Consider the following 106,669-nt stretch of genomic DNA (forward strand, 5'->3'; position numbering starts at 1 on the left):
GCCAATGTATAGGACTGTAGAGTCTATACATAGCTGTAAAGACTAGTGTCTGCGTGGCTCATTTGGCACATATGATAATCCTAAATGGTTATCACATCACATACCTGCCTGACAAAGTGACAGATCCTTCGTCTAATTTGCTTTATGACTTGCTTCTCCACTCCTCTGTGACAAGCTATGATAGTCACCTATTCTTGTAACTTCTGGCAGCAATGAGCAATCTCATCAATTAAAAAAATCCCATTTGAGGATTGGATCCCAAAAGGAATTACAAAAAAAATATTAACCAATTATGATCTGCTTAGAGCTGTGTAATTATACTTGACCACTGTTCTTCCCACTGTGTGAGGGGATTGTTGAAGTCTGTCTCTTCCTAACTAACCTGGAATAACGTGGCTCTGAAACATAACAGAATGGGCTATTCTGTTCACAGCTGGTGCACCGGTCTGAGCAGATTTCTTGTGTAATTAATTGTATTTGCTGATTTCTGAAAATAGAGAAGAACAGCAGCGAATGTGAACAGTTGATATGATTGTGTTCATCTGTACCTGTTTTACTTTGAATATGACTGAAGACTGTCCGTCTTACAACTGCAAATTACATTCATGTATTGCCTTTAACCTACTTATTGAGAAAGTTTGAAGAATGTTGTAGTTGCCATACAATATACTGTTGGTTTCTGCAAAATGGAAGGTATATATACATACAGCGTAATGGACACAACACAAGCTGATGGAATGTGGTTCAGTCCCTGGGAGAATTCCATAGTCTTGTTTATGATTGGAGGAGGAAGGGAGAGCTAAGTATATGAGAACCTTTTAGTCCAAAATGGACCGACAGCCATGTAGATTTCTGAAAGTCACCAGAGGCCAGGTGTTTGTTTGTTCTCACTCATTTGTTTATTTATCTCTCTTTCTTTTTGTTTGTTTGTTTATTTGTTTACCAAACACTCTATGTTGTATGTTTGCTGTCCTGCAACTACAATTCCTTGCAACGGTATGCCTCTATGGACTTAAAAGCTTTTTCAATGCATCTCAAAATATTTATGAATCTAAATACAGTTATTTTGCTTCAGCAACTGAGTGCCGGTGGTGAATGCTGCAAAAACCAACCTATAGAGTCATATTTGCAGACTCAAGCATAAAAGTCCATTTGGGCAGTGCAAGATACTATTGACTCACTATTGGGGGGGATGGCTAATGGCACTAAAAGGACATGTTTTTGTGCCTAGATGGATTAGGTTATCCCATCAGCACAGTATTTGATGGTGCATACTAGTGTAGCACATGCACATCCTACTGTATGTCTGTACTTAAGGTTAAAACATTGAAAACATGCTCTGGATAGTATGATCTTAAAGGACAAATAATTATTCATTTAGAGCCAAGTCATTAAAGGTAAAGAAAAACACTGTGTGTATGTGTTTGTGTGTATGTATATGTGTGTTTGTGTGTGTTTGCGTGCATGCACATGCATGTGTGTCTGTGCATCCATGCATGGGCTTGTGTATATGTACATTTTTCTATTTGTGAGTGTGAGCAGCATCACAACCCTCAATCTATTCCTTCTTTATTCAGTTCAACCGCAAGGCACATTGCCTAAGGTCTGTTTCATATTGTGAATTAATTATTCTCTGCTGGAATTGTGTTAGCATGTGTGTGTGTGTGTGTGTGTGTGTATGTGTGTGTACTTTGTTATTGCAAAGGAAATGACAGAGCAGAGTATTATTTCCCATCTACCACATCCAGACCTCATATTTGTGAATGCATTATCTCCATGGCTATCGCAAATGCATCTCCAATGCCAATCACATTCCTTTGAATCTGACTGATATAGAGAATGGGAGCAGGATCATGGGTGAGAGTGCAAGGTGGCTACTCCTCGCTCTTTGTGGCTCTGTGCTTTTTTCTTAAAAAAAAATCTTAAATGCAGCTATGTGCACTGGAAAGCCTCTGCTCGCTGAATTTTAAAATACCTTTGGCACCATTGTTTTTTTCTCCTGTGTGTATACAAGCTGCAAGCAGTCACGCAGCTGTTTCCATGGCAATATCTATCTGTGTGAGGAATTCATTAACCCTTTCTCGTAGGAGTTCCGTGTAGAAATCCCACGTAGAATACAGATAGGAAAACAGGAAGGGATGCTACAGTACTATTTTTGACAAGATGCTACTATTTATGAAATGCTTCATATATTTGGTATATTGTAGTAAATCCAGACTTGCTTTACTACTGGCAATAGCACATCCTTTTGACAGTCATTGTTTACATTATAATAAGAGCTTCAACAGTTTAATTTTAGGAATAGAAAATAAGGAGAATGCAAAGGGAAGGAAATTATGTGAGTTAGACTTTTTTGTCAGGCGTTTTTGTCATGGCAGCCAGAGGGATAACAGAATGACCAAATAAAGCGTCTGCCTTACCCCTTTAAGTCAGACTCGCAGGTAGACATAGCAAGACTCCAAGTGTTTGATAAAGGATAAATGAATGGCGTGCTGAAATCCATCTTGCTGAAGAAAGACAGTAATATAAACATGTATCTCTTTGGAGTGTAGCTCTTGCAGTTTGAAAGAATAAACGCAAAGAGACAACATGTGCATAGTCACACAGATGCAAAGACAAGCAAGCATGCACACACACGCACACACGCGCGCGCGCACACACACACACACACACACACACACACACACACACTCAAACATACGCATACACTTTCTGTTAATCTTCCTCAACAGTTTAGGTTCATATTGCAGTTACACTGGTTGTGGTAAGAGAAAAAAGGAGAGATGAAATGCTATTCCTTGACTAAAACCGTTGCTGGTTTGATAAGGATTAACCATTGAGCAGACTAACCTTTACCAACACTTAATTATTCATAGCGATTGTATCAATAGGTGCCATGAGGGTGTACGTACTTAAATGTAAAAGTTCTATAAATTAAAAGCATTGAGAGTGATGAAGGGGCGGGGAAGAGCTAAGGGACAGAATTACAGATCCGTATTAGTGTTTGTCCTCCATCAATAACTATTTAGCATCAAGTGTTGTGCCTCTCCCATGCTAATTTTGGAGCGAGCGAGCCATGTGACTGTTTGAGATGTGCACTCTCCTGGTGTAGAGGACAGATGAGTGTTTCAGGTCAGTTAGTTGTGTGCTGCCTGGAGGGTGGTAAGCCTTTGGTTTTCTCATTTAGAAGGATGAACAGGTAGACTGTGTGTTAGGCTGCTCGCCGGCTGTGTATGTGGTATTAATTACATGCAAATACATTTCTACAGTATGAGAAATACCTTATAGAGGCGGGTGTGACAACATGATAAAGAAAACCCTCAATATGCATGAGATACACAAAGTATTCCTTCAGTTACAATGCTGTAACTCATTGGCTGCACTGCTAACCCTTGTTTAGTGTAATTAATATAATTCAGGCCACTGAGGACGAAGTAATAACTAATGTCATCATTATAGACCTTTTGAAATAATCATTACTTTTTTCCCCAGATTTTTCAAGGGCCATGACTTTCTTGTTTATGTTCTATCAGGATTTGTTCATTAATTTCATTCAGATTTACAATATTCATTATTTCCCAGAGAGGAAAAATTAATAATCTAGCATGAAACTGAATGTATATCTGTAAATCCTAAGGTTGAATGTCTTTAGCTTGTCTGAGGTTGTAAAACTCAAACATTATCTCCACCTGTCATCCTGTAGCATGTACATAAAATGGTCAGTACTGAATATTGATCATGTGATGCATCATTCTGGCTATTTTAATGATATTACATACGTCCCATATACATGCTTGCTTTGTTTCCCTGCAGAAAACTGAGGTGGTGTTCACACTGCTGAGCCAAAGTGGCAGCATTACCATGCACTTTCCTTCTGCTTTCTATGGTTTGAGTGTAAACAGCGCAACTCACAAGTATTTGGAGCATTGTTGTGCAGTTCAGCTTCAACGAGCAACACACTGCGCTTTGACTGGGTTTTCTACGGTAGCATAGCAACAATTGCCTGGTAGCCTGCTTGCGAGGCACTGCTCCAGAGCTGTGTGCCTTGCGTTTTCAAAGCCTCCCGTCTCATCACCGCGGTCAATGAGTGGCGTGTTGTACACGGAAGATGAACCTTCATTTTCTCAGAGGTTGGCAGGGTGATATCAGCCTAAGATACTCCACACAACACTAGATAATCATTATGAAGGGAAGCCATACAATACACGATGTATATACACCCTCATCCCTAAATGGACTGAAGCCATTTCATGTGCCACTTGAACTCCTGTTTACGGAGACATTCTGTGCACACGCTTGCATAGATCACCAATTTTAACTTTAACTAAGTCAAGAGGTCCAACTCTCAGCTCCCATATTCCAACGTGGCACGGCGGGTCAAGTTGGGTCATAAGTAGAGAGCAACGCAAGTTTAGTCAAATCCAACTGCAAAATTGTGTGTATGAAGACACTGAAAATGTAATAAAATATTCACTGATTCACACTGCTTTCTTCCTTCAGCCAAGCCATAAGTCATCAAGGTCAGACTTGAATCAGGACAATATTTCAATCTCTGTCTCTCCAGGGAGTTTCTGCTGGTCGGCTATTCCAAACAGTGGTGAGAGAAGGGAGAGACAGATTTGATTAATCTAGTAAAGAAGACTCCTTTTACTGTGAGATCTGCCAAGCATGGACTTGAGCTATCATTTTCCTCAATCATATTTCAGTCAAAACATGACCAGTGACCCCTAGACCCCCTCTTCATTACTGTTAAAGTAACTCTATCCATATTAGTGTTTGTTGTTAAAGTAACTTGAGTTGTTCCCACCGTCTGACTCCCAGTCTGCCTCTCACCTGTTGTCTAGAGTCCCTCTAGCTGCCTTCTGCTTTACTTTCTCTTTTACTTTCACCCTTCTTGCTTACGAGGGCATCTTGCAGTCACTATATAATATGTAAAATGAAAAAAATAATGTTTGCAAACGAGAGAATCTGGGCTGAGAAAGTCAATATTAGCAGCAGCATCAAACTAGCAATAGTCAATTTGGTCCAAGTTTCAATTAGCTACACTGATTCATAGACAGCCTACATGCTAAGAAATAATTGCAGGGTATGTGATTTTTTGCCAGGTTTAACTAATGGCTGCAGCTATATTTATTAAACTAACCGATACCTATCACAGTCTCCCTGGCTCGTTGTCCTCCTGCTCTGTGATTGTGTTGATAGCGCAGCTCTGTCGGGCAGGGGGGGCGGGGGGAACGTCCACATGTGAGAAGGACAGAGAGGGGCAATGCACTGTGGAAATTCATTTGTGTTTTGCAGTTGCTCAAATACTTTGGCTCGTATGGCTACAATTTATTTACTATTCAGAAAATGCCTAAAATAAAATAATACATTTTGATCGGAAGGAGCATTTTGTTCAATTAAGGGAAAAGGGGCGGGTGCCCAAGCACCCATAGCCCCCCCCCTCCCCCCCCGCACGTGCCTGGTCATAAAAACCATTGATTGTACTCTCTAATCGGGGGGAGTGTACAAAATCACACCATACATTCATTTCCTACAGTTCCTCTTTTCAATGACAAAGGTATTGAGAGAGCCAATATAACTAGATCTTGTATCTTGGCAAGTGTATTGTCAGTGCCATTTATAAAACATCATGTCCACTTCTGTCACAACTTGATGGTGCAAGTTGCATGAAGAGGGGCTGAAACATGATGAAACATCGAATTGATGAGTCAATTGGGGTGTTTGACAGATATGAACAGCAAGAGGAAAACACCAAGAGAGTGACTGGAAGGCACCAATGTATTAACCATGTGATACTATTTATATCAGAGGAGCAAGGGTGACCCAGTAACTCACATGTGTTATGCAACATATGAACCAAGCAAAAAAGAGCATGGTACATGCACATCTCAGGGGCTTCCATCTCCTTGCCACAGAGGCCAATTAGAGTTAGTTGCAGTTATCAGGTAACCCTGGGAATGGGAGTGCTATTGTGAATGAGACCAGCTAGCGGAGGAAGGCTTGGACTGAGCATGCCCAGAGACCCATCTAGCACGCTCTCTCAGAAGTTCCTACTCCATATTGCACCCCATATGTACTACTGACCCTCTGCTACCCAGGCTCTCTCACCAACATGACCTATAGAAAAAGATTGCCTTCAGTGTTTTGTAGGGAGTTTGTGTTGTTATTGCAGAAGAAGATTAGGGCCACAAAATGTATTTGAGTTCTGACTTTAAACTCAGAATTCTGAGTTCTGACTTTATTCTCAGAATTCTTGCTTTAATTTCAGAATTCTGACTTTATTCTCAGAATTCTTGCTTTAATTTCAGAATTCTGACTTTATTCTCAGAATTCAAATATCTTTTTCACATGTGGCCCTAATCATCTTCCATATTTTATAGTTGGGCTACCCCTCTTTATTGTTTATGCATGTCAGCATAAAAACAATCCTCTTGCCCATGCATGAACTGATGGATTAAAAACGGAGAATGCTTAAATAATTAGTTCAAGCTCAAATCCCCTGCATGGCGAATAATTCAGATTAAAAACTTTGAATCCCATTTTGAATACCAAACTGCTACTAGTCAGGTAAAGACAAGTCTTCTCATTAGGGATATAGATGCTTTCAAGATCTTGGGTCGAGCTGCAGCGCTGCTCTGCTACACTCACTACCGTTTGACATCTACACATGCAGAAACCCGCCTTATTTTGGTTGCTAATGGTCCAGATTCAGAAGCTCTTGTCCCATACAGGGGAATACAATATCTACCAGGGAGCCAAAGGCGAAATCTTGCTGGAAATATTTAGGTTTGCAGTGTCTCTCAAAGGGATTTTCCTGTACACTTATATACCAGAAATAGCAAATTGACAGAAATTATGTTAAATAAATATAAGATCTCTATTTTATAGTGAAAATGTTATAAATTACAGTACAATACATTCAACTTTTATTAACAGATCTACATGCAAAACCTGTGATATTTGGTATGACAGTACACAGCAGTACACAGCTGCAGTGTGATACATTTCAAAGCAACAGGCTTTATATTTTTTTTCAAGCAAGTTAGCAAAATGAAATATTTTAGTTGTGTTCCAAGATTGATGTTCCAAGTGACATTATTATATTATTATTAATTATTATATGAAACTGAAATCTTTGTAATAATAGTTAAGCATTTTATAAGCTATTTATACAAGTATGCAACACTTAGACCTGTGGCTGATCAAGATCACTGTCAGAAAATGGCACAACTGCACCTTCTCAGGTCAGGCCATGGTGATTTCGATTGCCCACTTGGCTTATTTAATGGCAAAAGAGAGTAAATAAAAAAATTAAGTTTTAATATATTATTGATCAATAAATCATTAATGAATTCCCAATAATTCAATGATTTATTAAAATGACTTGTCAAATTCTACCCTTGAATCTCAACTCTCATCTCTCCTTAGCCAAAAAATAAAAATAACAACCTGTACTGTTCATGGAAGATATTTAAGCTTATAAGGTTTCAGGCAGGACTACCTGACTGACTATCTGCCTCCTTTGACCTCCCTCTGCAGAGAACCCCCCCCCCCCCCCCCCCCATCTTATTGGCTGACAGGGGTTGTAACAAACCTGATTCAAACTTCAGACTCCCACTCAGGACACAGACCAGTCAGGAAATGAAAATTCCTTTGTCAAGGTTTACAAGGATCTCACTCAATCTAACCTGCACTTAAAATAACTTTTCTCATATACTTATATTGAGTCGTGTTGTGTGTTGTGTGTGTATATGTGTGTGTCATGTACAATTCACAAACAATTCATTCATTTTGTAATAATCTATTTAGTGCATTGGGAGTACCTATTCACTCCAGTGAGGCAGGAAGGAGGAACTGTACAAGTCATTAGGAGTCTTGCGAATGATGTCACATTAGCTGCCGACCTCTGGAGGCCAGGGTGCAGTCAATCGTGCTGTTGTCCTTGGGTGCATGTAATTGGCACACCACCCTATTTAAAAATTCACATATGTTATGCTTATGACCTAGGACAGTCCAGTTAATATCTGGGAACACAAGCAACTGTCTTACAAAGCTAGAGACCAGAGAACCCAGACTCTTATCAAAATAAAGTACAGTCTAAAGTGAACCCACTGACACTGCATATATTTTATGCAGTGTTAGTATTTTCATCATAGATTAATCTATCGATTATTTTTTTGATTAATTGATTAATAATTTAGTCTATAAAATGTCAAAAATAATGACAAATGCCCATAACAAGTTCTCAAAGTGATTCTTCAAATTGCTTACTTAATCTGACCAACAGCCGATAAAACCCAAAGTATTAATTTTATTTTTAAAGTGTATTTATTTCTTTTTTTTTATTTTATTTTTATTTTTTTAATGATGTGAAACAGAAAAGCAGCAGATCTTAGTATTGGTGAAGCTGTAACCAGCAAATTTTGGTATTTTTACTTGATAAATGACTACAACTTTTAATCGATTATCAAAAATATAGTCGATTCATTTTCTGTTGATTGACAAATCGATTAATCGACTAGTTGTTTCAGCACTAATGGGAAACTCACTGACTTAATGGACTCATGCAATGTTTTTTCTGAACTTTTGACTTCAAGTAAACTACTTCAGTGGTCTCCAACCATGTGCCATGTGTATGCAGGTTTTTGTTCCAAACAAAGCCAGCAGGTGAATTCACAGATTAGTTCTTCCTCTCTGGTTGAGGGTGTGCTAATGATTGAAATCAGAATGAAAACTCAGATGTACATGTTTTTTGGTGGCACATGGTTGGAGACCACTGCTTTACACTGTGGTAGTGCTATCTGTCCAAGCCAGAAAACATGTTGTCTTCACCAGAAAATCAACCCAGATACTGTCACTTTCACCTTTTCCATCTTTGCCAATTCATACTCCTGTTGTACATTGCTGTGACATCACAGATTAATGGGTGGCACTCCTCTCCCTGATTTCTGGCAATGGAGGACAGTAGTGAATATTCAGCAAAACACATCAAAATGCTGTAGGGCAGCGCAATAACATATTTCAAAATTGAAAATTCCACTTTAAAATATTGATTGATTGAGGAGCCTATATTGCCACAACGCTTGTGGCCCTGATGGTGGTGGGGGTGATGATGATGATAATAATGATGATGATGATGAAGCAAAAGTAGAGTGTGATTTCCCTGACACACCACATTTCTTTTTTTTCTCTCTCTTCTAAATGGTCGTTTTTTGAATGTAACACAGAAATGTCTCTACAGTACATCAGTTGATGTCTGCCTGTGTCCCACTGACACCACAGTAGTGACAGCAATGGGTCTACTCCTTTAAATGAGCCTTTGCGCATAGCCTTCGAAACACCACAACTGCATCGGTGCTCGCTGGGTTGCTTAGCAACTGGACAGCACAGAGATCCCTGAAGAAAACCTCCTCTTCTGTATAAAACACAAGCTTGTGTGATTCTTGCATATGATGTGCATATTAGCAATGTTCACACACGTATAGTGGGGATGTTTGTGTTTCCAAATGCAAAAGCAAGTCGTGTTTCATGATAGGGGAACAAAATTGATTGTGCGTGTTTATGGTGTGATTGTGTGTGTGTGTGTGTGTGTGTGTGTGTGAGCGTCTGTCCCTGTGTCTGTGTGTGTTTCAAAAATGTGGCAAAGTGGAAGAAATGCATGAAAACGCACCGGCACACACTCACAGCATCCTAATGGGTTTCAGAGAGAATAGACAGGCAATTCAGCGCATGAATAGGCTGTCGCTAAGGAATTCACCTTAGGTGTCCCCCTCCTCCCCCCAATACATTATTTTAATTTCAACTAAAACCTAAAAGAAAAAAAAAAAAGGTTTCCTCATCATGCCTCTGTCGACTGTTGAACCTATGTCATTTGGTCAGTGTTTCGAGGAGAAGACGAGCGGATCATATTAAGGTGTTCAAACGCCATTTAACGCTGGACAGCGGAGACAACTGGACTTTTCAATAGGTTGGCATCTTTGATATTAAATCCAATGTTGTGATACATGCACTGGCGTATTACGGGCCATCCATATTTCTCGGTATCTAATTTTTTTTCCACCAGAGGAGTGATATAGCCTGCTCTGACGTCTGCATCAGATATTACCCAGTGCTTTTTCAATGTGCATTTTCCCCTCAGTGACTTTGCGCTGATCTACATCATCATCAGCAGCAACGGGAAAAAAAAAGGAATGAAGATTTCATTTTTCTTTTTAAAAAAAAAAAATCCACCGCTCCCCTGCAGCCTGCCAGCGTTTACAGCTCAAACAAATATCTTAAACAACATCACATTGTGGAATAGTCTGGCGCCAGAGCATCGCTGGAACCATGCCTCTTCTGCAGATTTGGACTGGGAAATTTCATCTACCAATTTGATCATCAAGAGGCTGCTGCTAAGTCATTCATGCCAGACTTTATTTTTTTAAGGGGAAGAATACTTGTCATCACTTTTAAAAGTATTGTGTGCGCTGTTTTTGAGCAAGATGTCTGATCTTCTGGTGTTGGTCGAGGGGCTCTGTGACCTGCACGGATTTCCATAGCTTGGGAAAACAGCGGGGGCCAATTAAGAGGTTTTTAAAACGAGTATTTTAATGAAGTCGTTGCATGCGTAGATGTAGGCTAGTTTATTCGATATTTTTAAAAGGCAATTATTTTTTTGATTGCCAATTTTTACTTTGTACATTTTCGGGAGGACCACTGGATTGGTTGGATTATTGAAACTATATAAGGATTTGTGGAGATGTTGGGTCGTCAAGAAGACAAATTATGTGGAATTTTCTCTGCTTTGGCGGCTTTGTCCTTCGTTTGCTTTATTCAAAGGTAAGAACGTCGCCTGGAAAACATTTCACACCAACTGGCGTGATAACCATTCAATAAAAAGGATGAAATGTAGAAATCGCATTAACGGGGTACCCAGGCCTACTTATTAGGGACATTGCTGCCGATATATGCTCTATTATACGGAGCTGTGGCGCGCGCGAGCGTAAAAACATGCGCGTGCACTGCATCCAGCCTATTGTGAAACGTAACCTACTCCCGATATCAAAATGGGGATATTTGTAGGCTATATATGTGTATAGGATGGGGCGACTTTCAGTCTGATCCTATATAAAAATTATAACCCACAGTTGGCTGCAATAGGCTTACCCGCTGATAGATTTGATGATAGGATTTGATCAATCAGCCGACGATCAATAGATCACGCTATGGTAATCAGCTGGATGAATAAGTCTCTATACAGTACAGTAGGTCTGGGCCTACTTATTGTTTTAAAATGTAATAACGAGACTAACAATTTTACAGGAATTTTCTTATTTATGCTGTCAACTTAATATCCATAATAAATTGACCATAGAACCAAAGCAATCAAAATGGAAAAATAATCCCAGCAGGTCATCATCTTCCACTGCTCTGAAGAAATGAGGCAGTGTAGAGAACTGAACGTTTCAATAAAAATGTCTCTTCCCTATAGGCCTTTTAACATTTACAGTACAAATTACTGCATATTTCCAAGCCCCTGCAAGCCTTGAAGACACTAGAACACAACAGCCACAACCTCCTGATCAATCTCTGTGTTATTTCGCCAAACTGTGAATGTAGACAGTGATGTATTCCTCTGTGGCCTACATGAGAACTCCTTGTCTGCACTAACCTACAACCTCAGTCATGAGATTTAGGTTACCAAGTGTTAGTGATCACCCAGAACTGGGTCGCCCATTTTGACATTTTGATTACACATTAACCCATAACACATAGAATAACCGATGTAGTGGCATAACAGCGTGAGCGTGTTACAGGTGTCATTCATGCCAGCAAGGACTATAGCTCACTCGCATAATGATGCTCTCCAGCCTCAAACCCGCAAGTCCTGTGCTTGCCAGCTTGATGAACAGCTGCACTACCTATGATCTAATTGAACAGTGCTTCCCTGACCGAGCCAAAGGCTAGTATTTCTACCAAGGGAGTGATTTTTAACCGACTTCCTCTACTCTTTACGCTCGCTCACCCCACCCACCCCCCCACCCACCCCCTTACGCTCATTCCCCACACCACAACAATGAACCTCAGCTGGAGAGCTGGTCTCGGCCAGGTGATGCAGGTCACGGCACCAATGTTATAGGTGTCAGTCACACAGTAGCAGGGACTATAGATTCCTCTTGGGGTAAGTCGTCTCTCTCCGGTCTCAACCCTGTACGAGGCCTCATGCGTACCTGACAGCAGGATGGGCAGTGGTGTTATGGCCTGAGCTCATTCACGTGCATGCTTATGAATTAGACTTGATTTCTGCCCGAGGAGTGAGTCAAATCAACTGTGGCAGTCTGGCTTTTAATGTCAGTATCGCCAGGTGCACTGTGTGGTTTTAGAGCTTTTTGTTCTGTTTTGAAGGCTATTATATGGCGGGGACGTTGTCAGTTGTATAACTAAGGCTTTTATTTCAGTATAGGCTTACTAGACTCATTCATCTTTCTAATGACCAACATTACTAAGTTGCTCGTCAGGTGTATCATCGTATCAGCACATAACATAACGTATCTACTCATAAACTGATCAGATCGACATGGTTAGGTGGGACTAGGTGGGGAAAAATGCAGACACAGGTACACTTTTGTAGACACCCTGCAAGAGATCAAGAGCATGAGGGTGCATCTAAAATAAGGACATTTTTGTCTTGTTTTTGTTTGCTTTTTTTAAAATATATTTTAGGACATCAGTGCGAACATATTTCACAGTCAGTCCTGAGAACAGACTGCAACATACAAAGAATTAGTCGCTAAGGGCAGCTAGCAGTGACTTATTGTTCCTCTGTTACTGTTAGCAATCTGAAATGACTAATTCTTAGTTAATAGAAGCTGATTGATTGAGATTGAGATATTGAAAGACCAAGAAATACAAATAATAAATGTTTTCTTAAAATGGGACTAGTATAGATAGAAAGATAGATAGATAGATAGATGGACTGATGGAAGGATCTACATTTTTAATTAATTGGGTGCTGTTTTTTGTATTTTGCGTTATTTTTTTTTACTTCACCTTTTCATTGGTCAAAGCCCCACCATATGAATCTATGGGCTTCCTCTTCATAGGTGGCTTTCATATCTTACACCTGCATCAATTAATGTATTGAACACAGTACATCATTTTAAGCTTAGGAATACAGTAGGTGTGCTGTCAGGAACACAAAATATCTCTGCCATATGTATCAGACACTCTTTCTGTTTTATACTGTATATGTGTATATATATTATTTCCGTCAAAACCGCTCTTACACTCATGGTTTCTGCCCGCAGCACCTCCACTGGAAACACCGGAATGTCTGTGGCCAAGACCACCGTGGACAAGTTGCTGAAGGGATATGACATCCGTCTAAGGCCTGATTTTGGAGGTACGTGTAGAGAGACTACATCTGTTCCTGGAGCTCCAGGATATTTACAAGTCGACGTTTTAACACAATGATATTTACTAGTCATTCCTCTGAAATCTGTTGAAGAGTTAGCCTGTGGCAAAATATAGGGAATGGCTTTGAAGTGACTGCTACCATGTCATTACTATGCATCTATTCACATATCGAAGATGGCTGCTCCTCGAGAAGTAGGGCACACACAGGGAGAAGCAGTCAAACCCTATGTTTCTTGAAATCAGGGATAGTGAATTCATTGATTTTTTAATACTAAAGTGATTAGTGGTGTCATGTGGGCTCCGTGCAATAAAATGTCATAATGGCATTTCTGGGCATTTGATTTGCAGATAGGGTGAGACAATTTTGCCCCATTAACCTTTATTGGAAATTGTGCATCTTTTACATCCTCTCATTAACATAATGGTTATTTTGATAATAAATGAAAGTTGGGGGAGTGGGGATGACAGGTCAGTTGTGTATGTCGTTTGGGTTAATTGTTTTTACTCTAGCTATTTAACTACATCCTGTAGGTGTTCATGGTATAAAAATGTGTAGATCTGTGACTAACCTGCTAGCCCATGGCTAGTAATTTCAAACCAGGCTCTTGTGATTATACTGGCATCCTCACAAGAAAGAATTAGAGTTTGAGTGAAAGGTTTGGAGAAATTAAGGGAAATGCAATTGTTTTTCGCAGCTCAAGTTATTTTCTTCATTGCACCTCTATTTTAGATTACCCACAGGACATTCCCCATTCTATTGCTTTGACATTATCATTAGCATAGTCTGTTTAAAGTCACTTATTGATGATGTCATAACTCAGCACCGACTGACATGCTCAGTAATGTCTCTAATTTAAAAACCTATATGGAATATAAGATTACAGCTATCAATTTCAGCACCAACTATATTGTTCCTGCTGTACACATTGATTCAAAAGCTTCTTATCAGAAAAGCTCATGGCCGGTTATTACAATTATTGCCTGAAAAGAACAAAGGAGCTATTTCACTAGCGGAGCGTGTTAGCGGAGCAAGGAGTGGTGTGATGTTAATTTAACAAGAGCAAGGGACTTTGCTCCAGTGCTGCTCACAGCGCTGCGTGGCAAGAGGCCTACAGCACCTGGGAACGCACCGACATGCTCAAACTCAACCCAGTAACCCCTAATCGCTGCAAAATCCCTGTGCACCCCATGCTCAACCACAATCAGTTCAGTTTTTTTAGTAGCTGGCTTTCAAACCTGTAATCTCTCAGTTTCATATCTGTCAGTTTCTCTTGTAAGTCGTTAGTCCTTATGCCCAAAAAAGACAGCTTGCGAGTGATGAGTGCAAGAATACTGAAGTCAGATGCAGAAATTAAGGGAGGAAGGGAGGGAAAATGTGTGTTGCCACCAACAAGACTGACTGTGGAATCTGGAGAGTTATTGTCTGAATGTGCGGCCATGTTGCATGTACAAAATTTATGCTACATTAAACAAAATCATGTAATCATGATGATTTGATTAAAGAACAACACATGGCCTAATTGATTCGTCAGTAAGGCTGTTCTTTTATCTGTAGTGCTAAATAGCAGAAAATATTTAGGATATTGAATACACCTCATAATTTCACAATTTAGCAGTATGTTATGTTTTCCACACATAATTTTGCAGTTATGTTTAATCAGTCAATTATTCTCTATATGTTTACCGTGTCGAATCAAAATAATGTTTTTAAATAAATATTGTTCACCATTAGTTCTCTTAAATAGGCTGCAGGCCGCAGCCTGTCACTTCTGCCACTACAACACACTTGATGAGAATCAGAGCAAGCAGTGAAAAACGTATAGCAGGTGCGCCTCCTCACATAACCTTCTTCTGGTTGGGTGCTCTGCCAAAAACAGATGCTCTGATGAAGGCTTATATGCCAAAACGTGTTAGCCTGATGTTAGCCATTAATAAAAATGTGTTATAGTTGAGGTTAAGTCTAGTCCTATTTTTCGAATATGTTCCATCCCATTCCAGTGTTTTTTCATAGATTCACTGGAAGCATTGGAAGAAATGACACTGTAAAACGAGGTTCTTATTCAGATGCTGTATGACTTTGAAATAAGCTCATGGTGCTCAACAGCAGTTTTGAACATTTCAAACTGAAGCTTTTTCAATTTGTAGCCAATTTCAGGAGTTGGTGAATTACCAGTTGGTGCCGTACCAGCTAGCAAGCTCAATTCCTGTTGCTTCTGATCACATCCTACTCTGCTCCAGTAATGTAGCTAGCTAGGTAGCTGGTGCTGCCAAATGGCAGCTCTCTGTTTCTCTCTGCCTTTTCAGATAGTGCCTATATTGTATATCAGTTGGCAGCAATTTTAAGTAGTCAAAGAAGTGACTTTGAACAGAACTCTTGTTTTCCTTTTTCAATTTATGTTTAGTGTCCTCACTGGTATTGTGTTGTAGCTCTATAGTTATACAAGTCAAAGCAAACTTTTGCGGATACAGTAGTTGAATGTCAAAAAATACAAAAGGCCAGTATATGTACTTTCCGAAAAAGGCCAGCAGACTTGAGAAAATAACTCACTTTGCTATAAATGCACATATAACTCAAATAAGGATTCAAAACACAAATAATGTATCTCAGATTTGTGAATTATTACTGTGAATATAAATACTACAACCCAAATACAAAAGTTCAAGTTGGATTCGGTATTATCAAAATAAATGCTGTCACCTGTTTTCTTCTACAGAGACTAGTCTCATCCCCAGTACTTCTACTGTAATTTTCTATTATTAATTATCAAACTATCCATTCGTTATAAGCATAAGGCATCTGAAAGATGCTTAGTTTCTGATTAAAGTCAAAGGGGTAAATTTGGTCTTGCCCTTCATTTGCAAATCAAAAGAAAGAGAATAAATCCTTTTCTGACCACAGAGGTGCATTAATGTAGAAGTCTGAATGGGCAGTTTTTATGTAGAACCACAAATGGTTTATATCACTATAACATTTCACATTAATTTAAACAAAAGCTGTTGAGATGAATGAACGGTACTGGTCTCTGGTTCTAGATTGGATTCTTTCTTTTTTTTTGAAGATTTATAACTTAGCTCTTTCTTGCCAAGGTTTAACTGTGAAGATGTTTTCAACAACCTCATCCACTTTTAGTTTGTTGTTAGTTTCTAGAAGGTGAGATTGCACCTTTAAGTTCTTTCAAAGTGCATTCAACAGCCTTTGAATGCACTCTGCGGCGGGCTAAGTTTTTAAGTGTGAGTATCCCAGGCACAGAGTAGCGGTGCCTTTCCCTCAGGCCAGGGAGCTGTAGTCCATCATGTCTTGATATTTCCAACATCAGTCAGCTACTTCTGTCCTGACACAACTGCTGACGACCTTCAGCTCTTGAGAGTGAACAAAGAGGGTTTTAATTTGGCACAATGCTGGACACTGACTGTGCCTCCCGACAGCCTGGCCCACACCCGTATTAAAAAGAACAAAAAAAAAACACCCCACATGCTCAAAGGTATACATCGGAGGAAAAAGGCTGCGGTTTGAATAGTCTAAAAGAGTCCCAGGTTGCCAAGGGTGATGCCATAGGATTTCACTGATGTGCGGTGGCCTTAACGCCAGCACATCCACATGAAAAGCCCAGCCTGCAGTCACTCCATTCAGACCCTGTCCTCTCCTCACCATTGATCTCCGAGCCAAAACTGGAATTCAAGTGACAGAGCTCTAAAATGGTCAACAGACCCAAATGGCAGGCTTTAGCACGTCTTTTCACCTGCATTCTCAACTGTCCACCATTCAGGATGTCGAAGGGGGGAATGAATAGTAATCTACCTGTAATTATGGTTATTATTATTGTTGTAGAATTTGATCGCAAAACCTGGGGTGTTGTGATATTTTGTCCTGACTCATGCATCGGCTGCAAATGGTGAGACTTTTTTTTATTTCTGTCCGTTTTTATTCCCTGTTTGTTTGGATTATTGCCTTTGGCTTTAACTTCTTAACAAATAGCCCATGGTTGTGGTGCGCTACCAGAGACAAAAAACCTGTACTAAGCAGAATCCAAATCACCCGGGTGCATAGTTGAATTTGATTAAGCGAGGTAACCAGAGAAGTGAATAGGGTCTAGGCTAAGAAAGCATTATTTAAGGACAACAGTAGTGATTTTTTACTTTTTACCCTTTTACCTGATTCCCCTCTATATGACTCGATCCTACATGAGCCACTGACTTGCTTATTTATGGCATTTGGGAGTAATTTGTGGAATTTGCCTATTCTGAAATGTCTATGATGTTTAAACTGATATGATACTGCAACTACTGCTCAACAAGTGGATGATGCCAAAAGTACATGCATGAAAATGTGGTGTAGGCTTATTGATACTAGTTATTGCTACTACTCTACTACTTACCCAATACCAAATTGTTTTGGAAACATGAATGGAATGATATTTGCGATGAATAATCTCTTTAGTTTGCCTGTTACTGGAATATTTGATCCTGTTTCATCTGGTGTAAGACAGGTTTTGAACGAGGCAATGTATCTTAGAAAATGCTGTATGGCAGAGTTTTATTTCTGAGTATAGTTACACACAATGGCGGACGCCATGACATGAAACACCTGAGGTATTTGGGGTAATAATACATGGAGTAATAATAATAGACAAGTTGAGAGTTTGAACAGCTGATATACCTGGTAAATAAGGAACACACACACAGGAAGCCACACCTGCAAGCGGTTTACTAAGCGACCAATTTGCCTCTATTCAGATTGAAATGTGATCTGAGCTTGCAAAGCGGTGAAAAAGTTGAGCTCAAGTCAATACAATGCAAATGAGCATGATATATGCAGCGCGACAACCGTCCTGTCAAAACACCGAGCTCAGCAGTACGTACTGAGCCAATGAGGTTAATGTTAGCTGTAAAGGCGGAACATTATTTCACAATCACATTTCCTAAAACAATCTTGTGCTGGATAAATGTACACAGTTATGTAAAAGTAGGCTAAAAGGATACTTTACAGCAGAAAAATGGGCGTGTGCTTTCGCCTTCAGTGCCGGTGACCACGGTACCCGGCTTGTATGAAGGAGATCTGTACTGTGAGTCAAATTTTAATTTTTAGCGTAAGTTTTTCCTACTTAACCATGACCAAAGATTTTCCTAACCTGTTATTGTAGTTGCTTGACTGTAACTTAAACCCAAACCATAACCAAAGTTGTTTTACTTGCCGAAACGTAACCGTTAGCCAACCTTTAGGCCAACCTGAAAATGCTATGTCCAATTTGTGCTGTTGCCATGGAATCCAATTTGTGTTATTTGTCACAGAATCCAAATCGTGGTCGAGGAATGTAATTTTCACATAATTCGTGTCTACAGCATGTAAATCTGCGTTTCAGAGTTTGTGCTCATTTCACGACTGCTTATGAGATCATGTTGCAAAAAAGTTATAAATGTACATGATTGTTGATCTTTTCATTCGTTTCGCTGTTTTCATCTTAAGCAGGTTAGACGTTCTCCTTGGTTATTTCAGACACTCTGCAAACCCAGGTTAGAAACATGGAAGATTTTTCCAATATTACATTTATCTTATTTGGAGAGCATGAAACCTTTTATTGCCGGTTAGAGGCTGAAGGCAATCTTAGTGAATTTGTTTACGTTGCTATGGTTACAATTCTGCTACAGTGTGGATGCTAGCTACAGATGTTTCTATGGTTGCAGTCCTGCTGGACCATATTTTGGCAGAAGCTTCTTAATTACATTTGCTTGTAATTAAATAATTTTAAATCAATATTTTGTGTCAAATGATTAATGTCTTTGGCCACATAATAAGCGGGATATGGTACTGTGTCATTATTGCAAAATAAGACCCTTCAGGTCCATCGGGACCCCAATGGGAAGCTGTACATTATCCTTTGCATAACAGCTACCTATCTAGCGCTTTCACATGCAAAACATATTCATAGCAAATCAAAACATATCCATACACAATAAATTTCTGCACAATCTTGTTCTAGTTTTTAGCAAACATATACATTTTCTGCAGAAAATGCACTTTTCCAATGTTTTCATATTTTCTGTATCCCTCTTTCTATCTCACTTCTCATCTTTCCATATTCCTGCTTCCCAGGTCTGCTCTCCTTCATGCAGCCACACACACACATGCACGAATACTCACACACACTTACACAGGTAATCAAGAGCATGCATGTCTCTGTATCAAAGGATTATTTCCCTATCCAAGTTGACTGCACAATAAAATCACACTTAGAGTTAGTGCACATCCTAGATGACAAAATCTCATTTCAGCCCACCTCAATATATACTGTAGAACCCTTTTAACACACATGACACGGTTTCTCTGATGAATGGCCTCAAGACAGTACAAACACTTATGTTAGTATGGTAGGACCTTTGATGTGATGTATGATAATGTGATTTCCATAAAAGTGACCTATAAAATGTTTCTGAATTAATTTGTAAAGTAGATTAATGAAATACACGACCTAGCTAAATCAGTTTCATAAGAGGCCCATATAATTATTAATAAGTCTCTCAACAAATTTACAGATATGTTGCCACCTTGTAGTAGATTATTTTTTACAACAACAACAACAACAACAACAACCATATTAATAATAATGATATTAATAATGTTTAATGTAATGTAGATGATTGTAAGGGCAAGCATGTCTTTGGTGTATAGATTCATATTATTCATGCATAATAATGAGTTGCATAGCATGTCCAATATTGGCCTAACCTATAATTCAGATTTGATTTGATTTGATTTGTTCAAACAAGTTGTGCACACAGCCACAGTGTCTTCTCTGCTCAGCACCTCTCTGTGCATGAGAAGGCTCATGCTCCACTCAACCACGCTTGCTGTTCCACCCAGTTAGTGCTGCTGGCCGTCCTTCCAGAGTGTTGTTAGAGTTTTGTCAGCAAAGTGGCTTAAAAAGGAAACTTTATAATTTTTACTATTGGTCATAATCATTCTGCAATAACAAGCTGCTGGACCTGGGATGTTGTGAATTGTATTGTCATGACAGACTCATTGCCTCATGCAGCACTGAATGCCTCTGATTATAGCAAGCTTGGTATAAAAACTTGCACAAAATATGACCATACACATCTGATTTATATAAGAATTAATGCAGCAGGGTCCATATACTACTGAAATGGCTAGCGTATCTCAGTCATATGATAACTGTCAGCAGCCTTAGGGGAGCAGGACTGGTTAGTGATGGGATCTAACACCAATCCCCAGTCACAGATAGGGTCAGCAACAATACAACCAACTTTTACTGTAGTTGAAGAACAAGCTGCTCTTGGTTTAGGGGTTTTGAGGATTCCCCTTCTCAGCTTACTGAATCTCTGTGCCAGGAAAGCACTGGCACCTTAGCGTAAAGAATTGACAAAGTATAGAATTGTATAATTTAGAGCACATTGATGTCTCTGCAATGCATTGCAATATACAGTATGCATTATATTTTAATAGAAAATGAGTCAGTGATTAAAGCACTTTCTCTTTATGGTGCTGTAATATTCAAGGCAATCATTGCAACAAAAGTTATGGATTATGTGTGCGCCCTGAGCGCAATCTTCAAAGCAAAGCTGGACGAAAAGAGCAAAATTATACAATTGTACAGTAGCAATCTCACGCTAAGGTCTGCATAGAAATGGCTGCACACATTCTCAGAAAGTGTTGTAGAAGATTTTTAAGCTGCAACTCCACCTTTGCTAGACAAATGGCGGCTAAAGGCTTACTGTTTAAATACATTTTTTAAAAATGTATTTCTGCTGTTGTGTATGTGTATCTGTTTCTGCATGGGATCTTGGAGCAGATCATTTGTTTGTCGGGTTTCTGTTGCTGCTAGAGGTCTTGGGCTGTGGTGGGTAGGGTCTGTACTGTCAGTAAGGAAGAAGGGGCGGGATGATCTGCCTCTATTATTGATTTGTGCATGGGAACAGGAATCATGGGTCACCAGTGTGCAGCATTGCTCAGGATTCTACCGAAGGAAAATCAGTGTAAAGATCTTGCACAAAAGAAGAAAAAACAAAAGGCAAAACTGCAGTTGAGTCAGTTCGAAGAGATAAGATAGCTCAGCTTAGCTGTCACCTCCTTCACACATTCGTCCTTGTGGAGGACATATTTCAAATCAAGCTGTCATCATCACCGAAATGGGTTTTATGATCTCAGCTTCCACCATTAACAAAGCTCGAAGGGCGACATATCACAAATACTGTGAACATGCACCTCTTCCTTCTGAGCCCTAACCAAGTGCTAGACCTTCCCAGCCTGCACAGTTTCTGTCACAGAACATGTTGAAACCTCATTTATCCAAACTTGACAGAATTTCATGGTCTATTCAATAGATGCATAGAGTTAAATATGCTGCGATGGGAAAATAATATCTTTGTCAAGCTTTTTAACTGACAAGTAGACTTGCATGTTCATACATGCACTAGCACTGATCATAGAGAGCATAAGGGTGAATCCCCCCTCACTAAATATAGTTGACAAATGTCTGGAGGGGGTTCTGAGGCAAGCACTTTTGAAATGGTGACTCTGGGTTGAGCTTGTCATTGTAGAGAGAATGTATTTTTAAATGACCAACCGAATGCTGGCGTAGAGGCTTTGCTACAGCACACTAGAGCAGGTTCATTGACGAAGTTCATTAATGCACTCAGAAAAATTATTCAAGCACTGCATGATATAGGGTAGAGAAAAAGCATCTGGATCAGGAATAAATCTTTTTACAGTCTGAGGGAAATTTAATTATGTATATCGTAAAATGTTTTTTGATAGTTTAAGAGGGGACTGCTATCAGTTACCTGTCAGCCAACATGATGAATGTTTTATTTTCACGACATAAAGAAGACAGCTAAATGCTATCCGACTTGACAAGACTGCAAATGGAAACTATACCATTATTTATAGCATTTTCCACTGACATTAAATGGGAGCTTCTCCATGGGAAATGTGCGTATTTACCCTCCCACTGATAAACGTACATACTTACCACCAAAGTTTATTGTGATCAGCTATTTAACAAGATGTTCGCTCATACTGCTGATTGCAGTAAAATTGCAAATTGCACTACATGTAATTTTAAAGGGGAAGATCCCTCAGCATCGGGTTTAAAGCTTTAGAACTGATGAAATCATAGGTTTAACTATCCCCACATATGTCCTCCCAGCATAGAGAGCAGAAAATTGTTAGCTGATTGGGTGGGTGCAGTGACAACCTGGGCATGTGTGTCTGGTGGCCCAATTGACTCAGTGCCCCAGTGTCAACCCATCAACTGCAATTGCTTAGAGGCAACAAGGAGCCTCTCTGCTCTGGGATAGCCTACATACCGATTTCCCAAAGGTCCAATGAGTGGCATTACCATTGATACATTTTGCCAAATGTTGTTTCAGTAACTGTAACAACTGTACATCTAGCTAGTAAGGCAAGTATAGCAAGTAATTAACAGCTAAACAACCAACAGACAAGTTAATTGAACTTGGACTGTAAGCAGAAGTCCAGAGAGAAGTGGGAAGCACATGGAAAGGTATAGGCGATACAAAGGGGTGGTTAATTTATCACGCGGCAGACAATGTGTGAAAAACAGCATCACCACTCAATGCATGAACCCAAGGCATGTTTTTCAGTTAAAATGCCAATGCCAGGAGGACTTTTATTTTAAAATCTCCCCTCAGTAAATTGCCACTCTCTTCCACGCTGCTATGTTGCAAATGACGTAGGTATTACACAAACGCATAATGAAAGCTTTAGACAAGGACTGAATCAGTATGCATGAATATGCTGTTATGCAGCGCTTACACCTACAGTTATGACTGTTATAAACAGGATTTCATGCACAGTAAAGTGTTACCGCCCTGCTCTGCGAGTCATATTTGTAGTGTATGTCAAGATAGATAGGGCTGTTTCATACTATTCAGCTACTTTGCAACGGTTGCTGATTATGTCAGCATTTTACATTGTCTTGCTCCAATGTTGAATGTGGGAAATAATTTAGATTATCAGTGCAAATATAATACAATACAGTACTGTGGTGCTTTCTAAGGCTACTATCCTTCATTATTTTGGCTTTGTGCTGTAATAAACGATGATACCGGCTTATGTCTTAAATGGGTTTCTGTCAGTGGTGCGCCAGAGAGAGAATGAATTTCACTGAGCATACTGTAGATGCACATAAACAGGATGAACAAGGAATTGGAGACTCTGCAAATGTAACAGAAGGTGAAGTCTGTGCTGTGCTTGAGTAATTTATGAAGTGTTGTCTATTGGCATAGATAGCCCTGCAGACTTTAGAAATCCATGTGATCGCTGTCATTTGCACATGATAATCTATTTTGTAATTATTTAGGAGAGCTTCAAATAAAGAGCTTCAGAGCTGCATGTGGAGATGTAAAATGTTACTGTTCAAGGTGTGCTAGTGAACATTCACCACTGTCCCTTATAGGCAGAAAGAGGAGAAAAGAGCTTGTCCTGTCCCAGGTCTGTAATGTCACACCAATGTATAGCTCCACTGAGAATGAAATGGAAAAGATGAAAGAGGTGACTGTGAGTGTACCCACAGGGGTTTCTCTAGGGTTGTGGGTACATTTTCTCTTTCACAATGGTTATCACCTCTATGAAATGAAACTCTTTGGGGTGGAAAACCTCACACAAACATTCTATATGTTCCACAAAGTCAGGATCCGATTCATTGTCAATTTAACAGTTCCACATTGTAGATCATGTTGACGTCGTTGAGCTTTGGTTCTGTAGCTGCATATATCAATTCTTAAATTGTGTGGTATTTGCCTCAATGCTTTAGACCTAGCTATTTCCATTATAAATACACCCTGGCTATCTAGAAATGTTAGCTGTCTGATTTGAAATCTAGCCTTCAAATCAGATAGCTGATAGATTCAAACAGCCTTGAGTTGGTTGATGCTTGTTTGACTTCTACTGTACTGCTTGGTTTATATGCACACTGTATTTCCCTTATGCAGGGCTCTTGGGGCGCTGCGCTGCCTAGACAGTGCTCACTGCAATTCCACTAAGCAGTGAGCATTGCAAAAAGCATTACATATGAACAAAAGAACGTATGAACGAAGTAACAAATGCACACACGCATGCATGAACACATTAACACACCTAAAAAGCATAAGACACATGTTCACAAGAAAATCTGTAAATATAATTCCCACCACAGTACAAAGCACAGGATATAGATGCAAGTTCCATTCTGTGCATTCTTAAAATATGTTTGGGATCTACTAACGTGACAAACTTACCCACAGGGTCGTCTGATTTAGGTTTTTTTCCAGAGGGGTCTGAGTTTATTTAGAGTGTTCAAGTGCACAAAAATAGTTGCCTAATTGCTCTGAGCCACTTTTAACGGCTGAAGCGAGCCAAGTTTGAAAACACAGGGAGATGCAGGTCACTTCTTCTTAAGAGACACTTCAGTTCATGGTTGATAATCATTGATAGAGAAGCAATATACCTTAGAAATCTTATAAAGAATATAGCTTGTAAATATTATAAAAAACACCAAATTCTATTATATTAACAATGGAAATAGCATGATCTACTTGTTTTGGGGATTATCCAAAGTTCTCACCAGCTAAAAAACCAAGTATTCCTGTGCAGATACCTTCAATATACAGAAAGGTTGAGGATCTTTTTGCTTCCACAGGGGTCCGCAGGGTTATATCTGGGTATTTGTCCCAATTTACTGTAAAGGTGTTTCATATCTGTGTTAGTGATTCCAGCTGAAGGACCGGTTACCGTACATTTCAAAGTTAAATGATCCAGTACATCAATAGGGACCAGGAGCCCAGGAATGCTAAAGCCAGACAATTCACTGTGGCTGCGTGGCAGTTTGGAGCCATAACTGTAAGCACCTGATCTCTGGCTATAGGCGGCACTCAGTTTACCACTCCGATGCAGCTCAGTGCCAATTCACCCTGCAGCCATGGCATCAAAGTATGGTCACCAGTCCCTGTCTGCCATACGCAACCCGGGTTTTACTGATCTCATTTCCCATTGACCCAAATGAGTCCCAGCTGCAGCTTGATCTTATTTGTAATGGAAAAGCAGTAAATGTAGCCATGAAACTGCAGATCAGATGCAGTGAGGCCGTGCGGTGAGTAGAATAGACATGTAAATGACCGAATATGAAAGTGAGAGTTCAAACATGTGAATACAAGAAGCTGCAGCACTTCTAAATATTCAATTTGGAATGTCCAACATATGTAAGGTATTAAACTCAGGTTCAGAATAGACTAAGGACTGCTAACATACAGTATATGGGCAGTAGCTGTTTACAGAAACCAATTCCCACACTATAATTTTGTACTCTGTTAAACATGACCACTGACTGATGCATGCAAGACATCGGTTGAAACCTGCATCCTCCGTAGCACCCATTTAATGAATATATACGACAGTAGTTCTCTCAAGATCAGTCGCTACTTTTGCCATATTGGCGACAATCTCTTCTCAGTCTGTGTGCCGCCACATGTCAAATGGTGGGCTGTTTTGCATATGGGCTGATAGCACAGCCCATCGTAATTCAGTCTCAAAGTACTGCCTATTCAGCGCAAAACAGGAGTGTGGTGTCAGAATACCAGGATGGATGTTGGGGCATGTAGAAGTGATATCTATCCTGATGAAGAGAGAACGCCCAGTGATTTATTACAGAGGAAACACAGGAAAAATGCTCAAGGTGGGCGCTTTTCACTTCTCCCTTTACTTAGATTTTCCATTTGAATTAAATGAGGTGTGTATGTAGGCAGGCGGAGAGGGGCAAGGGTGGCGAGAGATAGCATGCAGGAGAAAGGACATACTTCATCTTCGCATTCAAAGTGTTGTTTTCAGCAACTTTGAAATGAAAGAGAAAAACGCTGATAGAATTGCACCAAAATGCATCACGGTGGACTGCAAAGTAGAAAAATCCTAGGTCAGACATTGGTGGTGAGGCATCTTGCATGCAGGGCTTTTTTTTTTTTTTTTCGACTCTCCTCCTACAGTCCCCGGTGACTCACTTTTTGAACCTTCAGTGATTGATGGGAGGTGTGTCCTTGACAGGGCCAGGATAGGCTGACCAAGGGCAGGATGCAGCCATCCAATTGTTTCAGATAGATAAACAAGGAAAGAAATGTCATTTACAGCTTCCAGAGATGGATGTTGCCAGCCTCACTACCAGGAAGCATGCTTAAAAGCCCATCTCATTACTGAACTCCCAACAGCCAGAGGTATAAACAGGGTTTCCACATAAAAAAACGAGGTGTGCATCATGCAAAGCCGGGGAAAGAATGTGATGTGAGAGTGTAGATGTTGACGTCAATAATGTGGGAATGTGATCGGCCTGGTCGTGTCATACAAACATGCCTTATTGAGATCAGACAACATAATAATTTGTCAGTGTTGCCTAGTCCTTTCTAACATGTTTGGCTGTCAGTTGATATTCTTACACTAGACCAGGTTGGAAATATGCTTTTAAGTGTGATGGATTGGCCTATATCTTTTCTTCTTTTCATAAAAGTCTAGTATATACACTGGGGGATATACAGTCACTTATTGACAATTGTTCATCTGTTCACAATTCATCTGTGATTTTAATCCATATGCAATTGCATATCCATATGCTCAAGATATATGTGTGACTATTGGGATTCAAGATTGCAATATGTTATGAGTTGCTATTCTATTGTTCTTTCATTTGACTGTGAAAATGCTGAAACAGTATTCCTTAAGGTAGTAAGATTTCTTAATGGAATGCAGCACGGCTTGTTGGAACTTGGCATAACAGACATGTAAGAGTTAAGCTGTTTGGACACATTTTGTAAGGCGTATAGCTGGTAGCCGCTCGTTTCGCATAGAGCCTTTGTGAGTTTAATCACATGGAGCTCATTTGTCGCAGATGGTAAATCACTTCCTCAACACCACCCAGCGGCTCAAAATGTTGACGTTTGTCATCACAAGCAGGACTGAAGTTATGCACCTGCTTGTTGGCTTGCGCTGTGTTTTTTTAAGTGCATGCTTTCAAAAAACGATCCATTATTTAAGATTTTTTGCGGTGCGTTGTGGTTTTGATGTTGCAGATACACTTTGGCTACTCTTATTGTGTTGTCGGTTTCAATCAAAGAAAGCTATGAAAATGTTCAAAAACTGATTTTCATAGCTTTTTTCATAGCTTTTCTTTGAACATTTCTTATTGTGCCAACATGGCAAACTGTTTTTTTTTTTTTTTTGCTGATGTGGTTTCTAATGGAACGATCTCTAGATGGTCTGCAAATGGCTCCAACACAAACTATCTCTGAATATCAAAACAAATCTAACTTCATTTTTACAGCACCACTCTTTCGCCAACTAAACATTCTGTCCATTTTCAGCAGAAATATACACCAGACATAGATTTTTTTTAATAAATTCAAACTTCACAACTTGACAGAAGATCCCAACTGGAATAGATACATCTACATTGCCAATAAGGCTGCATCCCTCTACATTTCAAATATAGACTTAGGAACTGACTGATGAGCCAAAGTGCCTGAAGTTTTCCCTTAGTAGCACAACACACCATCTCTCTCTCTTTCTCTCTCTCTCTCTCTCCCTCCTTCTCTCTTTGTCTCTTTGAACACACACACACACACACACACACACACACACACACACACACACACACACACACACACACACACATACACTGTTACTTTCACTTTGATTCAACTTTTTTACACAAGGTCTGTGTAAATTTATTTTATTTTCACAACTTTACATTTATGCATTTTGTTTTTGATATACTATTTTTTCCTCCTTTTTGACTTTGTCATTTAGATTCTGTTATCCAGGTTGCGTTGACTTTTGTTTGTCATCTTGTTTTTTTCTTTGTTTTGTTTGAGGTGAGATGTTTTTTTAAAGCCCCTCTGTGTCTTTTTTTTATCTCACCTGCACAATGTGACTTCTTCTCTGTTTCTTTGGTGTATCATCAGTTTATGTGCAAATAAATGAACTCTAAGCTCTAGATGGCAGTGCAGGAGAAGCATAGAGTACTAAGGAGTGAGATCCACATAAGTGAAGTGTTTGAGAAAATGTCTAATAAGTAAAGTACACTTCCCTGTTTCACACGCATCTCGTTTTATAGGCCTCTGCTCACTCATTTCCGTAGGCTGCACTGGGTGGCTTAAAGTTCATGTCACGTAAGCAAGATATATTTTTATTTCTTATGGTTATCATTCATAGTAGGACATCAAATGGCATGCATATAGATTGTGTATATAAATATGATGTATTTCACATGCCAGCACAGCGTCACGTTTGTTGAGCACCACCCAGGACTCAGTTTTACAATGTTTATTGCCTTGGCAAGTCACCAGTTTGTTGGCAAGTCATACATCTAATTTGATGAGTGAATATTGTGCGTTTTGTAGGGTCTCTGGTGGTCTTGATTTTTAAAACATGCTTTGGCCACTCTTACTGTGAAATCACCTTGAACAAAAGAAGCAGTGAAAAAACATATATGTATTAAACTTTATTTGTCAAAATGGCAGCCTACAACACGGTCCTCTGCTCACTCACCTGCATATGGTTTCTGCCAGTTAGCCTCATGATGGACTTGGTAATGAACATGTTGTTAGATGTATGATTTTGTGCACTTGTGGATAGATCAGTCTTAATAATGAGTTAATTCATGAAATCATACTCTCTTGGCCAGGATCTACACCGTTACCATTACCACACGCTACATTGCCCATTAAACAGGACATCGGATGGAAGAGGCAAAGAGAGGTGATAATTTTTGTAGACAAATTAAAAGTATCTTAATAGTATACCTAATATACTCCCTTTCTCCATCCTCTGTTTGTTTTCAAATTTTCTGAAAACATAAATTGCAAAATAATAAATGGGCATGGAAATCATTTCATCGATTGAAACTGTGAATGTGTGACATGCTTACAGTAATCAAGTAGGCCTATAATTAAATGAATTAAAGTCGGACTATAGAATAATTTCCACACTGCTTAGCCAATAAGTTTCCTATTGGCTTGGTCTACTGCCATGGGCACGATTTCCACTGAAATATCCATATGTGGGCATGCTGCCCCTTTTATCATCGAGTTAAGAATGAAACTTCAAGAGTGTTTAGAGCTTCTCTTTCTCTTTAAATTTCAGTTCATAACAGACTGGTCACGAGAATAAATCATGAACCACACCTCCCCTTGTGTACCTCCCATCCTCTGCCTGTACGTACTCTTCATCCGCAGCTCTGCTCATCTCTTGACGATACTGAAGGATAAGTTTGATGCATATTTTAAATTTTATGTTCAATGAGGTGTTGATTTTGCCTCTGTTTCCATCTGCTTTGCTGTCTTCAGTGTAGCTTTTCCCACTCAGAATATGACACAAATCAAACATGGCCATGATGTGAATAAAGTGAATTGTGTGGCAACGTTACTGTTTGACCCAGATTTACTGACTTTAGGTTTAACTAAAACTGCGCGCCACCGGTGCTTAAGTCACTGTTCACCCTTTTGGAGTCTTTAAATAAATGTTCCTCTTGGGATTGTGATTTATGATGAGAGAAGTCCACTGGTGATGTGCGCAGTGTTTAATGATTCACCGACAAAATCTGTGTATGCAGATTCAAAACCTTCGTTCATACGCAGCTTTTTAGCGTGGAATCTAAGTACGTTTCATATATCAGGTCTGTGGTTTGTGACAGGATAGGACGGTTAGATGAGGCCACCTTTACTTATCCTCTGTCCCACTGACTTCCCTTGATGTACTGCCTCTGTTCTCCTGTTTTACCTCATCGTTTTCTCTTGCCCTCCACTCTGTCCTTTATGACTCCCTGTGCCAGAACTGCTTTAATGATTTACCTTTATTCATCAGCTATTACTAATATATCAGGAGGCTATTTCATTAGCCATAGTTGCCTTAACCATATATATTCATAGGTGTGGAAGATAAGTTCTAATTATAATAATTCACTAGTGTTAGTGCTAGTGTTAGCACTTTTACAATTTTACCAACATTATGTAATATATCATTTATTGGTTACATGAATTTTAATTGAACATGGGAAGAGGTCGTTGCATGCACAGTAAACGAGCGTTTAAGATCATCAGAGCTGTGATGTCATTTTTTTAAAAAGAGATAGCCTAGTTAAAATTGGGTGTTACAGAGTATTGAGTCCAGTGCAATGCTTGTCATTTGAGTGAGAAAAGTAAGTATGAGCAATGAGCATTCAGAGCCAGACCTACTGTACTAAAAAGGGTGCAAACCATACCCACACATAAAAAGAATGGCACAGGCAGCTGTTTCAAATTTGGTACCCAGTTTACCAATATCTGGCACACAAATTCGGTTGCCTCAATTTCTGAGCACTCTGGGGCTTGGATTGCACCTGAAACATGTCATTGGATGTGAGGGAAAACAGGGACAGTAGTTTTGAAGGCATATTAAAAGCAGTTTAATAGCATGCCTAATGTGACAGTTGACCAAAAGCAGACTCCCTGTCTCCCTTGTCCGACAGTTGTTTACAAATTATTTTTCACTGCTACTGTATTTTGTTCTTCTGAACAACAACACCAAGGCTATTTCATGACTTATGCAATGATATTTGGAACAGTAATAAATGGATGTGGAAAGGGTTCAGTTTAAATGACTGAAGTTGTAAATATATGCCACATTTAATTAGGCCTAAGAAAAACATTAAGCAGGACTACAGAATAAATTATAGAGTGTGGAGCCAATAGGTCTCCTATAGGCCTGTTCTGCAATAAAACAGGGCAGCATTTCTTAGATGAAACTTTAATGATGCCCATGGGGATATTGGGCACATTTGTACATTTATACTGAAATGTCCAACATACAATGTCCAACATGAACCCATTTACTGTAGAATTAAATATTAATTATTGAGAGCTTTGGCCATTTCATTCCTACATTGAGTCAAACATGAACATATATGTTTTACTTTTTTAATTAAGTTTAGGCCAAAACAACGTCGCCATGACTGAAATTTCTGAATGACACCCCCCCTTTGTGTGCCTTCAATCCCAGCCTGGACATCATCCTCTTCATCCTCTTGCTCCTTCCCCCTGTCCCCCTTTCAGCTCTCTTCAGCCATAGGCTTTCCTTTATGCAATGCAGTGCTATAGAGCATGCAGCACACAACAATAATCTAATTTGACACAGGTTGAGAAGTTAAGACACACTTTCTCTAGGCATTAAATACCACAGGCAAAATAGTTATTTCTAGTTTAGGTAATTATACGAAGGGAGTCATTTGATTAATCTTGTCCTCAATTTTTGCACTCGACAGCTGACACACGTCAAAATACATATTACTGTAATTAGGTTAAAAGCACAAAAGTTCTGCACCTGGTTAGTACATCAATCTTCCATTGATGAACTGGAAAGGGTAAATGCTCATGCAAAAGTTTGGTAGTTCTGGACCTCAATATCAATTTGAAAAATTTTCAGATGTCCTGTGGCAAAATATTTCAATTTTAAGTTGTATTTGCAAATATCACTGTTTATTTCCCTGAGGAAGCAAATTTTGGGTGGGTAAGATTAATTTGAAATGTTTTTGAGCATTTATTGAATTCTGAAAGGCAGTGGTGGAAAGGCCTAATCTCAGTTTAGTTACAGTAAAACCACAATCAATCCAGATCAGAAAGTTTTCCTTGTCTCCACTTTTTTGCACTGCTCCACTTATAGTTAGAACTATAAACCATGGCATTTTTAAGATACTTGTAATTACCATTTTATTTCCATAACTAAAGGTCTGGTCACCTTCATGGAGAATAATAAAACATGTCTGCAGGTTTGACAGAAGAATGCTTTTATCTGCTACACTGTTACATTTGATAATTAGATGGTGTAACTGTGTCTGCTTATGCCATAAATAATAATATTAATTTTATATTAGGATTTATGCACAAACTCCTCAAAAAGTATTTTCCACTGTGTATTTTCAATTCCTACAAAGTTATTCTAAAATGTATTTGGATGTTTTGGTCTGAGTTATATGCCAAATACTCAGCATGAAAAGTAAAATGTAAAAGTTCTGTTGAAAGTATAAAATTCAAATAACAGAGAAATATATTTTTAACAGTGTTTTCCATTGTTTTCTTTGGGATAAATTGCCACAATGGCAACAATTTCTTTTCAAAATTGGTTTGATTCTGTCTTCCTTGCCCAGGTCATTTCAATACTTCTTAATGGGACTCAGTAGGATTTTAGGATGTAAAGTGGACTCTCCATCAGGATGTTCACAGTTTCTGAGAATTCAAAGCAAGTCTAAAACATTGCAGTCTTTCTGCTTTCAATATTTAAGCAAATAGAAATAGTGCAATTTCAGTGAGTATTTCCTGCTCAATCTTACTGTATAAGTCAAGGGAGAAATTGGACAGGAAAAAAAATAAATTGCACCTTCTGTATTCTCACATATAGTGGCAGAAGTGTGATTATTTATATTTATATATAAACATAACCCATTAAAACCCCCTGACTGGCTCAGAATATCTAGGTGGCAAAAGTAAATGATTAAAGCTTCTCCCTCCCTCCTAGGTGTGAATATATGTGATTGTATGAATGTGTAGAAGGGTCTTCCTGTAAAGGAGCATGCATCTACAGCAAACCTTGCTTGGATAAATAAGCTTAAACAAACTGTTATTTATTGGCCATTATCAGATTAAACGTAACATGTTGTGATCAATACTTTCACTGACAAGGACTCCTATTTTTGCCTCATGATCACCTCAGCTGACAGACGGTATCATCCATGTCATTTCTTGTTGGGATTTACAAGATTTGACAAAATCCAGGCTATACAGAGTGCGTTTTATTTGAAAACGTGGGACTTGCGAGGTCATGTGAAAGCCTAGCCCCCGTGCTTCATTATAAATTCATCACAGCCCAGAAAAGACTAAAGGACTCAAGCAGATATTTTCCTCGCAAGTGGCTGCACCATACATTTGGCATGACTGATCTTGTTTGCAAAAACCACTTACCAACCTATATGTTAGGACAGACACACAGGTCTATAGACCACAAACGTGAGGATTACCACGTGAGGACTGGGATGGATAATGGGAGACCTTGAGCTCATTTGCTCCAGTGGCTCAATAATTCACTTAATAAAGGACACTCCACATGTAAAAGACCAATTATAGATTTTTATTCATTACATGCTACGAGAAGCATGAATCACAGCATGTCATTTTTGGCTACATCTTTAAAAATAAAATGTTGTGCATCTTGTGTCATTTTTAACTTTTTGTCCACAAAGCAACGTTGACAAAATTTTCTATCCGCTCTTCCATATTTGAACATGAGCTATAAAATACGCATCTGGAAAAGGTTTGTGTTGTTGTCATCCAAGATAGCTTCCAAGAGCATAAACTAAGAATAGGCCTCTCACTAGTTGGATGCGACTTGTGATTTGTCTGTTAACTTTGTTTAAATGTCTAGTGACAAAAACAACAATAGCTTGAAGCAAACGCGCATGGCAAAAATTACGATCTTTATATGAGATTCAACTTAATTATAGCAGTTCAAAGCCATTGTGTTAAGATTATAATACTGTCTTCTGTAATGCTATCTTTGCTCAGTGTGCTTACTAATTAGTTATGTTTGTTGACTGTTCAGATAATCATAAGCCTAGGCCTATTTTTACATCTTAACTATATATTATAATACATGTAAAGATTTCACGGTTTCTTACAGCTCAGGTCATACTTGTCAGGCCAATTCCTATTCATTGTACAAATCACATTTCCCAGTCCAATTATTAATATTTCATACCTGTATTAACCAAATATTCAGCACTGTGTAACTGCCCAAGAATAACACTGGCTAATATTTTCATTACAGCTTCTCCTGTTTAAATACCATGAAGGTTTGGGTTGAAAGTCCCTTTCACAATCATTAACTATTGTTTAGGGACAAAAGAGAAATAGTTTATTTCCAATCTTTTACCAAAAAGGAGGTTGTTGCAATTATTTGTACTCTTTGCTACAAAGCTAATTACATTCTTCCATAACATGTTGCAGAGTAAATTTCAAATTACTGCTTCAAACCAGATCAAGACCGTGGGTATTGTGGTGTATTTTTCTGGAATGTCCATTAAATCCTTAACTACTCTCTCGTAGCAGATCTTTCTGTTATCATCAGGGTCAGCTATTATTCTCTTTGGTGTATTGTAGATAACTGATGAAATATCAAAATACTGTGAGGCAGTATGTTAGCCTGAACCTAAATACCATCTTGTATAAAGATTATGACATTATATTTCTAATGAATTCTGAGGACAGATGCATGTGTGTTTTATGCACAGTGGAAGCAGGGTAAAAAGGTTGATGGGGATGCAGCTCTCACCAAGTCTCAGTACCTTGATAGTTCAAAAGAGAACCTGTAGTCCATTTTACACCACAGTGAAATATCAGGCAAATTTGACGCATACATGAGAATGTAAATTATCCCTCCAAAAAGCAAGATGCAGCAGTGAAGGCTTGTATTTCAACGGAATATACCATGAATCTCATGAACAATATGGTCATTCTTAAAGCATGTCAAAAATAATTGACATTTGTCATGCAATAAATTCAAAGACATTCTCTAATTATTGGCAAGGGTGTCAATAATGGTGCCAATAATCTTAAATGTCATAACACATTAAAAATTAACTATGTTTTGAACAGTTACCTCTGGATGATAGATATAACTGAACTTATGTTCATACTTGTGTTCATTTTCTACGAGCATTTTGGCTACTGTTTGCCAAGAGTGCCAATGATTCTCGGGGACACTGTATTTGATGCGAGGGAGGCACTGGGTGTGAGGCAGCATATTGGTTTATTTGTTTATTTTCCTGAGAAAGGGGCTTCATGAGAGCAGTGGCCATTGAAAACAAAAGCAGATACACAGACTCAAGACTGGATAAATCATCATGCTTCTCTTGCAACATTGTAGGGAGAATGCTCCACAGTTGCTATGGAACCCTCTGTTGCTAAGCAATGAGTTGATTATCAGAGTTTTTTATATAAGAGGCAGAGTGGTGTTTTCTTTGGTGTCCAGCAAATTTGTTTTCAGTAGGCTATACAACGGACAGGATCTGTGGAATAGCATGACAAAGCTATCCTTTTAAATGCAATTTATACAATTTGATATGTTTACAGTCTGAATTTATTAAATTTGTGACACTGAAAATTATGTGACGTGAAAAACATATGATGTTTACATGTTTCATGCATCGGCTGACTGTTTATCATTGGTGTTGGGGAAAAAACAGAACTACCCCTTCCTATATACAGTATATTACTGTATATTTATCCCTATCTGTGACTCTGTCTCAGTCTTGCCTCCCTAAGGAGCCTTTTTAAACTCGGCACCTATAATTTTGCTGCTACATTTAAAATATCCGCTTTGTAATTAGTGAAGATAGCAGTGAGGGAAGATCATTATGTTGCCCTCTTGTGGTTGTATTTATATTCAGTATAAGGGATGAAAGTAATCCATCAACGTTTCATAAAACTTTGATTGAGCAATGATTTTAATTCAGCCAGGAAAAAAACTGCTATGGATTTCTCATGTGAGGGGTGTCATATTTTCAGTTCTTGTTTTGCTGGTTCATCTGATTTGTTAGAACTGCATCAGTGCCCTTCGCTCTATGCTCAGCCATCTCATTAGGTTAAGGGGCGTGTTGCTGTCGTCATCATGTCCAAAGCAGAAACATCTAACGTTCATGATACAATCAATGTTAAAGGAAAGTCTTTTTGAGAAAGAAAAAATGCCTAATTCCATGCAAAATAGAAAATACAAACCAAGCGTTATCAACAGGGAGGTCTCTCTCTTCCTCCTTCTGTCTCAGTCTCTGCCATCCTCTCTACCCATGTTGTCCACTTAACTTTAGTAGTCTGATGAAGAATAATATGCATGCTCAAGATAAGGAGAGTAGTCAGAAGTTGCGAATAACCACATTATTGTCGCAGCATACGTTGCTCTCGCCAGCCACCAATTGCCTTTCTCCTCTCTCCTTTGCACTGTCCCTAGCACGCAACTCATGCACACACCACTCTACTCCCTGAACGTCAAATAAGCCTAATTATGAAAATGGAAGACATATCTCATATCGCGTTTCATGAGGTTAATGTTAACCAACATTAACCCTAACAAATGCCAGGGCAAGCCTAGCCCTGATGTGTGCTGTTCTGTCCTGTATGGAGAGACTGCCACACCAAACTCCAAAAACATCTGGCAGTTTAATGCTGCTTAAGGAACACATCTGGTAGAACATAACCTTTAACAAATCTTTAGGGTATTCAGCTAAATTTGACATATAATGTAAATAAACCACCAAACAGCACTTAATTTCAATGAAATCTTAAGAACTGGTTTAGAATTGGTTCACACCAATTGGTGTACTTTAGTGGAACAAGATTGTGGGAATAACAGGTGAAACCAACTCTTAACAGTTGAAATTTCATTGAAACAGGTGCTATTAGATCTATGCAAAATTGAAGAGTTGCTTTTGTAATGGTCTACTAGGTATCTACTTTTGTCAATAAGCAGAGCAACATTAAATTGCTAGATTATTGAATGGAGTTTGGTGTGACATTCTCTGGGTTAGGGCAAGAAATGCTGCCATGCTCACATTCACAGGCCACATGTTGCCTAGCTAACAAGCTGGATGTTAACCTTTAGCTGTTAGCCATTAGCTACTATGCCAAGAAGTCCAGCTGAGGATGTCTGGCTTCTCAAACATGCTGGTTTCTTCTACAAGGTACTTAGTGTTAGCCACTTACTTCTAAGTTTGTGACTTCTTGGTCTATAAAAAGCAATGGTGCTCTTCCTTTATTCAACATCAAATACTAGTAAACACATTTTTTGGGGGGATTTTCCAGTTGCTGAAATCTTCCTTCTCAAAATGGGCAGTGTAGACAAAGCTTGTAGAACCGAGTAAGAGCCTGATCCTTCCCTGTAATTGGGCCATCCACTGCATACAAATATTTTTTATCTTTGGGGAACAAAAACATGCAGTGTAGTAAGTTTGGCTCCCATCGACAATCCATAATCGAGGCATCGTGATTTTGGCTAATTCGGCAAGCAGCCAGCTGGCTACTGTCTGACAGGCTTAGGGGCACCTCATTAACTATACATATTGTTGACGACCAATGAAAGCATTCATTAAAATCTGGGTTTAGTTGATATAATTTATACTGGAAAGTAGATTGGATTTCTAAAATGGTTTTATTCTGTTAAAAACCAGAGGGATAGTTTCTCAAAGGGTTCCACAACAGGGTTCACAACACTGACAGTTATAATATTTTGACTAACTTAACATTAAAATGTGCTTTTTTAAGCATATGAGATTTGGAATTGCGTTTATCACTGGACTGTGTTTAAGAAAATTTGTTTAAATCCCTCAAGTTCAACTTTTTAATTTATGTCAGTGTTCTCATCTTTCCTGTCTCCGTCTATTCTTCTTCTTCTTGACAAATGCAGGTGATTTTGAGCAATGGCTGGTAAATTTGTTAGATCCACCAGCCACTGTGGCGAGTGAACAAAGCCTGCCCAAACTGGGAAAAAAATCACCAGTTAGCCTTTCCTTTACGAAGTGTGCTTCCCCAGTGACACTGACACACTGCCCTGTGTTTATGTCCGATATGCCTTTTTATTATTCTCATGCCCACTCCTGGGAACCGTACTTACACTAGATTCAACACAAATCGTTTTGATATGAAATCTCGTTACCAAGGAAAACATTAAATAGGGCAGCCTCACCGCCCACTACATCAGTTTAGCTTGTCTACCCTGAGGCTAGATAAGACTGTCAAACTGGAAGCAGAATGTGGCGACACATTGTTGGAGTTAAGAGGCCAGCAGACAGATAATAAGAGAGGTGGTGCGTTGCAGCAAGCAAAGGAGGAGACATCGGGGCCAAAGGAAAAAAAAGTATTTCAATGAGAAGTGGTGACATGACGGGGAAGGCAAGATGCATAGCTGGCTGTTTTAACTGCTTAGCCAAACCATGTAGGCTATTGCTCCCACTGTCGACTCTATGCATTAGCTTGTGTTTTTTAATATTTAGCCTTTAGCATTGATTTTAAAAAGTGACTGGTAGAATTTAGGAATCTACCAGACACAGTGGCTAGTGGATCAAAAAGTTCACCACCCTGTTAATTTCCCACCCTCGTAATCCTGCAATCCCTCTGCTGTAATCCAGGCCAAGCATCCACACAGAAGCCCAATTTAGATGTCAAAAGAATGATGTACTAACCCATAAATGCTTACCGTAGAGGATCATCAGAGAGGCAGCACCATTCACTAACCGCCTGATCTAAATGTTACAGGATTGAGTATGTGAAAGCGGGGTATGTCAGGGTTATCAAGGGGCCACCTCCCATCAAAGATGTTTTGGTGAATTAAGACCACAACAGTAGTTCTGGCAGCCCCAAACCAGCCTCTCTCCACACCGGGTCTCAACACCAAACAGTGTTGTAGTCACCTACACTACCCTCTTCCTACGTTTAGGCTTATCCCTTACCTTTATTAGACAGCTGAAAGTGAAAAGAGACAGGAAAGACTGAGAGAGAGAGGGGTGACGTGACAAAGGTCCTGGGCCGGATTTGAACCCAGGATGTTGCGGTTACATGGTATTTGCCTTACACCACTGACCCACTAGGTCAACCCTAGTAGTTTTTATAGACGGGCATAAACGGGATGGCTGACACTACTGGCTTGAAACAGCCCACTCAGCAGTTTACAAACTGAATTGTACCAACAATCATAGGCTAAAGAGACGACTGAGCCCCTGGTTTGAAACAGCCCCCTCAGCAGTTCAGAAACCACTTCGTACACTAAGCTCACTGTTGCAGACAATTACACCGAGCTGAGAATGATGTATGACCCTCTCCAAGTGCAATAGCTATACCTTCATATGATATACTGTATAACTCCTGTCTTAGTCATAAGGTAGATTTCCATATTATCCAGATTATATCCTTTCTTTTCAGCCAGAGTAAACAACATACAACTAACAAACAATACATCAACTTGCATGCTACAAACAAATGCTAACAATCCAATATACCGACATGCTAGCAAATCAATATGGCAGCAAACATAATACAAAACAATATACCAGCAAGCATGCAACAAGCGGTTCCTGCCCTATAATATTCAAGGCGACTTTTTACCTCAGCCAGAATGCTTTCTCTTCACAGCTTTTCTAGTACTGATGGAATTGCTTCCTCGTTTATGTAGAGCCTTTTGTTTGCCAGTTTCCCCTTAACGATGGACATGCTCCTTGACTTAGTTAACTTTCATCCTACTTTAGGTTATCATTCATTTTGTTCAGCAATCTTAGGGTTAGAGTTAAGCTTTTGGTACAAGGTGCTGTAGTAATCATGTAGTAGTCAAATCACATTGTCCATATATGCCCTGATGGGTGGGAGGGACCTTCCACTTTGATGCCTAACAGGGAGTTCACACTGTGAGTCTCTTGATTGATGGGTCGCTCTATCCTGACCTACTCAACCTGATTGCACACAAATATGTGAAATGAACACGACTTCTTAACACCACGTAAAGTGTTAAAATTCTGTGTTCCCGCTTATGTGAAGGAGGCTGCAATTAGCAATTTAGTAGCAAAGTAGCAATAGTAGCAATTAGTAGCAATTTTTAGCAAAAGTTTTTTTCTTATTTAACCCTTTCTTATTTAGCCTTTCCCTAACCTTAACCAAGTTGTTTTTGTTGCCTAACCATAAATTTAACCCAAACCTTAATCAAAGTTGTTTTAGTTGCCTACACATAATAGCTAGCCAACCTTAAGCTGAAAATGCCATGTCCAATTTGTGCTGTTGCCGCTGAATCCAATCTGTGTTATTGTCACTGAATCCAATCCACGTTATTGTCACAGCACGTTAATCTGTGTTTCAGAGTTCGTGTTCATTTCGCAATTTTTGACGATATCACGTTGGACCTACTATGGGCGGTGCATCTATGTTGTGGTCTGCAGCTGCAAAGTTTTGAACAGGCAAATCATGTATGTTTGCTGCTTTGGTATTACCTTTCATAACGTTACATTGTTTAAACAACTTAACTTAGCTATCTGGCAAGCACTAATTAGGTAGTATTAATTGAAAATAAACAGAAAAATTACTTGACAGCTTATCAACGACGCCAACGATGGATGCAGCCGCTGCCCCAAGCATCGTTTTCTATTCCTGTAGTCTTTCAAAAAACAGTTGCGGAGAACTGGGAAGCTTTGAATGGCTGTAATCAATTTCTCATCCATTTTACACTTTGCCAGGCGGAACTTTTGTTCATGGAATGAAATCACATCAGTAGGGAAACAGGAAAGTGTGGATATCTGAGTGACTGTTGATGGCTGATGACCGCGAAAAGCTCTAACATGGCCAACTTTTCTCAGCTCCACAAGCTTAGCTCTATAGGAAATTAATGACTTGTTGATTGTGTTGCTTGCAGTGTGAATGCACGATAATGATAGCCTCTGTTGCCATAGTGAAAGCTAGAGGATAAATTGTGCGCCCTGCCATGACGCCTAGCTCCAGATGCTGCCATGCTGTAGTAAAGTCTGCTGTTGCGATCTCAATATCTTAATATGCCCTGACTAGATTTTAGATGATGGTTGGAAAAAACTGAAGGCCAAAAATACCACATGGAGATTCTCCTGCTTGGCTGGCTGAATTTGGTGCCAAATTATGCCTGTGTGCTCTAAGCTTCCAGACAAGCCTGGTATTCCACCTTTTTGCACTGCTGGGTAAAGTGACCAATTCCTTTCTAAGTAACCTAACAACCTCTGCACTGAAAATGTGCAGAAAATGTATTAAAACATTTTTGGAAATCTTCCCTTCTACATTGAGGAAGCCAAAACGTACTAATTTTAAATTCTAAACAGATTTTTTTCTCTCTAGGAATAAACTGTGTCTTCCATGCTAACTTCATAAGCTTCCACAGAAATCTCAATATGTTGTGATTTTTATATGGCTGGTAGGGGACTCCATTAGGCCCTGGGTCTGATGAAGCCCTTCCCTCACCTCTTTCACTTGGAGTGGCTAACATGTGGCTAACATATCATTTCAATTGGTTGGATATCTGTGGGCAGCCCTATACCTTTCTCTATCTGTATTATTTTATTGTTTAAGTGGTCTTCTAGCTATAGCTTTGTTTCCTGCAGGTTGACACTCTTCTCTTTACCAAATAGCCTTAACTAATTTAAATGGATCTCTGCAGAATGCTACCCTAGCCTGTTCTTTCTTTCTTCAGTTTTGCCTAAGATTTTCTGCTCTCCACAAAGCTGCCAACAAATTCTTCAATACTCTCTTGCTCGCTATCTACTGCCTTCCTGCCTCCATGTCATTATCAACTATTGACTACAGGTCCGCAGAGCAGCCAATATTGGTGGTTGGCCATTCCTGAACTTCTACAGATGTATGCACACTAAAATGGAAATGTTCTACCAAAGTGAAATTTCACTTTAAGAATATCTTCTTGTAAAATTTGAGTGAATCCGTTCCTTTCATCCGAGAGCCGTGCCCTGTTTGGCAGAGAGGGATGCTCTGGGATCAGTCAAGAGGGGAAACTGGCAGACAATCAAAGATCAGCATATCGTTTACATGCTTTGAGGTGACTGAATACTGGATGCATAGTTAGATCAGAGCCTGACTTTATTATGCTGTTTTTTTATCCTCTATTCTGTTTTAATGTGCCACATCAATATCCAGCCAGCCATCAGACAGCAGTTGGAAGTTGTTCCTGCTGTGGGAGATCAGGTCAGAGTTTGATGTCGGCAAACAGCAGCAAGTCGCAGCATTCAGTGGCTTTTTGCGAAAGCACTGGGAAGTGTTGATATGGTAATTGCACAGAGAAGATATGGCTTGCCTCTGGACATTGTTATTCCCCCATCTCTCTCTCTCTCTCTCTCTCTCTCTCTGTGCCTGAAATCCCACTTTTGTGTGAATTGGCTGAACAGATGAACAAACCAAAAGACAATAGTGGTCTAGAGGCCATGACTAGGATATACATGCTAAATTAAAAACATAGTGAAGGAATAAATTGATTTTAAACAAGTAAGTCAATTAAAACACTGGCATTTTGGGGTTCCCTGTGACTCATTTGGCACATATCACATACTCAAGATGTTGTGTGTCTGAATCTGGCAGACAACCTTTGTCAAATGTCACATTCTTCCATCCTTCCTGTCTCTGTCTATGGTACACAAACAAAGCAGATATATCATGAGCATAATCTTTAAAAATGTTAGCACTCTGTTAGATCTTCAGTTGTTAGTGTGTGCAGGAATTATTTTTAAATCAGTATTCAACCGAGAAAAAATGGGTAGTATATCAAGCATTTGCCCATACAGTGTTGTTAAATGTTGGTTGACAATTGACGGAAAAATACTTATTTGAGGATGTAAAGGTTATTTTGGAGAAGTGTTGTTTTCCTTTCAGCTCGTGAAGTGCAATTGCAGGTAGCGGTTTTATTTTGAGAAAGCTGTGGTGACAAAGTGGATGCCTCTGTTTCACTAAAGCAGGGTCAAAATATGCAGAGAGTGAGAGCAGGAGAGAGAGAGTGTAAGAGAGAGAGGGAGAGCGAGAGAGAGAGGGAGAGAGAGAGAGAGAGTTTGGTGCTTTCTGTTTTCATCTTGCGAACGAATGTACTTTGACATCTCTGGGGAAAACTGTTACTGGTTGCCTTCACAAAGTGCGATGGAAAATGGCCCTCCTTTTTCTCCTTTTTTTTTTTTTTTTTAGAAAGAGATGGGTCAGGGAATATGACAAAGCTTCAGGGCATTTAGCGTAGTGGGAGGAGTGGGGTAAAAGAAAATAGGATTACAAAATATAAGAGAGAGGATAGATGGGCCTTTCCAGTCAAGTGGTTTGCTGGTTAATATTTTAGTACCAGTATTTGGAGAAACATTGTAATTAACCGATATCTCCAGGATAGGCTCAAGGAAGAAGTGATATTTGATCTATTTAGAGGAAATAGGGTGCATCTAAGCAATGGTTATGGATTTGAGTCTCACACAATCACAGTTTTAATACTCATTTCCCCCCCACAAATAAAGAGCTGAATATTTGGAATGCAGTCAAGAGTACAGAGATCATCTGTTTGTGTCAACAGAAGATGGAAAACCTTATGACTATCTAAAATACATATTATCTCCCACTTCCAAAGTGGTTTACAGAGATCTTTTATTCACTTTCCAACCAACATTGTTGTACTTGAACAGGAATACCACTGACTTTCCCCTTTGAAATATGTCTCTATGTCATATTTCTACATCCTGTGACAGTATTAGTGAACAGTCACTACTGTCTCCCTGGAGACTCCCGGGGAATATGTCCTGACCCTAATATGTAATGTCACAAATACGCACAGCTGAACAGAGAATAAACTAAAAAAAAAAAACATGTGAGTGACATTATTCAGGACAGTTACTATTAATAGGTAATTTGGCAGGGATAAGGGGACATTTTTGGGTTTGGAGCAGAGCTTAAAAATAACAATACTAATAATATAAAACTAATTTCGTCCAACATTATATGAACCCACCATGTATCTGACTTCTCAGATTCCAGTCTTCATTTTCTCGATTGTTGCTTTGGGAGTTGTTTATATTTAGAAAGTACAGCAAAGAATAACAGATATGAATTCTTAAATTCATTGTCTGCATTTTTTGGAGTAAACCACTCCTGAACTATGTACTAAACGTGTGTTTGGTGAAGAGCCAGCCATATCAAAATTTCACAGATAAATTGTTTCAACATGAACTAAAAGGCTCTTGCACACTTGAAGATTCTTGTGACTTGTGCGTAGGAAAAATAATCCACTAAACGCGACTGAACAAGAAGGCAGTTCTACCTGATGAAGGTCTGAGGGCTGAAAACCTTTAAGTAAAAAGACTGCAAGTGAGTCAACAGTGTGCGGGACAGATACATTGTTTCAAAAGAGCAAATCTCTTAATCTGTGACTGAAACGCACCTGATGAATTTTACCCACCAATGCAAGAGCTCTGATAGGCTAAATGTGCTCAAACAATCAAAGTACTGCTTTATGAAAATACATTTTCATTCGCTTCTCCCTTCAAACAAGGCCGTTCTTGTACTAATGTGTTCATTCCTCTCTCTGTTCATAGAATATACAATGAGCTCCATGCTGGCTGTAAGTATCCGGACCGAGACACATAGTTGTTTTGGATGTATACTCATATTACTCTGGATAAACACAATAACTATGAGGCTGAAGTGCACACTCATAGCTTTAATGTGAGTATACTGTTATCCATATCAAATAATCACTAAAAGACGTACAGCCCTTTTTATACCCAGTTTCTCCATTTCAGTATTTGGACAGAATAATATTATATTCAACAAAATATTAATTTCTTCTATATGTTGTAAAAAAAAATATTTATGTGGATTGAACTCTAAAAGTGTTCAACTCATAAACATCATTAGACTCTTAATATCTAAAGTTCTCTTTCCTGCCTTTTTGCATTTGCTAAATTTGCAAAGTACTGTATCTTAAGGGGATTCAGCAGGGAATGAAGGTTGGTGCAGATCTGTTCTGGTCAAAGAGAGACTATGCACAAAAGATGTTGAACTGTGTCTATTCTGTGGAGCTGTGCACAGTGGACCATAGCTGCCTGCACCTTATCCCGATGTATCACACCACACGATCCTGCGGAGAGACAAAATGCTTACCAAAAATTAAGAAATCTACTGATGATTCCTCCCTGACACTTCTGTATGAAATGTATGAGCTGTATGAGCTGTATGAACTTCAAAGATATATTTTAAGACTCATGCAATGCCAGTGACTAATTCACTGATGCTGTTAGCTTCTGGCTGTCACATTGTGCAGATGAGATCGTGAGGGTGCTCTGTGATAGTAATGCTGCATAAGAAAAGTTTTGCTGAATAGAAAAGGAAAGGCTTTCAAACTGAAAATATTGACTTTCAAAGTGGAAAGGTTTCTGAAACATTTCACATTTGAAATCAGGTGAGCTCGGACAAAATTGAAAAAAGAAAGAACTAACTAATGAGCAAAGCAAGTTCAGTAAGGAAACTATCTGGCTTCAGCTGATTGGACTAACTCACCAGCGTGCCTTTTCAAGCGAACCAATCAACATGCACACCCTAATGTCAAGCCTTATAAATGACACATACTCACTCACTGTTTAGCTCGCCATGCAGACTGCGACTCATGAGAGTCTTGCTGCTTTTGTTTTGCTCGTGCTCAAGAAGTCTTGCTTTGAGATGGGCAGAAGATGTAAAGTGGATATTCAAATACAAGATATACACCTTGAAATAACAACACCAATCCACCTCTATCCGCCACTGTCGGAGCTCTCTTCTAGCAAACTAAAGTCCGCTAATACCCTCAGAACGTTTGTCAAAGAAGGAATCGTGTTTGCGCTACACCTCCCGCTGCAGCCGCTGGCGCAATCATGACTCCCGCTACAAGCCAGAGGCCAAACTCGGATTACTTCAGAACGACGGCCTTTCATCATATCCAGACCTCACTCAATCATCAATGCCGCATTTAAGCCCTGGAAACTGGTCTTATCCTGTCCTGCTCCAACTCCAGCATCTGCGGCTCATTAGACACCAGGGCCTTCCCATAACAGAACTTGTACCGTGCTCAAGTTCAAGTTGAAAAATTTCAACTCAAGTGAACACCCTGTCACCTCAGATTGCACCACCTAGAGCGAAGTGTCCATCTGTTTTTTTTCAGCCTCCTTCCATTGTCTTTACATGCATTCATACTGCCTCAATTTTTTTTTCACATTCTGTCTGAACATAGGGTTAGATTTGTCATTGTTCAGTTGAAGAAAGTTTTGTGACATCCAAAGTTTAATGTCTGCCGTACAGTCTTTAAGAGCATGAAGGCAACTTGTATCACTGTATTACAGGCACATACAGCCCAGAATCATCAGCATAGCAATTAAAACAAATATTATGTATGTGTATGAATCATAAAATCAAGTAGGAGCATATAGATGGAGACCTTGGGACCTTGAAATAATTCACAGTTAAGTTGCGAAGATATAGAGCTACCCAACAGTTGATTCAGATCCATGAAAAGTGAACAACATGGGACAATTAATAACCCTAATGCTATCCAAAACTAAAAGAATTACATTTTAATTTTAAATGTGAGACATTTGGAAACCAAGACCCACACCAATTGATAATCAGCAGGCCCACAAAAAAAAGACCTCTGAAAGAAAACCATAATAAATGTCCTGTCCACATTACAAGTGCTTTGCTAGCCGCCAAAGACGCTAAAAGTCCTCTGTGAAAATAATCGATCAGTTTGTGTTAAAGATAATAACAGGTATTAATATTTTGGTTATATTCACATATGTTGTTGCACATGTGGAAAATAGAGCTTCCTTAGCCCAATATAACTTAGAATACCAAAGGACCAATGTTTACAGACCTTACAAATGTAAACAAACCATTTATAGTCTCAAAATCCATGTAAAACAGTTTCAGCAGGGTTTCAGCAGTGCCATGCTAAACATTTATAAACATTCATACACATTCACACCTCCCCCACATAACAACATTATTATACAGCAACGCCACTGGAGCAGTTAGGGGTTAAGTATCTGGTTCAAGGACACCTTGACAGTAGTTGTTGAGGGAGGAGAGGAGCATTAGTTCTTCACCTCTTACACCCAGATTTTTCCGACCAGGATTCAAACACAATTGAACAAAGAGATTGTCTTTCATTATGTTGGCCGACTTCCCAAAATGACTTGCAGTTCCAATGTTCTTTGGGATTGGCTTATTTTATCCAGGAATAGTGGGCATACAAACTGTTGTGAGCTGGCTCACGTGAGCTTCATTGACACTATTACTGGACATGTGTTTAGTTTGTTCAGTGCAGGGATTTTAGGTTTAGGCCCAGCACATGGAAAACAACTGGCCGGTTTGAGGTCTTTAAATGTTCAACAAGAATAAAGTTTGAGAGTTTGTGTTAGTGGGAGATTAGGACCTCTTCCTGTAAAGTTGTAAGTGAGTAAGCAATCCCTAATTTTGAAGGAATTTAGGAACTTAGATGTGCGAGCATGTGAAATTTCTGGGAGCCAACCTATAGTATATCTTGTAAATAAATTACAGTTGGTCAAATTAATAGATCTACTGTACAGTGCAAAAAAATTAGGGTTAGGGTTAAATAGAGTGCCTGTTGTACTGTAAAGTGACATCATCTGGTACCAAAGTTCAGCCAATAGCAGATGGCAATTTCAATAGCATGCTTTTTACCATTACATGTCAGGCTTTACACAGATTTGGGTTTGGTGTTTACTTTTAAAAAGCAAATGTTCATTCAAATGGTCCTTAAAGAAACCAATGTCAGGAGTCAGATTTAGTTTCTACGTGCAAATCATGTGTATCATATGGTTTGTTTATTATACCTCTGTATTATATATGTACATAATTGTTTAATGAGAGAACAGTAGCTTTGGCCAAGATTGTAATATGCAATATGAGAATACTGATTGGTTGCATCCAATAGAGCCTACATGAGTAGGCCTATGAAATGAAATATTAAATTAGTCGGCAGGCTTGGTAAGAGTAAGAGTCTGAAAGCTTGGTCAACATGGTGAAAGCATGTGGCACTCAGATTTTCCAGCTCTACCTGGAGCAATTAATAAATTAATACATGAGCACAAACTAATCTGACTAATTTGATTGCCAGCTGCTACACAGATGACATCAGATAAATAAGATACAAAATTTGCCATGAAGGCATCGATTATTTGTTTCTTATCAGTAACAGAGCAAGCTGTAATGGAGATTTCATAAGGTAAAGAAGGACAAGAACTTGAGTTTGATAGTGACTTAATAGATCTCCAGAATTGAGCAGGTACACTATTTTACAAAATGTTGGCATGCTGAATGTGAGACTTACTACAATGATGCACACTACTATCAGCAGACTTGACTACGGGACGTACGCCTGTTGTCTACAAAACCCACACACTATGCAGAACACCATTTTGCAAGCCAGTGATTCAGAGAAAAGAGCTTGCTATAGCTTTCATCACTCCTTTGAGCAGGAAATAGGCCTGAGAAAACAACTTGGTACACATCTCTCCAGTGCCAGCTAACAAGCAGAAGCAATGGCTATTAATTAATTCTAGATTATTGGTCATTCCAGATTTTTTTTTTTCTCATAGCACATAATGAAGTCCCCAATCAGTAAAGCGCCCTTGACTTGGAGCATTATGAAGGTAAATGATACTGTAAGTTATCTTGGAATTAAAATTTTGTTAGAAATTTATGTAGAATAATCTTAATCATGTTATTGGTGTAAACAAAACAAAATTCCTGTTGGTTGGGTAAAGATCTATTCCTTGTCATGAGGGTTCTCCTAATCAGGTTAATCTCCTGTCTTGTCATCATTAGATGTAGGCTCCTAACGTCTTCTTTTTTATAAAAAGTGGAATAACTCTTTCATTAGAAACTCTCTTGAGTCCGCTGACATTCCCGCATGCACATACAAATGGTCCTAATAAAAAAACACTGAAATATTATATTCTCTTTACCTAACGTACATATTCCCAAACCAAGAACTCTCAAAAAGATCTTATTTAACGTTGTACACAGATATTAGCCTAACTAATGCCACTATCTCTACTCTTTTCACAACTAGATCTCTCACCCCTTTGATATACATTATAGACCGGCTGGGTTGGTAAACATGGGTGTGCTGTGCCCAGTTTTCAAACAGTTACGTTCCATTGCCGTTTGGGGCCACCAATGTGCAAACTTGCCAAATGCAGCTTTAAGAAAAAACGCAATAGTTCTTGAGGGAGAGGCTATCCTTTGTGAAATGAGGAGTCTGAGAGGAAGGAGCATCTGGTAGATGCGTGGGCAGGTTGCGTCTGCTTCCTCTGAGCTTGATAGCTATTCCTGCTTTTCACAAGGAAAAAAAAAACATATTTCTGTTTGGAAAGATGATCAGTGAGAGATGCTGATGTCAGATATCTGGTGAGACAAAGGTCTGTGAAGGTAGTGGGGAGAGTCATTGGACAGATCACTTTATATTGTTTAGTGCCTGTTAGTTTAGTTTATTTGAGCAGAAACAATAATCAAATCAGTGCATTATATCATAATGATTCTAGCTTATGCTTATTTCCATAACAAGTCCCAAGATTTGTTTATTTTCTTAAGTAAGTCAGTTATTAGTGATTACATGATTGAAAAAGACATATTTTCTCGGCTTTTCTGAAAGCCACTGAAATGCTCCATCAGTTTGAGACTCTTAGACAAAGACTTCTAGAAATGGCTACTCTACCTTGTCACACTTTTTGGGGATGTTTAGGTTTGCCTGCTGTGGGTTAGCATGTTTTCAAAGCAGGATGCTCCTCCAATGGTGATGTGAAGAATGAGCCTTTTCAATATCAAGAAGAGTCCTGATACGTTCCTCCATTGTAGTGTGGCATGTAGCCTACATTGACTGCGGGTACATGGGGACTGTGAATGGATTATCCTTGTAAACCCAAAGTTGTCTGAATATTGGAGTGGGCTGAGTGTTTCTATGTAAGTGAGTCTATGTGGACAGCTGTTTACATGTCTGCAGCATGTACTGCAATCAGTTAGTTGGAGTATACTCTGCTTTCTGCCATGCACATTTGGCTCTGCCTCTTCTTTTACACAAATTGGTAGCCAAGAAATTAGTACAGATGAGTGCATGTTTGCAGTGCTGTCACATGTGCTTCAGAGGGCACATGACCTTTGCATACTCTCTTTCTTACATACATTCTCCAGATTGCAACAGATTTGGATTTGCTTTATCGCACATATATTGTATGCATATGTATGTATTTGTTCAGTGGTTTGCTTAAAAACATCTTTCATTCGTTCATCAACAGATTGTCCATAATCTCCCACCTCATGTTCTTCTTTTAACTATGAATCTTGTCGTCTGGTGCAGTCTATTTTAAAGAAGAGAAAGCCAAGACACTCTTGTGCAAAAGACAAAAAAGCCTTCATTACTACAGCTACAGCTAAACCATAGCTAACGTTTTTTAACCATGGATAGCCATAGCAATAAAGGCTTTGTAACTTTTACACAAACCATTTACCAATGCACAGAATCTTATGGAACTATCCCTTTTATTTATTTGTGTATTTGGTGGAAATAAAACTAAAAATTTATTGGCTGGACTGTTCCCATAAAGGTTAAATTTGTAATTTTCAATGGTAAGCATAAAGTATAGGTGGTGGATAGGCACCTTAGGGATGCTTTGTACAGTATAATGTATTTATTTATAGCATAAGATTGATACAGTCCTAAAATAAAACATGAATTTTGCTGTGGTTTGCAACAACAGCATTATTATCATTGCATCAATGTACTGTACTTGGAACTGTTGATTATTCAGACATTGTACATTGACATTGTACTGCTTTCAAAAACTGTCCTTGCGTGAAACGATGTTTTTGTACTTTTGTCAGCGTCTGACTTCAGGGTGTCATTTGTTCCCTCAGGTCCTCCAGTCATCGTAGGTATGAGCATCAACATAGCAAGCATCGACTCCATCTCAGAAGTAAACATGGTGAGTTACAAAGCTCCTTCTCTTATGAAACAACTTTTCACTAAATCAAACCTTAGTTTTCACAATAAATCTGAAATTTGACTGGACGTTTTTTCAGTTATCTGCAACTACTGGTCATTCAATCAGATTATCAACCACTGTACAAGAAGTACTACACGTCTATATTCTTGTGCTCTTGCACATACAGGCTGAGTAGTATGTTTTAAAGAAGGCAATATGGCTGCTGTCTGAGCAATGGTGTCATTTTGTTTCTAGCACTCCCTTTTTATTTTACTCAATGTGACACAGTCAGTCACACTGTAGCTCACTCTTCCCAGATGTTGGAGTAGTCTCTCTCTCTCTCTCTCTCTCTCTCTCTCTCTCTCTCTCTCTCTCTCTCTCTCAAGCCACAGCAGACTTTGTTTCTAACATTTTCTTGATTTGCTTGAGGTATTCACTCTTGTGCAAATTTGTTCTTCTGTTGTATGAGTAAATTATTCCCCTGAATTTCCCCAAGGGGATGAATAAAGTATTTATCTATCTTATCTATCTATCTATTATTGCAGATTAAGACACTGGGTGCACTTTTCATTAATAATGAGCCAAAACGTATATTATATGCTCTTATCACAACAGCTAAAAAAATTTCTGCTAAGGCACTACGCATTTTAAATCAATGTGAGGAGGGTTGAGGGAAAAAACATTTTAATGGCTCAAACAAAAGGTAGATAAAAAGTCAGCATGCTTTTAACTGCTGACGGTTTCCAGAGACAGTACATAGTCAAAAATATGTTTTTCTCAACCCTCCTCATTTTGATTTAGAGTGCCTTTCCTCAAGTCTATTTTTGAAATCACTCTTATGTTTATTGACTAATTTGATTGGAGAATTGATTGATTTGTTGTTCATTGCTAGTATATATTGTTTTAAGTACAAAGCAGAAAAGTTTTCAAAAATAAATTTGAACCGCAATTATTGCAGGAAAATATGGAATGACTTACCATGAGCACATTATGTCTCATCACTTAAATATTTGTCTGCAACTGCTTGAAAACCATACTGTATTTTCATTAAAAAAAAAATGCCTGTGGAGATCTATCAAGGTTAATCTTTCAGTTAGATTGCATTCTAATATCTGATGCAAAAATATTTTTATGGAAAATATGGAATAGCCTTTTCATAGGGAAACTACAAATATAGGTAATTTTATGTATAGCTGAATAACCATTCACATTTGCTCTTAGTCAAGTAGCGACAGCCTACATCATGGCTCACTTGTATTTTAAGACAATTATACTGAAACCAAAATAATTGGCTGCATTTATCATCCAATACTGTCAGAGAGAAAACACTAAATTGAACTTAACCTCATTGGTGGTGTTTTATCCACTAAAGTATGAATATTCATACACTTCTTTGATTAAAAATGATATTTTTATCGTCTTTGTTGGTCATTTAGTAGTTATTGAATCTGCAGTGTCTCTCCCCTCAGCCTTGTTTTGGGTAGATATTTCCCAACCCCAGTCCATTTTATGTTTTACTGCCTCGGAACAAGATTGTTACCATGGCGACACAGTAAATGGAGCTGTTGTATCCTACATGACCAAAGACAAACTTTTTGATTTTGATGATACAGTATGTAAAACTAGAAAGGCATTGAAAATGTGCACATCCATTAAGTTAAATTTAATTAAATTTAAACTAAAAATAGTGAGATTTAACATCTCTCATAGTTTGATATCATGGTCAGTTGAAAGATGTAGTATTGGTCTGTGTGGGTTTAAAATGAAGCCAATCTGGTGGAATAATATATATCTCTCATGGGCCTGATGGTAGACTGCTCTGACTAGAGCGGCAATGTGAAGCGTTGGTTGGCAGAGGTTATATCTCTGCTTGACCCTTTTTTTTCCAATTAGATACTATGCAACAGTGCTGATGGGGAAATATTCCACTGACACTAGATCAATTCTTAATCGAATGTCGGCATTGATTCTATATTTGAGCTCTGTGGTCAAATTAGAGTTATATTACTGCCACTGTTTGGCATTGAGCTTTATTTGTTGGTTCGCTCTCCATGTCCTTTATCTACAAATGCTCAGCAGTTTAGTTTTTATCTTGCTTGTGTAAAAAGCAAAACAATTTTCATTATGGGAGGTCATAAAAAAATAGTTTCTGGCTCATAGCGCATAGCTAAATTTTTTTACTGCTACTGTACCACTCTCAAAGTTGCCCGTCTTTATTTTTGCCCTTTTTGAAATGACTTTTTTTTATATTTTCATGACAGGTAATAGTGGTACTGCTGGTCAATTTATTAAAGAACTCACACATAGAATTGTTTCCAATATAATACCATAAAATAATGTGCCTGTAATCTAAATCAAGACTTAGTGTATCCCAACACAGGAGGAACCATGTCTACTATTTTTTGATGGTACCACATTTTTTGTTAATTGTCACTCCAATGTAAGCGATGCAGTTGTGTAATTTGGTTCGGTACTGGCAATAACCAATAAAAGAAACAGGAATAGTCTGGTGAGCTTGCATGATGTTTCACAGACAGATTTTGTTTAGAAAATTGTTATAGTAGCTCATGACTTGGTGTACAACAATGGTGAACTGCTTTTTTTGCCTTTGGGCTCATGTAAGTTTTCCTTCCTTCCTAGGACTACACCATCACAATGTATTTCCAGCAGAGTTGGCGAGATAAGCGGTTGGCCTATGGTGAGCTGAACCTAAACCTGACTCTGGATAACCGTGTAGCAGACCAGCTGTGGCTCCCTGACACCTACTTCCTTAATGACAAGAAGTCCTTTCTTCATGGGGTGACAGTAAAGAACCGTATGATTCGACTGCATCCCGATGGCACCGTCTTATATGGGCTGAGGTAAGAACAGTTTAAACTTTGCACCTTATCAGCCTTTGGGAAACCGCAAACAGAATCAGACACAATCGTATCTTTAAATGTATATGGGATTGCATTTCATACACTCCATATATATGGTGCCGTGGTTCACATAAACATTTCCCCCTTGAATATGCGTAAGAATCCGTCCGTCGCACAGGACAATCAGTCCCATTTAGAAAAGAGTTTCAGCTGGAGATATTAATTGTATGGATCTAACAAATACATACACAAATGCATCTATAATGGCGATATTGTCGTTATTTTTTGCTTCTGTTCTATCACATAATGATACTTCATGGCTTCTGCCCCTGCGCTCTGACACCTCTAAAACACATACTGTACATGCAAGTGTCTCTCAGAGAGATATGTTAAGAAACAAATTCCTAATTACACAGTTTGTAATATGGCAACCTAGTGCTCTAAATTCATAAATACAACTAAACCAGTGGATATTTTGCTTTTTCATTTTCCATATTCATTTTTTTTTTTTTATTTCTGGCAAGACTGAAGAGAGCAAGTAGAAGCCACTGAAAATGAGAATGAGAATTTTATATATATGAGGAAAAATCTTTCATATTACTTTTTCCTACCATTGTTCCCCCAGTTTTCTAGAATTCTAGAGAAACAGTAGCCTCCCAAACCAGTCGCAAGTTACTAGAGAAATAGAAAATACTTTATTAAATCTTAGAACAGAGGAAATAACTACTAGATGAAACCAATTACACATAGGCAACATAGAGCCACCTACAGCAACGTAGAACATTGTCCCTCTCATCTCTCTAAGTGCCCACAGGAGCGCTTAATTGATGGATACAAGGGAGGGGTGACTGTTAAAAAAAACTGTGTACTGATGAAAACCCATACATGCTCATGATGAGTTGCTTACAATGGTTTATATGGATAGATTTAAGGGTGATTTAGTTTAGATGTTCATTAGGTTTAACTAGATTCCTGCTGTTTTTTCCTGCTGCTTCTGACGTGGCAGTAATAAGTTGCAATTAAGGTAACTTGAGCTCACCTGGGGCACCAGAAATGTCAGAACCACAACCGCTAGTAATATTTGGTATTGTGCTACTCAAGACAAATGGACTATTTTTGAGACATAGAGGTGTACATTCAATCCAAGATTATTTGACCCAGACAGGCTAAAAAAAAAAAGTTAAAAATGCTCACCACCTAAATGTCCTAGTTGCATCAGTGTACCAAACTAGACAATTCAGTCAACAGTGATTGTGCCCAGAGGGACCCATCCAAAATTCCCGGGAGACTGCTAAAAGTAAGAAAGCGTCCGGGGGGCTTGTTCAGATGCTTTGTTTTCACATCCAGCAATTTGCTGCTTTTCTTAACAGTAGTCATTACAATAAAATAGTTTGATGGAGGCAAAGAAAAAGGAGATGTGTTTGTTTGATAAACAAAATAAAGTGGTGGTGACATGTTTTAGATCATTTGAAGTAAAACATTGTCATTGCACTGTCCTTATTTACAAATTCTAAAAATTAGATACTGACAGAAATAGAGATATGATGCAGAAAAGGGTCTTTATCTTTTCCGAGTCTTCAGATCGGGACTATAAAGGGCCCTGAGACTGACTATTTCTATGCCGACTACCCAAGCAGCCCTCACACCACATCATAAAACCATGTTACTGCACACAGGTCTACTGTTACCATAAGCTACAACACTAATGGGCAACTGGCAGGTGGCATCCAGCTCTTTCACCACCTTGAATCTGTCCTCCAGATCATTTTTCAGCAATGCACAGTAATTAGCCAGCACATAATCTACATGTAACTGCGATTTTAGTACCTTTATGACTCTCCAGTATGCATGCACTTGGTATTGTTGGAACTTTTGACTCTCCCCAAGGGTAGTGTGAGCATTTCTGAGGTACAGAAGACATAACTGTATTAGTAGTAGTAGCAGTGGTATTCTCAATTTAATCCATTTGGATGCCAAGCCTCTAAAGTTTGACCCCTGAAGATCTTCTTAAATGCAGAAGATATTCTCCCTCGGTTTTCTTGGAAGGACTGCCTGTTTGAATCTATCCCCTATGCTACACTCTTGAGTATGGTAAAATACGAACTGTGGACATTTCACACAATCACATTACACACACTACTGCACCTTGTGCTGCACTGGGTTTGTGGACTCTCACCTATCTACATCCATTCACTAGGGTTCAGTGTGGAATGTGCTGATGCTGGTGTTTGTGATTTATTAACCAGATTTTCACTGCTTTTAGTGATTTAATTGTGTGTTGGGTTGTGCTGAATTGTGTTTTTTGTGTTGATCAGCCGATTCTATACAAACCGACATCATCTCTGCTTTACAACTGTGTCCTAATTTCCCACTGATCTTGTTTTGAGCCTGGACTGATCCATTCCCCGTACATGCAGTCACTACCCTATGGCTAAACTAGTCAGATTGTAGGAGTGCATCAGTGTATCTGTTTGAAAACCTGTAACAAAAAAATATCGCCATGGACTAAAATGGGTCACTGGCCTATCTTTGCTGGGCCTACCTACGATAAGACAATGTGTTTTCCACATACGGTAAGATAAGGTGACACTTTTTCTGCATCCTGGACCCCAGAATGAGACTATGGGTAAATGCAAATCTGGCAATAGATACAGGTACAGGACCATTGCAGGGTATGAAAAACAAATTCCACCGTCTTCACTGATGTCCCACAAGAGTACCTGTAAACTAGGCATTCCCACAGTGTACATGACATGAAATGTCACAGCAAGTAGAGCTGCAACGATTAATCGATTAATCGATTAGTTGTCAACTATTAAATTAATCGCCAACTATTTTGATAATCGATTAATCGGTTTGAGTAATTCTTTAAGAAAAATAAGTCAAAATTCTCTGATTCCAGCTTCTTAAATGTGAATATTTTCGGGTTTCTTTACTCCTCTATTACAGTAAACTGAATATCTTTGGGTTGTGGACAAAACAAGACATTTGAGGACGTCATCTTGGGCTTTGGGAAACACTGATCCACATTTTTCACCATTTTCTGACATTTTATAGAGCAAACAACTAATCGATTAATCGAGAAAATAATCGACAGATTAATCGACAATGAAAATAATCGTTAGTTGCAGCCCTAACAGCAAGTGTAGCTAACTTTACAAAAAACCAAAAAAAACCTGAGATCTACAGAAACTAACTAAGCTGTAAACCCTCATCCCCTTTACTCATGTCAGGAAGTAGGTGTTAAATACTAGCAGTTTGTTGGAAAAATGGATACACTGCATCACAGACCAAGCTCACCTTATAGCCTACATAAGACACCAGTGGACTATATGCTTGGCAGCTAGCAAGTTCAGAAAATGCATTTCTAACCTTGGGTGTCCCACTGGCGCAGCCTTTATTTTGCCAGAAATTTCAAAGGAGAAGAAAAATATGACCGCTTTACAGGGAATTCCAAATTGCAAAAAAAAAAAACCAAAAAACTGTGTCCAGCATGGAGTAGGGCTTAAGAGAAGCGTGAAGTTTAAACTGAATGTGGATTTGAATGTAGGTTACACAGCATGGTGAGGATGTACAGTATGCAGGAAACATAGACACTAGCCTACTAACCTGTTAGGGGTCTACTGCCTCCATTTATTCTCTTTCTCTACTTCATTCCAGCCATTAACAAAACACTGCAATTCATAATTCAGTGTCGGTCACACAATTAAGATGTATATAGAAGTCTATCCACACATAGACTTATCAACGTGAATGATGAATGTGTCTCCCAGCAAAGCACATCAATTCCAACTAGTCGCAGACATGGCATAGCCATTAGCAGCTGCATGAAGTTCAAAATCCAATTAACTATATATTTCTACTCAAAGGTAACATAACTCTTTAGGGAGTCATAACATACCATTTTATTAAGACCCAGGAAGTTTGGATGATAGACTTAGAAGAGAAAGTTGACAAGTTTAATGGAAAGGTGACTAATGCGAGATATCGAAATTAGAAGTAAAAAATGCAAAACTTTCTGACTGCCCAAAGCCAATTTGGCACCACTTTTAATATCCCATTCCATCCATTGAAGGCTGTACTTGACACACTGTGGCTGTGCAGACACACTATCAAGATAGCAAGTCTCTACTAGTAGCTGTGCTCATCTGTAGGGCAAAGCAAACATGTATTTTCATAATTTTTCATAACTAAGCCTATTAAAGGAAGGTGACACCAGGAGTTTTAATGGACATAAACTTGCTTAACCATGCCCATACATCCAGAATAGCCCTGTTGGGACTGGCACCCACACAGTGTAGTGCCAGTGCCAGTTTTTTAATGGAACGACAGTGCCAAGTCGTTCCATTAAAAAAAACGTGTGTATAAAATCTTGGCGGCACTTTGACTTAATTTGGGCAAGGTTTCCAGACCAATGTTTGCCAATCTGATAAGCTTTCTGAAATCCTTCAATCTTTTTCTGTTACACGAGTAAATCCTATTGTTTGAAAATATTTGCAATAAAGTATAAAATCTCACCTTTGTGTCATAAGGATGTCTTCAAAATGGCTGCCACTCTTCTACACCTCTTTCCTGTGAGCTGTAAAACATTAGAGCCATTGGGGCCTCACCACACAGGGAAGAGGTGTAGAAGAAGAGTGGCAGCCACTTTTTAAGACATCCATATGAAAACGACTAGGACAAGTTTGTGATTTATACTTTATTGCAAATACTTTCAAACCATATGATTTACTTGTGTAACAGAAAAGGGTTCAAGGATTTCAGAAAGCTTATCAGTCTGGAAACCTTGCCGTGTACCAATTTCACCAGAGAAATAGAGTAGCCAGGTTGCAGAAATGCATGCCTTGAGTTACACTGAGCACTAGATACATCTCTAGAGTCTAGACCAATGGCATTATGTCAGGGTGTGGCTAGTTCAAAAATGGTGTGGTCAACCAAGACACGAGAGGAGAGAAATACATTGTTTACTTGGCACAGTACGATAGCTACAGTACCTTAGCTGGACTAGCCTAGCGATAGTTGGCAATGAGACCTAGAAACGGTAAATAAAAACAGAAAAACTGAACTGAAAATGCCTGTCCGTTGTTTAGCGCTCGCTTGTAAGACTAGGTCAAAACCCAAGGAAAGTTTACATACTTTGTCTAAGCGAAAGCTGAGGCAACAAAGGCGTAAAGAGTTATTGTGCAAAAAGTCATAGCACAGCATAAAGCATAGCAAAGTGCATGCAATTACACAGATATGCACAGTCCATAGGTCGGGGTCAGGTACAGGTACAGAATCAGTCAGTTTATGTTGTGCATAGTATTTGTCAAGTTAGCATAGTGTAGCCAGTTGAAGGAACTTACCTGTTATGTTGTCATTTACCTTCTCGATCCAGCTGGTGCCTTTCTCTTTCCCCAGTTAATCCTGTTGGTTGTGCGGAGGAATGTTTCTAAGATGCTGCTGTGTATGTCGAAAAGTTGGTGTTGAGTAACACACAATGATCCCTGTTCCTTGTCAGCCAAGAATTCAAGCAAAAACTGTGCACGGTCCCATTCAATGCAGCATACTCTCAGTCTCTGTGGGCACGGCTGTGCAATATCCACACTAGTCACTGTTACCCGGTGCCTCTCCAGCTCCTCCGTCTGTCCCAGTGACACCTTCCCCCGAGGCAGCAGCTTGACTTGTAGCTCGTTCTTGCCTCCTTTACAAAAATCTCCTCCGCAGTGTATTGTTGTTCAAACAAATATGGCTGAAGTGTGGACTCGATAAAATGTGGTTGAAAATGTTGTTGTCCATTACATTTTCGACAGTAGCATTGCTCTCTGCAGCCACAGTTTGCTCAACTTTTGGAAAGCAGAGTTTGCTAACTAACTGGCTAATATGCTAGCCTTCTGCAACAACCAAGTGTTTGTGCATACCAAAACAGCCCCCCGGGGAGAGGCATGAAACCAACACAGAGTAGTTGCAGTTTTCAAAATTACCAGGCTAGGTGTCATGGCATCATTTTGCTGTAGCAAATCCTGAATCCCAGACTTAGCAAAACAAAAACAGCAGAGCAGAGTTGGTGTTACTGTTTCCAACAACTACTGTATGTTCACCTAAGGAATTACTACTTTAGATCAATGTTGTTTTGCGGTTTTACCTTAAAGCTGAGGTAGGTAGGTTTGAAGGAAAACAGGAAGATGAACACACTTAGCCCCCTTTCCCCTCGCTCCCACCCAGCCAGTGGCAATGAGTGTGGAGGTGAGTGACAGCTCGGAGTAAAGCCCTCACATACAGAAGCAAATCTATGGCACTATCAATATTGCCACAATTCTGATATTCTGACGTACTCATGCAGGCTATAGATCGGTTCTCACCATTGCCAGCAATGCTAAAAAAAACAACTTTCTGTGGCCTCCAACTCTATCTTTGATCACTTATTTTGTCTTTCAACATAGTGTACAACATAATACAGGTGTTGTCATGACATACATTGGTAACACTTTACAATAAGGGTCACTAAGTTAAGGGTTAGTTAATTCTTAATAAGCATTAACTAACCCTTAATTAACAGTTAACTAATGTGTCTGGTAATCATTTACTAATGGTGTTCATGTTAACTAAGGTATTAATTTATACATTATTGAATAGTCATCTTTATAAACTATTAAATAATGTATAAATTAATACTTTAGTTAACATGAACACCATTAGTAAATTACACATTAGTTAACTGTTAATTAAGGGTTAGTTAATGCTTATTAAGCATTAACTAACCCTTATTAAGCATTAACTAACCCTTAACTTAGACCCTTATTGTAAAGTGTTACCCATACATTTCTATTGTCAGACAACTGCAAGTGATTTGATCGAGGGTCACAAAATGCTAACAGCACAGAAATTACCGTTAGCCTTAGCCAGTTAGCATTTTGCTTTTATTGAGATGTTCACAGATGTTGGAAAAATGTGCACCCTACATACACATTATATATTTTTATATAATGTTTAGATTGTCAGCTGGCCACTTTCCTATTAATTTTAAACTGTAAATATTCAATCATAATTTACAATTTAAATTTGTTAACATATGGGTGGCACAGTGGCTCAGTGGAGTTTGCATGGGTTTCCTTCAGGTGCTCCGGTTTCCTCCCACAATCCAAAGTTGCAAGTCACTTGGAATGGAGGCTCTAAATTAAGGTGTGAATGTGAGTGTGAATGATTGTCTGTGTATCTGTGTTCGCCCTATGATGGACTGGCGACCTGTCCAGGGTTTCCCCTGCTTTCTGCCCAGTGCATGCTGGGATAGGCTCAAGCCCCCCAGGACCCTGAATAGGAATAACTGGGTAAAGAAAATGAATGAACATTACATTTGCTGTAGCCTTCTCAGATGATGATGAGTGTACACCGTTTCACTTGAAGTAAATGTAAGGTGCTTACTTTTTGGTAACCAGTCCCATGAATAATATCTCATTATAATATTCATTCTAGTGTGATGTCAGCTCATTAGTACAGTTAATGTACTGGGTTTAATGAGACTGGGTTTATTTGATAACTTTTTACATTTATTGAATGGCAGAAGCAAGTTATCAAACAGCTAATGTTACAGTAGGGAATGTTTTCTCTCCTCAGTGTTTTCCCCAAAAGTGGCCATGGCTCGTAGTTTGTGAATGAAAGGGAGGCATTTATTTTGTCATCTGTATTTATTTAAATTATTCCATTATTATTATTATTATTATTGTTGTTATTATTATCTATTGTATTTACTTATTATTATTTTGTTTCTATGAGCAGGGAGGGGAATGCTGGGGGGCTAAGAGGAGATAATGGGGGGATATTACTGTCTAAAAAGAAAAGTATGAATCTGTAATACTGTTTCATCATATGTGCAGATTGTTGAATAAAATTTGGTTACAAAAAAAAAGAAAGGGAGGCATGATTGTGAATGTGTGGCTACACAAATTCAAGGCAAATCTGGAAAACAGCTCTCCTGGAATTACTTTTGTTTTTTTAAAACCCAGTTTAAATTATCATTTTTATTTAGTTGAGAGATGATGTAGCTGAATTTTTGCCTATTAAGCACCATCTATCAATGGCAAAGTTTTTGTGATGATGAGGGAGGAGGCTGGGTCTGAAGGCTGATGGATGATGGAAGTTGAAGTCACTGGAAAGTGTGGGGTCTGGTGTGCAGGCGTTTTTCTGTAGCTTGCCCGTGAGTTGAGAGCCTGAATGATCATTAGCAAACTGACTCTCCAGTTTGGCGCTGTACTGGGACTTGGGTGCATTGGTGGCCTTGCTGAGCTGGGTTTTTGCCAGGTGTTCTTCCTCTCTTCCCATTCCTGTGAATCTGCTCTTTGATCTTCCTCAGTTTATTAAACAATTGGCATAGCATTGTAGTAGTACAATGATCTTCTTTGGTAAGCAAGCTGCCTCACAGAAAAGGATACAGGAGTAGACTGTGTGTAGGTGTCAAAACTATTGCTCACATATCTGAAGGCCTCCCTGTCTGTAGTGCTTGGATCCACCTCCAGACTGCTTTCAGCGGTTGTGTAATATTGGCACTAACTGCACCAATGCATGGTCAGAACTGCTAAGCCTGTAAAAATGAATGAAATGCACCTTTATGCCAATGGCCAATTGTCACTTGTGCAATCAGCCTCCTCAACAAAACAATTTTTTTTTTTGCTGTGTGATTATTTTATGTAACGGTATGAGTGTGACATTATAATTTATTGTACTGACCAAAGCCACTAAAAATGTGAACCCATGAACACATGCGCCGTCATTTGCGTGCGCAAATCCAACATGATCTCCCACAAATATGTGTAATGAACACAATCTCTAAAATAGTGATTTACGTGCTGTGGACACGTATTATGGGAAAATAACGTTTCTCCACCACAAATTGAATTACGTTTCCCTGCAACAAATTTAAATACGTTTCTCTGCCACAAATTTAATTACGTCCAAAAGGTTGGTTAACAGTTAAATTTAGGCAAGTAAAACAAGTTTGGTTAAGGTTAGGGTTAAGGTTATGGTAAAGTTTAAGCAAGTAAAACAACTTGGTTAAGGTTAGAGAAATGGTTTGGTCATGGTTAAATAAGAAAAATGTTTGTTAAAAATTCAGATGTGACTTACGGTTGAAATGTCCTTTGAAAACACTGGGAATCAAACCCCGGTCGCCGACATTGAAGGCTAAGGTATACACCCATCTGCCATCCTCAACCACATCGCCCTTACTTTCCACTGTGCTACTTCAATGTGACACTACGTCCTGTTTATAGTCGTGTCTCCTTCATGTAACCGTTTTGTGCTGGGAAAACGTAAATGTAATACTTTACGTTCCACCAACACGTAATTTGCTGTTAACATGTCGTGTTCATTTCTCGTTTTTCTGTGAGATTAGTCTGGCAAATCCATTATTTTCAATGTGGGCGCGCGTTGCGAGCTGTCTTCTTTTTCAGGCGCAACCATGGCGTCCTGAGATAAAAATATCTCAACTTTTTGAAACGCTGCAAACGCACCGCATGTCACATAGCCTGAAAGCCTGAAATAACCCTTGAATCGTTCACCATGCAAACGAAGGTCCAGGATCTACTGGTGATATTCTCTGTACTCTTGTATCTTTGCTAAATCCTGGTGCTCGGCCAAATCGATATGCCACGTCATCATTCATTCCGTTTGTTTTTGATATGGGATATCGAAAACCACATATGTCATCAATCAAGCATGCCAATCATATCCCAACCTCATCCCAAACTGGACTCTACCTTGTGTTTGATACCTCTAGCATTTTGACTAGTTATAATGTAATAAAATATATCCTAAATTAGCATTTTGACTACTCATAATGTAATAAAAGATATCTTAAATTACCATTTTTACTAGTCATAACGTAATTAGAGATATCTTAAATTAGCATTTTGACTAGTCATAATGTAATAAAAGATATCTTAAATTAGCATTTCGACTGGTCATAATGAAATGAGAAATATCTTAATTTAGCATTGTGACAGGTCATAATGTAATTAGAGATATCTTAAATTAGCATTTTGACAGGTCATAATGTAATTAGCGATATCTTAAATGCCAATTTACAATATCTCTCATTACATTATGACTAGCCAAAATGCTACTTTAAAATATTCCAGATAACTGTAATGAGAACTACTGGAACTACCACTACTAGGCCTATACAGCCGCAGCAGCTGTAGTAGTAGTAGCAGCAGCAGCAGCAGTGTTGTTGCTTGCCACTACTGACTAATACCACCTGGCTTAATGGTACTGCTGCAGCAGCAAAAGCAGCAGTGGCAGCACCCACTGCATTCCCTGGAGCCCCTGGTAAAGCTCTTACTGTGGACTTTGACAAGGGCCTTCAACCCTATAAGATAAGATAAGGTAAGATAAGATAGCACTTGATTAATCCCCTTGGGGAAATTCAGGGAAGCTTGCCTCCCTGTCGGGGAACTGAACCCCGGTCTGGCCACTGTGCGGTAGGCAGGGATACTAGCCACTATACTAATGAGGAGCACCAACTGTTTGGACTGGGTGGCAGGTTTGCTTCAGTGGTTGGCGAACCGAGTCTCAACCGCAACCGCCAGACCACCGTTTGGACTGGCTGGCAGACTCGCTTCAGCAGGAGGTGAACCTGAGACAGGCTCTGATTGGTAGAGTCCAGCTCCCTCCAATGATCTCATAATCAGTTAGAATGGTGAAGCAAAGCCGTGTTCTGATTGGTGGAGGAGAAACAGCGGGCCAAGCCGTCGATTGAATGCGAAAAATGAGTTTGGATTATTTGAAATGATATTTAGCCTATTACGTAGAACTTTATTTGTATTTGGAGATGCATGCATTTAAGTCAAACTTTGCAAGAATAATGTATGTAAAATAAGTCAAAATTTATGTGCAGTTGGATGTCACATGCTTCTTAGGTGTGTGTGTGTGTGTGTGTGATATAGGCCTAAATGCCTTGATGCATAAACACAACGACAAGCCTCCAGCTGCACTGGGATGAAAGTGGCCAACAGAAGAAACAAGAAAATAAATACAAAATAATAAATCTAAAGTTAAGCTGTCCAAGTAGTCCATTTTGTCCAACAATGTCTGATAGGAAATAATTACAATATTTGTGTGAAGAATTCCCTGTAAGTCTCCTGTTTCCACGGCCGTCACACTTTCTCCCTTTCTTATTGTCCTTCCCAATTGTGCAATCCTTAAAAGCAGCTTGGATACAGCTTGGTAACACACACCCAGGAGGTCGCTGTGAATGGATTGTCGCGTCTGACAGCCTTGATTGAATCTGGATCTTCAGTTTAACAATTGATTGTCTTTTTGCATTCTGGCCAATGTAAGTTGAGTCATTACATTCATTTGCAATAGGAAATACGGTCAGATCAATGTCTGCTAAATCCTATACAGCCGACTCACAGTATCCTGGCGCTCGGCCAAATTCATACGCCACTTCATCATTCATTCAGTTTGTTTGTGATAATGGACATTCACTATCGAAACCGCATATGTCATCAATCACCAGGCATGCCAATCATATCCTGACCTCATCCCCAACTGGACTCTGCCTTGTGTTTGATACCTCTGAACCCAGTGAGTGGGCATCAAGTTAGCCAGCAAAATTAAAGTTGTAAAATAAAAGCCCTCAAACTGCAAGGGACGGTAGCATTAGAATGCAGCTGGAAAAATAATCCCCTCACTCCATCTCTGTACATGGGATCATTGCTATTATGGTGTTATCGACTGTCTAATGTCATGTTCCAGCCAGGTCTGCAACAAAGAAAAATAATAGAATAAAGCTTTGAAAGGAAAACTTACAAAACACAATAACTGGTCCCATGTCATTGTAATGGGCATGGTCAGCATTCACAGACCTGAAAGACTTGCATCTTGAATTGCAATTATGAAGACTTACAGTAAGCCCAGGAAGCCTTGAGACTTGACTTGGACTTGCCCTGATTGACTTGAGACTTGACTTGGACTTGCACCAAAAGACTTAAAAACAGCTCTGCTGCTAAACACCTGTAGCCACACACTAATGGTGACTGCTGTTTGAATAGATGCATCACACACACACACACACACACACACAATGTTATGGTACCTGTGGGGTGGGGTGGGAATACTAAACTCTGTTGAATAATTTGAATTGTATCAGTCTCAAGTTCTCATTAATTATCTTCTGGATTATATTGTAATGTGCTTTTACATTAGCTTGCTCTCATGTGACTTGGTAGATAGTTAATGGAGCATTACAGATCCACAATACAATGCTAGTGGTCTTTAAACAAGAGAATGTAATATGTGTGCAGTCATGTACGTTTCATGTAGGATAGTTGGTTGTGTTGATCTTTACTCCATTGTTAAGATTTATGTAGTTATCCTTTTTTCCAATTTGGTTCCCTAATGCTAAAAACACTGTACGTGTTGGATGGGATTTTTTTTTATGTTGTTGTTGGTTAGCTCCACCCCTCCATGTTAATTAAAGTGAAACATGAACTTCTAATTTGTTAAATACTCTAAATAATCTTCTGATGTGAGACCATTCAGCTGTCATTCACTCATTCAAACAAACTGAGTATTATTGATACATTTGTCTTGCCTTGCCAGACCTTTCTACACACTTTCAACTCATACTCAAGTTCCTTGTGGCACCTTGTACCAATAGTCTACCTTCCTCCTCTCTCTCCTGATACCCTTTACCTTGTTGGTTATTGCTGTGATGACATCAACCACTCCAGGAGCCCGGTGGTGGCAGACAGGGAGATTATTCCAATTTTGTTTGACCTCCAGTGAATTATATGTGTCCCAAAGTATTCTTTACTCCATTTTAGTGCACCTTTTGTGATTTAGCCGATATGGTAATGATAAAATGAAGTGTTTCCAAAATTAGATTGCTGCTATTTTAAAAAATAAGTTGCACCCACTCTTAAACATATATTATTATTAATTGTCAGAACAACTTATAGCTTCTTTAAGGGATCATTTCTGTCCAATTGCAAGGTGTTGCACCTGTAACTGTTCTGTCTTTAGATTTTGTTAGCAGTCTTACATTTGATTTTCTTGTTGAGACAAGATAGTATCTCAGACACCCCTTCTCATACAGTGCTGCATTGCTAAGGCAGCGTGGCACTCCTAGCCATTTTCTTGCTAATCATTCTCTCCAACTTGTCTGTCTTTCTGTCTGTTATGGGTAACTCAAAAGTCCAAACTGTAGACACCACAACTTGAGTTTGTCTGTTAACATTGATCTCTATGCACTCTAAACCTCTTATCACACCTTGTCCTAACCTCAAAATCTGCTTTTTGTCTGCAATTTGGTGCTAAATAATGACTGTCTGTCTGTTCTAAACTCTGTGAGAAGTCTGGCATTCCTGCTTTTTGCACTGAAGTGTCAATTAGCTGGTTCCTTTCTGAGTAGTTTGTGATTTTTTTTCGCTATCACACTCTAGAAACTGTTTCTCTCTACACTGAGGAGGCGCATGGGCCAAAATTTAATTATTTCCTCCTGCTCTCCGCCGTGATGTGGGGATTATTTGCTTCTCCCATGTTTTCTATTATACCATCCCACTAAACTTTTCACTGGCTTCTCCTATATTGTTGGAATTGCCTATTTGTCAATGCACAACAAGTCAAGTCCTTGGTTGACAAAATGATAATACTGGCTGGCTCATCTATTAAGAGATATTGAATGACAAATTTAAGGTGATTTTTTCCCCCAAAGTGGATATATAACAGTTTGTTTCTAATAGTCCTTGAGCACATCCTATTTCTTTGGTGCTGAGTCAAACAAATGTACGATTTGTAGAGAAATGGCCTTACACAGCTCAAATAAGTGTTGGGCCAGGTGTAGACTGACAATTCTGTGAACACCTCCTCTCATGACACAGTACTGAGGTAAAAGACAAACAAGAAAACCCCCAAAAAACAAAGTTGGAATCACGGCTTGATGACACCAAAATGGCATACCTTCGTTTTGATCCTGGTTGGTTAGGAACCTTTGTGGCAGTTTAAATGCAGTCTCTATTAACAATAGGGTAAAGGCATGATGGGCCCTGGTTATAATGTGTTGGTAGACAGATAGCTTCCATTATATTACATTTTGTTGTGATTAGACTTATTGAGCAGTTACTGTAACTGCATACCACCCAATATGCATATCAATTCTGAATGATATAGATGTTATTAATGGCTATGTCATTAATGTTGACTTGAAATATCCAGTGCAAAGAAATGCTTATTGAGTGCAGTTTTTACTTTCATTGCATCACTGCTGAGAATGCGACTGACTAACCTGCCATGGCAGGTTAGTCCTACAAATCAGACCTTTACTACGTATAGCAAATTTATCAACTTTGTCCATTATACAGCCTATACAATGTTTACTGGTGATATTTCTGGTGTTTGACTACTTTATAACTACTTTTGAAAAATATAGCTGCAGCTGAGTTTGCAATCGGCTGTAAATGCATTTTTTAAACTTGATTGCCAAGTGACATTTCCTATTACTGTAATTAAGCAGGGTGTTGTCCGCTCATACTGTGTATCTGTAGCAGCCCTGCTGTATACTCTCAGTAGAGGAGCGTTTTGAGACAGCAGAGAGGTACAGTATAGCAGAACAGAATGCAGCTTGGGCAGCTTAATGCTTGTGCAGCAGAATGCAGCTCAGTGTCATTGCGAATAATAAATATTTATTTATTTATTTTTTTCTCTAACCTTCTGGTGCCTTCTACTATCATGGGCCCAGGAGCCCCACATGTCTGTGTGTTAATCTGACCCAGTCGACTTCAGTAGACCATATTTTGTTTTCCAATTACCCTCAGACAGCACTTTGTTCACCCCACCATAACCAATTTACAAGCGCTCTCTGTCTTTAAGCAATATCTTTCAAAATGCAAACAGCTCATTATCTATTACTAATTCTGTATGCGTAGATTTTTGTGTGCATTTGTTTGCTACATTGATGTAAATTTGTTAGACAGCAGACTGTAGCAGCATCGGTGGCATTGGCCAAAGCATGATACATAATTTATCCAAAATGTAAAATGTGCTTTAAATGGTAAATCTTTATACCACTTCTCGTCATCCTGTAACATGCACTGCAACATAAACTGTGCACATCGAACTTCCACTGTGAATATGCTGGTGGCTTCTGACACAGAGATGATGAGTTGAAAATTAATTTTTCTATTTCATTTACACAGGAGGGCAGAAAGCGAGTGAAAGCTGGTATGATGAACACATACCAGCTGGTATGAACAGCACAAATGTAATTACTAAAATGTGCTGCACCAGTAAATATCTCAGTTAAATGCCAAAGACTCCTACATGTATAATTTGTGGCCAGTGCTGTTTTCCTGGGCTACTGGATTTATTGAAATTGAATATGCTGCTATGCATACATCATTTATAAACCTACCTGGCAGAAATTCACTTCTAGGAAGTAGCAATAAAAACGCACATCCAGAAAATCTCATACAGGTGCAGAGCAGAAAGTGATCCAAATAAAAGACAATAACTCTCCACATTGCTCCCCAAGAATGTTAGACTCAAATAATCAAAATCATCATTATTTCACCTTTTCAAAAACAGAAAATCACCAAACTGTATGCATAGAGCTGATAGGGCTTTTGGGGGATATTGTTGTGGCTTACACTGACTTCATCAACTCATGCCTCCCTAATACAGTAGGATAAACCTGCATAAATTAAAGAAAGCAAACCGGTATCTTTTTTCTTCAGATTTGGAAAGAGTATAAACTATAAACTTGCAACCAGCTATAACCAATGTTATGTTTGTGTTATGTTTACAGGATTTGGAAGTAATGTAAAATTATTTTATCATAAGGCAACCCTGTTTCGATAAAGCTACAGTGAGAAAATAAAAATGAACATAAAACAAATTTTCAAGGTAGGGCCATTCATTTTTGCTGTTCCTCTCCTGAGAGAGTTTCACGAGATTGAAGTCCCGCCTCATGAAGTTTTTTTGGGTGCAAATTTACAGCATGTATTTGATTGTCACAAGGCCTGTATGAACATTAAATCCTGGTGGCTCAGCGGTGAGCAGTGTTGCTTCACAGCAAAAGGGACCTGGGTTTGATCCCCGGCCCGACTCTTCCATATTCATTCATATTTCAAACATATTCAAGTCAGGTGGATTGGAGACTCTAAATTCCCTATAGATATGAATGTGATCATCTGTCTATGTGTGTTGGCCCTCCCTTAACTTACAGGAGAGGCGACCTGGCCAGCTTGTCTCCCTGCCTTCTGCCAAATGCATGCTGGGATAGACTCCAGCTCCCATGACCCTGAAAAGGTTTAAGCGGTTAGAGAAAATGAATGTGCTACATTAATTTTGCATTCAAATGTCTTTGAGCACACCTAATCCAAAATGGATTCAGCAAAGTAACATTAGTTCACAGCGTTACTTCCACTGAAACCTATTGAGATAATAAATGTGGTATTGCCAAAATATTCTCAGAATAACAAAGAGAAATCTAGTTAGTGAATTATTGAACTACCGCTCCCCCTTCCATGTTTTCACAAAACAACTACAAAATAATGACTTTTAAAGAGCTATGGCTTGAGTAAGTTTTATAACAGTTTATTATACCGCTGGCTCAGCCATCCACTTGCTGCATTTTTGGATCCAGTTCATGTCCCTCTCTTGCCCTTTCCCTGCCTCTTCTACTTTTCACCATCAAATTAAGCAGAAATGCTATAAAATTGCCTTTAAAGACAGGTTACCAAGGTAACAGTGCGTATGTCCTCATCCCATGTATTTTGGCACTGTCTAAGTCTCTGCTGTCCCTGTTTTTTTTTTTTCAGAATAACCACTACCGCTGCTTGCATGATGGACTTGAGGAGGTATCCTCTTGACGAACAGAACTGCACCCTGGAAATCGAAAGCTGTGAGTAACGCAAACTAATCTATTCTTGACACCCCATGCATCACTCATAAACGAGCCTCCTCACCCCTCTTCCCTTAACTTACAGCTGCCTTCCAAAGTATCTTAACATGAACGTCAGAGAGACGTTTATACTAGTTATCACTGCCTTAAAACAGCATGGTACCTCTGAAAAGCACAGGTAGTTAGGTGTTTTTTTTACTAAGCATTTCATCATGGAATATGAAACGAAGCTGCGATCTGCAGCTCTGGAGCCATTTTAAACACCATGTGTCGGCAGAGGTGATCATTTAGCTCTTTTAAAGGAGCCATTTGTGGAATTATTGGCATCCTCGTCCCTGTGTGCCATTTGTTATACATATGTTAACTCCAAAGCCAATGACTGCTTTGACAAATGAAGAAAAAATTCAAAGTGCTCAGTGATGTGTATTGATTACTGTTCCCTCAGTCTGACAGACAGACAGGGCCACCCCTGGACCTTTGAAGGGCACAAGCAAAATTTAATTTTGGGGGGCCTCACCTGACCGTAGCCATGGTTCTGAACCCATAAATCACATGGGCCTAATGCGTTGTCTAAATCAATATAGTTTCATATTTGCTCACAGTCACCACATGTTTATCTTCAATGGTCACTTTTAATCAATAATTTGTGAGCATTTATACTGACTCATGTTCATACGCCCCACACAAAACTCTTTTGTAACTCACTGGAATCACAAATGACTTTGGATAGAATTGTTTTAAGTTTATCAGCAAAAATGATCATATCAATCACTGAGGACTGATTGATGACAGGACTGAGGTGTTCTCAGATGGGCCCCACTGTACATGCAGTGCATTATTTGTGAAGAAAAAAAAAAGGCCGCCACATAGACACCTTTATATATACATATATACCTTTGTCATAGAAACAGAAAAAGGGTTTTGTGACACTATAATAATAACTTTTATATTAAGTTTATTTGCATAGCACCTTTCAAAACAGCAGTTACAAAGTGCTTCACAGACATTAAAACAATAGAGAACCTTGTAGAAAGTCAAAATCAATTAGAATGATATAGTCAGTTTGGTGGAGAAGAATGGAAGATGCGTCTCTTTTGAGTTTTGCTTACAACACAGAACAATATTCTAAATTACTAAATAATTAGTGTATTTAAACTACTAAAAACTCAGATCTCTGTTATCAGATCAATAGTACTAGTTTGCAATCTTTGCAGGTACAACAACATCAGAGAAGGTAGAACACAGAAGGCTTATAGGTAAAAGCCACATACAGGCTTGCATACTGTAGGTTTTTCTGCTTTTCCTTCTTCTTCTCCATTCCATTCATGTTATTGGGCTTTCACTGAACAGTATTAGCTATCTGCTCGCATAACACCACCAGTGCAAGACTATCCCACTGATCAACAAGGTAAATTCTGTCTAATAATCTGAAACACTGTGGACAGAATGGGATTTTGTTTCACCTCTTTCACATTTTGACTACTGGAGTTACAACACTGCTAGTTCTGTTCTCTAGACCAAGAGCCAAGAAACAGTTTTTAATATAGCAATAAGACCTGAAAGGGCATTTTTTACAGTGATTATGGTTAAGACCATAATGTGATGCTAAAGGTATGAGACTCGGCTGAGTTTTAGTAGTTCTGCTATTCCAGGGAATTAAGTCTTTCATGCTGTTACCAACACGTGTATTGTCTAAAAAGTTTCCTTCTAAGAGGTACATACATAAGAATATAAAAAGGAGAAAACAGGAAAAATTTGTGACTAAAATCACTTACTGCTTATCACAAGTGTTGGCATAAAAACCAATAAAGCATGGCTAGTGGTGCTTTTATGGGAATTAACAGCATGGCTGGAACACATCTTTGAGCAGTCAGATTGCTTGGCTGAACCTACCTGTTGTATAATTAAGATAATGCCTCTTTCTGTTGTTGAACTCTGGGTGAATAGTTAACAAGCCATTCCACTGTGACATGATATTAAACAATATCATTGAAATAAATATTAAAAAAAAAAAAGTGCATCAATTTTTCAAAGGCTTTAATTTAGATAAATCATGTCCAGGTGAATTATATGCTAGTGGTATAATTAAAAATTGTATTTGCTTGATCATTTTCATTGACCACCCCATCAATCAACATGCCTGTTCAATATACCACATAGTTGTTGCTGTTGTTGTTCATGATAAAACTGAGTCTTTACCCTTGGGGCATCAGGAAGGAATGAAATATGGATATGCTGTGAATTAAAAGTTGCAAGAATATCTGCTATTTATGCTCATGGAACGCCCTGCGCTGCTGGGAATAGAGCACATTAACCATCAATTTGATTGATTAAGGACCAGCCGGTTGTTTCAATTTCATGGACAATGTCACGTTTCCTTACCCTGTAACCTCAGAGAGAGATTTAAAGGTAATGAATCCTGGTCCCCTAGTGAGTGTAATGTCATCCGGGTCTGGAACTAGGGTAGTAGAATGTGAAATGTAGTAACACTTCTCGGACTGAGAAATTGCTCTGCAGTGAATGCATAAACTAGCCTATTGACATAAATCTACCGCTGAGGTCACACTTGATTCCATTGCCAGTTATATTGTACCTCTCGAGAATGTGCAGGAGAATAATACGAAGTGACGCATGTTAATAAATATTCATGCATAACTTTTTTCGTAAAGCGTGCAGTGATGCAGCTCCAGAGGAATTTGGACAGCGGAGTGGGGAGCACAGACACTTTTAACTTGAGTCTGGAGTGTATAGGATTGTGAATCACTCAACGATTGCTCCGGTTTGTTACAGTACTACCCTCAAAGCTGCAAGTGGGCATGTTTTGACAGAAACGCTACCCAGAACCCCCCCCCCCCCGCCAAAACCCCTTCTCCTCTCATCATTCCCTGCTTTCCTGCAACCCCAAATGCAGCTGCCATGTGACAAATACAAGAATTGATTTGAGAAGTTGCAGATATTAAATGAAAGTTACTGAAAAACAGTGATGAGCAGGCAGTAGAGAGAGAAGTGTGGATAGCGGCATTCATTCTACAAGGCCAGTTAGACAGCATCAAGCTAGCTAGATGGCTTGATGAAAGTTACATTTTCTCCTTGGTCGTCTAATAATAGCGTGATGATGATAATGTCTGCTGGTGCTGTTTTGCCCTAAGCCAACATGATGCTTATACCTAGCATGGATTTCGTTGTGAAGTTAACAGGCATATTTCTTACAGCTGGTATTGTACAAAAAACAAAAACCTGAAGCAAATACAGAGTTGTTGTTGTTGTTTTTTTCCTTCTTGGAGCAAAGAGTGTTTCTGCGGACGAGAGGAAGATGAGTGACTGATAGAGTGACGTGTTTGCGCAGCCTCATGTTTGGGGAGCAGAGTTTCATTTTGCTTTGCTCTGCTCACAAGCTGTGCCGGATAGCGACGCACTGTATGATGTTTTGGCTTCATACTCTATTATTTTTTATGTGGACTGATAGAGTGACTGTGACATTAAAGGGCAGAGTGTCACTTTTAATTTGTGGGTGTTTAAGACTATCAGAAATTAAACATACTGCTGCTTTTTGTTCGTGGTTCCCTCATTTCTGCTTAGGATGTGGCCACAAATTCTTACAATGCAATGATTTTTAAAAGTATGCAATCTATAAAGATCACAAGACTCTTGATATTTTGTGAGGTTGCTGAGCTCTGGATGACTTAGAGGCAATATAGAATACATGTAAACAAGGTTCTGATTTGTGAAACCGACCTCCACACATTATGCTCCTGCAGCAGAGCTTCAATATAAACATGGTTAACTTTAATGGTTGTGTCTGCCTACTAATTTTGCCATTGAACTTACACCCCTCATGTTTTCATTCCCCTCTCTACTCCTCTGCCAACTCCCCCTGACCTTGACACAGATGGATATACCACAGATGACATAGTGTTCTTCTGGCAAGGAGGCGACAACGCCGTGACGGGGGTTGACAAGCTAGAGTTACCTCAGTTCTCCATTGTGGACATCCGCTTGGTGTCCAGGGAAGTCAGGTTTACTACAGGTAAGGCCTTCAGTCGTAAAACCTAACAGGGTCGAACGTGTCCATTGCATGCACAAATTACTGTTACTGTACTTGCTCTATAAATCATAACACCTCTGCATCTGTCTCTCCACCGTGAGTGGAGGCATTAAATACATCATTGTCAGTGTTGGGAACATTATTATATTTGGAAAGTATAGAAAGACAGTTTGCTTGTTTAATGGAGCACATTGTAGCTGGCCATTTCCACATAGGCCATGTTCATAAGAAATGGACTTGTATGCAAAGAAAACAAGTGTAACTGAAGTATCAAACTTAGCCTTGCTTGCTAGCTCTATTTCTCAGTAACTACAGATACACTTGTACTCAGACTGTTTAAACTGAAGTGAAAGAAAGACACTAAATGTAGCATCATTGTTGTGTTTCTATCAGAGTCAGAACTGTAATAACAATGCACAATAAACATACAGGAATTGGACTTGGTGGCCAAGACATATTGACAATTTACAAGGATTACAGCACAAACTGACACACAATGATAACAGGACCTCACATACACAGCAAAGGAACTGTGCAAGACTTACTTGAGACTATACATATCATTCTATATATTCAGCATTCAGTATGTCTATAGCTGTGTGTGTTTGAGCATGGTGGTATGCAGCATGGTTGCAGCTCTATGATCCATGTTTTAATCGCAAAATTGTCATAGTCAGATTTTATAGACAATGGCATAGCAATATTGTTCATACACTGATTGGGTTAGGAATCTTGCAAGGGGTCGGACGTTCGCCCCGAACACAAGAGCTTGCAAAGCCATAAAAAACAATAAAAAGCAGTGTGCAAGCAATTCAGGGGGGAAAAAAAAGGTTTGTGTGAATGTAGCAGTAATCTCATTCCAGCCGACCCTTACTACCCCATAAATAACTTCACAATTCCAAGAGGGAGACAAAAATAAAATTTAAGCGTCATTCCCATGTTTCAGTTAGGTGTAATTTATTAACATTTAGTAATGTTAACCACCATTAATCTGGGATGTATTGGTGTGTTCTTGTTCATTTGTCACAGACTTGATGAAATATGTATGCTAAGGTATTGATTCATTAAAAGATTTACAGGATCCTGGAGATGATGAGGTCATTTGTCACTGTGTGTTCCTCATAGGAGATAGCCTTTAAGATTAAAACCATCATGCTTAATCTTAAGCCTTTTTTCTTTGGTGATGAATTAGGCATACGGAAACTCTAGATAGAATATATAGAATGGAATATAACAATATATACTGTATATAGCAATTTATATTGTCTCCGTAGTTGTAAATATCTCACTATAGCTGAAGCAGAGAGAGCCGGGCTTGAGGATATATATTGCTTTTTTGCATCAGCATTTTATTGTTGTGCTTGTTTGAATTACAGTATATTCAACAGACCAATTAATGTCTTACCACAACCAGCTGACATTTTTCCTTGCAAAATGTACAATGACTTACTGCACCTCGCAACCATATATATTCTCCTTACTCGTGTATTGTAAAGACACGCATTCCAATTACGCACCTTTTTAAATGCCCTTTTGGTAATGTTTAGAGGACAGAGAAAGTGCTAAAGAAAAGCAGAGCAGCTCTCTGTGACAATTCTCAGAGGGATGCTGGAGCTGCCTGCTGAGATAGGGGGTTGCAGAAAAATCTGCCGTGTTTGCGACTTTCTGCCATGTTTAATTGGAATCGAACTTGTCCCTGGAAAGGAATCCATCGCTTTGGGGAAATTAAGTGCTCCATCTGAACAAATGGAGAAATGACTACCCTGCGCGTTGTCAAAGTGCAGACTTTGGAACTCTTTAAGTTGTGGCAACATTTCCCCCTTCTCTCATTTTTACTGATGTGTTTTCCCTGCTTTCCACTTCTCCAATTTATCACTCCATCCTCTCTCCTTTAAGGTTCATATCCAAGGCTGTCGCTGAGTTTCAGGATTAAGAGGAACATCGGCTATTTCATCCTGCAGACATATATGCCCTCCATCTTGATCACCATCCTCTCCTGGGTCTCTTTCTGGATCAATTATGATGCCTCTGCAGCTCGGGTGGCCCTGGGTAAGACTCAGCCACCACTGTGTTGTTTAAAGTTGCCACATTGTCACAGTAACTTAAAGCGTGTTGCTGTCACACTGAACACTGACTACATTTTCATGCACACAATAGTCAAATTATTGCCCTCACTTTGATTAAAATTTCATCAAGCGGTTTACATTTGTAGGGGGAAATGAATGGTCTGTCAATACTCCTGCTTTCATGCATTTTTCGTACTTTGATTACTGACTGACTGCATCAATCAGACACCCATAGGCTACAAGCAGCATTAATGATTTCCGTTTGGTCATATTGCGCCTATGGAAGTCGCCCAGCTCTAATGCTTGAGAGGCATAAAAACCAGGTGTAAACGCTGAAAGTAACTTTGAAAGTTGATGAGTTTCAATCCCAGAACAGAGAGATATGCTTACTCCTTATATATTTGTACATACAGTATGTAAACATCCTAACAATCATCAAATAATACAACTAATGTCACACTACTCCACAAGATTCAATCACAATCTGAATATTTTTTATAATGTTTATGACATTTATCAAATTGACATAATTAGATTAATGTGTTTACATGGCCCATGTTGTAATTGCAGTATTGTCACAGTGTCCTGTCCAATATTTAATGGCTATTTTAACATTATGCCCAGGAACAACAATTGAAAATTAGCTGTCTGGCTAATACTGGCACATTTACAGTGATGCTGATTAATATGCATTGTCCCTGTAAAAATGACAATAAAAAAATCAAACTTTGAGATACATTCATGCCAGTGGAAAATGCAGACTCTTATTGTTTTTGAGTTACCTGACTGCCCATCACAAGATGTTTGTAAATCATATGTATACTCTCCAAGGCTTTACAGTTCTGCATCTGAAGCTCTTTTGATGAAGACTTGAATCAGACTATGATGCATCATACAATACAGCCTTATTAATAGTTTATTGGCCATATGGAGTTGTGGTAGATTCAAAGATCATATGCCTAACTATGAGAAGTGAGCATGTTCTGGCACATCAGTCTTTTACTGAATGGATGACAGTGAGTTTCATAGTGCATCCACCACTGGACTAACCTCGGTCAGATGATGATTCATTCATGAATGCATGCTAAAAAGAATAAATGTTTTACCAAAGTGAAATATAACTTTGAGTTAACTTGCCGTGCCAACATGTGTCTCATTGTGAATTCTTTGTTTCTGTGTGTGCTGTACTTAGGTGTGACAACGGTGCTTACCATGACAACAATTAACACCCACCTTAGGGAGACTCTCCCAAAGATCCCGTATGTGAAAGCCATCGACGTCTACCTCATGGGCTGTTTTGTGTTTGTGTTCCTGGCCCTGCTTGAATATGCCTTTGTAAATTACGTGTTCTTTGGCCGGGGCCCCCAGCAACAGAAGAAAATCAATGAGAGGCTGAATAAAGCCAACAACGAGCGCCCAAGATACGAAGAGAAGCGCCTGAGGGAACAGGTTTGCATCTTCATCTGCTGCCTCTCTCTTCTACTCTGCTTCTCTGTGTCAATCAGAGTTCAAGTGTAAAACAACTGTCTTTTTCATATCAGATTCCTAGCCATAGTCATTTTGCTCAAAGCCTGACACATATATTCCCCAAAGTAATCTTCCAGAAGCATACTGATGCCACCACAGCCAAATATGCATTCACCACCCATCATCCATTGCTTTTTCCTCAAGCACTGACTGCTTTTTATTGAGCATAGCCTTTTTCATTGAGGTAGCGACTCATCTAGCTCAACAGTGGTATAAACATTCTCATTTCTTATTTAGGTTGTTGTCTACGTTAATGCTGTAGGCTTCATTCATTCTCACTCTGCTACCTTGTGTTTTTTTTTTTTACATGTATTTTCCAACTTTCATCTCAATTGGACAAAACATCAAAATACAGGAAAAGGCATTGAAAATGTTCAATGGTAGAAGCTAAAATGGTCAGACTGAATGAAGCCCCCATGTTTTTGTGTGTGAAGTACTAAATGCTATGCTTATTCAAAGTTGTTCCTGTTAACTTTATGTCTTATGCATTGTGTAATTTTTAGAAAATGTGCTTATTTGCCAGTATTTTATAGGCGTTTTAATGTTCTCTTCATTTTTCTTTCACATTGCAAGGACTCCATTTCCGTGCCGTTTCAAACCAACACCTTCAGGTCATTTACACAGCGAAGAAATCTGTATCTCGAGGAACAAAGAAAAGTTGGGGTACATTTATTTAGAAATCATATGAGCTGTAGGACAGCGGTCAAAATGAAGTCAGATTATTTGTGTCACTTTATTGCAAGAGAAAAATCACTATTAGATTTCTGTAAAAAGAAAATATGATTAAACTATTTAGAAAGAGGCATGCAAAAAAAAAAGACATTCCATATCATCCCTGCATTTTGCTTTAGCTTGAAAGCCTTGGGGGGGTGGGAGGGGTAACATAAGCTTCAGTAGTAAAGGGAATTTGGGGCTATCACAAGACATTTAACTCACCCCTGACCCCCAGTATCTCTCCTCTCTCCTAACAGGTGGATGCCTACGGAAACATCCTCCTCACCACGCTGGAGATGAATAACGAAGTGATGCCTTCTGACGTGGGGAGCAGCGTCAGTGACTCTCGGAATTCGGTCATGTCCTTCGACAGCTCCGGGGTCCAATTCAGGAAGCCCATGGCCCCCCGGGACGGCTTCAGCCACCATTCGCTGGACCGGAGCGCCATGCGGAGCCGGGCCAACTGCCGGCTACGACGACGCTCCTCCAAGCTCAAGTTGAAAATCCCAAATCTGGCAGATGTTAGCACCATTGACAAGTGGTCTCGGGTCATTTTCCCCATCACCTTTGGATTTTTCAACCTAATCTACTGGTTGTACTATGTGAATTGATGTGCATCCCACTAGGAATCATGGGCCATATTTTGAGAGCACATTAAATTGGCTTTGATACAGTTCCAAAATATGTATACACATATACAAGTTGAACATATGTATATGCATATTTCTATATATTATATTTATATATACACGTGTGAAATCTGAAGGACCTTTCTGCTGTACAAAGTATTAATAGGATGACTTGAATGTTTAAGAATAATTGTGAGAGAAGAATTTCAAGGCTTTGAGTTTCTTTTTCCTCCTGAAACAAACAAACAAACAAACAAACATGAGATCCCGCCGTGGGGTTTTTGGAACTAAAGACTGCATGATATTTTTGCTAAAAAAAAAAAAGAAAAAAAAGAAAAAAAGAAAGTGAAAGCTCTTGAGAGAGAAAAGATGTCTCAGAGTCCCATTGACTTTTTATTGATACTTATTGTAATCAGAATCCTCTACTGCAGCTCATGAAATCAGTGGTGGCTTGTCTGTTCAGGCATCAGCTGAGTGAGATCCTTGACACCCCCCCCCCCACCCCCCACCCCCATTACCCATGGATAACATGCACGGAAATCTCCGGTTCTACTATGTACAGCAACCTTGTTTGGATTATGTGTTGTTCCTTGGGTTTTTTGAAGTGATATCGTTCTCTTTATCAGACATCAGCTCTGGCCTAATGGTCTCCATTAGAAGGCCTTGTGGATGGGATGTTAGACCGCTGCGTTCCTGCCCCAGAGTCAACGCAAACTTCTATTCCTTTTCTCTTCTCATCTTATTTTTAGAACACGTCCTCGGGGGGTATTTTTCATTATGGTTAAAAACAAATGCTGATTATTGTAGATATGATTTTGTCTTGAAAAATACTGTGATTTCGGAGAGTGTCAGAACATGTTCTAGAGCTAGGGCATTATTAGATAAAGAGTCAAAGGTATGCATTACTCATTTTGATTGTTTGAAAAAGTAGACATATTCTGTACATTTTATCATTCGGTATTCTCACAGGCATAGTTTCAAAGTATACTTGTACTGTTTATTTCCTCCTATTGATTCACACGCTCTTTAGATGCAGTATTCATCAACATCATATCCTGCTTTGTGTTTGGCAAGGAAAAAAGGGGGGGATGCTTCCATGACTGATCTGAGATGATTCCACAGTGAAGATGTAAGAACATGTATATTCAAAAGAGTCAACATATCCGCCCACAGTTTGACCAGTTGTCACGTAGAATACGGTTTCTCTCTCCTGAATGTTGGAGTTGGCATTATAGTCCTACTGCAATTCTGATTATTTAATTGGGATAGTAATAGGACATGGGGGAAGAGGGGTTCAACCTTTCACACACAAACTGCTCAATCAATCCCATCCCACAAACACTCTGTCTTTGAAGTTGACATCCCCAAGGATCAGTAACATCAGTGTAATCAGGAGTGATACAGCGAGTCTCTGGAACAAAACAACACGTGTGATAAATAGCCATGAATTGAAATGACGACCAAAAGGCCTATAATCCATAAATATCACCTTTCTGTTTTGCTCTTCCAGACGCTGCGTTTCCAGTGCTCAGGTTCATTCACAGAAACACATTGTTCTCTGCGAGGCTCATCCCCTGTAGGACCTTGATTTTTGTCAATCTGTTAACAGGGTATGAGCTAAAAGCAGACTGAATTATCATGCTGTATGTGTTTATAGGTTCAGCGACACACACATGTAATGGGTTCCTCTGTTCAAACTAGCTTGCTTTAGATTCAGCAGTGATGCAGCATGAGGCGAATGATGTCAGCGCAGTTAAAGAGTTAAAAATGGAGGGAGATAGAAGGAGTGGGGCCCAATGGACGATCTAGGAGAGAGGGAAGAGAGGAAAGAGAAAAGGCTGTGTGCAGATCTCACGGAGGGTCTTTCCCTCGAGTTTCAGCATCTTCTGTCTTCACCTCAGTCTCCACTAGACAGGCATAGACAGGATCTACTGGGAGACCTGCAGAACAACATATATACCATCGAGTCCCACAGCAGAAAAAGCAATTGGGTTATTATAATAGTGCAGTGTGGTGCTGAGAAATAGAACTTAAGAGGAAGAAAGAGGGATTGTCATGTTTACACACACATGGGGGAAAGGAGATGGAGGGGGGCTGCAGGATAATAAGATGAAGATGGTAAAGCAGACAAAACAATTTATCATACAGCATATCCACTCCCTCCTTGAGCACAGGGTGTGTATGCATAAAGTGGCTTCAAAAAGGAATACTGATCAGAGACCAGTTTGTCTCTTTAAGTCATAAGTGAAGTTCATATAGTGATGTGATCCTACATCAGTATTTCTTTTTGTATGTGCTTTATGCATTTTAGTCATATGGAGGCAAAAACAGTTGATCACCTTTGAAAAGGGAATGATCAGGGGATGTATGCATCTAAAATGAGCAGAGGAACAGAAGGAAGTACTGAGCTGTTCTCTGTTTCTGTCCGCAGCTGAAGTCATTTGTTGTTTGTCTCTCTGTCAGTTTCAAAGTCAAAAGCATTACATGATAATAACAATCAATCCTAATTGTGAAGAAAATACATTTGTTGTTTTAGGAGAGAAGTGAACATGGGACAACAAGAGGCACAACAAAGTACTTGAGTGACAAATATTCTGTGAAACTGGTTTCTGGGCTAAATGTTTTCCCCTCTGTAAGAAAAGACTGAATCAGAATTTGCACCCAATTGAGTTACACACAGAAAATACATACAATCTTATAGGTGACTGGGAAGAGTGAGAATTGAAACAGTGGCATACATCATAGTCAATAACCTTCACACACATGGCTAAAATTGTTTCGTAGCACATGACCACTGACATATCAAATGTTGTGTAGGTTTTCATAAGGTGCTGTATGGAAGTTAGCTGTGGTTGAAATGCATACATCAAAGTGTGTAATAACTCTGTATGCATTGTGTGTTCTTTGATGTGAAGTGGGATGAAATGGCATCAGTCGTTTGAACATGTAGGCTATCACACCATGTTTAAGAGCACCAGTTTTAATTCATAATACGTACATCACATTTCCCACTGGTAGAGCTGAAAGCGATGCTCATTTGAGACACTCCAACATGAACACACTGTAATGGAAGCTTCTAATAGAAGTGGGCAGATTCCAATCTAGTCATTACTAGATTTGGTTCTCATTTTGCCATCTGCTTTTTGCAATCAGATGAAGAATAGATCTTGATTGAGTTCCCACAGATCAATAGTTACAATATAATACCCCATGGTTTGTAGAAGGATTTACGATTTGGGGGATAATAAGTGGCGTCTGAATCAGGGATATTCAGGCACTTTTGTGTATTTCAGATGTGAGGTGGTGATTACCAGTGTGCCAGCACATTCACATTCACGTTTCAGCTGACCTTGCCCTGTAGTACTGTTTGATTAATTAAAACTGAAGGAAGATGGTACCTATTAGTGGATAATGAATTTCAGTTCCTAAAAATAATATAATACACTTGAAAAAGGTAGTTTTTTTTCTGAGAAGGCAACATTTCATCCTGGTTTGGACCAAAACAGCTTGTCAAACTGTTCAAAGGCAATATGATGGATCTTTATGAAGGATCAAGTCAGACTATGAGGCCAGAGGATGCTATTTGTTCCAGTGCAAGAAGAGCACATACTGTTTGTAAAAATATGAGACATAGGGCAACCATAAGTGTTATTTTAATTAAATCAGTGGAATTTGTTCGACCAGAAGGAAGCCTAATCCATCTATTCTGTGGTTCGCTGAAGTGCACTAACATTTTATATCACAAACTAAACGGAAGACAAAACAAGTATAAATTTCTCATTCAGGTTAGTTTATTCCCAGAAATGAATCCAAACATGCCTATTCAGGTATTTCCTTACTTTTGAGGTATTTTGATGCATATTTTCAATGAACTCCAACCACATACACAGGAGAAACATTAGCAGCCCTTGCATGCTTGCAGTAAATATATCCACAACCCATTTCACTCAAAACATGTATTACCTGCTTTTTGGACATGAAATTGGCACATTCATCCCAAAAGCTGTGAGGATTTTATGTTCTATGCTTTACTTTAGGATATTTGCTTATAGGAGAGTGAAAATACATTTCTTTTGACACATATGTTCAAGGAGTAGAGGAGGAGAAAAAAACTGTTGAACTGATTTCAATGTGAATTTTCTTGCCTCTAGTGTATATGTGTAATTACATGTGAATTGTACTGTAAATATGATATCTTTCACTTAATAGTTCTTAATGCATGAACAAAAACATGGCAGTTCGTAATACCAGCTAGCCTCACTGCTAATGGCATGGACAGCTTCTCTAGCATTGGCATACTTCTGCAAACGAAACCTCTAAAAAAATGAAACACAAGAAATACATGGTACGGACAAAACAATGGAACCATCAACATAAAGTCCTCCCACAGTGAAGACGTTGCTGGTTGGCTCTGTGGAGGTGTCAGTCACATCTCTGAGCATGGCGTTGGTTCCCCTGAAGCTAATCACTGCTATCGTAAAGATTATGGATTATGCCCTAATTCATTCTCTAACAAATGGGATGGTGTCCTCCAGAATGAAAATCCCCCCCATCGCAGGGCAAAATTGTTCATTAAAAGGTTTGAAAAGTATAATAATGATAATAGGCATCTAGCATGGCTTTCCCGATCACCATATCTGAACTTATCTGGGGGTTTGTGGGAGATTTCAACGCGGTACCTGATACTGTGTTTACCTATTACCAAAGCATTGAATTGTCAATTATTGCCATGTACATAAAGAATAGACACTGTCTATATGAAAGAATTGAACTTGTCAAGAACATGATGGCGTTTATGAGGGATGTTTTCTCTCCTCCCGCAACAAAAACTATCAATGTGCAAGGCACTTAACCCCCAGTTGCCCCAGTGGAGCTGCCAACAGTCGAAGACTTTATTTGTACTGGACGGCTCCCAGATGTGAATAAGTTTAACAGTGTGAGTGTGAAGCAGGGCACTGCTAGAGAAAAGCATATGTGCTCAGTCAACCTTCCCTGGATAAATATAAATAAAAACCGTAGATGACCTTTTGTTGATCTTGATGCAAAGCCAAACAGTATAAACAGTCCGACCGTCAGCAGTTAAACTATAACATCCACTTCTTTACCAGCAGTGCTTTTGGCAGGAGAGGATTTTCTGTCTCACATTCACAGTTTTCGTCAGTTCCTCGGCCGTCCTTTGCCTCTGTAGTAAAGTAGACCCAGTGCCGTAGCACATTGAAGCTGTTTTGGTGACTCATGGTGGCCAAAACACACCGTCTGATGTTTATGTCAGATGCCATGCCATAAAACCGCCTATAATTACCAGTTGGGCTCTAATCTGGTGATAGTCACAAACCATGTTATCCTCTAACATCATTAGTACACTTTTCAAACAAGTGGATGGCTTGTGCATTCATGTTCGGGCATTTCATCCTGGATTACACCACTCCCAATCAGAAAAGACATGCATAATGGGATGACAATGAGAACACAAAACTGTTATGTTAGTTATTAATAGCACTGAAGCTGACCTCTAATGGAAGGGTGAACCAGACCATGCAAGAAACCCTCATCCACCTCACACCGGTACAGAGCTGACAGACTCCTCGCTGCTGGAAGAAGTTTTGTTGGCACCTTCATTATTTTGTATACCTTGTAGGTTTTGTTTTGCATGACCTAAGTTTTGAAAGGTTTATTTTCATATTTTTCTATTCCACACCATCAGTTTCATCTCCACAGCCAGGAAAAAGAAAGATCCAGTGTTTACATGCTCAAATTGCACTTGTTTTACAGCCAGCTCAATAAATCTTGTGAAACAAACTGTACGTAAAACTGGAGGAAAAACTTAAACATAGAACGTACATTATGATTCGTGTGAATCATGAGTATGTACCTCTATAAAATGTACTTACTGTAAATCACGCAATTTGGAATAGATGCACAAAGTGCATGCTGTAGTTTTATCAGGTTCAGCATAAGCATTAACATCAATCGCCCTTCAACTACAAAGGATGTAAAGGATGCTCACCAGTAGCATCTGAACGTAAGCCATGTGATTGCACACTGAGTGGGTGTTCCCTGCATTTTCTCTTTAATAAGTTGCCTCTGGTTATGGTCTGTTGTCGATTACTGTATGATGATACTTGCAAGAAGCTGTGCTGATTCCCAGTTATACATCAGTATACCTCCCTCTTTGAAAGAGCCTTTACCAGGGAGAATATCTTGTTAAACCAGTAGGTAAGAAAGATTTTCCAATACTTTAAAATTGGCAAAAAAAAAAAAGAAAGAAAGAAAAACACAAGACCAACAGCCCATTTATTTTTAAATATGAATTAGTCAATTATTTTATTCATTTATATGTTCATTTCTGATTTATTGTATTTGTTGCATTTGTTATGGATTGTTATTCTTACTGTTGTTGTTGTTTTATCATACGAAGGAAATGTAATTCATCTGATATACTGGCACTGGAAGAAAAATGCATTTGGTTTTTGTACTGTAATTGTTTTGTTCACATTGGGCGCTTATTTAATTCAGTTGTTTAATAAGGTGTTTGATTTCATTTGGAGTATCAGTACTCATGGAATCAACATTTGTGTAGTATGAAGTTGTATTTTTTTTGTCAGTGCAAATTAATGTTATAGTGTCAATCAGCTTTTTTAGGTGTTTGAACAAAATGTGTTTTTTACAAATACAAGGTGTTCAAGTATGTGGTATAAAAAGGGTTATCATTCAAACAACAGACTTTTTACAAATAAAGGCTTATACAGTAAAGAATGCTAATGTCTTTTCATTTGCCCTTTGAGGACTAATATACTACATTGTTTCATTTGACTTTTTATTAATTTATTTTGTCATATTAGTCCCCAAAAGGTAAATAGCATACAATGTTGCAAAATAAGAGGATAAAATCAGGTATTTACCATTGCTATTCCAGGTTGTTGTCAGAGCTCTCACCTCTTAGTTGGTGTCTTGCTTTTGATAAGGACTGTTGGATATGAAGACAGTCCGATAACAAAATTTAAGAAAACTCAAGAGTGTCTTCTTTTAATTTGATTATAAAACATTGCGCGTTTATGAGAATATACCTCCTTTCATACCCTATTTCCTGAATAAAGACGCAAAGTGACTCCTGCTGAGAAGTGTAATATTTGCCCCTTTTTCAATTCAGGCACTATTAAAGGATAAGTTTGGCGATTTTGGGCCTATATATAATTTGTCTCTTACATACCTGTAGTACTTGGACCTGCAGACATTATTGGCTGCCGAGTCAGCTGTCGGTTGAAAAGGCGAGCTCCCGTTGCTAGGCCTCCTGCTGCTAGCAATGAGTCCAAATGGGGTTTGTCAGAATATCTCCAAAAAAGCCAGTCTGTGAAAACGATATGGCGACCAACTGATGCTCCATGTGCAATTGTTTACAATCTGATGCATTTTCACCCCACAGCAGTCTGTGCTGCGGAAGAGACAAATAGTTCTGTGATTTCCTGATTAGTGAAAGTCTGTGACACAGAACTGTGTCATGAAATCAGAGCTAATATTAATTTATGTACTTCACAACTTTTCCGTTTGCTCTCAACTCCCCTGTGGAGCTTACAAATGTCTTTTTTGGAGATATTTTGACAAACCCTGTTTGAACTCATTGTTAGCAGCAAGAGACAAAAGAACTCGCCGTTTCAATCGACAGCTGACTCAGGAGCCAATGTGCTCTGTGGGTCCAAGTACTACAGGTATGTAAGAGACAAATTATATATAGGTCCAAAATCGCTGACTTATCCTTTAAATGGTAATTGTTTACACTGTTGGCAAATATAAAATGAGTAAAAAGGAGATACTACAGTATAGGCTGGACAATATAGCTTTGTGGTCCGTCTGGGGCAGTTTATATCTTATATCTCTACTTTGAGTCCTATACCTACAAAGTACTAGATCATTAATTCATTGTGACAGAAGGGCAAATGAAGCTGAAACCGTTTGTTGAGATGTTTTGTCCTCGTGTTGTGAGACTATAAACAATTGCCTGTGGTCCAGGACACGATTCTATATAAGGTATAGCAGTTATTATCTCTGGATGTTTTTTCTGGATGCATTCTGGTCTTGAACTGCAGGGAATGTTTAGGTAGTGAGGGTGAAGTGAACACATGAAGAGTATAGTCACTAACCTTGGCAAAGACTTAGATAGATATTGATGGACTACAACTAGACTGTATAGAACCACACAGAACAGTTCTGATCCGCTGAGAGATTCTAGACTTAGAGCACTAGAGGTTTGTGGGGCCTTTGGCGAAGATTACTTTGGGTGGGCCCCCTGTCCCACTTTTGACTCCCATGCGATACAACAACCTGATTAAGTTGTCTTTAACCAAAATCAACATGTACCAGAATGTCCTGTTAATTTTTTTTTGCAGTACTCTAATGGCCTTAATTAGTCCTCAGTCTCAGTCTTGATTAATGATTCATGAGCAGTGACAGTTATGGACACTAATACTTTGCTGTCATCAGGAGCAGGACCTGGGGCCCTATGTATAAACAATGCGCATGCACACAACATTTGGGATTTATAAAAAAGCAAAGTGGATGTGAGGGTGTGTGATCTGGAGCACATTCTCCACACAATCAGTATGCATGTTTTTGAAGGGATTTGGGTGCAGGATTTGGTGATGCCGAATGGTAAAAGTAGATTTATACAAGAAATGTAGGCTGAAACACACCTGCCTTTTTTCTGCCTTGTATGCCTGCTCAGATTGGCGTAATTTACAGTGGTTATTATATCATCAAATTATAGATCAAATGAGTTTTATGATGACTAAGAGTTGGAAATGCTGCTTCAATACGCAATGGGCTGACAAGAGCCCAAGAGAAAAGAGATAAAAACTGAATAAGAGCATGTCTTACTGCCCAGACTGTTGCCTTAGAAATCCTGACTCATATAAGCTACATGCATTTGAAATACAGTTGTTCTGATGTTCCTGCTGCAGCGCGACATGTTAGTGAAGATGTGTCATTCCTTGCACCTTCTGTTCAGGACAGCAGGAGATGTAACGATTACAACTAACCTACTTTACCACAGTGGATTCAGCCCTAACGTTTGTGGCAACATTGAAATCAATGTGATTCCACTGATTTGGAATGGTTGGAAGACAATGGTAGACTTTGGAGAGGAAGGGTATTAAATGACCATTCTGATTTTCTGGCCTTTGATGGCAATAATGACTGCCGCCATTATTCCTTACAATTTATTAAGTTTTCTTTCACTTGCAATGCCAACTTTTCTCTAACTTGCAGTGCCAAATAATAATTTTCTGGACTTATATTCCAGTCATTCCAATGATCAACCTCACAGTTGGCAAAGCTGTGATTGTTCAAGTTTATCGCTATAGGCTTTTTCTTTCTTTTTTTTTTTTTTTTGGCAAGACTGAATGAGTTGAAAGATAAATTGAATGCTAAACTGACACATTTTTCAACGTATTCAAATATTTCAGGTGTTTCAACAGCTATGTGGGGCTAATCAGGGTTTGACGAGGCATGGGTGTTAAGTTCATGCACAATAATCCACAACATTTATAATAACAAACTTGCACACTTGGTTGTTTTATAAAGCTGAGAATAAAAGTGCATTTGCCATTTTTGTTTACACAGCTCTGTAGTGGTAAATCTATGCAGAGTATTATACACGAGGCTTCTGGTGTTGTATGATAACAATTGTGTTCTTGGTAGTGGTAGCTGATGGACCTCCTGTCCTGTGAAATGAAGGAATAGATTTTTAACAAGACAATCTTTATTTGTATTAATCATGTATAAAGGATCTGATCAAAACAAGGCTTTAAATCAGGAAACTATGGGATGAATGCAAGGAAAGGAGGAATGTCCAACAGTAAATAATGGGAGTATTGTATCAAAAACAGCCTTAATCCCTGACAAATCCTAAACAAATCACAACCCCACACAATGTAAGGCCCATAAAACTCACCAGATCCTAAAGATATAACAGTTAGGCACCAATGCAGAACAACCCAAAATAATTCAGATATGGCCATTTATAATATTGTGAACACAAAACAAACAAAAAACAAACAAATGTGGGCTTACCTTGTTTGCTTTTCACCATTCTGTGCCAGCCAGCTAGCTAATCATTGTTTTTTTTATATTTTCTTTTCAAATGCTTAGATACTTCACTCTTTCCTCTCCTGTTTATGATCCAATAATGGTGAAAAACAGATTAGGTTGCCAAAAGTTAGGTTAGCAACTGTAGGCCTTACTCTTAACATGCAAAACAGCCACACAGCGTGCATTAAAGTAACAGCTCCAGCCTACCTTTCTCTTGTTTTTCTCCCGTTCCCTTTTTTCTGCTCCATATCAGTTCTTTTTTGAGACATAGCTATTTAGCTATAAATGATGCATAGGGACAAGAAAAGGCATGCTGCAGCACAGTTAAGAGGGGGAGAGAATAATTTTCTAAATTTCCTGTGTTTACATACAGTATGTACCAATGCATTTTGCACATAAGGATTTTTTTCTCTGTAGCCTTATGACCAGGATGACCTAAAGTGTTTTAGGAATCCTGGGTTGTCTGTCAGTAGTAAGATACAAAAGGCAATTCAGATGTCTCTGGGGACAGACTGAGGAACCCCGAGGAATTCAGGAGACAGTGTGAAAAAAAATCACAAACATTAACCTATAGGTGGTCACACAATAACAACAAATCAACATGACACTTTATTAGAAGACTCCATTGCCAGATGCTACTATGTCCTTTCAAAAAATCCAGATAACATGGATGAGTTCCATTGGCAGGACATATGTGTTTCCACAGTCCCAATAAAAAAGCAGTTTGTACAAACAGCCAAAGAATTGCCACTGCAGTACAAGGCAGGAATAATGGGCCTCCCAGTATGACGGAAACAAAGAGGAGAGCAAATTGTACAGATTTTAGATCATTTAAATTATGACACTTGGGACGAATGACAACAAACAAGAACTGACTTTTTTGACTGTAAACTGCAATATTGTAGCTCAAATTGAAATATTACTTTGGTACAAATTTCTTGTTACTGAAGTAATAATACTACTGCTAGTGAAGTAATATAGAGCTGAAAAGTACTGAAAAATATTTATACGGTACTGACTTTCTTTCATTCTTTCTTTCTTTCTTTCTTTCTTTCTTTCTTTCTTTCTTTCTAGATTGTCCACATTTAAATCTAAAATGTATAGATTTTATTATCCTCTGCTATCAAATAATTGATCAGTGACCAAAATTACTCTTTTTGATCCACGCTGGGCCCCCTGTTAATATCATAAATTACACATATTATATATTACAGGACTGATTCGAGGTCAAAGGTCAACAATTGATTCCAGGAGAATTACCTGATAAATATCGAGGGGACCTTAATACTTAGACAGAATCAATGCCACTGATTTGTGAGCAGATAAAAAAAATGGTACAAAAGCAGCTGTTTTGAGTTTACTGCAGCAGCATCATATATATCCACAGAGACAATGGAGCTGCAGTTCAAAGCTGATGCATCTCTGACCCAAACAATGCTTTGGATGATCTCTGAGTTTGGTCTTCCTTTTTTAGGAGATATACATAGAGATGCAAGTTGAAAGGGCGCAGATGAAGTGGATTTTCTTATATTGAATGGGTTAGTTTGGATTTTTTGATGCGATGTGTGTTGTATTTCTTACTGCTGGCTCTATTCCAGATATCAACAGATCTGATGCCCCTGGTCCAAGCACAGACAGCCAGCTCCAGCTAGCTACTTGCTTGTTAGCCGCGTTATCATGGCTATAAGACAGTGTGATGAAACCGCCCTCAATACAAGCGTTTTAAAACACACCACCATACAGATAAACTGGGGTTACAGCTAGCCATACTTGGATCCCATGCTTTGGGCCCCAAATGCCCCCAAATTGCGCTCTCTCGTCATCCAGGGCCACTGGCTGCTTCTGAAGCTGCTTCTGAAGCTGCTTCTGTTCTGAAGCGTCCTTCATGGCCAGAGGTAAAATCTGACCACATACTTCCTGGGTAAACTTCAAGTGGATGTGGCTACAGATCAATGGCACTCAAATTCCACAGGGTGCACATTGGATTTCCATTATCAATGTTAAGCTTTTTTCTTTCGTTGACCTGATCTATCACGTCTTCCTCTGCCACAGTAAGCTCAACAAAGAGGCAACACAATATCAGCTCAGGTCTTCGGCTACTGTACGCCTGCTTGTATTTCACTATCCCCTAGCTGCCTTGACTTGTGCCAGTTCAGTAATGATTCTTTCCTGACTTGTCCACCTTCAGATACAAAGCAGATTTAATGCACAGGGTTCTCTCTCCTAATTGATTTCTTTTAATGTACTCTCAGTCACTGCTCCCAGGCACTTCAATACTTGCTTATGCTGCCAAGTGAGTTGACCTTGCTAAAGTATATAAATATGTCCAGCTTGCAAAGATATATAGAAAATCAAAATCAGAATGTGTCCATTATGACTTTTTGACTGCTTGGAAAAAACGTAAAAACCTGAAAATTACAGTAAGAATGTGTACCACCGCCTCTGTGGCCTCTTTTACAGTTATGTTTAGCATGGAGGAAAGATAACCATAATAATGTCCACCACACCTCACGGCAGGAATGCTACCGCTGCTTTTCCCTGTATTTTCATCTTTCTTCCCATGGATAGGCTCTCGCTGGATTGGAGTGCATAGCTCTGTTAAGAAGATGGATACAGAGCCACTGAAGTAGCTCGGCAAAATGTGCCCTCCATTTCCGTGTTCTATTGTCAGCACTCCATATAAAAACATCAAATATTGAAAGGGTGCATTAACATGGGTCAGGAATTGATGGCTGCTCCTCTGTGGAAAAAAAAAGAAAAGAGGAAAATGGTCAAAAAGCAGCTTCATGGCTTATGCTTTCTTGTGCTTTCTACCGCGGACGTGTTTTTGATCAGTTGTCTTTGCTGAACCTAACCATAACTCTGCATGGAGGTTGAGCTTTAACCTATAAGGTGTTTTTTGGAATATCATTATAAAGGTTATACTTCCACAAACAAATGATATAGGTTACAATATACTGTACCTCTGATCAAAAGTGTTACTACTTGCCATGATCATGCAATATTTTACGTGAGCTATGCTTGAAATACTACATACATTGTAATAATATCAAAGTTTTGTTGTAGAGCTCACAACACAAAACAAAAGGTATAGATATCAGCTGTGCTGCTTGTATCATGTAGATAGATCTTGGGAATCCCTTTTAGTTGACTTTTGAATATAGACTGCTCCAGGGAAAAGATATGCCTTGTTAGAAATGAGACAAATTCAAGGTTTCCAAAGGATTTACTGTAAACAGTTTTTTTTCTAGGAGAGACTGGAGGGAAAATGTCCACTAAAATCATCAATCATTGGCTCAGACAAGTGTTGTATCTGTAAGCCGTTTACCATAAACCAGTAGCACAATGCTTTTAGTGTAGAGGAATGATCATTTTTGTCATGATAAAATGTCCCCACTTCTTATTCACCCAGTGAAGCCATGTTCCTCTTGTAGACTGGTGTCTCTTGCCCCCTTAGGTAGGCCATTTTGCACAAGCATGTCCATCTATTTTCCATTTTCAGGATGTTCGTCTATGTTGCTATGGAATTCTTGTTTGGGGGTTGAAGAGAGAGTGAAGAGATGAAGAAGAGTGGAAACATAATGTGTCTAATAAAATATTAAGACACAGCTCTTTTATGCAATGTGACCATCGCTGAACCACTAAATCCACCCCCCCAGGGGCATCATTTAGTAAAACCTAGGGTATAGCAAATGGGTGGTGGTGGGGGCGGTTAAAGGTGAGATTACCCTAACATGCAGAAGCCAGAGAAAATGTAAAATGCAATGTATGATGAATAGAACTAAGAAGATATGCAAACATGCAGTCAATCTCAAAGTCAATTATTACAATTAATTGATGTAGTATAGCTAACATTGGCCATGTTTGAGCTTGTCATTGTCCTCCAACATTTGCATTATCCTATGAATAATAATCAATGCACAAGAACTAATTTATTTGGAGGTGATGACCATTAAAGTCTTCTCCATCCAGTATTCTTATTAGAGGTAGAGAGAGCACCATGGGAATCACTTTAGAAATGTTGCTGCTTGAAAAATACAGACTTATTCTAGCCAGCTGTCATCGTTCAGTTAAATGTTGTTGAGATCACGACTCAAATATATGTAGAGCTAACATTATGCTTTTCTGCCAAGGCTTAATAGCCCGCTTCTCAATTTATTATGACATTTTCCCTGCCATGACAGTGTCAATCATTGAAGGATAGATTTTAGATTAGCAAAAATGCCATTGAGCAAAGTGGATATGAGAACATAATGTGTCATAACTTTTGTGGAGAGAGCGAGGCAGAATGCTTCTCTGTGCCAGTGAGGGTCAGCTATGTGCTTGCTCCTTTTTTATTGCTGATACCTTCTGAATGTTATGCTCCAAAGTTAAAACCTAGTATTGGCAGCCTATTAGGCATTTTGCTGATGTAAATTGACTCCCCATCCCTTCTCTGCCACTGGTCTCATGCTTTCTCCCTTACACAATGCATGCACCTTCGCCAATAACAGACTTCGAAAGGCAGAGATGACAACAATGTCAGGAATCGTTGCCTCTGACTCTGCCTATGCCCCACTTGTTTTAAGGTTCCTTTAGATAACTGTGTCAATCTTTGCGGAAAGCAGCGTTTTATGCTTACATTTGATGCCAATGCGAGATGATAGTTCAGTGTCACTGCATTTGGCTTTTAGTGGCGAGGAAAAATGCTATGCAAAGGAGACCTTTTCCTCCATGCAGATGATGTTTCACACTACTGTTTGCGGTCATGCGTTCTTATTCTTACATGTGATTTGGCAGTGTACCATCCCTATTTTTGTAAGTGGTATGCTCTGTGGCTGTAGGGACAGTGTGAAGTCATGCTAAATGTCTGGCCTATTTTTCTGAGGCTGCTGAAAGAAAGGGAGGAGGAGTGAGGCATGTTGAGGACAGAGTGTGGCGCTCTTGTCTCTGTTGTCATCGGTTGCCTCAAGCTCCCTGCACCCCCCACCCCACCCCCCACCACCACCACCACCACCACCCAAACACACACACACACACACACACACACACACACACACACACACACTTAACATTTAGTAGGCAGGCCTGCCATCTGGTGGCAAACTCCCAAATTGCATCCCTGCCCTGCTTGACAAACAGCAGCAGTCTCAACCAAACTGTACTGCTACAACAACAACAACAACAAAAAAAGACATTTTTGGAGAAAGTTCAGTTTCCATAAAAGCAAAAAATAAGGGAAATTCAAGTGATCACTGATTTCAGACAGTTTTCTGTCAAGGTGCTCCAATAAAAAAAGACTTTGACAGGACACAGTAGTTAGGTTGTAGTTAAGTTTACCAAACCTTAAACATGTATTCACCCTTGCAGAGCCAACAGCTCTAATTCAAACCTTCTCACAGTCTGTTGACAGTGTGGGACACAGTGGTTCTAGGGGGTGGGATGAATAATGTGTGCGTGTGAACTCTACCCATTAAAATGGGCAGAGGTGAAACCTTGTTAGGAGGACACAGTTCTGCCCAGGATTGGCTGGGAGGGCCCAACAACCCCCATTGCATTCTGGGAACCAACTTTTGTTTGTGCATGCTGGAGGCCGGCTTGGTCATAGGCCCTCCAGTCACATTCAAAATAGTAACTGGTGAGTCGCTAGTATGAGTAAAATAAGGGCAAATACAGTATGTTGAGTGATAAACCAACCAGAGAATGACAACTTACTGTACATTACTGTTCATATGGAGTTTATTTGTAATTACAGAAATACACAATTATTATGACAAATAATTTACCATAATCCTAGGTGCCAGGTAGTATGTTTTGTGGTTTGTCATACCATGTCTGTAGTTAAATTTTCATATGCATGGTTTATCATTTTATTCACATTGTTCTGAGAAATTCAAAACATTCACTAAAGGTTTGGTGACATTTAAAATTGTAGATAAAATAATGGTGTTTGCTCTGTGTTCAATATATGCTGTGTCTTTTTTCTCTTTTTTTTTTTTTTTTTTTTTTTTTTTTTTATATTTTTGGAATACGATTATAAAGGTTATACAGTGATATACAGCATATGGGGATACTGCAGCCCTGATCAAAAGTGTCACTAATTGCTCTGGTCATGCAATACAAAAAGGGAAGAGTTCTCCATGGAATCAGTCATTTTAGACTATTTTGATCTGATGTTGATGTCAGAATGGATAATTCTTGCCTCCAAAATGTAACTAAAATTATGCACAATCTATGCATTATTTATGATTTTATTTACTTTTTGTTTTCCTGCTTGACATTTGTGGAATCTGAACAGAAACACAACATCCATTCATCCTTCTCTCATCACTTATTTACTTACTTCTGGGGGTTGATTCGTCATAAATGTGCCTCAGCCAGACAGGTATCATTTTACCTTTTTTGGTTTTCAGACCAAAGCCTGAGTGTTGATTGTAGGAGTTTCAGGTACGAGTGTTTCCTCTCATGTGCTCATTTGTATGGGTGTGAGTCATGCTGTTGATAAGATTTCATTTACAAAAAGATTGCTTCTTGTTCTTGCACCGTACAGTTCTGCCGAGACACACCGGTGCCAAAGTGTGTTGTTTTTGCAGAGAAAATCTGAGATAGTCTAACATCTAACCTATCACGTAAATGTCTTCTGTTTAATGAGCTATGCACCCCTCCTTCCTCATCCTCCCCCCAGATTCCACATTATCCCCGGCTTCCCTCCCTCGCCCCTTCAGTCGCCGCTGATCAACATTTTCCACGTTGTTAATTACTTGTGTCAGCTTCTGGTAATTATAGACAATTAATCATGTGTGATTCACTGTCTCTCCATCAGCATTGTGCTCCACACTGTGCGCGCCAAAATGACAAAGGTGAAACTGCCTTTAATAAGTAAGCAGCGCCAGGGAGTGAACTCCCCAAAGATAAGCAGAGTGTTGCAGTGTTCTGGCTTACACTTCCTTGAGGCGAGTGATAAAGGCCAGGTGGAGATTAAATTACATTAATTCCTTTGCCAGAGGCCCTGACCCAGAATGACTTACAAGGCAGGGAGGATGGAGAGATGAGCAATAGCTAAACTACTGCCAAAGTACTGAAAAATGAATTAAGCATCAGTGTCATAATACATTGTGGTCCTATGAAGTCAACAACTAGAAACACACACAGAGCACAGGCTGCACAGATTGAAACTCCAATCTATGTAATATAAAATGTACACACTGAGTTTTTCTTTAGTGTTTTCTCAAGCACTTCAAGATTGTTTTTCTTTTTCATTTTCATCCGCCAACGGACAAAATTTGAAACTGTGAAATCAATGGTTTGAAAAAACAACAGAGTATACACACCCAGTCTGGCAAACATGGATATGCAAACATTGTGTTATCTACATGCACAATATCAGCCAGTCCATTAGCTGACCATACTGTAACATTACTATCCACGCTTTGGGTGCTGCTTGCAAGCGTTAAGGATTCAGAGGCAAAGAGCGGGGAAAGTTAAGTTCTTTAGAAGATCCGTGAGTGTAAACCAACATTTCCTTGAAGATGCGCTCCACATTGAGCTTACTGGTGCTGATAAGCATAATGGGTAACTATTCTTCTGCTTCTTCCTCTTGTTATAATTAATTTAAGGAAGTTCTTTGTGTAAGGCAAGGTTTTCAGCCAATGGCACTTTTAACAAATTATGTATCCGTTTTTGTTTTTAGGCTAAACAAAGCATAACGAGAGCTTGATAAACTCCTTGTTTTTTATAGGATGGGTTGAACTGATCACAGTCAGGACACCCCATAAAATTGTCAACGTTACAATGGGTGGAAGTGTCCTACTCCAGTGCACCTTTTCCACCATTGAAGAGACCACCGGCCTCACCATCCAGTGGGATTTTATCTCGACGTCCTCCATGTCTCCACAGCAGGTAGATATATGCTGTTTCTACTCAAATATGTTCTGCATCTCAATGAAGGTTTGTTCTGATGTGTTCAAAACCTTTGTACCATAATATCAACCCTCATGTTAAGATACAATGGTATGGCATATGCCTTGATTTCTTCCGTAAATGGTAAGAAAATCGATGTCAAAATTATTTAAATTAATTTACTGAGCACATCTTTTATTCTCCAGGTTAAAGCAATCTGGGCGAAGTCCAGCAGCTCATGGTGTTTGTTGTATGATCATGCAATGCTTTGTGTGAAATTGTCATTTGGTGTAACTTGGTGTGTAACTTTGTGTGCCTCAGCACCATAAAGGTCAAAATCACTGATCTTTACTACAGTCTGACTGGGTTCACAGGCATCCATATATTATTCAACTTAATTATGGAATTGCACCAGTTAGAGTTGGATTTATGGGTGAAACCTCATGAGAGAATTTAATATTTGTGAGGATATTCAAAGTTTAAAATGTCATGTAGGATTTCAACTTACTCCCAAAAAAGTTTGTGAAAAAACACCAGGCTTCAGAGGGCTTGAAAAAAAGAACAGATTGGCTTCTTCTTTCAATATGCTGGTTGCTCTTGAGAGCCTGCTGGGCAGACACACCTTGGTAAGACAACAAAGGCTGTGATTCAGAAATGAGATAAGGAGAGATTTATTAACGAAACCCTATTCATATCTCAGATTTATTCTGGGTATTTATGAGTGATTTTTTATTCACTTTTAACAAAGTATCAGAAGGAGAGCTGTATGTTTAATAAACTCCCACACTGCACACTAGTAGTACATATAAACCTGTTTAAAACATTGTTTTCTTGTCTTTTTAAACTTTTTACTTTTAAATTATTATTTTTTTTTATTGAAAATGTCAGTTTTGACAGCTACAGTCCATACATGAAATTAGTAAAGAAACAAAGGATATTTAATACCAGCTATTGACAATACTCACAACAAAAGTCCTTATTTCAAGCCCTATTTTTTTCCCAACATAATAAATCAAGCACTTAGTCAAGAATGGGTATTATTATTATCAGTTTTATTATTATTATTTTTCACATGCAGATGCTACGAATCTCTTTTCTGAAAGCCTATTTGCAATGCTAATTGAGGATATGGCAGATATAGATATAGATATAGATAGATATAGATACCTTATATCTGCGCAATTTCATACAATTAAAGGCAGGTGCTTTTTAAAGGGGATGTACAAGCTGCATATAAAATCCCCAAAACTAAACCATAGTAAAACCTAGCAACCCAGGAAGAAGGAGCTGGAGATTATTAAAATATTTCTGATGTGCCGCCAAGTCTGGAGTTTAGCACAACCAGTCTGAATTTGAATAAAATAGGAAGAGAGCCATACAAGGCTTACTTCAGCCACTCAGCACAGAGGAAGGGGGTAAAGTTGAAAAGCCTTTAGTCCTCCTCAAGGCTGAGGAAGAACCTGCATGGTCAAAACCGATCTTTTTATTGCCCTAATTTTGATTTTTTTTTTTACTTTACCCTCTTTCTCTGTGCAAGAGTACCTGAAGTAAGCCTGGTATGGCTCTCTTCCTATTTTGACAATTTCAGTATTTTCATCAAGGCTGCCTTGTAGTACCTGGAGTTTACTAAGTTTATGATATTTTTGAGCACTTCTGTTTTTTCTCCTGAATTTGAATAACTTTCACAGGAAAGCATATCTGCTGTCTGATCTGTAAAATGTACAGTACTAATGTTACTTTAATCAGCCAACTTTGAATCAATACAGATTCTATTCAGTGGTTTCCTCCCTTTCAAAAGGCAACCATCAGCCTCACACACCACAGTGTCAGCAGCACTGAAGGCTTTTTAATATTGCCTAAAGTTAACACTATAGAAGCGACACTGTAAATATGTGTTTGTTAAATGGCTTTTAGTGGTTGTGTCATTTATTCTGATGTATGGACCTTTGCTTTCAGGTCTATTACTATCAATCAGGGAAGGAAGTGATTGCAAAATCCTACGAGGGCAGAATTCAGCCCCCCACTGACCCCAGCACAACCAGAAATGCCTCAATAATGATAAGCAACATGCAGCCATCAGATGCCGGGGTCTACACCTGTGAGGTTCACAACTTCCCTGATGTTGAAGGACAATCTGAGGCCAATATCATTGTACATGTTCTTGGTAAGTTTTGTTAACTTCAAAGGCTTTAGGAAGGGAGGTTCACCAACTGGGTAATCAATAATCATATGATTCTATGATAAAGCAATTTTTTAGATCTTCTTTTATGTAAACTGATGTAGCTCCTGCAGCAGTATCTTATCCATCTCATCAATACAGTGGATGCTCCATATAGTGTCACACAAGACAAAGTACATTTAAAAACACACCAATTGAAAAAAAATGCAAAACTGAATGATGAGGGACCTTTCATAAAGAGAGAGCATACTGACAAAACACAAGGTTAGTATTGAGCTATCACTCACAAACTGCTGTCTTGTGAATTAATTCATTATAGGCGCGGCACACAAAGTAACAAAAATTGTATATTGACAAAGATCTGTAGATGCCTGAAGGGAGACTCAAAATCATATGTGTCATTTTTGTTGAAACAGATTGATGCTGCAATAGGTTTTTTAGTTAATTTGTTGTTCTCAATACAGTATATACGAGACACACCCTTCCTCTTCCCCATTTGTCTTTTTGGCTCTTTAAATATTTTATGTGAAAGAAATTCAGTAGTGTTTTAGTGAGCTACTATTTGAATTTAACTTGAGCATTTTTTTAACAAGAACTGTCAGTGTGAATTAAGCAAAATTGAACTGAAGCAACAGTACTTCAATTTCAATAAAATATCTCAGTGCTCTTTCCACCTCTGAGAATCCTGTATCTATTACCGCTGTCGTAACATAAACAAATCTATTAAAATAGTGACCCTGAGTTGTGTGATCAGGGAATTACATTCTGTCTGAATCCTCCCATTCACAGAGTTACCAGGACAACCTTGCAGGCCTCAGTATCCACAGTAGTTTCCATGGTAACTGCAGCAGTCTCTCATTGTCAGTGTTAGAAATTAGAGTAGGACTGTGACTGAATCCTTGTACTGCATACAGAATATATAACAGTATCTACTGCGTACTGCTTGTATTTCAGAACCTGGACCTTTATGAGTTATGGTTTATGTTTGCCGGACATGACAATTTAACCAGATTAAATCTGATGCATACTTAAGTACTGTATAAACATGTATGGATGCTGTCATGCTCCATCATGGGGCCAATAATGATTGTCATCATCACTGACTGTTACATGGAATCGAGGTAATTTTTTTTAAGGAGAGTAGTCAGTCCGTTATAAATCACAGATAATTTGAATAGCTTTACTTCCTGCATACAGCAGTATTCTCCCAATGAATACTTTATGAAAAATTCAGATATACAGATACAGAAGACATTTTAGCACAACTTTCAAATCAGTATACTGAAAAGCCCACTGATCAGTAAGCACTGGGGAAATTATTCAGTTATAAGCTAGGAACAGAGCGCAAGGCCACTCCCAACAACGTTCCTGCACTTTATAATCTCTAATAGAGACACATAACATCCTGTTCAGTTAAGAATGAACTAACAATTTGCAGATATTCTAGCAAACATCTAACACCAAACTCTCAAAGTGCATCATCATTGCTATAAGACACATTTCTGTCATGGTAATCTTTTTCCACTTTGATTTGAATTTGTGACCTGTTTTGTGTAAGCTTTTATGTGTTGATCGGCACTGATACTTTATACATCATACACTATCATAATAATATATTATTAAAATACAGTGGGAAGTGCTGCTCTGATATGATTCATTATAGCAATAATTTCTTTGCTGTGATTATGGGTACGACGAGGATAGGTCCAAGACACAGCTGAGCACCGTCAGCAGCAAGTACCCATAATCACAGTAAAGAACGTCCTCATGGGTATTATGGCTTTTATACAATGGCTTCCAAGGCATGTGTGCTGTCTGAAATGTCTTCTTCAATAAGAGTACACAAATAAGGAAAAAACAAGAAAGATCACTAACTAGATCTGCTTATTACAAGAGTTGGCAGCAACTAATAACACTGTGGGAACAGTGAATTTGCCTTTGACCAATCAGATTACTCAGCTGAAACCGACTGTTGTATAGTAATCGACATATAGCCTAAGCCTGCCTTGAAGTGGACTCATACTGGTTAGTTGTGGATGGCAATGACTGATGACCTCTGGGCAATATGTAACATAAAGTCAAATTTTCCAGACAGTATAGTGTTTCTTATATCCATCACTTCTTAAAACAGTCTCTAAAAACAGTTCCACATCACTAATGTTCATGGCTAAAGCTGAGGCAGTTAGCATCAATATGACTTTGATTTTGCAAATTTTAATTGACACAATGTTGGGCTTCAGTATTCATGAGCATGGCATGTAGCCGTTATGAAGCTCTTCCTCTCGTGTTATGAATGTGTAATAATCCTGAATTCATGTCAAATGTTAACAATCTCAACTGTTGATATTTGTGTCATAATGTCAAGTATATCCCAGACTAACTTGACTGGAGAAATTAACATCATAAACCCACTGTATCGTCCCTGTGGTCTGTCAGAAAAGCCCTCTGTTCCTTTCTGTGCGGTCCATGGCGATGTGGAGTCGGGCCACCTGGTCACTCTGACCTGCCACAGTGAGCGAGGCAGTCCGGCCCCCACATACACCTGGATCAAACTGGACCAGGCTAAGGCAAGGAGGCCTGTACTGGGACGAGGTGAGTAGTGTGTGTATGCGTGTGTGTGTATATGTTTATGTATGTCTGCATTCATCCCAGAGTTGGGGTCAACTCATGAATGATCAATTCAAATTCAACTGAGGAATTGGAATTGGAATTTGAAGAAACCTACAGGAAACAGAATTGGAATTGAATTGGGATTTCAGGACGTTGAATTTAATCCAATTAAATTCTGTAAAATGTTTTTTTTGTTTTTTTTCATACCACATATCAGAGATTACACATAGTGTTCTAAATCAATACTGAATATCCTAAAATGTTAAAGGTACCTTTGGTATTCAATGCATAACATATAATCGTATTACATACATTGTGATTGAATGTATTTGATTTTTTATCTTTTATTAGATTCATAATGTTTAATTTATGTTTAGTGAGTCAAGACAACCTCTCTTAGAAGTGGAATTTCATGGAATTTTATGGAATTCAATTCTGTTTCCTGTCATTCCAATTTAATTCCAATTCCAGTAATTGAATTGGAATTTACCATGCTATTCTCAACTCAATTCATGAATGGTCCCAACCCTGATTCATCCTTCTATAAACATTTGTCCTTTTTCCCGCTCAGCTACTACAACTGGACTATTGGAGATCAGAAACATATCCCAGTTTGAGTTCGGGGAGTACCAGTGTAACGCCACAAACGCAGTGGGATTTTCCATTTGTACTCTAGAGCTGAGTGCTGGTATGGTCACATTTTTCTTTCTTGAGAATATCTATGCAAAAATGCACACGTGTTTAACAAAAGCATAAAAATAGGCTGCATTCATTGCTGTGAAAATGTGTCATTGTACAGAAGTGGGAGACGGGGTGATTGCTGGTGCAGTTATCGGAGCATTGCTCGGGTGTGTGCTGATCATCCTGGTTGTGTGGTTCATTGCACACACAGTGAAGAAGCAGAAATACAGACCTGTCAAGGCAGCGGAGGCGCGTGAGATGAAGTGAGATTTTACATTTTCTCTTTTGTTGCGCTGCATGTGACAAATAGCACTGATTTGATGTTGAAGGGCGTGATATCAACGCTCTCTCTCTCCACCAGGAGGAGCACTCATCAGGCCCCTGCAACTGCAGATGGGGTTCCCATGGCAACTGCATCCAGCAACCTCCATGCTGAGGAGGATGAGGTGCAAGCTTAAAAAAGGCCTGTCAAAAACATGTATTTAAACTGGGGCGACGTCACCAGTCTGAATAACACTGTTCACAGATGTTCAAGACGTATCATTCACAAATTTAATCAATATTACATAGCTCATGTTGGTGTTTTTTTTTTTCCAAGTTGCATTTTATTGTTACATGTGTTTTTAATCAAGAAAGTTGTGATGCTTCCCTTTTTTTCCCTTTATGTAAAGAGACATTTGTCAAGTTATTTGCTTTCTGAACTTAAAATTACGCTATAGTACAGATAGGATGCAAAAAATCTGACATGGTGTTAGACCAAGAATTGTATTTCTATTTGTAGTCTTTTTGTCCATTTCATATTCAGTGTAACATTCAAACCATGTTTATCTCTCATTCATTCTTAATTAAACACAATTGGTGACAACACAATTGAATTAAAATTGAGATGACGTGGAGAGTTTGCTTCATACAAAGGTTCATTTTGATAAGCTGATCACTGCCGTCCTCTTAATGCTGACAGTTATAGTAATATTATTGTGCCACAAGCTCAAGACATTTTTTTGTTTTCTTGAATTAGTAAGGTCTTTTGGAAAATAAAACCCAATTATAAAAACATACATTTAAATATCTTTTTTTTTCCAAATTATAAAATAGTTGAAAGAATAGGAGTAGAAAATTGAATCCTGGCTTTGTTTACTGTTAATGACAATCACAAAGTAACTTGTCTCAATCCAGAAAGGGTTGCAAATGGTCACTGATTGCATATCTTTGATGTCACTCAAGTGGATAGATAATAGGGACGGTCAAGCAATTGTGGATGAAATATGAGTATATAGTTTACTAACACCTACAAGCAGTGACACATATTGTGATTAAATAAAAGGTTTTCTGTGTTGTGAATTGTATTTTTATGAAGCATTATTGCCTGTTTGTGATGGACATTAGGCTACATGTCCTATTTCCAGCACAGCATTCAATCAGTCATGTGGCTCTTCCACATGGACAATAAATGCCAATATAACGTATCTAGATAGGTGGCAGTATACTCACAGTGGGGCCAAGGACTTTGTTGTCCATGAGTGGCCAGCAAATGGTACAGGAACAATCTGTCTAGCATAGAGAAGACTGCCCATCTTCTCCTTTTACAAAGAAATTCATCCTTATGCTCCACAGACATCAGCTGTGGATTTCCACACAGCTCACTGCTCCCTGTACATGCTGCCACTTGGCCACATCCACTGTTAACACAATATATCTTTCTGTTGTTACTCCAGTGATGCAATTATATCTGCCTCAAAAACTCAGGGATCCATAACGGCTTTGAAAACCTCAAGTGATTTGCAGATATAAACTGTTGGCTGTAACATTTCTACAACTTTAAATGGGTATTAAGTAACCTATGACCTCTAACCATCGTGTCTTGAGTGTCTTTGCAATGGGCAAAGTTTTTGTTCTATAGTACAGGACAGAAAGTGAGTTTTAAAATCTCAGCGCCTGGCCAAGTAATTCATCGGCATTGATCAACAACCTTATCAACCACCTGCAGATATATTATGGCCATTTTGTGCTATGGGACAGTAAGAAACATACTTATTTCCTCTTTAATGAAAGCACATTTGAAATAGACCTTTTTTGGCACTGCTAATCTCATACATTTAATGCAGAACAAACTAGGTACTCTTCTGCCAATGCAGAGCAAGTAGCCACAAAGTTATGTTGATTTGGCAGCTCAAGAGGGCAGTGCAGACTCTTAAACCTTCAGTAGTTTAATACATCCATGACTGAGCCATCGTGCTGTACCTTTATGATTTCTAATAATCTCAAAAATATTTGTTTAACCTATATAATCTGAGATCTTAAAATAATGTAAAAAAAAAATCATCCAACAAACAATAATGTCATAATGACTCCTTTGCTGGATGTAGACTGGATGTCAATTCTCTCAGAATTTGAAAGAATAAATGGATGGGTAGAGATAAATAGATAAGTGAATCAATGAATTAGTAAATACATACATATAACAGCAAATTGTATTACAGCCACATCATATCTGTAGATGGGTGCTTCTAAAAATATTCATCAAGCCACCACTTGGTTCATGTTAAAAGCAGGTGTGCATTCAGTTTGCGAGGTGAAAGTTGCTACATATAAACCTGTCCACACTACACTATTGAATAGCACCATAATACTTTGGACCTGTATCTTTGGAGCCACTGGACTTCGGATCACATTGCAATTCTTTTTTTAATTGCTCTGTCACTTTCTGCCATAAAAGTCGGGCATATTGCTCAACTCAAGTGTGTCAGTAACTTTTCTGCAATTTGTCAGCGAGAAAATAATTAAACTTTGTCACCTTAGTGTTAGTCACCTTTGAATAAAGCATTAGAATTTATTTTTCTTCAGTTACTGTTATGAACCTCATTAGCATGAATGTGCACAGACCTTCAACCCATGCATAATTAATACACCTGCCTGCCAATCTCTCAACGTGATCCAATGGCCATAATTGTAATGTATTGAAATGATTATATGTGGAGGATAATCTTACTGACACATTTATGTGATTACTGCCAAAAAGAATAATGTCACAGGATATGACAAAATGGGAAATGCTACCTGGAAACCTGCACCATATGACTTCTACCTGTGTGATCCAATTCTCCAGTACATCATTGCATGTGGACACATATTTATATGAGCTCAACAATAAAAAGCAAAAATGGGAAAGCTGTTAGAGAATGCATACATTTAATTGTTTAAAAGTTCAAGTTCAGGTCTTCATTAATAAGTAATTCTGAATTAAACTTTAAAATGCTACTTGTATAAAGAAAATCAGCAAAAAACATACAAAATGGTTTGACAAAGTCTTCTTACCGAATGTGATTGGTTTTTTCTGCGTGATCCTGATAAGAAATGCATAGTTGACAACAGACCTGACTTTTTCTGCATCACTAAATCTAGCAACAATCCTATATTCCCAGCAATTATTACATGCCGTCTGTAAGTATTTGGACAGTGACACATTTTTCAGTTTTGGCTCTGTACTCTGTAAAAGGGGGGATTATATATAAAAAGAGCTTTAATTTCTACACGTTTCA

The 106,669-nt window shown here is 38.9% G+C and overlaps 2 protein-coding genes across 2 annotated transcripts; both read left to right on the forward strand.

Moving 5' to 3' along the window:
• The first annotated feature begins 13,272 nt into the window (after window positions 1-13,272).
• On the forward strand, window positions 13,273-79,681 carry gabrb4 (gamma-aminobutyric acid type A receptor subunit beta4). The gene is made up of 8 exons (XM_071528163.1): window positions 13,273-13,384; window positions 50,911-50,978; window positions 53,619-53,839; window positions 70,636-70,718; window positions 74,608-74,745; window positions 76,660-76,812; window positions 78,022-78,278; window positions 79,328-79,681. The coding sequence occupies exons 1-8, from the start codon at window positions 13,273-13,275 to the stop codon at window positions 79,679-79,681; spliced, it is 1,386 nt and encodes a 461-aa protein (XP_071384264.1).
• Window positions 79,682-97,290: 17,609 nt separating this feature from the next.
• Window positions 97,291-103,588, forward strand: LOC139651296 (V-set and immunoglobulin domain-containing protein 1-like). Its single transcript, XM_071528162.1, has 7 exons — window positions 97,291-97,333; window positions 97,500-97,660; window positions 99,617-99,824; window positions 102,276-102,431; window positions 103,021-103,137; window positions 103,249-103,393; window positions 103,492-103,588. Exons 1-7 carry the CDS (start codon window positions 97,291-97,293, stop codon window positions 103,586-103,588), a joined length of 927 nt encoding a protein of 308 aa, XP_071384263.1.
• The last annotated feature ends 3,081 nt before the right edge of the window (window positions 103,589-106,669 follow it).

Source organism: Centroberyx affinis, unplaced genomic scaffold (genome assembly GCF_046629955.1).
Source record: "Centroberyx affinis isolate AG114_WGS23_722 - 3 ecotype Tasmania unplaced genomic scaffold, CSIRO-AGI_Caff_v1 ptg001629l_1, whole genome shotgun sequence".
Classification (NCBI taxonomy): domain Eukaryota; kingdom Metazoa; phylum Chordata; class Actinopteri; order Beryciformes; family Berycidae; genus Centroberyx; species Centroberyx affinis.

Coding starts and splice junctions, on each gene's coding strand:
- LOC139651296 (XM_071528162.1), top strand. CDS start 97,291: ATGCGCTCCACATTGAGCTTACTGGTGCTGATAAGCATAATGG. Junction 103,138..103,248: donor TACTCTAGAGCTGAGTGCTG/GTATGGTCACAT, acceptor GTCATTGTACAG/AAGTGGGAGACGGGGTGATT. Junction 103,394..103,491: donor GCGGAGGCGCGTGAGATGAA/GTGAGATTTTAC, acceptor TCTCTCCACCAG/GAGGAGCACTCATCAGGCCC.
- gabrb4 (XM_071528163.1), top strand. CDS start 13,273: ATGGTTTCTGCCCGCAGCACCTCCACTGGAAACACCGGAATGTCTGTG. Junction 70,719..74,607: donor CACCCTGGAAATCGAAAGCT/GTGAGTAACGCA, acceptor ACCTTGACACAG/ATGGATATACCACAGATGAC. Junction 78,279..79,327: donor AGAAGCGCCTGAGGGAACAG/GTTTGCATCTTC, acceptor CTCTCCTAACAG/GTGGATGCCTACGGAAACAT.